This window comes from Lissotriton vulgaris, chromosome 4_1 (genome assembly GCF_964263255.1).
Source record: "Lissotriton vulgaris chromosome 4_1, aLisVul1.2, whole genome shotgun sequence".
Lineage (NCBI taxonomy): Eukaryota > Metazoa > Chordata > Amphibia > Caudata > Salamandridae > Lissotriton > Lissotriton vulgaris.
In genome coordinates this window covers 934,284,766-934,428,944 of record NC_141691.1, presented here as the reverse complement: position 1 = coordinate 934,428,944, position 144,179 = coordinate 934,284,766, and positions in this window count along the sequence as shown.

Below are 144,179 nucleotides of genomic sequence, written 5' to 3'. Positions count from 1 at the left end.
CTATCATTTACACAACGAGGTAGCACTTACTGGATTAGCCAGTAGAAAGTACTCCAGTTGAGTAGAGGTATTGCACAAAATGGTGGCATCTTCGTGGATAACTATGCAGGGCAGGATTCCTTCTGGTACGAGGCTCCTGTCACAAAAATTAAACCTCAACAGGAAGCACTTACAGATATAAATAAAACAGGTGCCCGAGTTGAAGCCCAAATTCAGAAACATTTTAAGCAGCCCAAAAGCATTAGTGAGCACGGTTGAGGCTGGGCAAGTGTGCTTTAACCCCATATCTGCAGTCGAATATTAGCTGTAATACCCGAGGGAGGTCTTTGCATCCCTGAGTTTCTCGAGCGCAATCCCTGTTCCGGTGACTAGGAGGCTGCTTTCTCCTCACCTGCTGCCCTTCTTGCTCTCTGACCCTTTATACACAAGAGGCATAAGAACACGCATAGAAGCCCCACACCACACACTAGCGGTATCAAACGTCTTACCGCCCTTTCCCAATCCCAAGTATGATGGACAGCTTCTCAAGGGACCTCGGCGCATTTTGGCGCAGTGGCAAGTTACATGCACACATGGTCAGTGGAGACAAATCTTCTGGCCCTTTACGCAGCTGCAGTGTAGGAAAAGCACTATCATTTACCCAACGAGGTAGCACTTACTGATTAGCCAGTAGAAAGTACTCCAGTTGAGTAGAGGTATTGCACAAAACGGTTGCATCTTCGTGGATAACTATGCAGGGCTGGATTCATTCCGGCACGAGGATCCTGTCACAAAAATTAAACCTCAACAGGAAGCACTTGCAGATATAAATAAAGCAGGTGCCCGAGTTGAAGCTCAAATTCAGTAACGTTTTGATCAGCCCAAAAGCGTTAGTTAGCACGGTCGAGGCTGGGCAAGTGTGCTTTAACCCCATATCTGCCGTCGAAAATTAGCTGTAATACCCGAGGCAGGTCTTTGCATCCCTGAGTTTCTCGAGCGCAATCCTCATTCCTGTGGCCAGGAGGCTGCTTTCTCCTCACCTGCTGCCCTGCTCGCTCATTGACCCTTTATACACAAGAGGCATGTGAACACGCATAGAAGCCCCGCACCACACACTAGCGGTATCAAACGTCTTCCCGCCCTTTCCCAATCCCAACTATGATGGACAGCTCACTCAAGGGACCTCGGCGTATTTTGGCACGGTGGCAAGTTACATGGACAAATGGTCATTGGAGTCAAATCTTCTGGCCCTTTACGCAGCTGCAGTGTAGTAAAAGCACTATCATTTGCCCAACAAGGTAGCACTTAGTGATTAGCCAGTAGAAAGTACTCCAGTTGAGTAGAGGTATTGCAGAAAACGGTGGCATCTTCGTGGATAACCATGCAGGGCTGGATTCATTCTGGCACGAGGCTCCTGTCACAAAAATTAAACCTCAACAGGAAGCACTTACAGATATAAATAAAGCAGGTGCCCGAGTTGAAGCTCAAATTCAGTAACGCTTTAATCAGCCCAAAACATTAGTGAGCACAGTCGAGGCTGGGCAAGTGTGCTTTAACCCCATATCTGCCGTTGAAAATTTGCTGTAATACTCGAGGGAGGCCTTTGAATACATGAGTTTCTCTAGCACAATCCCCGTGTAGTTCCTGTGACCAGGAGGATGCTTTCTCCTCACCTGCTGCCATGCTCGCTCTCCGACCCTTTATACACAAGAGGCATGTTGACACGCATAGAAGCCCCGCACCACACACTAGCGGTATCAAACGTCTTCCCGCCCTTTCCCAACTATGATGGACAGCTCACTCAAGGGACCTCAGCGCCTTTTGGCACGGTGGCAAAGTTACAGGCGCACATGATCCGTGGAGACAAATCTTCTGGCCCTTTACGCAGCTGCAGTGTAGGAAAAGCACTATCATTCACCCAACAAGGTAGCACTTACTGATTAGCTAGTAGAAAGTACTCCAGTTGAGTAGAGGGAAATCGGAAAAAAATCTGCGATTTCGCGGGACAATCCACAAATTTATGGACTTTTTTGTAATTTTGCACTAATTCGCGGACCGCATATCCGCAAAATTTGCCCATACTTACTGTTGAGGTCTCCCTATTGAGAGCGGACTTTAGGAAAATGGACAACAAAGTTAATAAACTGAAAATAGTGACTACCGCTCTGCAAGCAGACACATCAGAACTCCAGAGCCAGATGCTGGACATGCAGCAAAAGCATGCAAGGATGTCGCAACAGCTAGATGATTATGAAGGGCGGGCCCACCGCAACAACATCCAAATTCTTGGGGTTCTGGAACTGACAGGGGCCAGCTGCGGACCTGTACATGGAAGAATTAATTACAAAATACCTCAAGCCCAAGACGCTGTCCAGCTATTTTTCTATAGAAAGAGCAAATAGGTGGCGGGTTAGCCGACCAAAGCCAGGTGCGCCCCCAAGGCCCCTGATAGCCAGAGTGTTCAACTACCGAGATAGAGACATAATCCTGCAGACTTCACGGTAAGGCCCGCCCTCGAAGGTAGATAATTATGAGGTGGCATTCTTTCCGGATTTCAAGGCCAAGGATCAGGCGCAAAGAAGGAGCTTTCAGGCGGTGAAAAAAGAGCTGAGAGAGCGAGAGGTCAAGTACGCAATGTTCTTCCCGGCGCGACTGCGGGTGGAACTGGATGGAAAGTCGTGGTTCTTTGATTCACTGGTGGCAGCCTGGGACTGGATGGAAGGCTGCAGCATGGTGGGGAAATGCAGGAGAGACCACCCTGATAGGACTGGCCAACAAAGGGGACTCCAGTTCGAGGAGACAAGTATGGACCCTATGGCGGGGACTAATGGACTGGAGGAGCAGGACTGAAAACTTTGATGTTGGTCTGCAGAGCTTTGATCTGGCAGTACACGCAAGTGGGGGATCTGGGGGGGGGAAGTCTGGCTCATTGACACGAGGCTGTTTCTGCACTCGGGTTTATGATATGGTACCATTTGCTGACTCTATTGATGTGATATGATGCTGCTTAGTTGTTGTAAGTGAAGGATGGCTGTGAATTGTGATGACTGTAAAGTGTATCTACAGGAGGGGGGACCTCTGCATTTCTAGCATTTTAGGCCGGGGGGGTGAGAGGCACACTGCCATGTTTGGGATGGATAGTTTTAAATCCACAGGCAGGGAGGCAGGGAGGGGGGTGGAGGGGGAAGTACAGGGTGGAGGGGGGCATTCTGTGGTTAGTTACTGTTTTTAAAGTAATGATATGATCCTATACTGTGGACAAGATTGCTTTCTTAATGTGCATTTTGCTGAACGGTTTCACAGTGACTGTAATGTGTTGCATTGTTTTATCGTTTATATTTTATGTAACAGACTAAAAAGTAATACTGATGCCTTTCTTTGCAAGTTGCGGATAGTAATGTTTGCTATATTTTCTTGACTGACTTGCTACGATGTTTGCATACGTTAGTGAATGTCGGGTTTCTTGAGGATCGGACTGACTTGTTACGATGTTAGAATACTACACAGTTTATAAGGGCACACATGATGAAACGAATGGCTGTTTTCATGATAGGGCTGTTCTGTCAGGCTACTGTTGCGGTGTTACAGCTTGTTTCTGCCTCCTATGACTACACAAAGTCAAAATGACACTAATCAACAGACGGCTCAGCTAGCCCCAGGGACCCCACTGACAGTGCTCACTTGGAATGTGTGGGGTTTGGGGGACAAAGTGAAAAGGGGTCTAGTATTGCAATACCTAAAACAGTGCACGCCTGCTGTAGCTCTATTATAGGAGATGCATTTGATGAGCTCGGTACACAGTCAAAATATCGAGTTTTAAATTTCGACCTACCAAAATATCTTGTTTGAAATTTCGAAGGTGCAGAATATCGATGTCAAGAATATCGTTGGACAGAATATCGACCCTAAGGTAAGTAATATCGAAATTCTTTATAGCGATGTAAGTAATATCGCAGTTAGTAATATCGATAGCATATATATCGATGAAACTAATTTCGATGACACTAATATCGATATTTGTATTATTTTTTTGTTTTTTATTATGTATGTGTTATATGTTTTAGTTAAGTATTTAAAAAAAAATTATATTATATGTGTATTAATTTGATATATTAATACATTTATTTATAAGTAAATTATATGTTTTAGTACCGAAGCGGGTTGTGGGTTTATAGGGGAATAGGGTGGGAAGTAATTTAATTGTAATTAATAAAAAAAATATATGTATAATTTATTTTGTAATTAATTATTAATTGGCAATTAATTATTTTAATTGATAAAGTAATTATTTAATTGGTAATTAATGTTAATTTAAATTATATGTTATGTTTTAGTACCGGAGCGTGTTGTGGGTTTATAGGGGAATATGGTGGGAAGTAATTTAATTGTAATTAATAAAATATTTATTTATGTATATTTTATTTTATAATTAATTATTAATTGGCAATTAATTATTACAATTGATAAATTAATTAATTAATTGGTAATCGATGTTAATTTTAATTAAATGTTATGTTTTAGTACCTGAGCGTGTTGTGGGTTTGTAGGGGTATTGGGTATAAAGTAATTTTATTGTAAATATTTAATTATTTATACATTTTTAGTTATGGATAATTAATGTATTAAATAATTATTAATTGTTAAATAATTATTTTAATATACTCTTTTTTAAATTGTCAATTAATAATTGTAATTTTTTAATAATTTTTAAGAACTAGAAAAAATAATTAAATAATTGTTAAACATTTTTTTTAAATATTAATTAGTATAATGTATTTTAAGTTTTATTATTGATTTAAATGTAACTAATGTTTCATTGTTATGATAAATGTATTAATTGGTGAGTAATATTTAATACTTATTATTTATTGGTGTTTGTAGTTAATTTATTGTCAATAAATTATTCAAATGTAATTGGTTTTATAAATTATTAATTGTTTTTTATTGATGTTGATGTATTTGAAAAAATAATTATACATTATTTCAAATATAAATATTATTTAGAAGTATGTGAAAATAAAAATCTATGTTATTAAACGCTTTCCCTACTGTTGCACCCTTTGGAGTTGGAATAGTAATTTTTCCCTCTACGCTATCCAAAGCTTTCCCTACTGTTGCACTCACTGGAGTGGGAATAGTAACTTTTACCCACGCGCTATCCAACGCTTTCACTACTGTTGCACTCTCTTGAGTGGAAATAGTAATTTTAACCCCTACACTATCCAACACTTTTCCTACTGTTGCACCCACTGGAGTTGGAATAGTAATTTTTACCCGTACGCTAACCAACGCTTTCCCTACTGTTGCACTCTCTGGAGTGGGAATAGTAATTTTACTCCCTACACTATCCAACGTTTTCCCTACTGTTGCATCCTCTGGAGTTGGAATAGTAATTTTTACCCGTACGCTATCCAACGCTTTCCCTACTGTTGCACTCACTGTAGTGGGAATAGTCATTTTGACCCACCCGCTATCCAACGCTTTCCCTACTGTTGCACTCGCTGGAGTGGGAATAGTAATTTTACCCCCTACACTATCCAACGCTTTCCCTACTGTGACACCCTTTGGAGTTGGAATAGTAATTTTTACCCTTACGCTATCCAACGCTTTCCCTAATGTTGCACTCATTGGAGTGGGAATAGTAATTTTTACCTATATGCTATCCAACACTTTCCCTACTTTTGCACCCTATGGAGTTTGAATAGTAATTTTTAGCCTTACGCTATCCAATATAATTTATATTTATTTATGTATTTTATAATATTTTTAATACCGTTACATAATGTTGTGTTTAATAATTTTTAAAATATAGAAAGTATATTTCATTGTTTTTATGTATTATATATACATATTTAATATTATTTATGTTATTTTATGAGTGTTGATGTAAATTATAGTAATTGTTAATATTTTTAAATTAATTAAAAAAATAATAAATATTAAAATTAATCAAATATATATTACATATTGTATGTTTAATTTTAATTAAATGTTTAACATTAAATATGTATTGTTTATTCATTTTAAACATTCTAAAATATTTTTACATAAGTTTAAATTGTATAAAAGTATTATTTACTTTATTTTTCTTTTTTTAATAATAAAAAAACCGATATATTTTATTACAATATTTTTGACATCGATATTTTAGTTTCGATATTTTTGTACTTACCTTGTTGTAGATAGGGTTTCGATATACTTGCCTTCGATATTCCAGCGTGGATATTTTGTCTGTCGATATCCTGTCTCTCGATATTCTGTCAGAGATTCGATGAGCTCAAAATGTAAGGCCATGGATAGGTGGGGCTATAAAATGTTTGCACACTCCGAGATCTCCTCTGGGTCGAGGGGTGTGGGCACACTCATCAAGAAGCAATTCCCGCTAATAATACAAAAGAAAGAATAGATGATCAGGGCCGGTTCGGGGCTATTACCTGTCAGTGGGAAGGGAAATTGTTTAATCTAGTCTCAATTTACATTCCACCATCCCTACATGCAATAGCACACCCTGCACTTAATGTTTTCCTGCTCCCTTTACCGGAAGGGGAGATGGTGATTGGGGGCGACTTTAATAACATAGTAGAAAGAACTATAGATAGGTACCCAGCTAAGCCAAGTGCAGCAAGCAGTCACCATATTTGCGGACTATTGGAGGCCCTAGGACTCACAGACGCATGGTGGTATAGGCACCTAAGTACACAGCAATACACCATCCATTCAGGGGTTTATGGCAGCCTCACACACACTGATTACCTATTAGTATCATTGGGCAGCCTGGGGGGGAGGTGGTTGAAGTAGATATTCGCCCTAGGGGCATATCAGATCATTCACCGATATTGTTGTCCTACTCCAGCCATCAGACCATCAGGCGCCGCATTTTCCCTATTTATCCCAGGTACTTGCTCATACCTGAAGGTGCTAATGGGACTTACAGAAAGTACTCAATTTTTTTTTTAAAGAGAACGCGGCGTCAGTGGAATCGCCCAGCATCCAAGGGAAGGACTATAAAACGCTTGCGCGTGGGCAGGCTATAGCCTCTGTCACGGGGTACAAAAGGGGAAAGGGGCCCGAATTGGATGGTATAGCGATGGCCCAGGATGCTTCAACGGTTCAGCATGCAGAGTATCCAACTCCCCAGACTGCACAGAGAGTGCGCCTTAAACAAAGTGAATTTGTGGCATATCAGTGAGAGATGGTCACTGCCCGACTTCAAGCCTTGCGTCACAGGGTGTATGAGTTTGGGGATAAAGCAGGCAAACTGTTAGCCTGGCTTGATGAAAAAGAGAAGGCAGGTAGAGTGATCGCGCAATTACGCACGTCCACGGACTCCCTGGTGTCTTCTCCGAGTGATATAGTGGCAACGCTGGCTGACCACTTTGAGCAAGTATACGTCTCACGTTCCACATTCACAGTAGAGGAAGCACATGGGTATATTAGGGATATTGCAATGCCGAAACTCATCTCAGAAGCCGCGCAGCTTCTAGAAGCCAACCTCTCCTTTGAAGAATTGCAGACGGCGATTTGCTCTCTAGCATCCGGTAAAGCGGTGGGGCCGAACGGGTTCCCCATCGAATTTTACAAACAAAATGCGTATCTGACGGCCACCTTCCTCTTAAACATGTTTCAAGACAGTCTGCAGACTGGAGAACTGCCGCGCGATCAGAGGGTGGCTACAATCATAACAATCCATAAGCCGGGCAAACCCCTGTAGGATTGCAGTTCCTACCACCCAATATCTTTGATTAACGCTGAAGCCAACATACTGGCCAAGCTCCTAGTGCTTCGTCTGATCCCTCATTTATCGTCCCCGGTACACCCGGACCAGTCCGGATTCATTCCCCAGCGGAACACAGCACTCAATCTGCGACGACTGCACACGGTGGTGGCTCGGAGGTCCTCCAGTCAGGAACCCTCAGTCATTCTCTTGCTTGACGTGAGTATGGCGTTCGGTATGTTGGAATGGCCGTATTTATTCGCAGCGTTGTGACACCTGGGCTTTGGCCCAAAGTTTTGTGCCTCGATTCACCTGCTTTATACTAATCCGCTCACACATGTGGTAGCCAACTGGCACATATCACAAGACTTCTCGCTATCTCGGGGGACGAGACAGGGATGCCCATTGCCCCCCTTATTATTTGCGTTGGCTTTGGAGCTGTTGGCGGCGTGGATCAGATGGGAGCCCTCAATCCGTGGGCTACGATGGACCGACACCTGGGAGGATCGCATGTCTTTATATGCGGATGAAGTGCTGTTATATTTCGCCTCTCCTAAAAAATCCATCCTAGTGCTTTTGAATGTGTGCGAAAAATTTGGTAGGGTGTCAGGGTACACTATTAATTGGTCCAAATCCGTACTTTTTGTACTGACCTGCCCGCCACCACTGATGCCTGCAGATTGCCCATTGTGGGTTACTGACGAAGCCTGTAAGTACCTAGGCATTTATGTAACGCCTGACCCTAACGAGTTTTATGCAAAAAATCAAAAGGCTCCACTAGAACGCTTTAAGTGTGATGTAACGGTCTGGCATAGTCTTCCTATCACGCTGTTAGTCATGGCAGCGCTCTACAAAATGATGTTGCTTCCACGTTTCCTATATATCCTCGAAAATACACCGTTTCCGGTCCCAAAAGCCTATTTCAAAGCTATTGCTCTGAAGTCTCGGGTTTACTATGGGGAAACAAGCTGGCACGGATTGCTCGGGGCAAACTGGTGTGCAGCTGGTATGATGGGGGGATAGCGCTCCCGAACGTGCAGCTGTATTATTGGCCAGTGCATCCTAAAATATTTACCTATTGGTTACATGCCCCACTGGACGAGCCTGCATACCAGGCGGACAGGCGGGAACTAGAAGACGGCGGACTGATGTCGGCCCTGTACAGCAAACGTAGGCCCCCCGGGTTGATCTTCCCAACGGCACATACAATTCATATATGGTACCAAGCACAGGCCTGATTAAAATGTGTAGGAACAATCACACAAATGACGCCACTGTGGGATTCTCAAAGGCTGGGACGGCTCCAGAGCAGTAAAGGGTTTTAAAACTGGGACAATATTGGTATGTGGGGAGGAGGGTACATTTTTTCACACTATCTGGGAATGTTCACACATTGCAGCATACTAGGCCAAGGTAATGCGCACTATCTCCCAGTCAGTGGACATCTCGCTTCTGCCAGAACCCAGACGCTGTCTATTTAATGTGTGGGAAACAAACAACCTCACTCACCAGGAACAAGACTGGAAATGTTAGGTATGATTTTCGCTAAATGCAACATTGCTAGGTTATGGGGGTCGGATGTAACACCTACGCTTCGATAATGGTGCAAGGATATGGATGAAGCAGTGGTGGCCGAAAAGGCGGTTTTTATCCATTGTGGATGTCCCAAAAAATGGGAAAAGGTATGGGGAGCCTGGAATAAGTACAGTGATCCACCAGAATTAGAGATAGATAATGCATCTCTGTAGCTATACAATACTACTACTGCCGTCTTTAATGATCCTTTCAATGGTGGATGGGGAATGTGTAGCATTGTCATGATGTCTTGTTGTGATTATAGCCAATTATGAATCTCTGATGAATGTAATTTTTGCCCTGTTGTTCAAATCACTAAAAAAATATTTTTAAAAAATGTGGGCTTAACTGCCATTTGTTACACTTACTTCTAGAGCAGATTACAAACATTTCTCTTCTAGAATACACTCAGCATTTTCTAGGCCTCAGCCAAATCTAAATTATGCTGGTATAATATGTGTAATTTTGGTTATTTTAAGTTATACTTAACATGCAAGATCCCCAAAATGTTGCATTTACGCCACTTCAAATAATTGCACCCTTTTCATGTTAAAATTCTACTGCCAAATGTACCATTTGTAGTAAACATTCACGGAGAATACATGCAAACAACAGATTGCAAGCAACTGTTTTTGATGCTTTGTAATGTTTTTTAGCATCAAAAATTGAGTTGAACTGTGCAAAATGAATCATAACAAAACAGTTTTGTAACCTTCCATACGCATGCATTGGTCCCTTGCAAATATTTTTCATAGTAATATTCGACTTTAATACTGCACCTGTGGAATGACACATTGGCATATTTAAAAAAATGTTGAAATGTCAGTCAGTCAGTCAAATTCACTTTTTTCGGCTAATTAAAACCATAAAAGCATACTACAAAAAATACGTAAAATTTTACAATTACACAAGGTTTAAATGAGTTTCCCTATCTTCTTTAACATGAGGCCCCTGTTACAATTTGCACAGCACAGATGGAGTGGAAACCGTACACCTGTAAACACCTGTATCAGTACCATGCCACTACAGGTTAATGTTCACATGGGGATATTCACAAGGACGTAACTCTGATTTATCACCACCTTACCACATCAAAAGCTGAGATAGATCTAACACCCCTTTCACGAGCTGGTGCAAACTGCAGACATTGCCAGTATTACCGCAATCACTGCCCCAAAATCTACCTCCACGGTGGACACCACCAACTAACCCTAATGAGATGCAGAGTAGGCGTTCCCATGCAAAAACACACGAAAAAACCAGAACACCCCTTCTGCCAGATCCTCAATGCGAGTCAAAAACAGGCCCTAAGACGCGGTAGCAGCAGGATACTAACACCTGCCCTGACCTGGTGTAAAGTCGACCACAGCCTGTACCACAAAAGGTAGCCAAGCCCAGAGCCACACCTAAAGGACAACAGATGCCATGGAGACTACGATCGTGCAGTTTAAAGCCGCAAGAGGGCAACAATATCCATGGCCACCACCCCCAGGACCCTCACAGGCACCCCCCAAACACAAATATGCCAAATCAACTACACCCATCAACTACACCCAAATATGTACCAAATAATCCATATGATGTCGCACAATCACATCTGGTGACATGCATGTGTCGTCACAAAAATGAGCAGCACACATTCATTTACAAAGCAACACTTGAAAATGTATTAAAATAAACACTGATCCGAAATGAAGACACATGGCGGCTCCCCTCTGGACAATCTGAACGCCACAGCCTGCAAGACAAAAATCAGGATGAGATGGGTGTCCTGCGCACATCAAGGGACAAAGAGAAAGAGAAGGAGAGAGAGAGGAAGAGAGAGAGCAAGAGAGAGAGAGTGAGAGAGACAAGAAGAGAGGGGGAGAGGGGGAGAGAGAGAGAGAGGAAGAGGGGAGAGAAAGAGAGAGTACAAGTGAGAGAGAGAGCAGAGAGAGAGAGACACGAAGAGAGGGGGAGAGAGAGACAGAAGAAGAAGAGGGGGAGAGAGAGAGTGCCGGCCCTGCACACTAGGCTACTTTGCTCACCTGCTGCCACTGGTGTGTCGCCAACCATGTGCCGGTATATAGTGCAGTTCACCAGGTCCCACATCTGAGACAGACCCGTCATCTGAAACAGAGTCCAGATACATTTGTGGCACAGTCCAAACAATTGCACAAGACATCATCGCCTGCCCACCCCTGCGCACCTAGGCAGAGGCACCCCAGCCCCTCCCGCCACCCCCCGGAACATGCCCGCACCTGCGCACCCAGGCCTCACTGCTCACCTTCTGCCACTGGTGTCTGCAAAAGATGTCCCACCACATGCCGCTGCAATCCACAAGCTCTGCAGGCCACTAGGTCCCACACATGATGCTGGGTCTTGATTACGCCATGGCAGAGAACATACCAGTGCACATGTCTTCATCCCAGGCTGCACATCCGCTCAGCTAGTCCGGTGCCACTAAGCCTGTGCAGCCCAAGTCAGTGCCATATGGTGGCATGCTCGAGATGGCTGCAAGGCCTTGGGTGCCCCTAGCTCTGTGCAACCCAAGTCAGCGCCACATGATGGCAGGCCCGTGATGGCCACAAGGCCTTGAGTGCCACTAACCCGGTGCACAACATCTCATGGGCCACTGGCAGAGGGAAATATGATGTTGTCAGCCCCTTATATTTGCATGGTCACATGGCCTTTGACGCCTGTGCCGGATGGGTGTTGTGTGTGTGCAAACCTGACCTCAGGGAGTGGCCGCGACATGCTGACAACTAGACCAGTTACCTGCACAACACCACCGTGAACGCCTGTGAAAGGTAGCTTTGTTCGCGCCCCCTCGGACCATGAGCGGAGTGGTCTGGCCTGGCGCATGCCCTGCCAGCGCAGGGCTTGCAACCATGACTTGGGGGCTCTTGGCATGGTTCAGTCCAAGTGACTAATGCGCGTGTCCCTGTTGCAGTGTCCACGGCACACAGTTCAAAATCGGCAATATAGCACACGGTGACTAGCATCCTACTAGATGTACATCATTGATGTGAGGGGAATCATTGTCCCTGCATTCATCCACACATACATACATGGATAATGAAAGACATGACACAGCAGTGCATAACTGGATGTTTATTGCACATCCAGTGGAGTTATGACAGGTACTGCGGAAGAGGAAGGATACAGTCCGCCATCTGGTTGCTGTGTCATTGTTCATCAAACAGGATATAGCAGTCCATGTCATGGTCCAAGGTAAGTGCAGCGGAGTGTATCGGACCAGTGGAAGGTCATTAGGCCATGTACGGCACCAAGCAGAAACTGGCCATGTGGAGGAAATGATTGCTAGTACCGCCTTCTGACAACAATCCTAGCCACGTCCTCATCCTCGGATGAGTGCTCTTCACCACCTGCTGCAGCACTGTGTGCCACTGACACATCAGGGGCCGGAGAAGGATTTTCAGCCGCACTGTGTGGCAGTGACACATCAGGTGGCAGAGTGGATATGCCGGCCACACTGTGAGGCACTGACACACAAGGGAGCGGAGATGTGGACGGTGTGGGGGCAGCAGCATTATTCAGCGCCAGATCTTGTGGCAGCAACGCCATGATAAGGATCTGCAGGGCATGGTACATCCCAGCTACATCTCGCTTATGTGCAGTGTTGGCTGCCATAATTTCCACCTTCATCCACACCATGTCCTCCATGAGCCTCCGCATGTGTGCCAGCTCACGGCTGGAATCGGATCACTGAAATTATATCGACCTCAAAAATATCGAGTTGCCATAATATCGTTGATAAAATATCGATGGCCAAAATATCCACTGGCTATCTTTAAACAGTTAAGTACTAAAATATCGACTCTAAAATATCGAGTTACTAAAATATAGACTTTAAAAATATCGTTTTTTTAAAATGTCTTTAAATTAAGTTAAAACAAATGTAATAATAAATATATTTATTATAAACTTACTTAAAATTATTAAATTAATGTTATATTAATAAATATTTATTGTAAATAAAAAAGAATACATATATATTTATATAAAAAATGTTTTATTAAATAAACATATATAATAATTTTACCGTAACATAGCAAAATGGTTAAAATTTATTGTAACAACTGAAGTGAATTCTACAGTAGCTAAAGCGTTGGATAGCGTAGGGGTAAAATTTACTATTCCCACTCCAGTGGGTGTAACAGTAGGGAAAGCGTTGGATAGCGTAGGGGTAAAAACTACTATTCCCACTCCAGTGGGTGCAACAGTAGGGAAAGCGCTGGATAGCTTAGGGGTAAAAATTACTATTCCCACTCCAGTGGGTGCAACAGTAGGGAAAGCGTTGGATAGCGTAGGGGTAAAAATTACTATTCCCACTCCAGTGGGTGCTACAGTACGGAAAGCGTTGGATAGCGTAGGGGTTAAAATTACTATTCCCACTCCAGTGGGTGCTACAGCAGGGAAAGCGTTGGATAGAGTAGGGGTTAAAATTACTATTCCCACTCCAGTGGGTGCAACAGTAGGGAAAGCGCTGGATAGCGTAGGGGTAAAGATTACTATTCCCACTCCAGTGGGTGCAACAGTAGGGAAAGCATTGGATAGCGTAGGGGTTAAAATTACTATTCCCACTCCAGTGGGTGCTACAGTAGGGAAAGCGTTGGATAGCGTAGGGGTTAAAATTACTAGTACCACTCCAGTGGGTGCAACAGTAGGGAAAGCGTTGGATAGCGTAGGGGTTAAAATTACTATTCCCACTCCAGTGGGTGCAACTGTAGGGAAAGCGTTGGATAGCTTAGGGGTTAAAATTACTATTCCCACTCCAGTGGGTGCAATAGTAGGGAAAGCGCTGGATTGCGTAGGGGTTACAATTACTATTCCCACTCCAGTGGGTGCAACAGTAGGGAAAGCGCTGGATAGCGTAGGGGTAAAGATTACTATTCCCACTCCAGTGGGTGCAACAGTAGCGAAAGCGTTGGATAGCGTAGGGGTTAAAATTACTATTCCCACTCCAGTGGGTGCTACAGTAGGGAAAGCATTGGATAGCGTAGGGGTTAAAATTACTATTCCCACTCCAGTGGGTGCAACTGTAGGGAAAGCGTTGGATAGCGTAGGGGTTAAAATTACTATTCCCACTCCAGTGAGTGCAACAGTATAAAAAGGCAAACTTCATAATTAATTATAATTTATAGAAATATTAGTACCAAGTAAATTTAATTTCCTATACCAATAACTTTTATTCACCAATTAATTTTAATTTTATGGACAATTAATAATTAATTAAACATTTTAATTAATTAACTTAATTAATTATTTAATTATTGATTTACTTCCCACCCTATTCCCCTATAAACCCACAACCCGCTACTGAAACTAATTTACAATAAATTATTTATTTATCAATTAATCAATTATTATTCATTACCAATTATTTTTTATTTAATTACCTATTATTAATTATTTTACAATTAATATTAATTTACATATTTAATTAATTATATTTAAATTACTTCCCACCCTATTCCCCTATAAACCCACTACCCGCTACTGAAACTAATTTACTATACATTAATTATTTATCAATTAATAATTATTATTAATTACCAATTCTTTTTTATTTAATTACCAATTATTAATTATTTTACAATTAATATTAATTTACATATTTAATTAATTATATTTAAATTACTTCCCACCCTATTCCCCTATAAACCCACTACCCGCTACAGATTTATATTACACAATTATTAAAAATGAGTAAAAACTTACCTTATTTTCCATTTTCTTTTGTCTATATTCTATCTAGTCGATATTATATCTAGTCTATATTTTTGATTCGATATTTTGGCTATTAATATCGATATAACTCGATATTTTTGTAGTCTATATTATGTCTGGTCGATATTTTGTCTAGTCTATATTTTTTCCTCGATATTATGTCCAGTCTATATTTTGGATTCAATATTATGTCTATTTACCCTGGAATCGCTAGAGCCTGTCTGAGCGGACAGATGTTCTTCTCTCTGCGTCATGACTCCAGTGATGTCAGTCAGGGCTCATTGGAGACCAGGGAGTTGGCTGTGTGTGTCCTTTAGGCACTGGAGCTGGTACCTCATGGGACCTAGGCACCCAAGGATGGCATCCAGTTTGGTAGCCATGAGGCAGAAGCCCCCCGGCACGGGTCAGCCGTCTCCCTCTGGCCCTCCGCCGCACGGTGTTGTAAGGCCATGGTTTGTTCCTGGAGTTCTTGGGAGACTGCCTGGGCTGTGTGTGCCTCCTGCTGGGTGGTTTGGGTAGTAGTTGGGGTCTCCTCGATGCAGCTGGTCTGCCCTTATCCTGGAGTTGAGTCACGGATGTTTTGGAGGGCTTGGGTGTTGATGCTGGTGGTGTCCTCCTTGTCATCAGTGAAGAGTGGCGGGGACTGCTGTGCAGGGGGTGTTTACAGTGCCCCTGCAATGTGAAGGGGAGGTGGTGTATTACAATGTGTCATGAAAAACAAAGCCCAAGGTATTGGGTTCTGAGACCTAGCTTGTGACAGGACTACAGAGGCGAATGCCTACGTCTACTGGCGGACGCCAGAAACTATGTCCACATCAATGAAGACCCTACAGAACGACTAAGGATTACCATTGCATCTCTCATTGAGGAATCTCTAACCAACAACTGGTTGAGTAAAAAGGAAGCCAACTTCTTAGTGAACACCAAACCAGTCACTCCCTATTTCTATACCATCCCTAAAATCCACAAAAACCTAGAAAAACCACCAGGGAGACCCATTGTTTCAGGGATAGGGTCCATACTGGAACCTCTTTCCAGATTTGCAGATGCATTCTTGAGGCCGATCATACAAAAAACAGACACATACCTCCAAGATACAAAAGCCGTCCTCTGTCTCCTGAAAGATCTCACCTTTGACCCTGCATCCAGCATATTAATCAGCCTTGATGTGGAGAGTCTGTATACGAGTCTGCCCCATAAGGGGACTCTAGAAATACTTGAAGAAGTCCTCTTCGAGGAGGATTGGCCATACCACACACCCAGACATGTAGTGCTCGAATGTTGTAGATTGGCACTCACAGAAAACCTTTTTCGCTTTGAAGAGACATTTTTCCGCCAACAACATGGTGGGAGCATGGGCAGCACTTTTGTGCCGAGTTTGGCGGGTCTGTATGTTCACCAACTTGAAAAACCGAAGATCCTGCATGCCAGTAATCCCCACATAGACCATGTCAAAATCTGGAAAAGATACATAGACGACGTTCTATTGATTGGGCAAGGCACTGAAGAAGAAGCTAACAGTTTCTTTCTTTGGATCAATATACAAGATAGGTACTTGAAATGTACCCATACCATGAGCAGGTCACATCTAGTATTCCTAGACCTCAATATCTGGGCGAGAGAGGGCATCCTAGCCACCACAACACATTTCAAGCCAACTGCGAGAAACTGCCTTTTAATATGTGAGAGTTTCCATACCAGACACCTAAAACAGAACCTCCCTTTCGGACAATTCCTCCGACTTAGAAGGAACTGTACAGATAAAGAAGACTACAAGACACAGGCAGAAGACGTGAGTAAAAAACGAAGGACCCGAAATTACCCAATAAAAACTGATTAACAAACCACAAAAGAGGGCAGGCAATAACAACAGAGAAGCCTCCTGGAAGCAAAGGTGACTAATGAAACAAAAACCAGGCGACCAATATGTATCACCATGTTTAATACAGTATCTGATCAAGTCACTAAGATAGTGAAAAAACACTGGAAAATACTGAACAGTGGGGGCCTTGATATACCAACACCGATGTTCAGTCACAGACGTGGTATGAATCTGAAACATCATCTGGTACAGACACAACCAAGAATAATGGAAAATAACACTCACAGGTTACATCCTCTACCTACGGGGCACTACCCCTGCAGCAACTGCAGTGTCTGTCATTTAACCACAGCCACAAAACAAGTTTCTTTTAACAACAATACCACCTTCGAACTACGCCAGTTTACCAACTGTAATTCCACTGGAGTGATCTACTTGATCACTTGCACATGTAACTTACATTACGTGGGAATGACGACAAGAAAAGTAAGTACTCGCATTGTGGAACATAGAAGCAACATCCGATGCAAACGTGCAACCACACGAATGACGAGCCACTTTATCGAAAATCAGCATACACCGAATGACCTAAGGTGGGTAGTATTAGAGTGCATCAAGAACAAGAACAATCTTGAGAGGACACTACATGAATGTGAACAGCGGTGGGTGTGCAAACTCCACACGGATACACATGGCCTGAACGATGACATACCCTGGGGCGCCTTTTGTGCCTAATTAACTATTGGCTTAGACCAAGGTGTATGGCAAATTTACTACATCAGGAATATATAGTCTTTCTAAAATAAATATGTATCCCATCCTACTGTACGAAATGAACATAATAGTACTGTGGAAAACTATCTCTGACGCACCCCAAATGCAACTGCTGCATTTAAAAATACCTTACATATTTCAATTACGATGTTACGCAATCAAACTGGTATGTTAATTAAATCCACCTGTTAACAATTAATCATGAACATATCAGAGGTGAACAAACTGGTTTATTACCCCCTCCAATGTGATTAATAAACTTTCATTTCTCACAGTGAGTGTAAAACAATGATAATGAAAATCCGCCATGAAGTTGACAATCCCATACATATCGCTCATTTATCAATGTGGACGAAGCCTTCCTTTAAATGTAGCGACCCAACACATCATGGCCGCCACACTTACCCAGGGGTGACGGCTATTTTGTGAACACTTCCGCGGTCTAGTCTAGCCATGAGCTCCACGCGGTAAGACTGAACGTGATAGTCTTTTAAAGCCTCCCTCGTCCGAGACGCGCTAAGATGCGGTCCGGCGGGAAAGCGAAGTAGGTGTTCCGGCGCGGCGTCTCCCAGTCCTAAGTAAGTGAACCTTCTTTCCTTACAGGTGCCGCGTACAACGGAGGTCTAAATGAGCCTGACAAGGCAATTAATTAATGCTAACTGAGACTTTTTGTTTAGCAACAAATAACGAAAACCGCTGTTATGTTTTCATTACATCCCTAAATGATAGGAGTATTTTGAAGGGAGACACCGCCCCCCCCCCAGAGACCATGAAGTGCTAGTAGGTACTTTTACAAGTAATTACTGAATAACCAACTACTCTATGTTATGTGTGCTAAATACTGTGTGTGTGTTCATACTGTCATATTAAGTCCTGTGCTGTTTTTTTTGTGTGAATTCACGCCACAGATCACCACGAGCATTACTTTCTCAGCACATCACTGGACCCTGTGAGTTTGCATGCACCAATATGGAGCAAATTATCACCCATATTTTGCGTGCAGCATGAAGGAAGTTGTGTACCCGACTCTGATGAGAGAGAGGATTTGTACCTCTAATGTTTTTCCTTATTGTATTACAAATATACTGCAAAGAATAGAAATCGTATGTATTTTTATGCATGCTTTTATTAGTAGCAGCGCCCACCTATCCTTTAATATTTGTTTTCCAATTTAGGTTTAAACAGGAGTGGCATACACAGGGCTGGTCCCTGTGTGGTCCTGAGGAAAAGCTAGGGGAAGCTTGAAACATGTCGACAAAAACACTGGTTCCATCTCCATTATAGGCTGGCATAGATTGTGTTCTACCCCATTTTTATACCATACCAACCTAGGAGCAAGAATAAAATTGTTTAGGCCCACTAGCATGGTATTTTTAAATCACCTGCACCCACTCCACTACACTTTGCATCACACATAGTGCTTCACACTATAGTGCTCCTACTTAGTTCGTAAGTCGTAGTACGCCCCAGTTCGTAGAGAACTGGGATGGCCCCAATGATGAAGCATGTCACTGTGGGGCAACCCCGGTGAGCGAGGGGACTCTAGAAAGACATTTTTCTTTCTTTTGGGCTTTGTCTGACCACATTGGCTGGTAGCCCAGTCACAAGCTAGGTCTCAAAACCCAATTTCCTTGGGCTTTGTTTTTCATGATATGTCTTCCGAGGGCGATCTAGCATTAGCATTGTATACATCCTTCTTCCCCATTTTTATGTACTGTATTACAATGTGTCCACATGTATGTGGCCGCATGGAACATGTTGACATACAGACAGCATGGTAATGTACATTGAGACAGTGTGTAGATCAGGGCCATGACTCAGGGTCATTGTGGTTGTGCACTGTGCTGTGCTTGATTCTCCACCCATAACCCCAGTACTTGGTGGTCAATCACCCCGTTGTGGTTGTGTTGTTTCTTGTCTTGCAGTGTCCATTCCCCCGACTCCGGACACAGTCTCCACGCTGATAACTGTCGACACCAGCTCCTCCATGTCATCCAGTTCCAGCTGTGGCGCTGGGCCCTCACCTTCAGTCTGCATTGCTGCCTTCTGGTTGGCTGCGAGTTTCTCCTTGGTCTTCCCCTTGATGTCAATCCATCGCCACTTGGCAAAGTCCATTGACCTCTTGTGCTCCCCAATGGCATTAACCTTGTCCACAATGTCCCGCCATATCCCATTTCTGGTGCCCAGTGACACGTTGTTTATAGTGTTCCATCACCTCCATAATCAGGATCCTGTTTTCCTGCGGACTGAACTTTGTCTTCCTCTAATTCTTGTCCTTGCCCTTCCCTGTCCCCGAGGTCCCAGACTGGTCGTCCGGAGTGCTTGTGGGGTTGCGCCCGTCCTCTGCACCTGCTCCCGCTGCCTCCATGGTGTTTGAGTGTTGGCCAGTTTGTGTTTGTTTGTTTTTACTACTTTTATAGTGATTTTATCTACCTGCAATGTGTTGTTGCAGGCCTGGTACAGATTATCACTGATTTTCTCATCGCGCTTTGGACCACTGCCTCTTTTTCCACATTGGGGTTTGTGTTTTTATCTCCGTCGCAGTGGTTGTATTGCGGACATTGGTCGCGTTTTTGGCGAACTATCACATGGTACCGCCGTGTTGTGAATTCCACATTAACACAGGGATATTTTACCACGATCGGGTGAACTGTGTAAAGGTGGGTTCGCATTTTTTTGGTGATAATTAGCCCACATTCTTGTGAATATATCCCACAGAGTGGAGCATAACATGTGGACCCGTTTGGGTCAAGGACCGATCCTTCTTGCAGCCCAAGTCCCAAGTGATTTTAATAGAATAGTCTGATTTTTTTCTTTCCTGCAGCAGGGTCAGTGTCAACCTAGCGATGCTACTGTCTTTGGCTGGGTAGATCTGCCTTCAGTGTTAATGGCTGGGTCTAAATAGCTAGCATTATCCATTAGAGGCATGTCTTAATAACAGCAGAATGGTCAAATCCCAAAAAATCACAGAAAGGTTATAAAATTCCCTGTGATGGTTTGTTTCACCATCATGGTACTTTCTTGAATAATTGTGATGTGTTATTGGTGAAGGATACTTGCCACACTTCTGCAGGTAGATGCATCACTTTGTAAGCCCTTACGCCGCATTATACCTGCACCAGGTATAATGTATGCAGGGTGGGCGTTTTGATGCAAGTAAGCCTCGTAGAAATGACGCAGTAAAATCTATGAGATTTCTTTGCATCAACTCTGGGACGCAAATGCGTCATTATCTTACGCCTGCCTCACATCAGGCGTAAGACTGATGCAGGCACATTGAAATGGGACTTGCCCATGTTAAATGGCCCATTACTTAAGTTACGTCACTTTTGTGGCACACTCCAGTAATGCGTCATTTTTGCGCCTACAGATACGTCAGAAACACTGATGTATCTGTAACTCCTTGCGACATGATGCGTCATATTGTAAATATGACACATCCAGCATGTTCCAAGGAGGGCGCAATGAAAAGTGACGCATTGCTGTTTTCACGCAGCGATGCGTCACTTTTGATAGATGAGGCCTTCAGGGTCTCACTGCAGTTATTACCTAAAGGTGGTTTCAACTCTCTTCACTTAATGTAAAGGGGTTTGATAAGATTGTGGGCCATATGCCAATATGCATACCGATGTCAATAGTATGCATGTTTTTCTCTTCCATTGTACTCCTCAAAATTGAAGCAATACAAAAATCCTGTTCTCTACAAAACCCAAAACTATTTGCTTGGTCTGTGCAGTCTTTTTTGTTTGTTTTCTGTTGGCGAAATCAGGCTACCTTTCAATTAGATACAGAATGAACCGTTCTGGGAGAATGCTGTTTCTAGGCCTACATATATTTCTAATGATTGTGGGCATCTTTGATATCCATCCCTTCATCCCACTCTTGCAAGAATATTCCTACCAGTGCTTCTATGAAGTCATGGTTTTCTTGTTGGACCCAGTGTGTGCAGAGCTGGTGAGAAGCAGAGGCGAAAGTGGCAACGTATGTCAGTCAGGAGAACAGCCCTGTGCATCTTTCAACTCTCCGTGCTGTGAAGAACACAGCTGCTTCATGATTTTATCAATGACTGAACTCCAGGTCTGAACAAATCATTGCATTCTGAGGAAAGACAAAATGGGAGAAGGAATAGGATGCATAAAAAACTAAGCTGGGGCTGCCTCCTTAACATATCAGCCTGTGTGAGGTCCTAGTGGTGAGACTCCTCTCAGGTCCCCCCCTTCCTTCAAACCAACTGCTTTAGTGCACAAATAAGAAAAACTGCTTCATCTACATCAACATCTTTATGAACAATGATCACTAGTCTCACGAAAGGAACAATTGTAACCCTGTGAACCAGGACCCCCTTTGAAAAAGCTTTCCCCCATCCATGTGAAACATGTTGCCTTCAATTACTCCTTGACCAAGAGTGGGCTCCTTGCAGCCCTCCTGTAATGTAAACAGTATGACCTCTTTATGGGTGGGCCCTGCACAAATTCTCCATAATACCGTTTGTTTTAAAAAATATGGGCTGTTGTAGGACGAAGAAACCAAAGGAACATCTACTCACTCACCTATATATATACATACATGCATTGCTCATTCATTCATCTACTTTTTCATCCGTTTACTCAGTCATTGATACATGCATTCAATAATTCACAAATGATTCATTCATCCATGCACTCACCCATTAATCTATGAACTTAACCTTCCATCCATTCATTTTTCAATCTTATCACTCTTTTCTATCGTCCATACTTCTGTGTACTCACTCATCGATCTATTTAGTTACCCATTGAATTATTCACGCATTTACCCTTGCATGCATCTAAATATCCCCACACACAAAGTTGCCAATCAATGAAAATATTTTCATTAATAAAGAAAAGTAGACCTAACTTTTCAGCTTAATCAATTATTGTTTCCTTATCTTTCTTAGAACATTATTCCAAAGGGGCCATGGTAATTCCAGGAGGTAATATCCCTTGAGAACATTCTGAGACCATGGGGTTTTTATTTTTTCTACTGCAGCATTACTTCTCCATTCCTGGGATCATGGGATAAAATGGAGGATAACACGGAATCACCAATGAGCAATAACGATCTTGGGGGCATATTACCAACAACTAGCGATAATTATCGCTATGTTGGTTCAGCGGCGATATTTTTATCGCCGAGCTGCGGCGATTTTTATCGCTTAGGAACCTTGCTATTATCAAGGTATATCTCCTAAGCGATAAAAATCGGCCGAAATGCATGAATATCGCTGAAAAGTCCGCGATATTCATGCATTACTGAGCTAATGCTCTTAGCCATGTTATCCACCTACCATTGGATAACATGGCTAAGAACTGCTCAGGGGCAGGTGTTAGCTTTTGGAGATAATCCCGCTTAGCGCGAATATCTCCAAAAGTTGGTAATAGGAGATAGCGATGTTAGCGACTGTTTCCAGTTGCTAACATCTTGGCACGCCCACTTTGCATGTCATTAGTGATAAATATCACTGACATGCAAAGCGGGGGCCAAGATGGTCACTATCTCCTACTAGCTGTCGCTAACTGGTGTTAGCAACAGCTAGGTGATAGGGAGATAATTTTATCTCTGCTTTCTTGGCTTTTAAAGCAAAAAAAGAGGAGATAAACCCCCTTGATAATATGCCCCTTGATTTTTTTTCCCAGTATTAAAAGTGTGTTGTAATTTTGATTTGGGCATGAATACACCTTACACCCTGAAAAATAAGTGCCAAGGCCCATTTAGCTGGTTACTGCACTGACTTGCCCATTCTGAGATGTTTTGCTTAAAGTTTATGGTCCTGAGCATGTATAAGTTAAAGGGAGCAGTGATGGAGAGATCAGCTGTGATGGGCAATATCATCAATATTTATATATCTATACCACTATTATAAAGTAAGAACTTTGAACCTTTGAGGCGGGTAAACTCGGGAACCACAGCGCCAATCCAAACACACAATACATCATTAGAATTGTCAGGGTCTGCAGGCAGAGTGACATAGGCTATATATAACCAAAAAATATATGTTCTATAAAAAATATACATTCATAAAAAAGTAGTCCCTTTGAAGTAGCGCCGGGCTTGTGCGCTAACGACAAGAACGTGCGTGCTGACATCATCTAGCGCGGGGGGGTTGCGGCGGACAGGAGCGCGAGGAGGTCAAGGAGCGGCAGACAGGAGCGCGGAGATGAGCGAGGAACTCAGGCTGAGGTAGGTGAAGCGTGGGGAGGATCGGAACGTGTGCGGCGGAGTGAAGCGCGGGGAGGAGCGGAGGAAAGGACTCGGGCTGAGGTGGGTGAAGCAAGGGGAGAAGCGGCCCGTTATCGCTCACACGCGCCTGCGGGAAGTCTCCAATGTGGTACCAAATTCACAACGGAAATAAAAGACAGAACGCAAAATAAAATAATAATAAAGAGAGACATGTGCGCGTGTTTTCACAGGGCATTGGTCAGCCGGAGATGAGGTTTATTGCTAAGAGGTGGAACGCAAAATAAAATAATAATAAAGAGAGACATGTGTGCGTGTTTGCACAGGGCATTGGTCAGCCGGAGATGAGGTTTATTGCTAGGAGGTGGAACACAAAATAAAATAATAATAAAGAGAGACATGTGTGCGTGTTTGCACAGGGCATTGGTCAGCCGGAGATGAGGTTTATTGCTAAGAGGTGGGTGAAGCAAGGGGAGGAGCGGCCCGTTAGCGCGGGGAGGAGCGGTGAACTGTGTGCAGCTAATTAGGGGCCCTGAAGGTGGTGGGTGCGCAAAGGGGGACCCCCCCTGGACAACGTCGGGACGGGCTGCTAGTTATTCATATGGCAATAACGTCCCATATTTGCTTATCATTGTAAGATGCAATATTACCATTCAAATCTGCTTCACTGCAGACTTAATTGGTGAATTAACTTAATTACCAGTTTGTTCACAGGATCAAGTTTCTCCAGGTTTGGCTTGGTGAAATGTGCCTTGAAACGGCCTGGTTGTGATAACACTTCTTATGGAATTAACAAAATAGTTAACAATTCAGGAGGAATATCCAGTTTCATTCCAGCTCAAAAGAAGGGTAGAAATGGGATATTTGTAATTCATTAAGCGAAAAACCGGTCAATTGTTTACAGCACTAAATGTTAGTTTACTTTTGTTGAGAGTGCACCACAAACTACTTTTAGCAATTGAATAAGCAATATAGATGAAATGCTGAAGTTAATGTAAAAGAATCAGCTTTCATTATAACCGAATTAACCTATCACCCAAATAAAATATATATATTTATTCTTACTTTTCTAGTATTTCAATTGTTTTCTTGCTCATGCTGTTAAACTAAACAATTGAGCAAATATCCAACCTATTTACTTCTGTATGCTTATAGTAAATGGCAGCATACATATACATTTGGATAGTCCGTTCTAATCACTTAAATCAGGAAAATGGCAATTTAGAGTACTGACGCCTGTACCTACATATACCTAACTCACAAAACCAGCCAAGAAGCCCAAATGACTTCAACTATCTAAGGCTGATTACTTACAACGATTAGGAGACTGTTTCTTTAAAAGATTACTATCCCTACCTAATAGTTAGTTGCTCGAGCTATATGATGCATTATGAATTTAATGCACCATATATTACAGATGTCACTTCACTTCCGCCAGTTTTATTATGGCATTCAGTCTGGCAAAGGGATATGATGGGCCTAATCCAAAACATCATTAAGGATTGCCTTAAATTGTGAGCAGGCCCACAAGGACCCCTGGCTCAAATATGTAAGAGAAACATCAGTAATTTTGGGCCTTGGAGCATTATTTAATGAGCCTCTTAAGTGCCAGAAAATCCCTAAAGCAGAAATCAAATCTCGCTTTTAAATGCTTTGGGAAAATAAGAGATATGCTTCTAATTGTAATAAAACCATGGTGGCATTATACTTGGGATTACCTTCTATCCCTAAGGCCCCAAACTCATACTTGGTCACTGTGACCAACTTTCGTCACCGATATGTATTAGTGCGTTATAGATTAAATCTCATCCCTTGTTTGTTGGGCTTTCCCTCGGGAGCGTACTCAATCAATGAATTGCCAGTATGCCCATGAGACGGTACCCCCTTTCAGTCCAATCTTTATTTTATATTTTTCTGTAAATGTTATACTATCGAGTTCAGAAAGTATATTTGCCCAATATTTTATAAACACAAATTTGCCCAATGTCTTCCAGCTCTGTTCTTTCTCCAAATGTTACCTGATGCCTATGCATGTTTTTATCTCGCGTACTTTCTGTCTGGCCCTAGTAAATCGAAGATCGATTAGTCCATAGCTTGCACCTTAACTGATGATGGCACTGTTTAGTATGTATCTTTTACATTTTTTTATTAATTTACACGTTTTTAACAGTGTATTTTTAACCTAACTCTTTTTATTTTGCTTTTATTTGTCATTATTGATTATAATGTTGTGGAAATTAGATATATCATTGATTGTATGTATGATTTATCACACTTTTATGATCTTAATGTTTAAGGTCGAATAAAGCTAATTGAATAAATGAATGAATGACATCAACTAATAGTTAATCGATATCATTTGGAATAAATTAAACAAACTATCCATAGAAAAAGAGACGCCCTTTTCTTGATAAATGTAAGAGTATGCTTGCCTTTGGATACTTTGAGCAACTCCTTAGCACACATGTCATAAAGAGCCAAGCCACACAGTTCATAAATCATGTCTCTGACAAACTTGGAGTATTTCATGTTTGGATACCTGGGCGCAGATTTACAAGCCTCTTGTGCCACGTTTACGCCGCCTTGCGTGACGCAAAAGTGGCGTAAACGTGGCGCATCCCTGCGAGGCATTTACAACGTGACGCATCTAGGGAGAAGCGTCACGTTATAAAGCCCAGCGCCACAATGGGGGCATTCCCACGCAGGGTGGGCGTTCCGGTGCCTGTGCGCCACACAAAAGTGCCTTTGTGAAATCTACAAGATTTCACAAAGGCACTTCCGTGACGCTGCTACGTCAATTCCTTACGCCTGCTTGAAGCAGGCGTAAGGACTGACGCAGCATGTTAAGTATTGGACGGCCCTGAGCATTGCTGGAGTTGCGTTGCGCTTGCGACACGACTACAGCGATGCGCCGCCCTTACGTCACGAGATGCGGCACGCATCTGCCTACCCTTGCGCCACGGCGCACTGCATTGTAAATGCGGCGCTTCTGCCGCGATGGAAGAGTAGTTTTGCATGACGCATGTGTTCTGGCGTATCTCTGCTGATATGCAGAGATGCGCCAGAACTCGTAAATATGCCCCGTGATTTATAAAAGCGTCATTATATGTAGCCACATTTTACATTGTAGAACCAAAGTTGCACCACATATGGGTTTTAATATGAACTGGATGTATGTGCTTTATTCACTTCCCATAAAGGGCGAAATTGGAGAAAGGAAATGTGGTTCAGGAATTGATGAGTATCCTTTCCATCTGAGGTTAAGATTGTCCATTTAGCCTGGGGCCGTGGGAGGAGGCATCCCATTTGATATGATCAGAGCATTTAGGCCTCCTTCTGCCTTGCTCCCTAGCCTTCATATACAATTTGACCTTGGCCTCACAGTGTGCTTTGTTTATACCTCTCTTGGCTGCCCGTCTTCATGCATATGAAAAGTCCAGGAGTGGGATGTGTTCTGAAATCCGAATTATTGCAGAGAAACATGCTTGCCATTTACTTTGGATCAGCCTGTTGAAGCATTTAAGGAGCACAAAAGACCATCTGGGGGCGCATTATGGATGCGGCGCATAAAAGGCGTGCTCAGCGCAATGAAGCGAAATGCGGCGTATTATGGTAAATGCGCTTCCCCCAGGGCAGCGGCAAACTCGCACTGTGGGGCAGCGCATTTATATGAAAATTGAAGCTGCTGCTTGCAGCCACTATTGTTTTCACAGTGCAGACGCCAACCCGGCTTATCTTGAAGTGGGATTAGAGATCCCCTTCGAGGTGGGTGTGGTCAATAACAGCACCACCTGCCAGAGTATGTCTGGGGGGTCCATGGTGTAGTGTCGGGCCCTAGGCCCTCATTATGCTAAACCATGGAGGCGCAGACACAGGGGAGTAGCTTGGTAAACTGGACACGAGCACGAGCGCTCGGCCCATTTTATTAACTGGGTCACGTGACTCATGACACCAGTGGTGGGTGGGTGTAAAGTGTGGGTTACATCATGTAAACAACTAGACCGTGTCCAGCAGGACACTACACATGGAACCACTTTTCCACCCTCCAGAGGCTGCTGTCATGGGGCCCACTGACAGTGTGCCACCTTCAAGCTGGCGCACTGTCAGTGCACCTCCTGAGAGCGTCTTTGCCTCAGTGACCGCGACTGTAATACGGCATGGGCGCAAAGGCGCACACCCACATGCAAATGAGGGCCCGGCCCTGAAGATAGCGCTAGTGCTTTATGTGCGCCAGCACTATCAGTATTACAGAGGGGGCCATACAAGTGTCGGCGACCCCTTCTGTAACATCAAAGTGCCCCCGGGCACTTTCTGTAATACAACCTCTGTAGTGTTGTAAAAGAGGGGATTTGTGAACTGAATTAGGTTAAAAATATGGTACTAGGAAACAAAATTGTCTACCTCGAGACAGGAAATAAAATGAACAGCAGCTTAGATTGGCTAAAAATTATTGAATAATGGGAGTTTTTTAACAGGTATATTTTGGAGACGTTTTCTCTTCATATCAGAAAATATTTCACGCCCGACTTATAGGGTGGTTCGATCACAGTGGGTCCTGGCAGAATCAACCATTTGCATACATTCTTCCTTTGAATCACCTGTGAAGCTTCCAGGCCAAAGACACTTTTTTCTACGCTGCCCTGAATAAGATTTATGTCTCTCAACTGTCTCTCATCACCACAATGCTACTGTGCACTTTAAAACCACAGTCAAAGTGTCTTTATTAACTACGCTTATGTCTACATGCTGTAAATAATAGGTTTACTGTTACCTAACTAAATGGTGGTATTCACTTTACTAACTTTAAAAGGATGGAAGGCCGAGTTGGCCTTGCAGGTTTCAGATTTAATTTGTAACCTGCATGTCACCACAGACTCCAGCAACTTTTAACTTATCCAGACACTTTGTTTTCTATGAATTCTAATTGCACATGTATACAAAGTTTAAAATTGTGTGTGTGCGAAATAATGTAATTTGCTTTTGTGCAATCACATGAAATATCACAATTTTATTTTGTGAAATTATTCATGAATATATGCAAAAGGCAAATCTAAAATGTCATTCTATATTGTAGGGCTAAATGCGTTCTTGAGTTAATATTCCCCTTTGGCACTAAATTGTGCAAAGAGGCACAGCACCGTGTACAGCAGCCACTCGTTTTCTGTTGTTCTTATGTATTCGCAGTAAAGCTTCTCTATGAATATCACAATTACTACCAATTTATACTGTGGATGATGCTCAATTACATAAATTGGCGTGATGTCATCAATTCAGGAATTTCACATGTAAATGTATAGGCATTTATATAGCACACTACTTACCCGGAGGGTCCCAAGGCGCTTCGACCGCTGCGAAACCCTTCCTGGCTTCCCTGAGAGATGGTCCCTTAATGGGTATCTCCAGGGTGAGACCAGGCATCCCCGGCGGTCTGGTGGGGCCGTTAGTGAAGATGAGGCAAGCTAATACCCAGAGTTGCCGAGTGTGATCGCTGATCAGAGTGGGCACCGAGGCGAGAGAATTATCGAGTCCGCTGACCCTGGTCCAGAAACCTGCCGCGCCGGGAATCAAACCCTGGTCCCGGGCCGTCTTCTGCTCTCGGGTCTGCCGCCTCTAACCAGTGAGCCACACTACCTCACACTACCTCACCCACACATATTATTATTATTATTCTGAGTTTTTTATAGCGCCTGGTTACCGAAGAGGCATCCCAGCGCTCAACCAGAGAATGGAACTGTCAGAGTAGTGAGGGGGTTAGGCAGAGAACAGGAAAGTTTTTAAGAGTTTGCGGAATCGAAGAAGACTAGCTTCCGCACGTAGGTAAAGGGGAAGAGAGTTCCACAAAGAGGCTACATTTACCGAGAACCTTCTGCCACCAGTTCTTGCTTTCTTCACCCTCCCTACCTGCAAGAGATGTTGGTGGTCAGACCGGAGGGAACGGGGGGCCTTATAGGGCTGGACCATCTCCCCCAGAATAGGTGGGCCTGTCCCCTGCAGGACTTTATGAGCGATACAGAGTGACTTGAACTTCACCCTGTCCCTCACAGGGAGCCAATGCAGCGCCTTCAGCGCAGGGCGAGCAGATTGATGTCTGGGGAGGCCAGTCAGAAGCCTGGCGGCCGCATTCTGCACTTGCTGAAGTTTATTCAAAGTAGATTCTGGAGCACCCAGGAACAACGCGTTGCTGAAATCCAGCCGCGAGATGATAAGTCCCTGGATGAGAAGTCTCCTAGTGACCGCTGGTAGCAGCGGTAGAATCTTCCGGGCCGAGCGGAGCAGGCCAAAGCACACGCCAGCGGTCTTTTTGGCATGGGTTTTGAACGACAGGTCCTGCTCAAGCCAGACCCCAAGGCTCTTAATCTCCTGCTTGGGGGTGGGTACAGGCCCCAGGCAGTCGGGCCAGCTGCTGGGAGACAAGGATGGAGAAGAATTTCCCAGCAGCATCAGCTCCGTCTTGGAGCCGTTGAGCTTTAGTGCTGAGCTGCACATCCAGGTGTAGATCTTCTCCAAACACGAGTGCAGCCGGTCAGGAAGGTGAGCCGACTGGGAAAGGCCTACCACCAGCTGAGTATCATCAGCATAACTGATGATTTTAATACCCAGCGGCAGTACCACACTCTCCAGGGGGGCCATATAGACGTTAAATAAAGTAGGGCTCAATGAAGAGCCCTGCGGCACACCACACTGGAGAGGGAATGAAGATGATTTTTCATGGCCTTCCCACACCTCAAATGTACGGCCCTCCAGGAAGGAAGTAAGCCACTTGAGGGCCGAACCGGCGATCCCTACACCAGCCAGCCGTTGGAGAAGCACCAGATGGTCCACGGTGTCAAAAGCAGCACTGAGGTCCAGGAGGATCACTGCCACTGATCCCCCCGAATCCAGAATGCTCCTAGCGTTCTCCACAACGGCCAGCAGGGCGGTGTCGGTCCCCTGACCGGGACGGAAGCCCGTTTGGGAATCACCTAAGAGGGAGTTGGCCTCCAAGAAGTCCGACAAGCGGCTGTTCACCAACTTCTCAGCGACCTTGCTGAGACCCGGCAGCAGAGAGATGGGCCTAAAGTTGGCGAGGTCGGCGGGGTCCAGGTTAGGCTTCTTTAAAAGGGCCTTCACAACCGCCCCTTTCCAACTGGGGGGTACTACCCCTTGAGTGAGGGACAGATTTATAAGGTCCGTCACTGGGCCGCCGATGGTAGAGGCTACCTGTTTCAGGTATTTAATCGGTGCCGGGTCTTTCGGGGAGCCACTCTTCATGGCCCTCAGAATCGAGAGAACTTCCTCCGTGGTGACAGTACCAAAGGAGGCCAGCTCCACTGGTCGCAACTCCAGCTGGGAGCTGGGGTTGTCACCCGAGGGAGGAACCTCATCTTGCCGGGGAAGGGAGGCCAGTATGTTCTCAATTTTTGTTTTAAAAAAGGAAGCCAATTCTGTGTATTTTTTGCGTGGGTCCTCATGGATGATCTGAGGTTCGGGGATATTCAGTAGCTCCTTGATCACCCTGAATGACTCTTTAGAAGAGTTGGCCGCAGAGCCTATTCTCTCTTCAAAGAATCCCGATTTTGCCTCCCGAATGGCGAATTTGTAAGTCCTCAGTGCCTCCCGATATTCCTTCCGCTTCAATTCACTCCAATCTTTCCTCCAGGACCGCTCTAGCCTCTTGCATCCCTTCCTTAAAGATCTCAATTCGGACGTGTACCAAGGCGCCGAGCCCACTCTCTTCCCCTTCATAAGTTGTTTCCTTTTAGGTAGGAGGAAGTCTAACGACTCCGTTAGCCAGGTGTGCAGATTTGCATCTGCAACCAGCGGGTTGGATCCAAGAGGGGGCCGCGTTGCCTCAAGATGTGCCGCCCAGGTGTCAACCGGGAGCCTCGACCAGGCTCTTTCCAAAGTGTGGACCCTTGGAGCAGTTGCAGCTAGATTGTCAAATTGCCACGTTGCGGACACCAAAAAATGGTCTGTCCAGGGCAGGGGCAGCGCCGGAGATGCATTGAGGTGGTCCAGGTTGGAGAATAACGGATCTAACAGATGGCCCTTCTCATGGGTCGCCCCCGGGTTAGCCAGAATGATCCCGAATGCTTTGAGATCATCCAGCAGATCTACTCCCGGGGCGTTAGAGGGGCCATCCAGATGGATATTGAAGTCTCCCAGAGCAACAAAGTTGGTAGTTGAGGAAGCCAGAAGTGTGGTAGTTTCTAGGAGAGAATTGTGGAAATTTCCCAGAGAGCCAGGAGGGCGATAGATCAGCAGGCCCTTCAGAGACATAGTAGATGACAAACGGAGGGTGAACTGACAACTCTCACAATCAGCCACCCCTCCGTTCTGAACCTTACAAGCAAGCGTGTCCCTAAAAAGGATAGCGACTCCTCCTCCCCTCCCCACAGGTCTGTCAAGGTGGGATATGAGATAGCCTGGGGGGAGTGCTCTGACCATGTCAGGGCCCGAGCTGGGGGAGTTTATTTCTAAATTCCTAAAATGTACACCGAGAAAATTTAAATTTTGAAGTCCTAATTAAAATTAGGAAGTTGAGCAGCTTTGGTTCCACTGTTTCGCAAACCTCATCAATATTATACCCCTCTAAATCTGTAAAAAACTACACAGTGGAAAGATTTGTTTCCCAGTTCGCTATTGTCTTTCAGAAAGAAGCATCTCCTTGCACAGGAATTTTGAAAATCTCATCATCACCACCACCTAAAGATTTCTTGGTGGCCACCTCAAATTCTAATCATACTGTCTCAAACACTTGTACACTGCACACCCACGAAATACAATTTAAAATATGGTTCAAAATCTAGCACTGCAAATAATCTGCATACATAAAAGCATGCCCATATAATCCCACCTAAAAGCATCTTTGCTAACTCCTCACTGTTCGCAGATTGATTGTACATGGAGGCTTAAGTCAGAACTCTCACTTTTCCCACACTCAAGCAAGATAGCTCAGCTAGTTCAGATGTGTTCCTTTGCAATCTAGGACTTGTTTATACCATTCGGAAATTAGGGCTACAAGTTATAGAATGCCAAGAAAATTTCTGAGCTGGAAGAGTGACTCATGCATCGATCTGGAAAACTTGAGGTCTCTCTGTAATCATGAGATCCACTAAATCCAGGTTCGAGTCCCTTGACCACAGCCAAAAAACACAATTTTTTTAAACAAGTATTTGGTGGTGAGAGTTCAAAGCTCCTCAGACTATTGAACCCACGTTGGATAGGTGTCCAGTCCTCCATCTTGTGCTCACCCTATTGATTTGCCATTGCACATGTCAGAGGGTCACCAAGTTATTCTATTTTCATCTCAGGATGGGTAAACAAAATGCCAAGCAATCCAAGCTCTTATTCGGAAACAGACTCCACACTCACCAGGTTGAGCAATCGTATGATCCTAAAAGGAATACTACACAACAAAATGAGAGTGATATGCAAGATGATCTCCACACAATCCTAATAGGCTTCAAGACTAGTCTGAAGACTACTGACTCCAAATTAGATCTCCTCATGGCCCGTTTAGACAACCTCAAACAATGGGTAGACAAACATGAAACGAAATCGACTACTTGGAAACTAGAGTCTCGGATGCAGGTGACCTGCAGGCTGAATCGAAGCAACATATGCTGCAAATAGACAGGGTACTGGAGGTTATAACGGCAAAGAATGAAGACTGAGAGACTATCTCTAGACGCAACAATCTCTGCATAACAGGGATTCTAGAGATCACATCCCAAATTATCTGCTCTTTTCACTCTGGAGAGGGCCCACCGCTCTCTGACCCCAAACCACCAGTGGGGGCCCAGGCACGTCCCATAGGTGCGTGAATACTGAACTACTGTGATCAGGACAAAATTGTAAAGCTATGGAAAACATGGCGGCCGGCTAGTTGCGGGTCGCGAGTGCACGGAGGTGGTGGTGTTCAGAGTTGTAATGAGGAGCTGTTTTGCGGCTGTTTCGTTTCGTGGCTCGTGAGAATTGCGGAGAGCGGCGGGAAAGAGTGTGGAATCAGGCTGGCCTGGCTAGGTTGAGCAAGCTGACGACTACGAGAAAGTTTCCCTGGAGTTTTCTTTTTTTTTCTATGCGCCTCTCTGCGTAGCAGTTAACGCATGGAGACGAAAATCGCGGTGCCTGCAGGTGAGGACGGCGAGCCTCTGGAGCTTCTGGAGTCGGGGCTAGAGGTCAGCAGGGACGCCGCGGAAGAGACGAGCTCAGAGGTGAGCGCTGTAACAGAAGCCGCTGTCGGCTGGACAAGGGCTGCCCAGGAGGTAGGAAGGGGGAGAAGGGCGGCTGAAAAGATCACTTTGAGAGCCGGGGGCGGGCGAGGTAAAGGAATTGAATACACACACGAGTTGTGTGCTAAAACAGGAAATAACAAGCAGACTTCTCCGTATGAGGATGTTAATGTAAAAACGAGGACGAGAGTGGATTTAGGGAAAGCGGCATATGCGCTAAGAAGTGCAGGCTCGGCTAACATAAATAAAGCAGAGTTAGGAGACATACAAAGACTGCCAGAGAAGCTTAAAGAGAGGAAAGCACAGACTCGAGGCAGGTCATTAAAACGACACAACGCTGCTTTAGATAAAAAAGGAAAGCTTAAAGTAGTCCCTTCTCCTTCCCTTAACGCTTACTTTAAAACAATCCCAAAAACACTAATCTTGCGACCAAACACTGATAAGGAGGTTTTTGAGCAGGGCCAGATCCTTCCATTGAGTCCTAACAGATATCAAGTTTTAGTGGAAGACTTGGGAGGTCTCAGTCAGGAAGAAGGGGAGGGAGACGAGAATATGGCCGACGGAAGTGAGGCAGATAAAGCTGTAAAAAGTACACCGGGCAGCGAAAATACGGAGACTTCTGGAGTGGTTGTAGAAGACATGGCGGGGGCACAGGAGTCTTCACCACAAGACAACAGTAAGCATTCTGGGGAAAATACAGGGATGCCTGACCAAGAGGAGGTTATTCCACACAGTTTAGATAACCCAGACACATATATAGTCACTCTTTTGAGAAAACTAGATAGGGACATGAAGGAAGGTTTCCATGTTGTGAGAGCTAATCATGCAAATATCCAGGCTTCATGTAATAGTTTGGAGGCCAAATTCAGCGAGTTAAATCAGCGCACAGAGGTTCTGGAGTTAGAGGCAAAGAAACTCCGCGAAGAGGTAGTCGCGAATCAAAAAGAAATCGAGGACATTAAATTCTTAGGTAGAGCCCAGGATGAAAGGATGGAGCGTCTAGAGAATATGCAGAGACGCAATAATTTAAAAATCTTGAAGCTACCCGAAAAAAGTGAAGGGACAGATATAAAAAGATATGTGGCACATATTTTAAGCACAGAGCTAGAGTTAGAGGTAGATGAAGAAACTATTTTTGCTGACATACAGAGGGTACATCGAGATCCTTTTAGGCTGAACTCAAATAGGACTAAACCAAGAAAAATCTTAATTAATTTCTTGACATATAATTTAAAAGAGAGTATCTTGTTGGCAGCCCTGAAAAAGAAATCTCTAACAATCAATGGAACAAAAGTAGAGATTAGATCAGATTTGTCTCCCGTAACGGCAAATAGACAGTGGGAGATGGGAAAGAGAATGGAGCCTCTAAGGAGTCTGGGCGCTACAGTCCAGCTTAAATTTCCGGCATTTCTTAAAGTTATGTGGCGGAACAAGATGCACTCTTTTCGATTTGTTGAGGATGTTGATGATTTTATTGAAAGATGTACAGAGTTATCACGAGAAGTATCTACTATAAATCAGGGACTGTAATGACTCTCTCTTAGTAATAGCCAAGAGACAGCAAACATATAAGATATTTTTGGTACTAGAGAAGCACCACCACCTTTGCACTCATAAGGCCTACGGCCATGGATAGACAGGTAGGGTTTTCCAGAGGGAGGGGGGATGGGGCAAGGGGGTGGGAAATGAGAAGGGAAAAAATTAAAAAAATAATCCTCAGATGCCAATGGGCCACCAGTGATGCAGAGATTAGCTGGTTTTTTAAGGAGAATGACGGGGGTTGATAAGAAAGAAGTAAAAATTTTGTCCTGGAATGTTAACGGGCTAAGAGTGAAATCCAGGAGAAGGATTATTTTTAAATACTTGGAGGATACATTGGCTCATATAATTATTTTGCAAGAGACCCACTTAAATGAAGAGGAAAGTAAGGTTATGTTTGGTACACAGAAATGGATAGCATACAAATATTATACGCCACAGACTATGGTGACTAAAGGGGTTGCAATTTTAGTTAGGGCAGGAGTTCAGTTCTCTTTTTGTGCTATGGCGGGAGATCCTGGAGGGAGGTGGCTTATAGTACAGGCCATGGTTGCTGGGAAAAACCTTGTATTGGTTGGGTATTATGGGCCAAACATTGATGATTTGGCCCCTTTGGACAAATTAGCATCAGAATTATTGAGTTTTTCTGGAGACATAGTTATGGCAGGAGATTTCAACACGGTAATGGACAAAGATCTGGATCGTTCAGGAAAGAGAGCACAGAGTAATGTTAAGATGTCTAACAGAGTAAAAGAGCTATTAATACAATATGGAATGTGCGATATATGGCGTATTAAATCAGGCAAGAAGATGGGTTACACATATTATAACCAAAAGTATAGACATAGGTCCAGGAAAGGATATGTCTTGTTAGATTTAAGGATGGTGGAGTATGTCACAAACATCAATCATGTAGGGGTACATTTATCAGACCATTCAGCTATCCACCTGCATTTGATATTTGGTCAAAAAACTTGTGAACCTGTTTGGAGATTGGATCGTACAATCCTGTTAGACCAAGAAGCCATAGAAATCGTAGTAGGCGAATTGGATGCTTTCCTGAATGTAAATGTGGACTCTGCTAAGTTAGATGTGGTATGGGACACATGTAAGGCTTTCTTGAGGGGGAGGCTGGGAGCCTTAGGTGCGAAGAAGAGAAGGATATACTACAGTAGAATTTTGGACCTGGAAGAAGAGATTAGACAGAACGAGGCTAAGATTGTGGGAGAAGAAGAGCAGCAGCTAAGAGACCAGGCTATCCTAAATATATCAAAATTGAGGGCTGAATTAGCCACAGTTCTTGCAGCAAGAAACAAAGAGAAGTGGGATGCTAGTAACTTGGCACATTTTAGCTATGGAGAAGGGTGCAGTAAACTGTTGGCGTGGAAAGCAAAGAAAGATCGGGTTCGAAACTTCATCAAAGAAATAAGAGTAGACGGAGATACGGATATTACAGATAGTGGAGAGATTTCAGAAGCTTTTTACGAGTATTTCTCCACAGTTTATAAGGAGGAGTTAGTACCAGATTCACAAGAGATAACAGAATGGGTACAGTTAATAAGTCCACTCCCAACCCAATATAAACAGATTTTAAATTCGGAAATCTCACTGGTAGAGGTGGAAAAAGCTATTAAGAAGGGTAAGAGGGGTAAAGCTCCAGGGCCAGATGGTCTTCCTCTAGAAGTTTATAAAACTCTGATTGGTTTAATTGCTCCTTTTTTACAGCAAGTTTTTAACAACATCTTTAGAGGAGACATAGCAATGCCGAAGTCTTGGAATGAGGCAGTAATAGTACTGGTCCCAAAACCCGGCAAATTACCTAAATACTTAGATGCTTACAGGCCAATATCATTATTAAATAATGATTATAAACTGTTTACTAAAATCATGGCCGATAGATTAAGCTTAGTCATTCCACTTTTAGTGCATGATGACCAAAAGGGTTTTATGAAGGGTAGATATTTAAAAGAACTTACCTTCTCAGTGGTTGGCGCAATAGATATGGCGACAGTTTTCAATCTCCCTCTTGCTCTTATTGCCCTGGACGCCGCCAAGGCATTTGATCGTGTGAATTGGCTATATCTGAAGAAGCTTATTCAACATCTAGGTTTAGGCACATGCTACACTAATACGTTGTTATCATTGTACAGCTCTCCCACTTCCAAGGTGCTGGTAAATGGTATTTTGACATCCTCTTTCAGAATAATGAGGGGCACCCGCCAGGGATGTCCAATTTCCCCTTTATTATTTAATTTATATATAGAGCCGCTTGCTAGTAAGATTAGAGCGATGGATGCAATAGCTCCTTTTAGGGCAGGCGAGTGGAACAAGAAGATTGGTCTTTATGCGGATGACATTATTATTTTTACTTCAAATCTGAAAGAATCCATGGGAAATATTTTTAAGCTCACTAAAGAATTTGGCAAAGTTTCAGGATATGAAATTAATGAAAGCAAAACAGAACTAATGGCATGGAACTTGGATACTGAGAACTTTAAATGTAAGAAGGAGATGAGATATCTGGGAGTGAGAATAACACAGAATACAGCGGAATTAACAAAAATCAATTTTTCAAGGGTGAAAAAAGAAATAGGGGAGACATTGTGAGGTTGGAGTCATTTACCTCTCACTCTGATTGGTCGTACTAACTTGATTAAAATGGTGATCCTACCAAAGCTTACATTTTTGTTTGAAACAATTCCTTGGGACTTTGACAAGAAAGGGCTTAAGAGACTACAAAGTGAAATTTGTTCCTTTATATGGGCTACTAAAGCAGTTCGCTTATCCTGGAAAAAAATTAGAAGAAGATGGGACAAGGGAGGGTTATCAGCCCCAGATTTTTTGTTATATGACTGGGCTTTTCGTTTAAAGAACTTGAGAGAACTAATGGGAATACCAAAAGCTACAACTATTGGGTGCATTTTTCTGGCTATGTTGAGATTGAGTAACCATAATGAAGATGGATTCATGTATAAATTCTCAGACCCAAAATATTTCAAAAAGGTGAGATTAAAAACTCTACGGGAGGCAGCAGAGCTCTGGTATAAAATCAGGAAAATAGCAAAGTTGACCTATTTTGGATACAGGTCATCCATATGGGACACACCAGGATCACCGTTATGGGCAGAAGACGCATTGGCTGTCCCGTTAAAAACAGCAGGATTAAAAACTTGGGGAGATCTATTTCCGGAGGGAGCATTGATTGGTTGGACACAAGCGGCACAGCTGTGGGGGCAAGGGTTATCTAAGTTTAAGTACATGCAGATACAAAGCTGGGCAAACAAGATGGATATTGTTGTAGGACTTCAAAGTGACTTTGAAGACAAGACTTTTTCCTCACAAACATTCAAGAAAGAAGTTGCGATGTGGTACTGGGCAATGGTGGACATGGAAGATGGCCCGTTTACACTGCCAGAACAATTATGGAGGGATTGCTTGCCGGACATCGCCACAGAAAATCAATGGCAAGTAATGATGACTATACTATATAAAACAGTTAAATCTGCAAATTTAAGGAGAAATGTTCTCTTTACTATCCATAGAGCCTATTGGACCCCCCGCAGACTATCGAAGTTTAAAGCCGGAGGACGGGTTGAATGCCCAAAATGCGGAAATATAAATGTGGATGACTTGCACATGTTTGTGGAGTGTTTAAACATCAGGGAATTTTGGGAGATGGTAAGCAACTGTCTATCACAATCAATCGGCCACACGATAGAGGTAAGCCATGAACTAATTATTACCGGGAGACTTGACCTATTTGATAACAGAATAAATGATAAAGTAAAGATAGTTTTTTATGGGGTGTTCCTAGCCCGTAGGGAAATCTGTAAAGTCTGGGTAGAAGCTAAGACACCGACACTCATAGATTGGTTAAATAGCATGAGATATTTTGCGACACTAGACTCTAAAGGTCTGATAAATAAGAAACAGAGATTTTGGTTACTCTTTTTGGAACATTTTGGATAATAGGCAGACTTGTGTCTGGGTACAGGATAAGAGACTAGTACATAATGGAAAATTCCTATGATTAAGGCCTCAGCCTATCTCGCAGGCCGGTGGAATAGGTCCGTCCTTCGTGAAGGCGGAGTGGAAGAATCGGGTTGCGGCCTCCGGTGTGGCTGTGTTATAATACACACATGGTGGTATAGGAGATTGTGGCCCAGTCCGGGCTGGAGAGCTGCACATACTCGAGTCCACAGCCAGCATATTGAGATAAAAGCCCAGGGCGGAGACTACTGAACAAGGGTGGCGAAAAGGCTAATGAGGAATAAAAAAAATAAAAAAAAAAAAAAAAAATTGTAAAGCTATCTCGTATCATGGAACGATACAATATCAGGGCAACAACATTTCATTCTATCCCAATTTCACTATTGCAGTACTGCCGGCACACCAACATTTTCTACTCACTAAATGAATCCTCCAACATGCCAGCGTACCATATGCCCTGCTCTAACTGGCTAAATTGTAAATTTCCTACAAGGGTAAGATGCACTTTGTCACAGAGGCCAGATCTGCACTGCAATTCACGAAACACATCAGCAGGATGCATCGCTCTCCTTCGGCCTCAACGCGCTCATCAGTGGGCACTCAGCTAAGTGACAATGATTGACTGCATCTTCAGGTACACAAGTATGATCCTGAACTTCACTGATGGTGTTGGGGGGATTGTATACCAAAGGTATCACTCCATTCTGGACATTAGTCTAATCATTGTTATTGTTGTATTATCAGATTCATATTTATTTTCGAAGTTGTGAACAAACAAATGTTGGCATAATTCTGGTATGTTTCCTTGGTTGTAGCTCGAAAAACAAGCCATTAATGGCAGGATAGTTCACTTGGTGATTCTCTACCCCTGGGAGAAAATTCCCAAACTTTTCTATTTGGTTTTATTTTTCCTTGGTATTATTGGTAGCTGGAAGGGTTTAATGTCACAACCTGTTTGGGGGGTTGGTGTGGGAGGGAAGAAGATTGGGATTTGACAATTGGGCGATTCATATCTCTATTGGAGTGGTATAAACGGAGGATGGTTTCTCGTGTTAAATGCTTGGCTTTTCCAGAAAGGGTGGGTGAAGATTGTGGCCTTCCATGATATTGTTTGTTCACAGTAATGCTCTGCTGTTCTGTCTCAAATTTTTTTATTCGTATCCCATGATTACAATCATCACACTCTCACTACATTTTACACCATACAGACCACTTTTGCTCAGACATAGACAAAGACTGATAATATGGCTTGTATATTTTACCTTACATGGAATGTAGGCACTCTGAATAATTGCAGAAAGTCAGGGCTGGTACATGCACATCTTAATTTCCATAACATTGACATATGTTTACTCTTAGAGACCATTTGCTACCTCCTCTGCATCTGGGCTTCGCTTGCATTGGTTCGGTAAAACTCACTCTTCTGTGTTCTCAAATTATCCCATAGGAGTCCCAATACTACTGAGGAAGGTCCTGCCCTAGCATAAATCTCACCGGTAAAGCGAATTGTGCAGATTCCCCAACCTGTACCTTGTGCTTTCACCTGGCCCCTGCTGCTGCAGGGACTACAAGACACTACATTTAAGGAGGAGGTACGGTCTGCCATTGTTGATTACTTTGAAAACAATGCAAGATCAGTGAAGTCACCCTCTACCTTATAGAAGGCTTTTAAGTTTAAGGTTGTAATATGGGGGGACAGTATTCTTAAGCAATCAGGCGTGTTGAAGGCGATTCATGGGACTTTGTTCCAATTAGAAGATGATATCCATGCGTTGGAACTAGAGTTGTGTCATGCACAAGACCCTTCTATCTTAGCAAACATCTGTGACAAGCTCTCCGAATATAAGGAAGAGGAGGCCAGGGACTCATTCTACCTGGGCACAAAGGCTCAGATATGCCACTAGGGCGAGGGAGGTCATCCAGGTAAAACCCTGGCATGGCTTCTTCGTAAACCACATGCCTCTACAAATGTGGTGGGTCTCTGGAACGCAGAGTCCCAGCTAATTTCCGTTCCTTCGGAATTACTGAATGTCAGTTACATACAGCCACCCCAATATTGGACTCAGACATGCTTAAGACCTATTTAGACTCTATACAATTATTATGGCTGGAGCAGGTCCTCAGGGAATTTCTCAAATTACCCATAATGCCGGAGAAAATTTTGCAAGTCATTATAAGCTTCACAGGAGATAAGGCCCCTGGCCTTGATGGCCTGACAGCAGCCTTCTATAAAGAGTACGCCCCACTTCTAGTCTCCCATCTGTTACAGATGTATTAGGAATCTAAGATTTACTGATCTCTCCCCAACTCATTGAGAGAAGTTCTAACAATATTAAAGCTAGATAAACCTGCAGCATACTGTGATACTTATTTTTCCCTGTCCTTAACACCATCGCTGCTTGAGAGTTTCCCCTCCTGTGCTGAAGGTCAATGGAAACGGGTGTGGTCATGACGAGCTCAGCTCGTCATGAGTGCAGCTCAACTTTGCCTCATGACGAGCTTAGCTCGTCATGAGCCTGGAAGGGATTAATAAATACAGACAACAAGGTTTATACCAAAGTGCTCGCAAACCACTTGTTACCCCTGCCGCCCCTAATTGTGAGACCAGATCAATCGGGCTTTGTACCAGACCGATCTACCTAACATGACCTGCATACTATTTTCACAGTGATGCATCATTTACACCCTCATATTACTGCAGCTACTGCGCTATTAGATGCCACCACGGTATTTCACTCTTTAAAATGGGCATTTCTGTTTCCACTGCTCCAGCACCTGGGGCTAAGTACTCAGTTTATCAAAGATGTCCCGCTCCTATACCCCTTCCCCGTTGCTCTTGTGCAATTATTTGGACTCATCTCTGATCCAATCTCAATTTCAGGCGGCACGCAACAGGGATGTCCACTATAGCTGCTATTATTTGCCATTGCCATGGTACAGTTGGCAGCTAGGCTCTGCCAGCATCAAGTAAACAGGAGCCTTGGCTTCACATCTAAGGGCTTTGTTGTGTCAATGTATGCAGATGACATCACCCTTTACATATGCAAACCACAGACAAATCTGGACCCTCTGATGTGTAAAGCTGCTTGATTCAAGGGTTACTCTGGCATTCAAATAAAATGTTCCAAGTCGGTGTTGTTTCTCCTTACGGCAGCTACAATACCCATAACCCTTTAACCCCGGCGGTAATTCCGCCACGGTGCGGGCGTTTCCGTGCACGGGGGGGCGGGTCGGCCGTTGGACGAGCACAGCACTACGAAGGTAGTGTTTGCGTCGGCCAACGGCCGACGGCACCACGCAACGGGTTAAATACTTCAATAACTGCTGAAATGGTCAACAGACAGATTAAATACTTAGGAAAATGGCTCAGTAGTAAAAACTCAGAGAAGTTATGGCAGAGCAATTATGGACAACCAGGTGATTGGCTTGGGACCAGCATCCCAGTGTGAACCAAACCAGGGCCGGACTGGTAAATCCGGGCACCTGGGCAATCCCCCGGTAGTCTGGATGTGGTGGGGTCCGGTTTTGTGCCAGGGGGCCGGTTTGGAATTGGAACCTGGCCCTAGTGACGGTCTGTGACCGTAACCGTGACTGACCCAAATAAGTTCAGTAGCAGCTAAATCTGCTGCATAATTAATGCTATGTGAATAATGCTGGCAGTATTCCATGAATAATTTGATAAATAAATGCAACTGCTGCTGCTAGGGTGGGGTCTGGATTTTGAGATCATGCGCATTGAGCCCTGGCTCGAGCAAAGTGCATGTGCGAGGTCAAGGAGGCAGGCATCGATCTCGTGATCTCAAAGGCAGAGATGAGTCGACAGAGAAAAAGAGCGAGGCACAAAATGTAGTTATTTCTAGCCAACTGTCTGCAGGATTGTCTAGTCAGGACCGTCCGGTCCATTCGTTTAAGTTGCAATGCATTCTGTGAGTGTCAGACCTGCATGCTGTTGTATTCAGGATTCATCACGGGGCAGGAAACTGTCTGGGCTCGGGCGCGTGGGCCGGATTCGAACTTAAAAACAAAAGGCCTGTTTAGGGCCGTGATCGGGACAGGCTAGGCAGCGGCAGGTCTACTTCTCACTCTCTCTCCTCTCCTTTCTTTGATTTGCTACCTTGTGAAATGGATCAAAAAAAGAAAGACAGTTTTGCTGGAAATGTTGTATTTTTCTGACATTTTAATTCCAAAGTGCAGCATCTGGAATAAAACGTTAAAAATATGAAATATTTTGAAAAAAAAGAAAGATTGGTAGCACATTGGCCAGATTGATTTTATTCACACCAAAACACATTAGCGCTACTTTTACAGAGTTTGCCAGTGATGCTCAATTTCGTTTTCTTGTCTTTGTTTTCCCCGGGCTTGCAACTAGTGCATCAATCCTGGAGGTACTGCAATGTGTTGATTGGAAAACAAAATGTGTACTGTGGCTCTGCATCCAGGGATGTAGTCTTTTTCCATACCGCTTACGTTTTGTAAGGATGTAAGCAATGGACATTGAAATGGGTCCATTCAAGGCCCTGTGGTCATGCAGTTACCTTTTCAGGCAAAAGCACTCACTGATTTCTGATCAATTGGGTTGTAGTTGAAGGCAGTGTGAGTTTTTCTTGGGGCAGTATAGTGTTCAGTGGGGGAGAGGATGTGGCACTATTGTCAGAGCTTCTGAATTGGGACTGGGGAACCAGGTTCAGCCCTCATGACCAGTCCACAAGACCACTCATGAGAGAGCACAATGCCATGCTAGACCTTAGAAGGCTTCGGAAGACCTTAGAAGCCCTGGTGTCTTAGCACCAGCAGGTGGACCCTAGCGTGGCAAGTGTGGGTTAACCTTGAAGGCATGTCCACCACAATCCATACTGAAGTTCGCCTCTAGTCTTGCGGGCAGGCCTATGAAGCAGCACACCCTAGAACAACAGTGACTCTGTCACTGAGGTCACAGGACCCTTGAGAAGGGCCAGCTCTAAGGCGGTGCAACCAGTGTGACCGCACTGGGTGCTGACTATGGTGGAGGCATTATGTTTGCAAGTATATTATGGTTTTAAAATCGCATGCTGCCTCCTTCCAGGCCTTCAGCAATTTTCGGCAACAATAAAAATGTCATGATGACTCTGATGATTTATGTTCTTCCTAGAGAGAGATCGGAATTTTGTCTAGTGGAAGTTTTGACTCATGGAAAGGTAGCTCAGAGGGTTAGTGTGCCTGCTGCAAAGAACATGTACCATGCAGATCACAAAGTGCACATAAAGTAAATAGGGTAGTGGGCTACTGCTTTTGTCAGAGGGAGCCTTTTGTTACTTGCAATTTATACGTTAAAATCCTAACATAGAACAGTGAGCTATTAACTGTCATATAAGAGCTGCATACAAACTGCAAGGTATAAAATAGAGCGTTATGTTTTTTCCCCAGTCATTGATTATCCTAATGTTGCAAAAAGTGTTCTTTTAGACAGAAGTCAATTCTGATTATTACAGAGAACCCTCAACCATGGTATTTCGTTTTAAATTCTCCAATCACTATTAAACTATACAGCCTACTAGTATGGTTGTCATGTGACTCCTACATCTTGTAGTCCTTAGTCTAAACAGTGATTTACACACATATTGATTGTCTCTGTGTAATGTGTGTGATGTAAAGTGCTCTGACAACCTACAATGGTATGAGTGGTGCTGTAAATCAAAATAAATGCATCTGATAGAGAGTGTGGGTATGGAGACTTGAGGGGCACTGTTAAAGGGTGTTTGTGAGGGAATCCAAGGCAGAGGTGATCATTGGGGGGCACTAACAAACATTAATGCTCAGGGCACCACCAGTGCTACGGACAGCCGTGCCCTTGAGGCCAGTCTGCCTCACACATATGTACCTCCATTTGCCTTATAGCAGCAGTAATAGCTACAACTCACCAGGGATTGGCAATGCAGGATTTGCACGCACACCAAATTAAGTTCACAAACTTCACGTTCTCTCTGCTTCATTCACAAGCACTTTTAACATGTGCTACCTGCTGTGGGGCCACTGGAAATAATTATGCAGAAAAGGAGGACAAAATGATGCCGCAGTGTTGACTAAATTATGCATTAAAAAAAGGCTGCAGCGTAATGCAGTATGTTTTCTGATATTTTATTATTTTGACATTTGTACACATGCTAACAGTCTCTGGAAAGATTTTGCCTCATTAGTACCAGTGTAACATACAAATGCAGCAGTGAGAAAGGTGACCAGTCAACGTTTGCAATAAGCCATCCACTCTGCAGCAACACAAGTCCAATTTTTTATTAACTTTTCATACGTTTGAGCAGCAGATCTTGCATTATGAGGCAAATATGACAGCCACGATTATATGGAAAACATTTGCAAACTAGGATATTTTGCCATTCATGTTTGAACTGCTGCTGTGTAAAAAGGGAGAAGTGCGGATGACAGAAACTCCATGGCTCGGCAACAAATGGCTTGGGCTTCCACATGTTATCGTATTTGGGACATTCTGTGATTAGAAGCATATCCCCCTTTGTGAATGTATTTTAATGTCAATAACTCATTATAACCTTAAATAATCATGTGTATCCATTGGCTGATTAAACTGGGCAGTGAAATGCCAAACAAATACTAAAAATTGGGATGTTTGCGCATTCTTGCCACACCTCTGGCCCTTTCCACTGATCCAATCCTTGGGTTATTCCCACCCTCTGATTCTCCGCCCACAGTTCCCCTACTTTTTTTCCATCATTTGGTACCCTGGTGCTCCTTAAGGTCATCGTCTACTATTTACTGTGCTTTGAAAGTTGATACAATTGAATATATAATCAAAAATGTGCTGTAAAATTCACCATTTTGGTCTGTTGTTTTCCAAAAAAAGAACACCCCCAAATCCTCCTATTAGGACCCCCGCGCCGCACGGCCACCAGCTGCTGCGTGTGCCCCTGTGCCTGCTCTGACTCAGCGCCGGCCTCGCTGCCGCCTGAGCGCTCCCCTTGGTTTTTGCCGGTTTTTGACTGTAATTTGTGCTTGATTGCTGTGTGTGCCGTTTTGATCGCTGTTAATTCTTTTTTCCGGTTTTTGACTGTAATTTGTGCCTGATTGCTGTGTGTGCCGTTTTTTGATAGCTGGTAATTCTTTTTTCCCCCGTTTTGACTTGTATCTTAATTTGCCGTTTTCCTTGTGCTTTGCCCTCCTCTTTGGTATTGGTGCTTGTTTCCTTCCTGATTGCCCGCCTACCTCGCCGCCCTCCGCTCTCCCTCCCCGCTCCCGCTTCCCGCCACCGCCGTTAGCCCCGCCCCTTTTTTCTTCTGTGCCCTCCCCGCTCCCGCCTCCCAGCTGCTCCGCCCACCCGCGCACTTCGCCTTAAATGGCGACCGTGCGAACGCGCAGCGGTCACGCGCAGCGGGCGCGCCGATTGTGCGCCGAAGGCGCGCCAAAGGTAAGCCCGTCTGCGCCCATCCGCGACCGGATCGCGACCAGCGCCAGGACCCCTGGCCCCCGAAGACCCCGACCTTCCCGCCTGACGTACTCCGCCGCCACCCTCACCGCACTCAACACCGGCCGACCCCCAGAATGCCACCAAGCCACACCACGACGCACCCACGGACCGTTCAGCTGCCACGCCTGCAAGTTCTCCTGCATCCGGACCTGCCTCACTCCAGCACCCGCCAAGTCGAACACCAGCAGCACCCACCTCAAGTGCATCCTGCTCAACACCCGATCCATCCACAGACACGCCATCCAACTCTGGAACCATCTAGACACCACAGCCCCTGACGTCGCCTTCCTCACGGAGACCTGGATGAACGCCTCTTCAGCTCCCGACATCGCCATCGCTATCCCAGAGGGCTACAAGATCATCCGGAGGGACCGAAACGCCAACCAGATGGGAGGAGGCATCGCCATCATCCACAGGAACACCATCCGTCTCACGACCAGCACCGACAACACCCTGACCAGCGCCGAACACCTGCACTTCCAGATCCACACCAACCCGAACACCACCCTCAGAGGCACACTGATCTACCGACCTCCGGGACCACGCACTCAATTCAGCGAAGACATCGCCGACTTCGTCAGCCCGCATGCCCTCCCCTCCGCTGACTACATCCTCCTGGGAGACCTCAACTTCCATCTGGAGAACAACAACGACCGCAACACCAGCACCCTGCTCGACAACCTCGACAACCTCGGACTCAAGCAACTGGTGCCCACCCCCACCCACCTCGCCGGACACACACTCGACGCAGTCTTCTCCTCCAGCACAGACATCGACTTCAGCCACGCCACAGAGCTTCAATGGACGGACCACAGCTGCGTCCACTTCACCTTCAAGAGAACGACGACCCACCACCACCAGCAACAGGCCGCCCGCAGAAGCTGGAACAAGATCACAGCAGACCAGCTCGCCACCTCCCTGAGCCTGCACCCTCCTGCCAGCTCAGCGAACCCCAGCCAGGCCGCCGACAACCTCACGAAGTGGATAAGCAACTGCGCGGACGAACTCGCCCCACTGAAGACCCCGCCTAGCAGACCCGGCAGCAAGAAGGCCCCATGGTTCACCGACGAACTCAAGAGCTCCAAGAAGAACTGCCGAGCCCTCGAGAAAGTCTGGAAAAGGGAACCGACACCGGACAACAGGACCTCCTTCAAACTTGCCACCCGAAAACACCACCAGCTGATCCGCGCCGCCAAGAAAACAGCTTTCAAGGACCGGTTGGACAACAACGCACACAACTGCAAAGAACTCTTCAACATCGTGAAAGAGCTCTCCAACCCCAGCGCAGGAAACAACGACATCACCCCATCGCAAGACCTCTGCAACTCCCTCGCCTCATACTTCCACAACAAGATCACGGACATACACAACAGCTTCAACAACCAACCAACGCACACCATGACCGAACAACCACCCCCCACCACCACCCTCCACGCCTGGACCCCGATCAGCACCGAAGACACCATCCGCACGATGAACTCCATCCACTCCGGATCTCCGACCGACCCCTGCCCTCACCACGTCTTCAACAAGGCCGACGCTGTCATCGCACCCCACTTGCGAGACATCATCAACACATCCTTCGACACCACCATCTTCCCCGAGAGCTGGAAACACGCCGAACTCAGCGCTCTACTCAAGAAACCAACAGCAGACCCCACCGACCTCAAGAACTACCGCCCCATCTCGCTCCTCCCGTTTCCAGCTAAAGTCATCGAGAAGACCGTCAACAAGCAGATGGCCGCCTTCCTCGAGACGAACGGATCCCTCGACCTGAAGGACTGGGTTCTTTTGGACCCAGCGGTGCCAGGGCACAACACCTAAAACCTTCGTGGGTAACCTGCTCCGGCGTACAAGTCACAGAGACACGGGACACTTCCTCTGACGTCAAAGATTCAAGGTTTATTTGCTGCAGGGAACACAGAGATCACGACAAGTACACAGCGTGCAACTTGGGGAGACTGCTTCAAATTGGTTCTGTGGATCGCTCCTTTTATACAGTTTTTACCCATAGGGTAACATTGAACACAAAAGTTTACAACCCAGTTCCCACAATTAACCCCCAGAGGGGTCGCTTTGGTCACTTTGAAACACATGAGGTCCGGAACATGAGTGCGGAAACATTTGGCGGTTCCCAACTGTAAAAAACCATATTCCCACCATTAGCAAATTCCAATCGGCAGTAAAGTAGATCGAAATAGGAATGAAGACAGGTGCAGAGGAAGACGGAGACAGTGGGGAGATTGGAAAGGGTGTAAAAAAGGGAGGTAACGGGAAACACGAGATACAGGCATCAAAGGGACGTGCCTAATGAGATGCACGGCTGAGACAATAAGCCCGTGCGGCAGGATGAGCCTCGAGCGGCGCCATCTGCCTTACAGTAGCATCCCCCTCGTCATAAAGACACTTACAAAGAACATGTGTCTTCCGCAAATATCTTGGGAGTCCCAGGGTCGCGAAGCGGACAGCGTCCGTTCGCTGGCTACTTGAGGGCAAGAGACAAAATGGATGCCGTATCTAAGATGGAACCCGTGGGTACAGATGAAAAACCCACGTAACAAACGAACAGAGTTAGTTAGCACAGCGAAACTGCGCACACTTACTAAACTCGTCATTTGCGGTTCATAGATACCAGACTCGACCATATTCGTGCGAGTCGAAAGCACCACTTACAATTGTCACGGAACCTCAGACGCTCCTTTTGCCCTCATGTAGGCAAGCACTAGTCGGAATCATATTCGATATTCATCAGACCCTCGAGATGTCGTTGTAGCATAGCTCTGTCCAATCGAGTCCCCTTGGTAACAGATGGTTGTCTCATACACGTTGTAGCGCAGAGGCCACATAAGGCAGGACCACACTGTACACAAAGGCAACACGTGAACAGGAACACTACCACAACTCCAATGATCATCAGAATTTTCCAACCCCAAGTCGACATCAGGCCCCAAAACCATCCAAGTAGCGTCCAATCCCCTACATCCACGTGTATGGATTCGGAGATCTTATGCAACCTCGAGATGGCTTGGTAGACAGTAGGAGCATTATCTGGGATGAAAATGCAGCAGCTCGAATGGATCACCTTACATACCCCACCGCGATCTGCTAGGATGACATCTAAAACCATTCGGTTTTGTAACGTCATAAGCCTCTCCGCCTGAAGTTCTGTGGTGATATTACCAAGGGCACTGGCAGTAATATTAGCTGTCGATTCTACCACTCGAGTCAACTGTCTCAGGTTCCTACTATTAACCATAGGTCCCCAAAACGGGAGGAAACCCTTGAAAAAGTCTCCTGCCTCTTGACCGGCAGTGTCCTCTTCGCTAATTACGCCTCGCACAACTCTAGTCTTATGATAATCGGCATCTACAGTGAACGTCGGAGGCAACAGATTTGCAATAAAACATGTGCCCATGAAGTCTGCGGGCAACCATGTGTATGCACGATCATAACAGATAAAGTAGGTACCCTTGGCAGCCAGAAACACAGGGGATGAGAACATCGGCAAAATGTAATTTTCGATGCAACCACTTGCTCCAAGTCGGGCTTGCGATCTTCGGCCACGACCCATGATACAAAGATTACCAGTGTGGGGTACGACCCATATTGGAGGCGAGCTTTTAAGCTGCTGTTCACTAGTGAACACACTATATTCACCTCTACTTAGGACCTTATAGGCTTGTACCTCTTCCTCAGGGATAAGCGAATAGTCATGGATCTCACTCTCCATATCCTCTATTGCTATCGATAAAGGCTTCTGATACGAGGTAGGGCCAGAGTAGGGGAAATGTGGTTCTCGAATGGGGTGGAAACCCAGTGCGCTTCGAAACATTGTTTGGAATGCTCGAGCTGACCCTTGGGAACTATACGGTAACACCAGATATGGAATTCCCTTATCTGTAGTATGTGGCATCAACCCACACACCCAACAATTAGTAGTGTTAACCACTAACTGATGCTGATGAAGGAGCTGAATAAAGGAATTATTGCGGAATTCTACACGTCTAGCCTGCTCGTGTTCCGGTAACATATGAAAAGAATGGGGAGAAGCAGTAGTGGTAAGATTAGGGTAAGGAGTAGGAGTAGGTGTAGCTGGTAAGAAGTAGGACATAGTGTAATACACCCCACCCGCCAATAATGCAGAAGCAGTCAGAAACAACATAAACAATTGAAATATGAAGCATTTAGTACGACTGAGTTGCTGCAGCTTGAATCTATAGTCTTGAGCTCCTTCCAAATCATTCAGCTTCGAGAATGCCATTCCCTACGACCGTCCGCAACGTTTCTTGACGCACTCCGTTCTGTGCAGCAATAGTCAATCCCTAGGAGTTCCTAGGAACCGACGGCCTTTAACCTAGCGTCAAGACCTGCTGTCCAGAAGGAAGTACGCGCGCGGCCCTACGGCCTTCAATACACAATACGTATATTCAAGCACAAAAGTCTCTCTGCTGTAAAATGAAAAAGGGTACAAGGAGGAAGCTCAATATATGTACAAAAATTACAGTGATATGAACGTTCAAAACTGATCACGGGAAACGGGGATAATGCAGTTTTCGATTTCAGCAAAGCAAGAAAATTTTATTTGTCCTTAGTGTGAGATCGCAAAGAATATCGATGTTTCCCGGGACGTGTCTGTTCGTCGAACAAAGGATCTGTTGAAGAGACAGCGTCCTGCTGATCAGTTGATTGATCTGGTCTCGAGTCTTTTGCTGACAAATGTTCAACAGTGGCTGTCTGCTGCGCTGAGGATTCTCCAACAAGCTGTGCGTCGCTGAAAGGCACGAACGCCGGCAATGTTTCTGTCTCTGATGATGCAATGCCTTTCCTTACCCACGGGTCTGCCGGCAAAGGAATAGGGACTCGCTTACAATGGGTAGCATGTACCCAATTTTTCCGCCCCTCAAGACGAACGGCAGTCCTCGTGGCCAGGAGCACCTGGTAAGGTCCGGTAAACCGGGGGTCCAGATTGTTCTTTCGTGAAAAGTTGCGTGTAACCACCCAGTCTCCGGGCTGGAGCTGGTGGCCTGGACCCTCCGTCTGCGTCGGCAATGCGTCGTAAACCTGTTGGTGAATTAACCTCAGTTTAGCAGTCAAGTCATGTAAGTAGTCAATCAGCATTGGATACTCAAGATCAGAAAATATCCCTGGCCTAGGAACCCCCCACACATTCGCAGGACGGCCGAACACTATTTCGTAGGGACTAAGCCCTATTCGGGAGTGTACAGTCGCCCTAGTTGACAGTAATGCTAGAGGCAAAGCGTCAGGCCACGAAAGACCAGTCGTAGCCTGAATCTTCGCTAGCTTCAGTTTAAGGGTGCCGTTGTACCCTTCTACCAATCCAGCTGACTGGGGATGATTGGCGCTGTGGAACTTTTGATTAATTCCAAGGCCCTTACACACACTCTTCATCACACTTCCCACAAACTCACTTCCATTATCTGACCACACAACTCTAGGCATTCCATACCGAGGAAAATATTCCTTCAGTAGTATTTTCGCAGTAGACAAAGCAGTATTGTCTCTGAGAGGATAGGCCTCGATCCATCGGGAAAATGCGCAAACCACAACTAAAACGTATTTCAGGTTATTGCATCGCTCCATATGGATGAAGTCCAATTGAATCACCTCAAAGGGATACGAAGGAGGAGCAAAACTGCCAGGGGGAGTTGGGGTTCCTTTGCCAGGATTGTACATTATGCACACCATACAGTTCTTCACCAACCGTTCAGCACATTTCGTAATTCCATCATTCTTCCACACAGGCGACAACAACTTACAAATACCTTTTGCGCTAATATGTGCCAACCCATGTGCCATTGTCACAACGGCCAGTACATACGCATCAGGCAACATCCATCTTTTCTGATCCGACAAATCAATCCAGCAACCACTCACATCTAACTTTCCCGTACTCTCTTTCCACTTCATCTTTTCAGTGTCGGTGGCCTCATTCTGAATTGCTTTCACGCTCTCAACGGTATCCTCACACATACTTGATTCTGTAGGCCACCTGACCGAACTCGTCACATACATTCGAGTGCCAAGGTTCCGGGCAGTCTCCTTAGCAATCTCATCTGCAAACGCGTTACCACGACCAACATCATCCGTCACTTTACGATGTGCACTACATTTAACAATCGCAACTTGTTTAGGCAAAGTCAATGCATCCAAAAGATCGTTCACAAGCTGGCCATGCTGTATCTTCGTACCGTGCGACGTCAAGAAACCACGCTCTCGCCACAATCGTCCAAAGCTATGCGCTACACCGAACGCATATTGACTATCAGTGTACACATTCACACGTTTCCCTTCCGCTAACACGCATGCTCTAGTAAGAGCAATCAGCTCCGCAGCTTGGGCAGAATTCTGATTCAATCTTGCAGTTTCAACAACAGTGTTCAATGTTACAACAGCATAAGCAGTAGTCACATCACCATTCGGTAACTTGAAACATGACCCATCCACATACAGAGTGCCATCCGGATCTTCCAATGGGGTGTTTTTAAGGTCCACTCGACCTTTCGTTTCCTCTTCTGTCCGCAAGTAACAGTCATGTTCTGCTACTTCATCTGCATCTGGGCTAATTGGTAACAAAGTTGCCGGATTTAGGACATTACAACGTTTTATCTGAATATGGCTTGCCAAGAGCGTCAATTCGTACCCAGACAACCTCGCACTCGTTAAGTGCTGAGTTTTCGTACGATTCAACAAAGTATCGACTGCATGCGGAACCATCACCGTAAGCATATTATCCATGACCAATCCTGCTGATTGTCGGATGGAGACCGCAGCTGCCGCAGTTGCTCTCAAACAACTCGGCAATGCTCTAGCTACTGGGTCCAAGGTCGAGGAAAAATATGCACATGGACGTTGCTTACCACCGAAAGGTTGCGTTAAGACACTCAAAGCACAACCTTCCCTCTCGTGAACATATAGTGTAAACGGCTTACTGTAGTCAGGGGTACCTAACACAGGAGCCGAACACAATGAATCACGTAATTCAGAAAAACTTTTCTGACATTCTTCCGTCCATGGTAAAGGAGTTGGAACATCCTTGCACGTAAGAGCCACCAATGGTTTCGCTAGCAATGAAAAATTAGGAATCCACTGCCTGCAGTACGATGTGATACCTAGAAAGGCACGCACATCTCTTTGGGTTCGTGGCACAGCCATTCGCGCAATGCCTGCAATTCTTTCTGGGGTCAATCTTCTTCCCTCCTTTGACAATAAGTGACCTAGATAGGTTACTTCTTGACAACAATATTGGAGTTTAGAAGGTGACACCTTGTGATTTAGCTCACAGAGATGTTGCAGCAACGACACTGTAGCAAGCTTGCAAATGTCCTTAGTATCAGCAGCCACCAACAAGTCATCGACGTATTGGATTAAGGCCGCACCAACCGGCAACCGAAACGCATCCAGTTGACCCTTCAAGGCTTGGCTGTAAATAGATGGACTTTCACAGTAGCCCTGAGGAGCGCGTTTGAACCGGAAGCTACGCCCACCGAGAGAGAAACCGAAAAGGTCCCTGCTCTCTTCGGCATTCGGGATGCTGAAAAACGCATTTTTCAAATCAATCACCGAAAACCATGATGCAGTAGCTGGAATCAGAGTCAGTAGCGCCGTGATGTCGGGCACAACAGGAAATTGAGGAACCACAATTTTATTTACCTCCCGTAAATCGATAACAAAACGATAAACAGGCTGTTTGGTAGGATCTGTACGTTTAAGAATGGGCAGTACAGGGCTATTGCACACGTTTCCCCGCGTCTCTTCAATAACATCTTTCTCGATCAAGTCATAAATGATCGCTAACAGTGCTCGTTCACCATCAAGGGAGATACGATATTGGGGAATACGTGGCAATCGCACATTCGATTTCAACTGAACAACATAGGGAGAGATATCAAGTAGGCCCACATCATTTGGACCCGTCGCCCACAAAGACGCAGGAAGAGAACTCAATTCCGGTGGAAGCCTATCGAGAGACAAATACATAGGAGAGACAACCCTCTCTCCTAACGTAAGCTTTACACCAGCAGGAGAACAATACAATGTTGCATACAAACGTTTAAGCAAATCCAAACCCAATAGATTTTCACCACAACCCGTGGTTAAAATCAACGGAGCTTGGAGCTCACGTGGCCCAATTTGAAGGGGCAAAGGGCGAGAAACTGGATTGCTAACGGGGGCGCCAGAGAATCCAACGGAAACATTTGTTAAGCCAGACAAAGGTGCGCCAGGGAGTTTCGAATGCATGATAGAACTTTTCGCTGCACCAGTGTCCAACAGAAAAGGCTCAACGACGCCCGATGTAGCAACTGCGACGTAAGGCCCTCTCTGATCAACCGGAACTGATACCACTCCCTCTCCTTGTCTATGGCTGTCCTAGTAATTACTGTCGTCAGTTCCCTGAGCGACGTAATAATCGTCTACAGTGTACTGCGCAGATCGTCCTTGCGACGATCCACGTTGATCGAAACAATTATTAGAATTAGATGAATTGTCTGAGCGATCATTTTGAGCACCACGACCTCTACCACGTGATGCCTGCTGTGAACCACCACGGCCTCCTTTAGACGAATTACCACTATTACGTTCATTTAGAGCAGGACAATTGAATTTGATGTGTCCCTCTTGTCTACAATAAGCACATTGATTATACCCTAACGAGGATCTTTGGAAGGAGGAATCATTACGCGACTGTGATCTATTCGATTGCGGCTGCGACCTAGTCTGTTGAGGCGCATTCTGATTGGAACGCGGCGGATACGCTTGTTGCAGCAACACTTTAGTTTTCAGCTCTTTTGTCTTTTTGTCAGCACGGTCATTCTCTTCTTTCTCCCTATTTTCGTAATATTGTGCCGTAGCCAATATCTGAGCCGAGGTAGAAACGGCCCATGCACTCTCTGAATTCTTCAATTTATTGCTCAAATCGGGCAACAAATTTGAAACAAATTTATCCACAAACAACCTCTGTCCACCCTCGGTACCCATATCCTGTCCACTATGGTCAATGAATGCTTCCTCAAACCTCGTAAAGAAGTCGGAAACACTCTCATCTTTCTTTTGTTTGCAAGCGGACAGTTTGTCCCAATTTACTCTCATAGCTGGCATAAGTGTTTTCATAAGCGTTATTATTCTTTGAGGGAGAGCAGTAATCAATTGATCGGGTTTAGTAGCAGCCACTTGTCCAGCATCTGCCGCTGTAATGGCAGCCCAATCACCACCTAATTCGTTTGCGTGATCTTGGTGACGAATCTTAGCCCATACCGGCTGCGGTACGACGTTGCCAAACAACATGTCGATATCGGCAAGATTCATCACCGTAGCATCTACGAGCTGCGATAATTCTTTATAATACCCTGTAGGATTTTTACGAGGATCGGGCAAAGATTGTTTCACCTGAAGCACTTCCGATCGTTTCCATGGGAGGTGTATCCACACTCGCTCAAAGTGCGCCAATACCGGAGGATGAGCATTAGCATCAGCAGGTATCCAAACCGGCGGAACTTCCCGCATAGGATATTGGCCAGACTCGTCTTGTTTTTCAATATCCTCAACAAACAGTGCATGAGGAATAGGAGCGGGACGAAGAGATAGCAACCGCTCAATAGCGCGTCGGACATTAGTATCCACTATCAGCCCAGTTGCGAACTGAAGCCGAAGGTCAGACAGGGCGGTCAGCACCTCGTCAGGCGCATCGGCCGCTATCTGGTCATGTAGAAACTTGCACATCTCATCAAACACATACCTTTGGGTCGGTATGTTGAATTGATTAAACGTTTCGAGAACAACACGGGGTGGATTTCTAAGGGGGTTTACCATCCAACCCATCGCCATATTATATAGTGCAACACGTTCTCTGTTTCCAGGAAGCTGGCTACGTCTCTGAGGACCATCGGAGCTAGCAGACCCATGAACAGGTCCGAGCGACTGAAAGAAACTAGCTGCAATAGGAGAATTACGACTACGAGTAGAGGGAGAAAGATAAGACACAGGACTAACAAGAGAAGGAGTAGAAACAGTAGCAGCAACAGGGGTTAACAAAACAGGAGCAGTAGCGGGAGCAGGAGTATGTGGAAGCGGAGGAGCAGTAGGAATAGAAACAGACAAAGGAGCAGGAACAGTCGGAAGAACGGGTGCAGGTTGAGGAACAGGCGGAGGAACAATAGGTGGAAGAACAGGTACGGCAGGGACCACAGGAGCTGCGGTACCCTGAACGTACGGAGGTTGCGACTTCATTAGGTAGGACATTAAAGGATCCTCAACTGCCTCTTCCTTCTTATCCGACTCCGTAGGTAAAGCAGGATAACATTTATCTATGGTCATACGCTGTAGTCTCTCAAACACTTCCTTATCCTTATCCTCCTTATCACGCTGGAACTGCTCAGCTTTCTTCACTATGGTAGCAACATTATCTCGCTGACTACGTTTATTTTGTCTGATTTCTTTCTGTCGGGCTTCTTTGCGCCACAACCGAAAGGCATCAAACATGGCCGGCCTTGATTTACGTTCGAACAACTTTATTTCTAGATTATCTAAGATCGACGCCTCGAAGCTACCGTGAGGTGGCCAACGAAGGTCGCCGTCTTTCTTTGTATATTTAATCCAATAATCGTTAAAGGTAATCGGGCCTAGCCCATGTTTACTATATAAGTCATAAGTAGGAGTTCCAACCGGAGGTATCGGACACGAGTCCTCCAGCAGGGAATCCGCACCACAAGGTCTGAAACAACTGAACAAAGTACTACGACCAGGCATCTTGCACACTAGCCGAGTTTCACAAACTTCAAGGGTTACGGGATTTACCAAGTCCCAGCAAAGAACAAAACCCTCGGTTTTTGGCGGCTGCAGTCGTCAAACAACACAACAAAGTACGCTAGCAAAGTGTCACCGACAAAAACACTCACACAGCGTTAACAACAAAAACACTCGCTAGAGTGTCAACAACCAAGAACCATGGGAGCGACCCACAAATACTTAACTCAAAGATCAATGGCGTCACCAGGAAGGCCCGTCAATCGTCTCGCTATACCAAGGTCTACGCCAGGCGCCAAAACAGGTCTACAGTCAGGGCAGCAGTCCGTCGCAGCCGTCCGGAGGCGGGAATCTTCGCGGGAAAAGTCTTCGGGCCACTTATTTCGACAACAGGATCGATGAAGCGGGGTGCACCTTCCCTCGGAGATTTCACACGAAGCTCCTCACGATCGTCGGGCTTGGACCGGTACCACTGATGCAGCCCCACGTTGGGCGCCAACTGAAGGACTGGGTTCTTTTGGACCCAGCGGTGCCAGGGCACAACACCTAAAACCTTCGTGGGTAACCTGCTCCGGCGTACAAGTCACAGAGACACGGGACACTTCCTCTGACGTCAAAGATTCAAGGTTTATTTGCTGCAGGGAACACAGAGATCACGACAAGTACACAGCGTGCAACTTGGGGAGACTGCTTCAAATTGGTTCTGTGGATCGCTCCTTTTATACAGTTTTTACCCATAGGGTAACATTGAACACAAAAGTTTACAACCCAGTTCCCACAATTAACCCCCAGAGGGGTCGCTTTGGTCACTTTGAAACACATGAGGTCCGGAACATGAGTGCGGAAACATTTGGCGGTTCCCAACTGTAAAAAACCATATTCCCACCATTAGCAAATTCCAATCGGCAGTAAAGTAGATCGAAATAGGAATGAAGACAGGTGCAGAGGAAGACGGAGACAGTGGGGAGATTGGAAAGGGTGTAAAAAAGGGAGGTAACGGGAAACACGAGATACAGGCATCAAAGGGACGTGCCTAATGAGATGCACGGCTGAGACAATAAGCCCGTGCGGCAGGATGAGCCTCGAGCGGCGCCATCTGCCTTACAGTAGCATCCCCCTCGTCATAAAGACACTTACAAAGAACATGTGTCTTCCGCAAATATCTTGGGAGTCCCAGGGTCGCGAAGCGGACAGCGTCCGTTCGCTGGCTACTTGAGGGCAAGAGACAAAATGGATGCCGTATCTAAGATGGAACCCGTGGGTACAGATGAAAAACCCACGTAACAAACGAACAGAGTTAGTTAGCACAGCGAAACTGCGCACACTTACTAAACTCGTCATTTGCGGTTCATAGATACCAGACTCGACCATATTCGTGCGAGTCGAAAGCACCACTTACAATTGTCACGGAACCTCAGACCCCTCACAGTCCGGCTTCCGAGCCAATCACAGCACCGAGACCGCCCTCATCGCCGCCACCGATGACATCCGAGCCCTGATGGACAATGGAGAAACAGTGGCCCTCATCCTCCTAGACCTCTCCGCGGCATTCGACACGGTCTGCCACCGCACCCTAGTACGGCGCCTCAGCAACATCGGAATCCAGGACAAGGCGCTGGAATGGATCATCTCCTTCCTCGGCGGAAGAACACAGAGAGTCCGCCTACCACCATTCAAGTCAGAGGCCTCCGAAGTCACCTGCGGCGTCCCTCAAGGATCATCTCTGAGCCCCACCCTCTTCAACGTCTACATGAGCCCCCTCGCGGCCATCGTACGCAAACACAACCTCAGCATAATCTCCTACGCCGACGACACCCAGCTGATCCTCTCCCTGACCAACGACCCCGCCGCCGCCAGAGCCAACCTGCACGAAGGGATGAAAGAGGTGGCCGAGTGGATGACGACCAGCCGCCTGAAACTGAACTCGGACAAGACGGAGGTCCTCATCCTGGGCTCCTCGCCCTCCGCCTGGGACGACTCCTGGTGGCCTCCCGCCCTGTGCACCGCACCCAAACCGACAGACCACGCACGCAACCTGGGCTTCATCCTGGACTCCTCCCTCACCATGACCAGGCAAGTCAACAACGTCTCCTCAGCGTGCTTCAACATCCTACGCATGCTACGGAAGATCTTCTGGTGGATCCCCACCGAGACCAGGAAGACCGTCACCCAGGCCCTCGTCACCAGCCGACTGGACTACGGCAACGCCCTCTACGCCGGTACCACCGCCAAGCTCCAGAAGAGACTCCAGCGGATCCAGAACGCCTCAGCCAGACTCATCCTCGACATCCCACGAACCAGCCACATCTCCGGACATCTGAGAGACCTTCACTGGCTCCCCGTCAACAAAAGAATCACCTTCCGCCTCCTCACCCACGCACACAAAGCCCTACACGACCAAGGCCCGAGCTACCTCAACAGCCGACTCAACTTCTACGCTCCCAAACGCCACCTCCGATCAGCCAACCACGCCCTCGCCGCCGTCCCCCGCATCCGAAGAGCGACGACAGGAGGAAGGTCCTTCTCCTACCTGGCCGCCAGGACCTGGAACTCCCTCCCTCCCGACCTGCGCCTGACCCAAGACCACCTCTCCTTCAGGAAGAAGCTGAAGACCTGGCTGTTCGAGCAGGAGCGGCACCCCCCCCCCCCAGCGCCTTGAGACCCTACGGGTATGTAGCGCGCTTTACAAATGCCATTGATTGATTGATTGATTAGCGGTCGGGCTCGCTCGCTGCGCTCGCTATGCGCCGGATGGGGGCTGGTCTGGCAAAATTTGCCAGGGCTGCTTTCAGTTCCCAGTCTGTTGCACAGCCAGTGAAAAAATTCTTATTCTCCCCAAATTCCTTTATCTTTTTGTAAATGTCCCACTCCCACTTACTGCACAGTTCCTTAAATGCTTACGGTCCAATATGAAAAAGCTAGTGCGGGCAGACAAACAACCACGTGCATCCTACGAATTTCACACTACCTATTTCAATAGGGCGGATTGGGTCCACCAAATCTTTATTTGTATGCTCTATGCTCACAGGCTCAATTCTTACATCACTGGCTCCATCCCACCCCATTTTAGCCACACCTAGCTATGGAGCATGATCAAGTCTGGCAATGGTCACCTACAACAGCACTATTCCAACCCTACAAGGCACCTAAGGCGGAGACCAACACAGTACAATGTGTTCGGTGGGAATTGGAAGCGCTCAAAAGATGTGCTGGCCTTGCTTTTGTATATGCCCCCTATATTCACCCCGCCAATAACCCTATGCTCCTTCCACTACAAGTTAAAGGCACAATCAGGCGTGTAAATGCAGGGACATGAGAGTCTTTTTGGACGTATATCCTGATGACCACTTTATCCCCCATTTGAGGGCATGGATTCACAGGCTCCAACACCTTTGGATACATTGCTATGTTTCCAAATTTGGGCTACCTGCCGAGTGCTACATAGCATCTTCCCACCCCACCTGCAGTCATACCGGCATTGGAATATATATGCACTACCACTTCATTGTGCAAATTGAATACTCATCGTTTCACTCACGTGCAGAACTTCTCCCCAGTTGCCCTCTCGAGAACTCATGAGGCCTGGAACTCTGACCTCAAATCTCCCCAGTTGGATGAACATTTGGCCTTCTGCTGTGGCCAACTTGAAATGCTGTCCTCTAACTACCGTTTGAGGCTCATACATTTTAAATACAAACACTGGCTGTATCGCACACTGCTACAATGTATCAAAATGGTTATAACTCCTGACCCTAACAGTCTATGATGCCATGAGCCACATGCCACATTTTTCGTCTTGAATGGAATTGCCCTGAAGTGGCTGACTTTTGGGAAAAGATTTGCATCACAATACTCAACAAAATTGGTTTGCCACTTGAACACAACCGCATAATTTGTCTTCTCAACTACATGAAAGACATGCCTAAAACATACCTCTGCCTTACGGCAATGCTACTGCTATTAGCAAAAGAGAGAGTGCCACTAAATTGGGGTATGAAACCAGCCCTACTATCCAGGCATGGCTTAACGCTGTATCCTTCTGACAAGGGCAGCTGTCTACATACTGGGAATGCATGCCATTGCGATCTTGACCTAAAGATATTTGGACACCTTTCGATACCTTTCTTCGACAAAGAAATGCTGATACACAGGGATATTCGGACACCCCAACCTTAAGGCTTAATCACCACTTCTACCTCGACCAACCGATGTGCCACCCACTTTAATCTTTTCAAGTCTGTGGATTTCATAGCCAACCACTGCTCAGGCCGTTCAATTTGTGGCTGTAATCTGTCAAAAAGCAATAACTGTGACGCTGAAGTGTAGGTTTTTCATTACTGCAGGTGCTGCAATTCATGCCGTTTTGTTTAAATGTATTTCAAACGCCATGACTAAAAGTATTTCAATGCATTTATATTCTGAAATGCCAATAAACAAAACTGGAAAAAAGCTCCTCCGTGTTTTTTTAGTGCCTTCTGAGTTGTTCAGCACAACCTCTGTTTGGACCAAGTGCTCACTCCAGCAACAGGTATATGCACTCAGTGGCATACATTAAAACATATCTGGGTCCCTAGAGCAGTTTGATCATCAGTGTCCCACATATCATCACAAGAATCTGTGTTTCCTTCAGTGGCTCAGTAAGGCTGTCATGAGCCCTTGTTCTAGAAAGCAAAATGGGCTCTGCCCTTGTGTGGCAAATGGCAGCCATAATTAGGGTGCAGGGGACCCCTCACACCCTGGGATCTGGTGCCACTGCATCTGCTTTCTTTGCCCTAGTTGGCCAAATAACACACATCAGGGTTTTCAGATCTCATATTTCCAACCCAGAGATTTTGGGGCATATTACCAAGGGCCATTATCGCCGCATTAGCGGGACTTTTTCCCGCTAATGCGGTGATAATTTCATTGCCCTATTACCAAGCTGTCGCTAACACCAGTAAGCGACAGCTTGTAGGTGATAGCGGCCATTTAGGGGCCACTTTGCATGTCAGCGATAACTATCGCTAATGACATGCAAAGTGCCAACATGCCAAGATGTTAGCGACTGAAAACAGTCGCTAACATCGCTATCTCCGATTAACAACTTTTGGAAGTATTCGCGCTAAGCGCGAATATCTCCTAAAGGGAAAGCCTGCCCTGAGCAGTTCTTAGCCATGTTATCCAATGGTAGGTGGATAACATGGCTAAGAGCATTAGCTCGGTAATGCATGATTATAGCTGACTTTTCAGCGATATTCATGCATTTCGGCCGATTTTTATCGCTTAGGAGATAAACCTTGATAATAGCAAGGCTCCTAAGCGATAAACATCGGCGAAGCACGTCGATAAAATTATTGCCGCTAACCAAGCATAGCCATAATTATCGCTTATGCTTGGTAATATGCCCCAAAGTTTTTAAAAATAGTTGATCTTGGGAGTTATAGTCTTTGTTTGCTTCAACTGCTCCAGGTGGACAAACACACCAGTAACATAAGAAAGGCCTAGGAGCTGCCTGCAGGAGGTTGGAGTGGATATGGAGGCCCAGAGCTCTGCTGAATCTCCCACATTTCAAACCTTAAAAGCCCATCAATGGGAAAGAACACAAACGCCTGAAGGAGCAACAGAATCTGTTGCAGATATTCCATCGGTCAAAAGTGGTGACAAAGAAGTATAGAAGTCAATGGCCCCGCAACACAGCCCTACCTCCTAAGGAGTACCGCTCACAAACACACTAGGCTGTGACATCCAAAGTGGAGCTAAAGGCCCGGCCAGACAGTGGCCTAAGTTCAAGAGACATGTGACACAGATCTGGTCCCCATAGTAATCCACATAATTATATCTGGCAGAAGAATGGTGGGCAAAATGGATCGATGATGGCCACGGCAAAATGTACAATGCAATCATTGACATGGGGCAGCTGGAAGGAATGGGCACACATTGCGAGACAGTGGGTTCTGCAACGACTGGTCCACCATGAAAGGGGGACTCAGAAAGAAATCTGGGAGCAGTTGACCTTACACAGCAGCACATTAAGATTAGCAGGCCCCAACAGCTGATCTTGGGATCTGAAGTGCTACATCCATGAATCCCCTACTGAAATATGTGGGGGGCCACTGTCGTTAAGCAGCAGGATCAACAATAGCAGGAGCGAAGAGCACTCCTGAAGATCGCACAGCGGGCTACAATTTGTGACAAATCTCAGACACACTTAGGAGCCCAATTGAAGATACCTAGGGGAGCCAGTACAGCCCAGAACTACCTTTTGTGCCCAGGATCCAGTTGTAGACTGCATGTTACAGGCTTCAAGAGGCACTACACACGTTGATCCTTATGCTCAAGAGGTTAAAGCTTGCCGCTGAAGTCAGCTGGCAGTACCAAGGAATAAACAACTCACCTTCAAACATAACAGTTGCTCCCAGAGGTTGGCAACATTGTTGTGATGCCAGTTTAGGAGTACTGAAAGAAGCAATGCAGCCGGACCTGTCCACAGCATCTTGGACCCCAGTGCAGAGTAGCTCACATCCCATTACACAAACAAGTGAGAACTGTTGCACCCACTCTGGGTGCTACCAAGGCGGGGAGCCATAAGAAGAGGGAATCATCTGTGATTTCATTTTTAGATAAAAAAGACCAGATGGCTGCAGCTAGAGTCGGGGAGGAGTGTTTATGAAAAAAGAGTGTAAGGCTTAAGAGGGTAAACCAACAACACGCTGGGATCTATGCTCAAGCCACACACTACCAACACCATTTAGAGCCCACTATATACCACAAAGGGTTTTCAGTACACTGCCCAAGAGAGCCACGGTTCTCAGTATGCTTTGAGACCCAAAATGTGAACTGTGCCCCCTAGAGGAGACCCACCTGCTAAAATGTACTAGGGGCGACTTAGATCCAAATGGTTCCTGAAACAACTCTTCTCCTCTGGTTCCAATAAAGTGGGGAGTTTGGCCAATCTTTTCTTACAGAGCCTGAAATGTAAGATACAGGACAGACAGTGGAGATATAACAACAGAGTAGGACCTCAATTTTCGTCATATACAGAGTTAGACATAGGGCCAACCATTCGCCTTGTGTACAGAGGCATTCAGACAAGGGGAGAAAGCATGGCTGGGTGAGATTGGATTAAATGATGGATGGGGACACTTGCACCCAAGCAACACTGATAGCTCATTGAGTTCAGTGAAACACAGGTCATCTGTAAGGAAATATCTTCCACACAGGTTAGTATATACCATATTTGATTACACTGTCCTGTCAGGTGACATCTCAGTGACACTCACAGAACAGTCTCACAGTGTGCATGTGGTGATTTAAAACCAACACACTGAATAATGGACAGGAGTCACTGCATTCCTTTCTCAGGGAGAATAATTCACTACATAATTTACAGGCTCAGGCAAAGACAAAGTCCTTTTTGAGGGAGGTTGATAACATGGGGAGGTAAGCCTGAACACAATTTGGGGCATACTCATGATAATCCAATGAGGACAAATAAAGTAGCCTCCATCTGGAGAAACAGGTTGCAGGTGAAGGCACGCCAGGAATTGGAAAAACATCTAAATGAACTTTGAGTGTGCACAGATGGAGGAACTCCGTTAAGGTTTGGAGATTGTACTCGTCTTGAGGTGGCATCACCACAGGTTACGAGACTGTGACAGAAACAGCATACTGCCTACTAAGGTTAAGGGAGACATACTACCAAGGGGGAGGTACAGCTAGGAGGATCATTGCATGTAAACTAAAGGAGTGGATCTTTAGAAAGAGCATATCTGAGGTGCAAGGACTGAGCAATCCTAGGAAGGCAGTGGATGAAACCATAGGCACAGAATTTATCTCCTTTCAAGAATGATTGTATGAGGCCGAGGAAGCCCTAAACATGCACCTTCGTGAATAATTAGAGACAACTGATACCCCCAAGTTGACACCAGAACAAACCAACCACCTAGACAGACCTATCAACATTACAGAGGTCATGCTAGGATTAAAGGGAAAGAAGGAAACCTGTCTTGATGGGTTGTCTGCTAAACTTTACAAGAAGTTATGTGGGATTCTTGAACCCATCCTGACTGAGTTACATAATTTGTATCCAGGCTCAGATCACACCCACCATGAGAGAGACAATAATGTCATCCATCCTCAAGGCAGGGAGAGATCGCATCCTATGCATCTATTCTAGACTAAATTGTCGACCTGAAAATATGCATTAGTATCCTGGCAAGCAGATTGGACCCCATCCAGGGGCGTAGCTAAACCTTGTGGCACCCGGGGCTATCCCTCAGATTGACGCCCCTTGGTGGAGGGGGGGTGCTGGGGAAAAAGGACGGTGAGCTCTTGAAAGATCTCCGAGAGACACGTAGTATTGCTGCGAATAGTTACCTCGATCATGCAAGTTACATGCACATACATGACACGGTCAAAAGCTACACAGTTGAATACACTGGTGACTGGCAGTCCAAAGAGAACACACAGACTGCATGATCAATCTGGGGACTCTGAAAAACCGCATGTGACATCCATCAGAGAGCTGTGTAAACAATTACCACTCAGCACAATGCAAACATGCACATACATGACACTGATCAGGGATCCATCATCTACAGCTGACATTAAATGACCATAAATCATAGTCCCCCATTAAAGCAGTGGGGACCTGCACAAACGTGATGTGCTCTGGGGACCCAAAACCAACTTTAGAGTCTCAAAGCCTGTGATTCTTTACCTTTCAAAAACAGCAAATTAATTATTCACAGGGAATGACTCACTGTGTGCCCTTAGAACTAAACACAGCACAAAGGGGTCAGTCAGCTCCACCTTGCCAACATAGACTGGATACGCAGCCCACTCTGGTGGCCCAAAGGCAACAACCAGGGGTCGTGCCCTCGTCGCCTAAAGATTTACACCAAGAAAGTGAAACGAATATGTCTGAATAACTTCTGGAAGGAATGTTCTTTCCTCCCCCCAATAATCTTGGAAATCATTCCAAATGATTCAATTTCGAGCACAAACTTTATTTAATGGAACTTTAAAACCTTTGGGTTCTAAAAAGGCACTCATGAAATATTTCAATGTGTTCACTTTCTGCAAAGAAAGTCTGACTCTCTCTGAGGATGATTCACCTTCTCCAAAAACACTGTTAAAGTGTGGAGGTTAAATGGAACATCCTTCACACAATTTGACTGAAAAGTCCTACAGGTAGTTTTTCAAATCAGAGTTTGCAATTTTACAGGGCCTATAAAATTCAAACTATATACAAAACCTTCTTGACATCTACCTTACACAACCTTTTATTGATCAAGTAGATTTTCATTATTATTTATGACGCTCTTTTTGGAAAAGGGCAGTGGAAAAAATTGTTACACAGAACTCGCAACGTCATGCCATAGATAACAAGCATTTGAAATGCAATAGGTCTCTCAATCACTGGAGTTTGAGATATTGGCATTGTAAATGACAATGCCTTTTATTTATGTTTTGGGTTTTAAAACACAAATAAAAGGCATTGTCATTTACAATACTAATAGCTTAAACTTGCGGGAATGCGAGATCTATTGCATTGCAAATGCTTTTTTTATTTTGTGATATTGCTATGTGTGCCCTAAGTGGCTATGGGTATGCCCAGAAGTGGGTCTCTTGCTCACTGTGCCACTGAATTCAAGATACTGGGCTGATGAGGGGTGATACTCTGAAATCAGTCCCAGAATGCTTGTTTCCGGTCCAGGGAGGACCTGGCTTCTCAGTTTGGGCTGGACTGTTCCCATGAGGAACAGTGTCAAGACTGATTTGCATATGGCTGAGTCCAAACTGGGATGACATGGCACGCAAAATAATGATGGATTAAACCCAGATTTTTGATTGGGGGTGAGTGTTTGAAAAGCTTCAACACTCCATCCATCAATTTATTTTGTGATGCTGGGAGGTCAGTGGAAGCTTCATTTTCGGATCACAGTGTGTGCGTTCTGCAAGCACCCATTCTCATGAAGAAACAGCCCCACAGAAGAGCATCATTGCATACGTATTACATGTGGGACTCACATATCACTGTAAAACCCACTAAAAAGGAGAGATGGAAACATGGACAACACATCTCCATTCTTAGTGCATTCTTGAAATAATTGTAACACTGAGAATGCTGCCATGTAAAAAAAAACATTCATTTGACAAATAATGAATCATTATTTCCGTGCGGTCTAAGCACTTACATATGCAGGCTTTAGCTGCTGCTGGCAAACAAAGCCTTTCTGCATCCAGCCTTTGTTTCCAATTCCAGTGAAATATAAAGTAAGACATTTAGTGACATTCTGGGTTCTTCAGGGCCAGAATTCATCAATCAGGAGGCAAGTGCTGGCCAGACTACTATTATAGCTTCAGGAGCTGCTTTGCACTCCATATGCAGCATTCTTGATCACATTTGATGTAATCTGTTTGAGAAAGAAGGTTTTTAGACCTGCGTTAGAGAGACAGAAGGGGTCCTGGTTAACCTCTGCAGGCAGAAGGATTCAGGATCTGATTCCTGCACCAATAATGAGAACAGTTTCATCTCTTAGGCTTCCAAGGGCTTGTGGCAAACCTCGGTCCTGGATAAAACTACAGACAACGTTGAAGCATCTATTACAAGTCTAGTTGGAGAGAAATCAGAACTGGCCGAAGACAGAAGAGGGAGGCCTGGGCCAACAACGGTCAGAGCGACTATGAGGAGGACGCACTGTCACAGTGCGCCACTTTTACTGTCGGTCTGGGCGGCGGCCGCAGCACTGAAGGCCCGTTATGGCCACGGCTGGCTTAATAATTTGTTTGGGACAATGTATTCAAAATACTTCGTGTCCCAAATAAATTATTAAGGCGGCCGCAATGGGCCTCCAGTGCCGCGCGGCCGCTTCAAAAATGGTGTCCCCTGGGGCGGACGGCGCCCCTGCCCCCTCCTAGCTATCGCACTGACCCCATCATCCCACAGTGAATAGACCCAGACAAATCTCGGTTTCTGCAAGGGAGAAATGAAGGAGACAATACTAGAAAAAGTGACATATAATATAAAATGTACACCGCAAAGGTGATTCGACTGTTTGATTTGGCGGTTTATCCTCCATACCTGGAGGTGTTCAAGTTTCGCCAGAGGATGTGTAGCTGCATAAGGAGTATGTGAATACGATGAGGTTTGTCAAGGTTAAGCATGTCATCTCATGTACCTTTCCGATAAGAAGGGGCACATGGAGAGGGTGCTCCCTCTTCCCGTTCCACTTTGACCTAACAATGGAGCCCCTTGTGGAGAGGATACAAAGAAACGAAGGAATTATGGGTGTGAAGTTAGACACTGACACACATGAAAGAACAATGTACATGGATTATGCATTGCTAACTATTCAAACCTCCCAGGTCTCACTGCCTCAGGTGTTTGATGAGTTGGTGCATCTGGTAAGGTGTCTGGATTTAAGGTAAACTTGCAGAAGTTACAGCTAATGAACCAGGCAATCGTATGCCTGGGGACAATTATGATGTTCACATTGTCTCAAGCAACTCAACCCACCTATAAATCACTGCCGGCTGCAAGTGGGAGTAAACTCCAGATATGGCTTAAGCAAGGTCTCAGATGGTTCAGCCTCATTGCAGTGGTCAATTTCATGGCCTTCCAAAGATACTGTATGTTCCAGACTATGCCTCGCAGTTCACTGATAGAATATCGATGACAAAAACATTGATGTTAAAAATGGTTCCATGATGAAATATCGATTCCAAAAACATCGACCTACAAAAATATCGTCACAAATATATCGTCTACAAAAATATCGTCATCATATACTTAAACAAGGATTGACACAAATATCGATATTTTTTTATCGACTACTCTAATATCGTTAACACTTATATCGACTACTTAAATATCGACTACTACATTATCGACAATCTTTATAATAACATTACCTTCTACAATAATATCGACAACACTAACATCGACTACCTATCTACTTATATAAATATACAAAAAATATCGTCCATTTCTTAACAACCAAATATACACAATACCTTTGAATTATTCACTTTTTCATACTTATTTAATGTAAAAAAGTACTTTTCGCACATATATGTATATACAATATCTATTATTTATTTATATATTATAATAAAAAATACTTTAGTAATACAAACATTAACAAACACTATCATACACTCTTATTGGATTACTTTAAATCACATTTCACTAATTTTAACATTTTAATAATTATTTTCCATTAAAATAAAACACATATAATACATTTTGTAATATAAATTCGAAAACAATTATTGATGCAACAAACTCTTTACAAAATAACGGCTTTTATATTCAAAATAATGTTCTCAGCCAATGATTTTAAACTATATTTAATTGAACCAATCAAATGCTACCATTAATTAACTCACTACTATAAATACAATTACAGACTTAACTTAATTTACCATTTTTGGCCCAAACTTGGAGAAAAACGGTTACCTTGCTGAAGAGAAGATAATACACACCTACTACAACGACTACAACACTGCATACTACAACTCAAGTAAGTGAAGTCCCATTTCATGTATCATTCAAACCTGTCGAAAACTACCTAAACTCCCTAAACTAAAAACATGGTCTTATTTTTCGTTAAAATATAACTACAACATCCTATCAACAACCACCACAAGTTAATAAATAAATGAAATTATGAACTGCCTTATCCATGTCTACTTAGAAAGCTTTAAAATATTTTAAAAAGTAGCAAAGTAAAGCTGCAAAAGACTTGATATGTTATTAACTACTATTATCCTAATACAATAAATAACACAAATTAACTTTCTTTTACAGAATATACAAACTTTATCTACCAATCTACAACTACACTAACAACATCTTCTACTACATTAAGTAAGTATACCCACTGTGTCTATTAAAAATCAGAAAGTAAAATCAAACAACTATAAAACTGAATCTTTTTTTTAAAATTATTCTTTACCACAACTACAGAACATTAAAGAGAGAAACTCAAGATGGAAGAACAGAAATCATATAATTAGCAGGAAAACAACATTGTAAGTATGTTTTTGCACCTTTTCCTTTTCATATAGACATCTCAAGAAATGTTTATCACTTTTACTAAAAATACATATATATGTCTTCACAGATCTACCTCAGACATGGCAACTGGAGCTACTTTTATTACTTCTCAAAAAGGGAAAATAATGCTAAGCTACATGGGTTACACCTACACCCAAGAAAGAATCAAAGGAAATAAAACCCATTGGAAATGTAGTAAATATTACTCAAGTGCATGCTATGGTAGAGCAACTACTGTTGATAACAATGTTGTAAATGTACGTGAGCATAACCACCCACCCAATGTAACAGAAGTCGAAGTAAGAGAAGCACTAGAGACATTGAGAGATGCTAGTACAGGCTCACAAGAAACAAGCACTAGTATTTTCAAAAATGTTTTAAGCAAAGTGCGAGAACATGTAACAGGACAGTTACCTTCAATCCCCAACTTGAAAAGATTAATAGCTAAAACAAAACAAGCTTCTGATCCAACTCCACCAGCACCTGCAACTTTTCAAGACATAAAAATATATCCTGAATATACTATTACACAAAATGAAGATAAATTCTTAATGTATGATAACCACAGTCATGACAAAAGAATTTTACTTTTTGCAACAAATAGCAATTTGCAAAAACTAAAATCGTGTGAAACCTGAATGATGGACGGAACTTTTAAAGTATGTCCCAAACCTTTCTATCAACTTTACACCATCCATGGTGAATACCAAGAAACAAATATCCCTTTAATTTATACACTGCTGCCAAATAAAGAAAATGCTACCTATGTTGAAATTTTAACAACTATCAAAGATTTTACAGATAATTACTATCCACAAAGAATCATAATTGACTTTGAAATAGCCATGATTCAAGCTATCCTTAAAATATATCCTCACACCTCAATACAAGGGTGTTATTATCACTACAACCAAAGTATATGGAGGCACTTTCAAAAATCTACTTTAAGCATTGAATATTCAACAAACAGTAACTTTGCTTATCAGATTAAAAAGTTAATAGCATTGGCATATGTGCCAACAACAGAAGTTGCTAACTATTATAATTTACTACTTGACAGCCCTTTCTACCGCACCAATGAGAAAAAATTAACTCCCTTCTTAGACTATTTTGAAGATACCTGGGTGGGAAGATTACATCGTTCTGGCCACCGCAGACAACTTAAATTTCAAATTCCATGGTGGAATGTGTATGCTAGTACGATAGCACAGAAAGCCAAAACTAACAACGCGGTCGAAGGATGGCATAATGCCTTCCAAGCCACATTAGGAAGAACACAACCCACACTTCATAAACGAATCCAAAGCATCAAAAAAGAACAAAGCTACCAAGAACTCAGAATAGAGAAATCTCTATCTAAATTCGGCCCTAAACTAAGTAAACAAACATTAAATATGTACGAATACCTACAGCAAAAAACCAGAATGTACCCAAGTATAGAAGGTCTTGAATACTTAGACCTAATAGCAAAATCCATCCTTTAACAACCAATACATAAAACCGTTTCAAATAATAAATAAAGCAAACCTTTTTTTTCAATGTAGATAAATTATGTCATGTAAAAATAAATGTAATCTATTATTACAAGACATAATAAAACGACATCAAATAAAATTGAACAATATAGCACAATCCACCCCAAAGTAAAAAATAATAATAACTTACGGTTCTGCAGCTGTAGAATATATTCCAAGAAGATTGTTTCCACACGAAAAGAATCAAAATCAATCCACATAGTTTAAAAAAATCCACACAAAATGCAAAAAGTACAACTGTTTTATATGGGTCCCACGTCGCAATCCTATGGAGAACGGAACCATAAAAAACCCGAAAATTAATCACGACAAAAAAGCTCCAAAATCCCGAAAAATCAGGAAATGTAGTTAAACATTTACCTGTATTTAAAAAAAAAACAAGATAAAATCCATCTGCTCACCAAAACAAACACCTGTAAATAAATACAAACAAAACCCACCCACAATAAATACGAAAGACACAAAGCCTAAACATAACATATAAAACATAGTAAAACACCTGAACTAATTCATTAATACAATACATAAACCTTATTTTCATAAGAAATACCTAACAAAGTACGTTATCAATAATGACCTTAAATAACACGTACTTTTCACATAAACTGTAATTCACAACACATATCGACACGTACACACTACAAGTAGCTCTATAATATCTTAAAATGTAGTTAAAATTAATGTAAAATAAACTTACCTTCACCAACACGAGGCAGCTCCCAACCGCGAGGTTCCGTTTTCTGAAATGACCCAAGCAACGATGTCGATAGACTACAAAGTGAAGTTCCAAAAACAAAATGGCAGCAGAATAAAAACAAAAATAGGACTAAATCCTCATTCTAAAAAATAAAAAATTGTGATAAATACCATTTTTTTTCCATGTTTACTAATAATTTTCTTATTATTCTGAATAAACATATGATTAATGTAAAATATACAATAATATGTTTAATATAATTATATATTAATTAATTATTGTATATTAAAAATATGTTTTTGATTGTTAAATTTTTTTTTTTAATTTATAAAAATAAGCACTATTTTATGTACATACTTCAGAAAAATACAATTACATGTAAATTAATTTACATATAAAATTTTAATAAATACATTTTAAATTTAATATACTAATTAATGTAATATAACAATGTATATATGACTAAAATTGCAATGTAAACAAATAATTGAAATATATGTATTAAAATTATGTAAATGTTTGCATCAACAAATGAAAGTATGAATAAAAAATTAGTGTACAAAACTATATTACTATTGTACTTAATAAATGTTGAAACATGTGATATGTATGTAAAAATGTTGAAAATAATCATATTTGTTTATTTTTAAAAATAATATTGCAACATTACATATAATATTATTATTATAAATTTAAAATAAAAAATGTTTATAAATATATTTTTTAATTTAAAAAAAAACAATTAAAATAAAATATATATAAAACATAACTAATTGAAAATACTGAACAGTAAGCAACAATAAATCACTATTTTAACTCCAATACTACATAAGTCAGGGAAAGTGCTGGACAGTAAACCATAATAATTTACTATTCTAACTCCAAATATAACATAACTCAGGAAAAGTGCTGGATAGTAAACCATAATAATTAACTATTCTAACTCCAATCCAACATAAGTCAGGGAAAGTGCTGGACAGTAAACCATAATAATTTTCTATTCTAACTCCAATAGGACACCCCCGCGCCGCACGGCCACCAGCTGCTGCGTGTGCCCCCTCTCCTGGTGCCTCGCTGCCCGGCTCTGCCGCGTGACCACGCCCCCTGCCCTCGGGCGGCGTGATCCGTCCTGTAGTGCTGCCTGTGTCCCTGACTGTGCTTCCTGTCTGCCCTTGTATTGTTAGTGCATTATTTGGTTTTTTTGTCCCTCACTTGTGCCGTTTTTGCCGCCCTCGTCGCATCCCTCCCCGCTCCCGCTTCCCGCCATCTCCCTTAACCCCGCCCCTTTTCTTTCTGTACCCTCCCCGCTCCCGCCTCCCAGCTGCTCCGCCCACCCGCGCACTTCGCCTTAAATGGCGACCGTGCGAACGCGCAGCGGTCACGCGCAGCGGGCGCGCCGTTTGTGCGCCGAAGGCGCGCCAAAGGTAAGCCCGTCTGCGCCTGGACCGCACCCAGTGCCAGGACCCCTGGTCCTCGAGGACCCCGACCGACCCGCCTGACGTACTCCGCCGCCACCCTCATCGCACTCAATACCGGCTGAGTCCCGGGATGCTACAGAGCGACCCCACGACGCGTCCACGGACCCTTCAGCTGCAACACCTGCAAGTTCACCTGCATCCGGACCTGCCCGACACCTGCACCCGCCAAGCCGAACACCAGCAGCAACCACCTCAAGTGCATCCTGCTCAACACCCGCTCCGTCCACAGACACGCCATCGAACTCTGGAATCTCCTAGACGCCACAACCCCTGACGTTGCCTTCATCACGGAGACCTGGATGAACGCCTCCTCAGCGCCCGACATCGCCATCGCCATCCCAGAAGGCTACAAGATCACCCGGAGGGACCGCAATGCCAACCAGGTGGGAGGAGGCATCGCCATCATCCACAAGGACACCATCCGCATCACGACCAGCACCGACAACACCCCACCCTCCGCCGAACACCTGCATTTCCAGATCCACACCGACCCGAATACCACCCTCAGAGGCACCCTGATCTACCGACCTCCGGGACCACGCACTCAATTCAGCGAGGACATCGCGGACTTCGTCAGCCCGCACGCCCTCCCCTCCGCTGACTACACCCTCCTGGGGGACTTCAACTTCCACCTGGAGAACAACAACGACTGCAACACCAGCATCCTGCTCGACAACCTCGCCAACCTTGGACTCAAGCAGCTGGTGTCCACCCCCACCCACCTCGCCGGACACACACTCGACGCCATCTTCTCATCCAGCAAAGACATCACCTTCAACCACGCCACAGAACTCCACTGGACGGACCACAGATGCGTCCACTTCACCTTCAGAAGAACGACGATCCACCACCACCAGCAACAGGTTGCCCGAAGAAGCTGGAACAAGATCACAGCCGACCAGCTCGCCGCTTCCCTGAGCCAGCACCCTCCGGCCAGCTCAGCGAACCCCAGCCAGGCCGCCGACAACCTCTCGAAGTGGATCAGCAAATGCGCAGACGAACTCGCCCCTCTGAGGACCCCGCCCAGCAGACCCGGCAGTAAGAGAGCCCCATGGTTCACCGACGAACTCAAGAGCTCCAAGAAGAACTGCCGAGCCCTCGAGAAAGCCTGGAGAAAGGAACCCACGCCAGACAACAGGACCACCCTCAAGCTCGCCACCCGGAAACACCACCAACTGATCCGCACCGCCAAGAAAACGGCTTTCAAGAACCGACTGGACAACAACGCACACAACTGCAAGGAACTCTTCAACATCGTGAAAGAGCTCTCCAACCCCAACGCCGGAAACAACGACATCACCCCATCGCAAGACCTCTGCAACTCCCTCGCCTCCTACTTCCACAACAAGATCGCGGACATACACAACAGCTTCAGCACTCAACCGATGCACGCCACGACCGCAGCAACGCCACCCACCACCACCCTCCGCGCCTGGACCCCGGTCAACACCGAAGACACAGTCCACATGATGAACTCCATCCACTCCGGATCTCCGACCGACCCCTGCCCTCACCACGTCTTCAACAAAGCCGACACTGTCATCGCACCCCACCTGCGGGACATCATCAACACCTCATTTGACACCGCCACCTTCCCCGAGAGCTGGAAGCACGCCGAACTCAGCGCTCTACTAAAGAAACCTACAGCAGACCCCAGCGAACTCAAGAATTACCGCCCCATCTCTCTACTCCCGTTCCCAGCCAAAGTCATCGAGAAGACCGTCAACAAGCAGCTGGCCGCCTTCCTCGAGACGAATGAATCCCTCGACCCATCGCAGTCCGGATTCTGTGCCAACCACAGCACCGAGACCGCCCTCATCGCCGCAACCGACGACATCCGAACCCTGATGGACAACGGAGAAACAGCGGCCCTCATCCTCCTAGACCTCTCCGCGGCTTTCGACACGGTCTGCCACCGCACCCTAGTGCAGCGCCTCAGCAACGTCGGAATCCAGGAGAAGGCACTGGAATGGATCGTCTCCTTCCTCGACGGAAGAACACAGAGAGTCCGCCTACCACCGTACAAGTCAGAGGCCACCAAAGTCATCTGCGGCGTCCCTCAAGGATCCTCGCTGAGCCCTACTCTCTTCAACGTCTACATGAGCCCCCTCGCGGACATCGCATGCCAACACAACCTCAACATAATCTCCTACGCCAACGACACCCAGCTGATCCTCTCCCTGAGCAACGACCCCGCCGCCGCCAGAGCCAACCTGCACGAAGGGATGAAAGAGGTAGCCGAGTGGATGACGACGAGCCGCCTGAAACTGAACTCAGATAAGACGGAGGTCCTCATCCTGGGCTCCTCGCCCTCCGCCTGGGACGACTCCTGGTGGCCCCCCGCCCTGGGCACCGCACCCAAACCAACGAACCACGCACGCAACCTGGGCTTCATCCTGGACTCCTCCCTCTCCATGACCAGGCAAGTCAACGCCGTCTCCTCGTCGTGCTTCAACATCCTGCACATGCTTCGGAAGATCTTCTGGTGGATCCCCACGGAGACCAGGAAGACGGTCACCCAGGCCCTCGTCACCAGCCGACTGGACTATGGCAACCCACTCTACGCCGGATCCACCGCCAAGATCCAGAAGAGACTCCAGCGCATCCAGAACGCCTCAGCCAGACTCATCCTCGACATCCCACGACACAGCCACATCTCCGGACACCTAAGAGACCTGCACTGGCTCCCGGTCAACAAGAGAATCACCTTCCGCCTCCTTACCCACGCACACAAAGCTCTCCACGATCAAGGCCCGAGCTACCTCAACAACCGCATCAACTTCTACGCTCCCAAACGTCACCTCCGATCGGCCAGCCACGCCCTCGCCACCATCCCACGCATCCGTAGAGCCACCGCAGGAGGAAGGTCCTTCTCCTACCTGGCCGCCAAGACCTGGAACTCCCTCCCGGCCGACCTGCGCCTGACCCAAGACCTCCTCTCCTTCAGGAAGAAGCTCAAGACCTGGCTGTTCGAGCAGTAGCGGCACCCCCCCCCCCCCCCCAAGCGCCTTGAGACCCTACGGGTAGGTAGTGCGCTCTATAAATGTTTTGATTGATTTTGATTGAAATATCACATAACTCAGGAAAAGTGCTGGATAGTAAACCATAATAATTAACTATTCTAACTCCAATCCAACATAAATCAGGGAAAGTGCTGGACAGTAAACCATAATATTTTACTATTCCAACTCCAATCCAACATAAGACAGGGAAAGTGCTGGACAGTAAACCATAATAATTTACTATTCTAACTCCAATCCAACATAATTCTGGGAAAGTGCTGGACAGTAAACCATAATAATTTACTATTCTAACTCCAAATATAACATTACTCAGGGAAAGTGCTGGACAGTAAACCATAATATTTTACTATTCTAACTCCAATCCAACATAAGTCAGGGAAAGTGCTGGTCAGTAAACCATAATAATTTACTATTCTAACTCCAATCCAACATAAGACAGGGAAGGTGCTCGACAGTAAACCATAATAATTTACTATTCTTACTCCAATCCAACATAAGACAGGTAAAGTGCTGGACAGTAAACCATAATAATTTACTATTCTAACTCCAATCTAACATAAGTCAGGGAAAGTGCTGGACAGTAAACCATAATAATTTACTATTCTAACTCCAATCCAACATAAGTCAGGGAAAGTGCTGGACTGTAAACCATAATAATTTACTATTCTAACTCCAATCCAACATAAAACAGGGAAAGTGCTGGACAGTAAACTATAATAATTTACTATTCTAACTCCAATCCAACATAAGTCAGGGAAAGTGCTGGACAGTAAACCATAATAATTTACCATTCTAACTCCAATCCAACATAAGTCAGGGAAAGTGCTGGACAGTAAACCATAATAATTTACTATTCTAACTCCAATCCAACATAAGTCAGGGAAAGTGCTGGAAAGTAAACCATAATAATTTACTATTCTAACTCCAAATATAACATTAGTCAGGGAAAGTGCTGGATAGTAAACCATAATAATTTACTATTCTAACTCCAATCCAACATAAGTCAGGGAAAGTGCTGGACAGTAAACCATAATAATTTACTATTCTAACTCCAATCCAACATAAGTCAGGGAATGTGCTGGACAGTAAACCATAATAATTTACTATTCTCACTCCTATCCAACATAAGTCAGGGAAAATGCTGGACAGTAAACCCTAAGAATGTACTATTCTAACTCCAAATATAACATTACTCAGGGAAAGTGCTGGATAGTAAACCATAATAATTTACTATTCTAACTCCAATCCAACATAAGTCAGAGAAAGTGCTGGACAATAAACCATAATAATTTACTATTCTAACTCCAATCCAACATAAGTCAAGGAAAGTGCTGGACAGTAAACCATAATAATTTACTATTCCAACTCCAATCCTACATAAGTCTGGGAAAGTGCTGGACAGTAAACCATAATAATGTACTATTCTAAATCCAAATATAACATTACTCAGGGAAAGTGCTGGATAGTAAACCATAATTATTTAGTATTCTAACTCCAATCCAACATAATTCTGGGAAAGTGCTGGACAGTAAACCATAATAATTTACTATTCGAACTCCAATCCAACATAAGTCAGGGAAAGTGCTGGTCAGTAAACCATAATAATGTACTATTCTAACTCCTAATATAACATTACTCAGGGAAAGTGCTGGACAGTAAACCATAACCATTTACTATTCGAACTCCAATCCTACATAAGTCAGGGAAAGTGCTGGATAGTAAAAACTAACATTTATGATATTATAATAAAGAAACATTACTTTATATATATTACTAACAACTCTTATCTATGATACTACAAAATAAACTATTTCATTACAATTACACAATATTCTACTTTTATAATAACAATAACAAAAAATTTCCCCAAAATTTAAATTTAAAATTTTGAAATGTAAAGATTTTTTTTACATAAATTGAAATGTTTAATTGTTTTTCATACAAATTTTACAAATTTTATTTTAATCATTCTTAGCATATATTATAACAAAAACAGATAAATACAGTATTACACAATTAACTTATTCTAATATGATTTAAAAATTTCAAATTTAAATTTTACATTTCAAATATTGAATATTTGAATTTCGTTTTTTTATTGAAATTTAATTTTTTTACAACATTATATTAAATTAATCACACACTTAATCACAAAATTATTATATTATACATAAAATTTAAATCCAATAAAAATACATTTTGTTTTTAAATTTTTAATTAATTAACTTTAAATTTACATTTAATATCACTTATTTTAATATACTGTTGCGTGTTTATCTAGGTTCCTGATCGATACTGTGACCTTATGCCCCTATTCGGCTATAAATCCATTTATTCCCTATATTGGCATAACCGTTCAAGGTCGATATTCAGAAAGTCATCTCTGGCCTCACACGAACAGAGCCACATTCCAGAATAGTTCTCTGCCACTTCCTTTGCAACCAATTAGTGCAATGACAGAGCAGAAGTCTCTATCTGATATTCCTAGATTAACACTCCGAGTTCTTCAACAAGATAAAAACTCAGCAAACCTGGAAATCCCCGCTTGCTGTGTTTTGATTAGTAATGGAACTCTAATGAGCAACTGATAGCTATCACTTCCTAGTGACATCTTTAATTGACGTCTTATGTCCAGCAAACTTGCGTCAAACCAGGCACCTGTCAGGTATAAATATTACCAACGTTGCCTTAAGCAATTGCCGTTGTTAGCTGAAGCTAGCGCGTTCCTGTTGCTGCAGCCTGCTGCCCGTTGCCTGAAGCTGCTGATACCATTATCGCTGCTAAAGCGCGAACGATGGTGTGGTGTAACTAGGAGCTGAACAGCCGTCCCTCTGCGAAGAGCCCAGCAGAAGCCAAGCTGCCCGCAGACGCTGTCCCCCCTGCTTCCTCGACGCGCTGAAGAGAGACGCTGCATTTCTTCTGCTGAGAAATCCAGCTCCAGCGTTTCCGGTCTGCCCTCGCGGGTAACTGGGATACCGAGTGCCTCCTGAAGGAAATACCAGACTTCCATCATTCTATTCAGAGGTATGGTGTTGACTAAACCCTTAGATGAGAATTTTTGAAGCAAACCTTGGCAAAATCAACTTAACTTAAAGCTACTTACTTACTCCCCTTCCACGTGTTAGGCTTAGGTCAGGCACACTGGGGTAGGCGTAGTTAGAAGCACCAGTTGAGTATTTTAGCCTAATGTATATATGACTGTATATATGTTTTATTACTTTTAAACCATTGTATGGCTAAGAAACCATGTCAATGCTTTTACAGTATTATTTCACAATCCTTATCTTACTGTACGTACTTTTTATAATAACAAGTCTTGCAATTGTGGCAATTCATTTCTCTTGTACGAGAAGAAAGACTGTTCAATAAATGTTAACCCTTTATTGACAAACGCCCGTCTCTCTATTCTCTACATCTCGTGAAAGTAAACTGCACTAACCTGACTGAGTGAAATACATGTCTATTGTTTCACACGCCCTAGAGATTGACTCTTAATTTGAGGAGCAAAGTTGTCATGTTGCACGGTTGTTGGAAAGCTGAATCCCTTCTTGTCTGTGCCAGGGAAGCTGATCACTTCCCATGCAGAGAAGAAAGTTTCCAGTGACCTCTGAGCTAGTTGGTAACACACCCAATTAAGTTTAGCATAGTCAGTAGAGGCCTGGAATATCCGCAGTTCCACGTCGATACTACTGTTTATGTTATTCCAATGCGCAGGGCCTAGTGGGAAACTAAGAACTACACTACATGGTGCCCAACGTTTGGTAAGGCGATAAACTAACGCAAGACGTTAGAGTAACTCAGTCATGCATATTTCACAGACCCCTTTCTCCCGTAAATACTCCAATAGACGTCTGGAGTGGGTGAAAGGTTAAAATTCGCCCGACCTTAGTAGGGAGAGATTCCTATGTAAAGCTCTGGTTTATTCAACGTTGAAGGATACAGTGTTCCAAAATATTGTGCACCTAATCTTTGGAGACCAACTCTGCAAAGCCTGCATTTATAAAAAATGACAGACAGTGAAGAAGAAAGGGAAGCAGTTAGACTGGCATCCCTACTAATAGAGGAAGACTCGAGTCTCCTACAGACTGACCCGGATGCAATTATCATCCCGGTCCACTTAAGAAAATCTATAACTTTAAAACTTATAGAAAACGGACTGACACCACAAGGTGGTACAGTAATTTTCGTGATAGAGGCTCACGAATATCGGCAGACAGAGGTATTCTATTCATGGATAAACTTTCCAGCGGCAAACGCTACAACAAATGAGTTTCACTATTACAAAATAGAGGAACCTCCGGAAGAGTACACTCCTTTCGAGGAGATTGAAATTCCACTTAAATTTCAAGAGCACCTGCTCTGGTTTAATGGCGCCCTAAAACACAATGATCACATTACCAGGCTCGGTCCACTAGGTAGACCAGGAGCAACGTGGCCGGTTCTAGCCAGCTACACACCACATCCTGACATTGTAAAAATGTCAAAGGAAGAGCTGTTAGTACAGCTAAAAATATTAATTAAAATACATAGGCAATTAGTCCAATATGTAATGCGGACTGCAACAGTCCAACCAGCTGTTAATGTACCACAGCTGACCCCTCATCAGGGGAACACTAATAAAATCTCACCACAGAACATACAGTCATGTCTTGGTAAAACACCCGTAAAACGGGAACAAATTCCTTTCTGGTTAGCACAGAAAATCACTCAAATAGAGGCAGTATTTCCTGATACTACCCCTATAGAGAAACACAGAATCTTGACCATCTGCCTTCCTATGGGAATCGCACCACACATGGAGGACTGCGACACTTGGGGTACAGTCTTTGCTTCCATTTACACAAAAACACACGGTGTTCCGTCTATGGCGGTAATACCAGAAGTGCTAAAACAGATTCAAAATGAATACGGTCCAGAGCCCGCTTTAAATCTTGGTATGAAATTACTAAAAGACTTCAAGCAGGTCTCGGCTATATTATTAGCCAACATAAAAGGAGAAGCAGCATCTGTGGCGATTCGCCAGAAGTTGAAGGAAACAGATATAAAAGATCCAATTGAGCTTGCCAGAATCATAGAAAAATGCTATGAAGAATTAGGTAGAGACAGCTTGGGTGGGAAACCAGTAAAGCCCCAACTACTCGAAAATCCTGAAAAATTATTTATTAAAAATAATTCAAACACTCCTAAAAAGAGCTGGGATGGAAATAAACAATCCACTCCCAAGGAAAAAGTTTTCCAGTCCAGAGGAAGGTCTCCTCGACGGAGGGAAAGAACTCCGACTCGAGAACACCAGTCTCCCCAGAGGGAGCCCTCTGAGAAAAGATATAACCTTAGAAATAGGGATAATCTGAAAAAACCTGATAGATATCAAAGTATTGATACACGTCCCTCTCGATCTTTTCCACAGAAATCGGAAAGAAGAGGACAGTCAGACCCAGGAGAGCACACCAAGTCCAAAGACAAGGAACCTGCTCAGAGTAAAAAATCTCAATTTTCAAAAAAGAAGGTAGCCAGTATTAGAGTAATCAACCATGCCGAGAATACTGAGGACACAGTTGAAAAACGGGGAGTGGGCATTGACAATGTTGGACAGTGCAGCAGAAATCAGTATAGCGCGCAAGATCTTGATGAGTCATCTGGAGACAGTGGACACGAATGAATACATTCAGGTTGAAACTGACGACACCAGACTTAGCGAGCCCCATAAAATATACGAAATAACATTGCGTATAGAGGGTGATAAGACTAGGAAAATTAGAGGTCTGTTTTGGGATAAGCTCTCAAAAGGCTACGATATTCTGTTAGCTGAAAAAGATTGGCCCCCAGAGTTTGTCAGGGAGTGCCCTCGTGGCGAAGAAGTGATTATGCCTGCCTTCTCGAATCACATTCCGATTCACAAAAAATATACTTATGCAAGGAAATGGGCAGTAGCCCAGGCTCCGGCATTGTATAAAAATCATGTAGGATGGGATGAGGACTCAACTCCTCACAAAATCCAATTAAAAAGTGAACCAACTGCCCAACGGCAGTATCCCATAAAGCAAGAAGCTAAAAAACAAGTCAGGGAGATCTTAGATCAACTTGAATACCAGGGGGTGATTGAAACATGCACCTCTCAAATGAACAATCCTTTGTTTCCTGTCTCCAAGCCAGACAATTCATATCGTCTAGTTTTGGACTACAGACACCTTAATACATGTTGCAAAACTTTTGCAGTACAAAATTCGCATAGTGCAGCCCTAATGAATAACATAGTTAGGAAAAAATATAAAACGACATTAGACATATCTGATGGTTTCTTTTGTCAAAACATTGCACCGGAAAGCAGATATTTGACCGCTTTCTCCGCATTTGGGTCGCAGAAAAAATTCTGTCGACTCCCACAGGGGTTCAATAACAGCCCAGGACTATTCTCAGCTAGGGTAACAGAGTTACTACAAATCTATGATGATGAGGCATTATCTTACGTAGATGATATCTATCTCACAGACGACGACTTGGATACTCACTTGAAAAGAGTGAACACCATTATACTTGGGTTCGCAGCAGAGGGTTACAAATTCAACTTTAAAAAGTCTCGAATTGCCCATCTGACAGTACTATTTTTAGGGTACGAATTATCAAGTGAAGGGAAAAGCCTAGCGGACAACTTCTTAGAGAAGTGCGCTGTACTCCAAGCTCCAAAAACGCTGAAGAATTTACAATCCATTCTAGGTTTTCTTAATTTTGAAAGAACTTACATACTAAATTACGCAGAGAGGGTTAAACCTCTCTACGAACTAATTAAACCTGATTTTAAACAAATCACCTGGACTCAAAAACACACAGAAATTTTGAGATCACTGCAAACAGGCATGTTAGCAAAAACAAAATTAGATACACGTGACAACACACGTGATCTTGTAATCCGAGTCATCCCAGGAAGATGCGGATTCACTTACCCAACTTCTAATGAGGGAGAAAAGGTACCAATAGCTTACAAATCACATTTGTACACAAAGGCTGAAATAAAATTCAGTTCAATGGAGAAAATTCTAACTGCGGTTCAGACTGCTGTAGCAAAAGAAAGGCCCCTAGCACAAGGTAAACGAATAATAATCGTGACACCTATACCGGCTTTAGAAGCGGTAACTAAAGCAAGCATTCCTAATGCTAAGGCTTTGCATCCGAGATGGATCCAGTGGGTTAATTCTCTTGCTGCAAAAGACGTAGTTTACGAATTTGATCCTAACTTAAAAACACAGGAATTTTTACAATATGAATATGAATGTCCTCTGCCAATTGAAATCCTGCCTCTCGAAGAATACGGAAGTATTATATATACTGACGGATCAGCACAACCCGCAGTTGGGGGTAAGCAAGCTTACAGTGCTGCGTGCGCGACTGTAAAAGGTCGCTGGCACAAAGGAAAATTTAGACCACTGGTCACTAAAACACAATCTCTAGGAGATTGCTCGGCTCAATGAGCTGAATTAGTAGCATTTAAGATGGCGCTAGAAAATACCGATCGCGAATTCCCCACACTAATAGTGTGCGATTCTTTTTATTGCGTACAATCTTATAATGAATACTTGCAGAATTGGGTGGAAAATGGTTTCAAAGATGCAAAAGGTGGCACAATAAAGCATAAAATGCTTTGGGAACAGGTAGTTCTTTTACAGAAAGAACTACAAAAGACTCACGTGATACATACACTGAGTCATCAACGTGATGGCGTTCACATTGCAGGGAATTCATTGGCTGATGAAGCCGCGAAGGCAGCTGTGCAAACGGCTTCCGTAGCTGCGATAACTCGGTCACAAACAAAAATAGACAGCGATATTCTACAAGCTGTCAGTGCGTCAGTAAAAAATGATAAGAAAACACTCCCAAAAGGCTTTCCTGAAAAGTACTTGTACTTAACAGATACGAATAATGTTCCTTTTGCTCAAATCCCTGGAGTGGGGGATAGAGTAATTCCAAACAGGGAACACAGGTTAGGACTAATAAAAGCGGCACACGAAGGGCTGGCTTCTGCACACACTGGCGTTTCCGCAACAATATCACTATTAAAACAGAGATATTGGTGGCTCGCTTGGGAATACAAACTAAAAAGTATGTATTAGAATGCGACATATGCCAAAGGATAAAAGTATCATCAGTAAAATGACCAGCGCAGACACCCCTTCTTATCTCGGATAAGCCATTTGCATGTGTTTACCTGGACCACTGTGGTACCCTACAAAGGGACGGCAACTATAGATATATCATGGTAGCAGTGGATTCCTGTACGAGATTCATATGGATGTGGCCCCAGCGCTCGGCTGACGCTAGAACGGTTATAAGAGATTTGCGAGTCTTTATTGGCACATACGCAATTACCACGTTCCATTCTGACCAGGGTCCTGATTTCAGCTCTCGAGCTTATAGGGAGGCCATGGCCAGCATGGGAATTGGGTTGCGGTATTCTTGTCCGTCGCACCCCGAAGGGAATAGTGTGGTAGAAAGAAAAAAACGGGACATAAAGCGATCTATAACAGCGAAGGTATTAGGTTCAGGCGCTGGGTGGGTCAAACATTTAATAAGTGTCCAAACTAGTCTTAATAACTTGCCAAGAAATTCTCTAAAGGGTTTCAGCCCATACGAACTATTGTTCGGAATTAGAATGAACATTCAGGACCTCGATAGTCAGATGTCAGTGGTACAAGAAAAAACAACAGACTTTGACATCAAAGATCGTTTGGCTGTTTTACAGGAACTGAATGAAACAAGAAAATCCTTAAGCAACATAAAGTTAAAGCAACAGCCAGATACCACTGACAAAGCACCACAAGCAACAGCCCCAGCAAGGCCTGTCTGGATTCCAAAGATTGGGGATCTAGTCAGAGAAAAGATCGCGGTGAAGAAGGAATTTGGGCCTTCTTACAGAAAAGCAGTACCTGTCTTGGCAGTCACCGGAACAAGATCAGTTGTGCTACCGCCCCTTGCTGGTAAAAAGGAGAACAGAGTCGTGTCCATCGACCTGGTAAAACCACAAGCATGTGGCCTATAATCAACAGTAGGCCCAGTGGACTCCCAAGAAACAACAGAATACCCAAACTTGCAACAATCCAAGAGGTTCAAACTGAAAGACTAATCACATTCGATCAGCCTGCAGTGCACAGTGAAGGACTATGCAATAATGCCATGGAACTCGTGCCTCTTGGGACACAGATTGAAACAGTTTGTCAAGAAAAACCAGTCTACACTAATGTGGCATCAGAAAGTGCTACCGAGAGACAGATTGAAAGTACAATCCCATCAATTGACAGAACTGCCTCTGGTTATTTCATCAACTTCGACAACTTCTCTGAAGATCAAAACGACCCCGAAGTGATGCCAGAAACAGAAAAGACTTTTAAAGAAAAAGCAACAGAACTCTTTCATCAACTAAAGGAAATCTACCTTATTTCACCTTGGTTAGAGTTCTGGTTCGGTCTAGGTGTATTTTTCCTCCTGCTTTGGCTCATCATGGTACTGTGTTTGGGAAAATTCATTGAGGGAAAATATAGTACAATGGACACAGCAAGTCAGAACATCAACCTAGTCCTGAAACCACACAGATCATCCCACGTGAAGAAAAGAGAACTGTCAACAGTAAATGTCACAGCAAATCCAATACCTGGTGGGGTAGTATGGGAGAAAACTGACTATGAGATATATGGTCCGGTCGAAATCCTGAAGTATCCTCATCAACTGAAGGTTTCCTTAAGTGACTTTGTAACACCTAGTACATTCTCTGATGATTGGGACTTTAACAGTATTAATGACATGATGTCTGATTTAGTAATGTCAGCTAGATTCACAGATCATGATTATTTACAAGGTTCATCTAGTTATGAGCAGTTATTCTGTTACACACACTATGGTGATCATTACTTGCATAAATCAGAAATGTTTTTATGTATAATCAATGGGAACATTGTGCTACACCACCTAAAAGCAGTTCTAAAGCGTTTTTTGAGAAATTCAAATACTTCTCAGGGTTTAACACCAGTGATGCAGAAACGTTTTATTACAAACTGTTAGATAAAACAGGAATGAAAACAATGCTGACAAATTCTGAATTGATATATTCAGAAGCATTTTATGACACAATGATGACATTTGGTTTTGATTATTGGAAAAATAACATTGAAACGAAAACTGTTTGGGGTACAAAAGATTGGCAGGTACAGGGCATTGAAGCACTATTTAGAACCTGCATGATACCAGAACAAATGTTGTTTTTAAATGACACAATTCACCAAACATCCTGTCTTGGCCTAGCTAAGATCAAAGACCTTAAAAAAACGTCTATACCAAAGCCAATACCTGAAAATATAACTGCAGATATTGAATTAGACGTAACACAAATTTTACATTTTAACAGAACACATCCTGATTGGAAAAAGTGGTTAATCTGGCCTACTGACACAAACAGCTGTCAAGATAGATTCCTGAATAAAACACAGGGGTTAAAAATGACCAGACCAGACCCGAGATACTCCCAGAGACAACATCCAGGGATAATAACAACATACAGTGTAGGGAAACTCTGCCTCGAATGGCTAACATCATCCACACTGCCTGAAATTAAGCAACACTTGTCTTTACTAAAAGATGGTGCTGATTTGCGCGATTTCATTCTTGGACCACGCAAACAGCGTCAAAAGCGTTTCATAGCGACCAGTATCTATGCTGCGTACAACGAGGCTTGGAAAGTCAAACAAATTGAAACAGCTGAAAAAATACGAGAAATTGATCTTATTAATTTGGAAAAATCACTTTCTGTAGTTGACAATGGGTTAATGACTCTGTCCTCCAGAATATATTCGTTGGACAATATTGTATCCTCTGCCTTTGATGTGATAGATAGAGACTTGCTAATGTTACAACATGGCCAATCTCAATTACGTTCTATTATACAATTAGGCTGGACGCTGCAAAATCTTCGTTCAGGCTATGTGCCTTGGCGTTTAATCAACACAACGTCATTATTTTCCATTTTTACCTTACTGATAAACAGATCAGTTTCGCAAAGAAAGGAGCAGACTATACAATCCTGAGCATCGAAAAACTCGAGAGATTACCATTGACAATGTCAGAGAGTCCTGTCATTGAATGGATAATACATGGAATTATCACTATTCCGATAACAACTTTCCGATTTAAAAAGTGCCTTGAGTACATACGTGCTGGCCAGTATGAACAATTGGGTAAAGGATATGTAAAATCTGAAATGGAAATTACCATACACACATTCTTGCTATAGTGACAGCGACAAAAATGTATTTCTTAGTGGTGACAACTGTAAACATTCACTAAGCGGTATACTTTTGTGTCAGGGTATTAATTTACACGGAGCATGTGATGGAAATTCTAACAACCTTTCATGCCACCAGCTAGTCACACCTGCAACTCAGATAGAGCCCTTCTTTATGCAACTTGCAAACGGGAGTTAGAACGGATCACAGATGTTGTGGCCTAGTGCCAGGGAAAAGTTATCTAGTAAACGTAACATCCATGGTCAAATGCTGTATGCAAGCATTGTTCCCGAGTGGGCCTGCAGACACAGTGACTCCCACCTGGCCTCGTCTGAATCTCTATTCTATACGAATTGATACTTTAAGCAAAATGAAATCTGTGCTTTTACAGACAACAGTGCCTATAACGTCATCAAAAGAGACGTATGATCTTCTAGTTGCAAGGACAGCTACTGAAGTTCATGAACTTTTATCAACAAATTGCCCCGTGCATTTCGTAGAAATGCTTAGCCAACTCCTTAACATGTCAAGTGCCACAAGCATCCCAGGCATATTTAAGACAGTTTTTACGGGACTGCTAACACCTTTTCAAGCAATTTTGGGAATCATTCCTAATTTTGTTCACTCTGTTTTTGGCGGCATACCACTATTTTTGGGACTCGTTGCAGGGATTTTATTTTTGACCCTCCTGCTTCGTTATGGCAAGCCAAAGCTCAGACATAGCTCCCATGGGAATGGAAGAGACAATCCTAGCAATGCGCTACCGGGACAGGATAACTAACGTCCTTGGATTGGCCAGGCTGAGAGATCTAAACATGACCTGGTTCCTTTCATTCAGACCTATATAGCAGAACTGTATCTTACCGGTACTAAGATGTATGCTATGCGGAGATGAATGCGTGTTGGACATCTGTCTTTCACTTCCATCAGCAGTACCAATGGAAGTCGATACTTTGCTCAGTCCAATAACGGCTCACGCATTGTGTTGTCCCCAGCGGCTGCCAATCCTGATGACAGCATTCGTTGAGACTCCTGTGCTACGACTAGGTGGTAACAGTGGAGCGAGTGACAAAAGCAGCATCACCCAGGTACGACCTTCTGTGAGCATTGCTGAACCCGACTATGATGACAGCAATCATTCTCACACCTGCCAAGTTACAGCACTATCGAATTTGGTTGAACTGTCACCTGATTTTGTAGACCAATTCTTTGAGAGCCTGTCTGATACGATGTTCTCACCCGTACAGAAACAATAACCTTTGAGAAGCTTTCCGACACACAGCGTTCCCATGAACTCTGAATTCGGCCTTCAGTTTTGATCAACAAAAACTGCAATAAGCGTTGGAACTCTATTTCCCCATTCAAGCAATAATTCTTTTGAATTGGATATTTTTTAATATTGACCCTTTTTTTTTGGCACGAACAATTCTTTGCTTAAGGTAAAAACTATTCTTAAAGAACAGAAGCTTCAAACTTCTATTTTTAAACACATCTAGAGACATAACAACTTACATCAGCCTCTAGCTCACATTTATTGCAATGCATTTATATGTGATGATTTATCTCGCCCTTCTTCTGTTTCAGAGATATTTCATGTGCAATTCTTTTTGCATAATCGTTCATTGATTTCATATACAATAATTTTTGAACGATTTCTATGCTTCAAAAACGTACAGTACCTAAATTTCACGTATTACAATATACGCCTATTTCGAATGCATTTATGTATTTTGGGGTGGGCAATGTTACACATTTATTTTTTTTTATTTTATATTCTTATAAAGCGCCAGACTAGACTCCCGAAGGGGTATCTCTGCGCTATTGCTGTGCCACGAGATTGTGCAGGTTACGAGAGCATGATAGTTTAAGGAGTGCCGAAACTGAAGGTAATTTATTTATCGGGATATAGGTAAGTCTTTAAATTCTTCCGGAAACGCAGATGACTGGCGATTGATCTGAGTTCTGGGGGCAAAGAATTCCAGAGTATTGGGCCGGCATAAGCTAATGCACGGCCACCTTGTCTGGTTTTTTTTATTCTTGGTGTCTGTAAGAGCTGCTGATGAGTAGAGCGCAAAGAACGCCCCGGGATATAGGGCATGCATCTTATTGCTCTAGTTTTAGTAATTTGATGGACATGAAAACGTGGAGTGGGTGTTGCGTGTTTATCTAGGTTCCTGATCGATACAGTGACCTTATGCCCCTATTCGGCTATAAATCCATTTATTCCCTATATTGGCATAACCGTTCAAGTGCGATATTCAGAAAGTCATCTCTGGCCTCACACGAACAGAGCCACATTCCAGAATAGTTCTCTGCCACTTCCTTTGCAACCAATTAGTGCAATGACAGAGCAGAAGTCACTATCTGATATTCCTAGATTAACACTCCGAGTTCTTCAACAAGATAAAAACTCAGCAAACCTGGAAATCCCCGCTTGCTGTGTTTTGATTAGTAATGGAACTCTAATGAGCAACTGATAGCTATCACTTCCTAGTGACATCTTTAATTGACGTCTTATGTCCAGCAAACTTGCGTCAAACCAGGCACCTGTCAGGTATAAATATTACCAACGTTGCCTTAAGCAATTGCCGTTGTTAGCTGAAGCTAGCGCGTTCCTGTTGCTGCAGCCTGCTGCCTGTGCTGAAGCTGCTGATACCATTATCGCTGCTAAAGCGCGAACGATGGTGTGGTGTAACTAGGAGCTGAACAGCCGTCCCTCTGCGAAGAGCCCAGCAGAAGCCAAGCTGCCCGCGGACGCTGTCCCCCCTCCTTCCTCGACGCGCTGAAGAGAGACGCTGCATTTCTTCTGCTGAGAAATCCAGCTCCAGCGTTTCCGGTCTGCCCTCGCGGGTAACTGGGATACCGAGTGCCTCCTGAAGGAAATACCAGACTTACATCATTCTATTCAGAGGTATGGTGTTGACTAAACCCTTAGATGAGAATTTTTGAAGCAAACCTTGGCAAAACCAACTTAACTTAAAGCTACTTACTTACTCCCCTTCCACGTGTTAGGCTTAGGTCAGGCACGCTGGGGTAGGCGTAGTTAGAAGCACCAGTTGAGTATTTTAGCCTAATGTATATATGACTGTATATATGTTTTATTACTTTTAAACCATTGTATGGCTAAGAAACCATATCAATGCTTTTACAGTATTATTTCGCAATCCTTATCTTACTGTACGTACTTTTTATAATAACAAGTCTTGCAATTGTGGCAATTCATTTCTCTTGTACGAGAAGAAAGACTGTTCAATAAATGTTAAGCCTTTATTGACAAACGCCCGTCTCTCTATTCTCTACATCTCGTGAAAGTAAACTGCACTAACCTGACTGAGTGAAATACATGTCTATTGTTTCACACGACCCTAGAGATTGACTCTTAATCTGAGGAGCAAAGTTGTCATGTTGCACGGTTGTTGGAAAGCTGAATCCCTTCTTGTCTGTGCCAGGGAAGCTGATCACTTCCCATGCAGAGAAGAAAGTTTCCAGTGACCTCTGAGCTAGTTGGTAACACACCCAATTAAGTTTAGCATAGTCAGTGGAGGCCTGGAATATCCGCAGTTCCACGTCGATACTACTGTTTATGTTATTCCAATGCGCAGGGCCTAGTGTGAAACTAGGAACTACACTACAATACTACCCACCCTTATCCCCTATATCAACAACAACCCGCTACTAAAACATTTTTAAAATTTAATTAAATTAATTATTTATTATTTTTTTCAATAATTTCGATTTTCGCAATTCTAAATAAAAAATGTTTTAAATTTCAATACAAATTATTTACACTACTTTTTTAAATTACTACCCACCCTTATCCCCTATAATACCAATAACTCGCTCCTAAAATATTTACTATTATTACATTTTTTTGTAACATTTTAATCCATATAATAATATTAATAAACATTTTATAATGATTATTTAAACATATAACATAATTTTAGACACTTATATAACACATTCAATTATTTTGTCGATATTATATACAACGATATTTTTCTTAACGATATTCTATACAATGATATTTTATTTTGACGATATTTTTGTCATTCAAAAAAATCGATATTTACAACAACGATATTTACTACAACGATATTTTTGGAAGTCGATATTCTTACCTCGATATTTATGCAAGTCGATATTTTCCCGTCGATATTCCTGCTTTATACCGTTAAAAACATCGTAAACAAAATATAGTATTCAAAGATGTCGACCCATACACAAGTAACTACAAAAATATTAAATCAAAAATATTAATGTAAAAAACATAGATGTAAAGCATATCAATTCAATTCAAATAAGTCTTTATTTTGACAAATATATCATAAAAGACTGAACATTTAAAAAAAAAGAGTACACGTATTTAAAAAAGAAAACCATAACGGTATCAGAGACACGGCATTACTACCTGAGAAACGAGTCAGCAAGTTATTCCATACAATAAGTTAATATTATTTAAAAAAGTAAACAAGATGTAAAATCCCATTCAATAAATTAGGTTTAAAAAAGATTCGAGGTCAATAATCAATTAGCATCACAGGAATAATAATACATAAAATTTGACAAACACCCGTTTTAGTTCTGGCGTAGCTTTCTCCTCCGAATTGCCCGCGTCCAATGTAGAAAGTTTGCAACAGCAATTACAATACTTTCAGAGCACTCAGTTTGAAAGATCCTTAAGGTCTCTGCCCCGGTAGTAATGCCCTTCAGCAAACATATAGGCTTCAGTCACTTATGACGTGGATGTTTGTACTCAGGGCAGATGTAAAAAATATGGGCTATACTTTCCGGCTGAGTGGGACAAAATGGACATGATGTATTATTTTCAGTTTGACATTTGCCGGTAAAGGAATTGACAGGAATGGTACCCACTCTATATTGGTGGTACCGTTTCCGGTCTTCGGGAATTGTGATAGTATCCCAATAGCCCTCATAGGCAGATTCATGCTTAAGCTCAAGGAAATTTTGTGTAAGTGATGGGCCAATGCAAGTTCGAAAATTCCGCATTGACACTATTGACCAGTAAAGCTCCTTAAGAACCTTTTGGGGTGGAAAGGGATTGACAGTAGGGTTCTCCCACAATGGGCCCAAGCCCATAGCGGTGTAAACAGCCTTGACCACTCACAACCATGGAATCCTATTGGCTGTATCTCGGACTTCGAGGAGGGCCTGGGCGTACTGGGAGAGTTCCGGTGTAACCCTGAGCCTCCTCCTATATGCCACTGGTCTAAAACGCGCCACATCCTCAAGTCGGTGACAGTCCATATCATAGTAAATTGTGCAATGTTACTGAACCCCCATAGTTCAGCCCCATACAATATAGATGCACATATTTTGGTGTTATAGATTTTAATTGCTGGGGCAATAGGTTTTGTAGCCAAGAGGCCCAATTCCCTTATTAGTGCTCCTGCTAACTGGACATGTTTAGTAACCAGCTGGTTGATATGCGGTTTCCATTCTAACCTTGAACCCAGTCTAATACAAAGGTAGGTAAAGAATTGGGTCTGTCCGAGCAATTCAAAGTTCATAGTAGCCCTCCCTCTCACACGCTTTTGCTTGTGCATGACCATAAAGTTAGTCTTGGTCACATTAATTGTAAGGCCATAGTCTTTGCAGAACACTTCAAAGCGCCCAATGGCCTTCAGTAGACCATGTTGCGTTTTGGATATTAAGAGAGTGTCATCTGCAAACATTAGCAGGGGTATCGGTATTCCTTTCAGCTTAGGGGCATCCGTCGGATCATTCTTGAAATAATCGATAACCCTGTTGATGTACAGCGAAAGCATTGTCGGGCCAGAATGCACCCTGTCTTACCCCTCTGAGAATCGGGAACCTATCTGTAACTTTGCCTTGCTCTCCCCACCGGACTTGAGCGAAATTGGCAAAGTGGAGTTTAATTAAAAAAGCAAGTACATCAAGTGGCATACCTTGTTCTTGGAAGACACTCCACATCTTAAAGCTCGATACCAATTCGAGAGCCGACTTAAGGTCGACAAACACCGCATATAGAGTGCCACCTCTAAGGATAACCACCCGCCAGTAAATTAAGACGAATCTAAAAGCCTGATCTATGGTGCTCGCGTGTGAGCGGAACCCGGCCTGGAGAGAAAACAGAGTATCTTCCTCCTCAATCCAGGTCTGGATCCTGGACAAAAATGAGCCTGGCTATCACCTTCTGGATGCAATCTATCAGGCTAATCGGACTATAATTAGCTGGGTCAGATTGATCCCCCTTCTTATAAATGGGGATTATCTCGGCCCCCTTCCATGTGTAAGGTATGGGGGAGCCTTTTGTGATGGCACTAGCAAGGCACTGAATGTATGGTGCCCACACTTCTTTCCTATTTATAAACAGATCAGCAGGGACACTGTCCAGCCCGGGCGCTCTACCCTTTGGGACAGAGTTAAGTATTCTATACACCTCATTTATACTGAAGTGTAATGGTGTGATGTCTAGAGGAGTAGTGAGAATGTCAAAGTTTAACACCTTATCAAAGGACGGACAGGCAAACTGTGCCTTAAAGTGCGAGACCCACAAATCGGGAGGAACATAGTTTTGTGGGTGTTCCCTAAGGCGCCCCTTCCCCCATTTCACCAAATCCCAAAAAACACCCATATTCCTAGCTCTGCTCACATTGTATAACTCTGACCAGTACAGTCTGTCCCAAGATCACTTTGCTTCGTGTTGGGCTTTCTTATACATCTTCCTTGCAACTTGAATCCGATTCCTTTTTTTTTCATTTTGCTAGGGCTAAAGATTTGTATGCGTCCCTACAGCTTTTACCATACCATGTTTCCGCCCGGATTTTCGGCCTGCAATTAGATTTACGGACCTCCATAATAAAAAAATCCCTAAGCCTATTAAAAAGATTTGTATGTATTGGAACAACTTTTAACCCCTTCAGCGCTGATGAGAAAGCCAGCTCGTCATGGGTGTTACCTGCACTGTGCTTATGATGAGCTTGCTTTGTGATGAATAAAGGGATTCATGGAATGTCAGCACAGGAGGGGAAAACCCCCTAGCAGCCAAGGTGTTAACATCACATCCTGGTCCGTAATACAACTCTGAAGCTCCAATATGGCCTTTGCCGCAAGTTCACTCATTACGGCTATATGGTCCTCCATAAGAAGACATTCTGTCCATTTTACCCTTCTGGTGTCCTTTGAAGGAAAAATATCAATTGTGATGGATCTAGATTCAGACAGCTTTCTTCCATACAACTCTACAGATAATATAAGTGGATTATGGTCGCTTTCCACCCATTTTAATACAGACATATCCTTAATAGAGGACCAAAACTCTTTGTTAAAAAGAATGTAGTCTATACGACTACTATGTATCCCATTATCAAACGTGGGATCACCCACCTTATCTGACTTTGTTCTACCATTTGCCGCCCTAAGCCCCTGTTCCAAACATAAAACTTTAAGCTGTAATGCAGCTTGAGACCACTTCTTGATAGGAGGTATGGTCAATTGCGGAATATCCCACGCAAGATCTTCCTCCAATGTAAGTTCAATATCATTGTTATCTAGTGGTTCAAAGCAGCAATTGAAGTCTCCAGCTACACGCATATTCCCCTTACCATTATGGTTATTAAGATACGAATCCAACAGGGAGACTGTCTCTGAGGGTTTGCCCCCGGGTTTTCCCCTAGCATGTATATTAAAGATATACAGATCTCTACATTTTGGGCTTTGAATCCTAATGATTAGAATATTGGTGCTCTTAGAATCCAGCTGGGGCCTGATTTTCAATTTTTATTTATGGCCATGTCTGTCCTACCTGTCCTACGTATGTGCATAGCAAGGGGATGTTTGGATAGAACACCACCAACTCTGCACCAGTGGCTGGCTAGTCTCCTTGCTGTTTTTAATCTAGAAAAGGGCATGTATGCAAGGAAAGGAAGAAGGGGTAGACTATTAGGGAGGTGAATATGGGAACCCATTCAGAAATGGAAAGAGACTGTTAAAAATTCCCGGTGTGACCTACCCTGAAAGGATATATGTGCTTTTTCTTTTTTCTTTAATTTTTTTTGCTTGGTTACTCCAGAAACATACTTATCATTTTATCTCTGTATTCTAATGTATTGAGACTTGGTTCTTGCTGTGCTGTAATACCAAAAAACTTTTAATAAAATATTTAAAAATAGTAGTCTTAAGTTAGAAGTTTGTCTTAAGTTAGGATTTTGTCCTAAGTTAGGATTTTGTCTTAAATTACGATTTCGTCCTTATTTAGCATTTTGTCTTAAAATAGGATTTTGTCTTAAAATAGGATTTTGTCCTAAATTAGGATTTTGTCTTAAATTAGGATTTTGTCAAAATACTAGCTTAAGACAAAATCCTAATTTAAGACTGCTAAATGCTTTCTGTGAATACCAAAAGTAGTAAGTTTAGGATTTTGTTGTAAGTTAGTTCTGTGAATCGGGCCCTTGGTTCTTCTTTTGTTTGTAGCTAGGTATCAAATCTACTAATGACATTATTGCTTCTTCCTCAGTTTTATATTGGGGTACTTTACATAGGAATCACAGGCAGCTATTCACTCAAAATATTTATGATAGGTAGTATCCGATTCTGAAGAAACTAAGGCAGAATGTTGGCACCATATAAAGAGAATCTTTACTTGATCTTTATTCTGTCTGAGGATCCCTTTTCAATTATCTATGGTACATCTGAAAATATGACTTTTAAAACAATCACATAATAAAATTAATAAAAGGTCCCATAAAAAACATATCAAGTTAAACAGGCTAAAAACACACAGGTTTGGATAGGGACCGCAATCTCATGTGCAGTTTAATAAATACAACCTATCAAGCTATGTCAAATAACATCAGTTACATAATGTCTGCAACTTGTTACTATGGCCTCACTTGTATCCATTCGCAAGATACGTAACGCAGTTTGGCAAGATCCTATTCCTATTTTAGCACAAAATGTATGTTTCCAGTCGCTAACATCTTGGAACGCCCACTTTGCATGTCATTAGTGATAAATATCACTGATATGCAAAGTGGGGCGCAAGATGGTTGCTATCTCCTACTAGCTGTCGCTAACTGGTGTTAGCGACAGCTAGGTAATAGGGAGATCATTTTATCTCCGCTTTCTTGACTTCTAAAGCCAAAAAAGCGGAGATTAACCCCCTTGATAATATGCCCCAATGTTTCTTACAGTCTCAGATAAATTAACCCTCAAGGTAAAGGGATAACCTGTGCACGGAACACTTTGGGCCTGATTACAATGTCGGGCTGACTTGCATCTGCCCAACCCTGTCTCGGTCCTGGGACTGACCTCGGGTTTGTGGTCCTGACCGGCTAATTACAATGCGACCGATCACTGTTTGGTCGCATACTCCCATTTCTCAACTGGAACTCGTGTTACGGTCATGCACTGGCAGTAACACAAGTTCCCATTGAGAAAAGGGAGGTGTTGTTCATCCCTGCACCCCGTGGTGCCTGCCACAAGGTGCAGGGATCAACAGGGGGGCAACAACCTCAGGCTGCATGCAAAAGGGGGCCCTGCTGGGAGCCCCCAAACAGGCTTTCTGACATGGTTTCCATATCGGACAGGCCGGCATGGAAACTATGTTAGCAACCGTGCATCTTAATCCCAAGGGCGGAAAGGCCTGTCCTTTGGGATTATGAGCCAGCTTCTACTGGCCAACAGGCTTCATGAGGCTTTCAGAAGCCAGCCAGAATGACCCTTGGGTTTACTTTCCGACCGCCAGCATCGTAATGCGGCTGTTGGAAAGTAAACCAAGGGGCCATTTAAGATGTTGCCAGGAACGCTCTGACTGTCAGTTGGAGCCTCTCCGGGAAGCATCGTAATCAGCCCCATAGTCTTAAATGAGCAGCTTAAAGCGGGAATGCCTCTTCCCTTTCTAACCCTGAGATTACAGCAACTTTCATGAGTCTGCAACTGTTCCATGCAACTGAATTCACCTTATTAAACAATTCATGGAGTCTGGTTAATTGAAAGTATCATCACAATTCAGTTGCTTCCCATTCCCCCGTGTAGTTCCTCAAGGCCTTTCAGTAAATTCACTTGCTTTAAGATTTCTCAGCAGACAATCGCATGACCTATCAAAAAGAGACAGTCCCTGCCCGTACCCACCGCATGGCAGTCTATACAGTGTAATAAAACTTACCTGCCTTGTAAGTAGGACATATTTTTTCTTTCCTAAAAGAACCCCTGTAAATAAGAAATGTTGAAGACAAACAGGGAGTTTTTTCTCTCTGACATTGGGACCTTTCTGGGGTTTTCTGCCCAGCATTGGCATGTTTCGCTGGCAGCCTCAAGTGGGAAATAAACGGATGTCATTATCCAAGTAGTATATGTCCAGAAGTTTATAACAGGCCTCTAATACAGAGAAACATGTTAAACTGCGCCAGATTTTTGCAGCCCTACACAGTCAACTTGTAAGCTAGGTAGTGTCCCGTAAAGTACAAACTACTGAAGAAAAAGGTGCCTCTACAGGACAAGACTCTCAAACGTTCACACCTTCTGGTCATCCTGCGGCAATATCAAGTTCAATATTATATCACTTTTGCTTAACACATAAAAGATTAGAAAAAACAATTGTAAAATACAAAATAAAAAGAATAAACAATGTGCAGTTCAGTGTCAATAGATAAAAGTGCTTATTTGAAATAGTCATCAACTCTTAGACATTGAATTCATTGAGCTCTCAACATTTGGTACTGGTACTTCTTTTTTATTTGTATGAATTAGTTTATCAACACAGAGGAGTAAAACTCGTTACGCTAAGAAAGACAAAGCATTATATGATAAACAAATGCAATCAAACTATTTGCTGCACCTGTGATATCATAAGTGGCAGTAGTCTCTGTGCACTTCTCTCTTTATTCGCCTACATGTGAGAACCAATCTTCTTGAACCAGGGGATGAGAGAAGTGATACATCCTAATTCAGTTTCCCCGCTGTGAGATGCCAAATACCCACTCATTTGCAAGGTCAATAGGCTTTGCCCATAAGACCAATTGGATTTACTAATGTTTTAAGCTATACTGTTCACCAGGGCAAAAAAAATACGTGATTACCTCTACATCATGTGGTAGGCGTGTCCATAGTTCAACTCGTGTGTGGTCAGAAGCCACAAACTTGTCACAAATGCACAAAATTTTAAGTGCGAATTTGCTTCGAATGTTGGCAAAAGTTATAAACATGATTTTACTTATTGTACTCTTTCTCATCCAGTGAAATCACATTATACAAGCTTTAGCCTCACCAAGAGCCTCCTAATTGCTTTGTTTTTGGGGGGAGTTTTATATAGCGCAAACTAGACCCGAAGGTATCAGAGTGCTTTGCATGAGCACCAGTTATGTTACAGACAGACACATTCATTTTTGTTAGGCACAGGGAGTTTAAGTGATTTGCTCAGAATCACAGAATGTTGAGCATCCCTGCCAAGACTCGAACCTGGTTCTCCGGCTCCGAGGTCAACCGGCCACATTGTCTCTCCCCACAAGGGATATGGGAAGGGAATGAAGTGGAAACCACAAAGAGACAATCTTACTCTTTCCCTGAGGTAGTAAGGACAATGCCAGGGGTATGAATGGATAAACACCTGAATGAGTTCCTTGAAATCAGCAATATACCTCTTCCTGTGGTATTATAGAGATGGCATTGCAATTTGATCTGGCTCTTCCCAGTCACTCTATCATATTAATATTTATCCGATTGTGAATAAAAAGTTATTTTAAATGGATGCCTCAATGCAAAGTGCAACTGCAATACAGAGGCAATCATAATCAAATTCATTGATATGAAGGACACATTTTTCATTTTAATAGTGAGGTTCCTTCTCAATGTACTACCCCCGGTCAATGGAACATTTGTGCCTGCTTTATGTAAATGTAAATGTAAATGTAAATGTATAGGCATTTATATAGCGCACTACTTACCCGTAGGGTCTCAAGGCGCTTCGACCGCTGCAAAACCCTTCCTGGCTTCCCTGAGAGATGGTCCCTTAATGGGTATCTCCAGGGTGAGACCAGGCATCCCCGGCGGTCTGGTGGGGCCGTTAGTGAGGATGAGGCAAGCTAATGCCCAGAGTTGCCGAGTGTGATCGCTGATCAGAGTGGGCACCGAGGCGAGAGAATTATCGAGTCCGCTGACCCTGGTCCAGAAACCTGCCGCGTCGGGAATCGAACCCTGGTCCCGCGGCCGTCCTCTGCTCTCGGGTCTGCCGCCTCTAACCAGTGAGCCACACTACCTCTACACTAGAAGTGTAGAGGGGAGAAATAACTCAGTAGGTCAGACTCACTGACTCAGAAGAATCACAGACTCCAGATTTCCAATGTAGGGGTTTATTACAAAGCCAAAAATAACTGAACATACAGACACCTCAAGAAGACGTTGTACAAATACATTGAAACTAATACAAAGCCAAACCTACAGGCAAATTCAAACTTCTGGAGCATGAAAAGGATCACAAATTCAAGAACTAGAACGCAGGCAATACGTGTCCCCACATCTAGATCAGTCTTCATTGGAGGATCATAAGTAAAAACATTAGTCTATCCCTACTTTACCACTAACGTGACATCCCTACTTAGCATTCCCCAGGCAAGATAGGAAAAGGTGTCAGGGCATGAAGACCTCCCAGGAAGTTCACTCACGCTGTGTTGATGGCACGCACCCCAATGGCACTACAAACCTTGGTCACATCTTTTAATAGTTTCATGCTTGGCTTAGACTTGAAAATTAACTGCTCCAAAACCTTGTCTATGTATTGTGGGCCAAGAACAAGCAGGCATTTGAAGCCAATTTTTATAAACTCCAATCCCTTAGAAAAGACCTCCACCTTCCCATATCTGGGAATTTTGTTTCATGAAAGTGGCTCATGGACTACTGCAATTAATGCTAGATCTCTGATATATTCCAAAACTATCATGGCCTTACAATGTTTTATGAAAAAATTAGGAAAAAAACCCATAAAGGAAATTTTAACTATTTATAATGCGACTTGTTTAGCTGTAGCTACTTATGGATCAGGTCTGTGGGGTTACTCAAATATTAATTCAATTCAAACTATGGAAAATAAGTTTCTACGCCACATCTTGTCCGTGCCTGAAAGTACTGCGACCATGATATGCCACACTGAATTAGGAATGGTTTATGTTACTGATACGATTAAGATTCAGCCAATCCTTCTTTGGCACAGGGTTTGGACAAACGATGAATGTGCGGTTAACCGGGCCATTTTAAAGGACATTTTAGCATTGGACAACATTAATGATTTTAAATGGATACGCTATGTCAGAAACTTTCTCGAAGAATTAAGTTGTGCCCAATATTTTGAGGATCCGTTATCAATGGCATACATATCAAGAAGAGATCTGAAAAATTTGTGTATTGCCCATCTCAGGGACAAAAGATATTTAGAGGAGGCGAGAAAAAAGACTGTTTCTGCCCATAAGGATATTTTATGTGAAGAGAAACTACAGCCATATTTATCATTGTATATGTCCAATCATGAACGTTTCCTTTTAACCCGGTTTAGACTTAACATTGTTTTTAGGTTATTATCTTTTCCTGTGATGAATTGTTGGTCGAAAGACTTATGTCTTTGTCCATGTGATGACATGTCCCCACAATCTGATATACATATTTTATTCTTTTGCAAATTTTATACTTTTTTTCCGAAAGAAACTTATCATCCCTATTCTTAAAGATTTAAATGTATATAGATGTCGCTCAGCGTTTTTAGAGTGTCAGAAAATGAAAACTGTTTTTATGGTAGCCTCACTTGCTGAATTTTTTTAATCAGTTTTTAAGTGTCGTAAATCGATTCAAATGAATTAATTCTTTATGTTGTACATATGTATTTAATTTTGGTGTTTTCTCTTTTGTGTGATTTTAAATAATGACTACTTGACCCCTTTGTAAATTGTACCTTTTCATGCTACTTTTATGGTTATTTTTTGCTTTTTAACCGAATAAAGTATTTGAATCTGAATCTGAAATCACTCACGTTGTATGGGTCAAGTAGCTAAAGGCTACAGAGCTAATTTTAAGATGCTTTTTCCCTCTCCACTGATCTCCTCTCTCCTCCTAACTCTCCCTCCGGGGCACTGTCCCTAATTCAAATCACCAAATTATAGAGCACGCCCGTTAGGTGTCGTTCGATCGCTTACTCCCGCTAAGTGCCTCCTCATAGGTAGTTTTCTATTTAGTTTCGATACTCCCAGCTCCTGGCTTGATGACCTTGATTGCCAGGCCCTCTCTAGTGCAAAAGAACACTCTCTCACATTATCAGTACTCCTTGTACCCTCTCCTCCCCGAGCCTAACTCCTAAAACAAGAGTGTCATTCTAACCCACAAAGATGACTTTCTCCACCTGCAACAGAAACTTGAGAACAGAACAAATCCAACATGAACATTAAATTCAGCTTTACCCACTATGAGAACCGTCAGGGAGAATACATTTCATTCCTACAAAAACCGGGCAACATAAGACCATCCCATATAGGTCACATGGAACAAAAACATGTAGATGAATCTTTTACTAAGCATTTCGAAATCAACGCTTTACATGAGCACATCAAATACGTAAAAATTGTGAACCTCATACACAAATTCTACATGTTAATGTTTTTAGTTAAGCATGTATGTATGGCAACATTAATTTCTCCATGTTTAATATGAAAAATACAACTAGCACATCACCCTTCACATTATTACAGTACACATTCTACTGTCTCATGTTAATACGACAAAAGAATAAATGCAGGTGCAAACTAATCTTAATTATGATGCACCCCTACAAATGAAAGAGCATGATCTCGCTCTATCAGTTAGGTATTATAGAGATGGCATTACAGTTCGATCAGGCTCTTCCCAGTCACTCTATCATATTAATACTTATCCGATTATGAATGAATACGTAATTTTAAATGTATGCCTCAATGCAAAGTGTAACTGCAATACAGAGGCAATCATAATCACATTAATTGATTTGAAGGACACATATTTTTCATTTTAATAGTGAGACTGAGAGGTGAGTTCATTGGGGTAATAAATAATTCCATTCTCGGCTGGAGCATATTCTCTAGTGGTCAAAACTGCTTGTCCAAATTCATCTCACCGGCACGACACATATATTGCTCTATTCCTTTCTCCCTTTATTTTCTGCCTAGTGGTTTTTTTTTATCTCCAGCAGTGCTGTCTCGCATGTACGCCAATTCAGCTTTTATCCTAGGTTTTAAATCTGAGCAAATCTTAAAGAGAAAAAAAAAGCTAAGAATGCTCTGATTCTCAGAGGTGTTCAATCAACGGAATGACTGCAATAATTTTGGATCCAGTTTCTGTGCTGTGAATGCTTCTTCTGTCTGCCAAGGAGTCCCCTTGGCATAGTTTGTATCACAACTTGCCAGAAACCTTCTTCTTTGTAGAGTACAGTTTATCCTCTCATGAAACGTTGTGTCATTAGGTCGCTGTTTTCCATCTCCCAGCCTTGACAGCTAATAAAATGCACTCACCTTTCATAAAATAAACAGCCCAAATGGTTTTCAAAGGAGGTCCAGCAACAGCTCTGTGCAAATGTAATAAGAGTTTACGTTCAAACTCTGTCGAAAAATTTACAGATACATTTAAAGCAAAAGGTTGTATTTGATGCCTGAATAGTGTTTATATTGCTGTGTTGCATTCAGCGTAAAGTTTTGAATGGCAATCTATTATCCATGCAAATTCACATTTGTTCTTCCTATTTACAATAGCAAAACATTTTGTAAACAGGGAGTCTTGATAGGTTTGGCTTGAATCTCACGTTTATATTTGATGTCATAGTGATCGATTCATAATTCTTTTAATGAATACTACAGTAGTTCTACAACACTACCCGTTTACATAGTTTATATGTCTTTAAGAATTGGCCCTAAAAACATCCAACTTCCAATTTCCTTAAGTGGGAAGAGGCCATAGTCCTATTTGATTAGTTCTAATTGTATATTACCTACTGGCAGTCACCAGTTCGTATTTATAGTTACAACATGGTTTCCATTTATTGATTTGCTAATACCTTTGGCATCATTTGACGAATCTTTGCAAATTTCTCCCAAAAAAAGTCTATCCAGGTCAGCTCATATCCTAAAAGTTTGGGTGTGATTCGTCAAGCGAGGGCTGAGAAAAAAGGGGGTCACAAAACGCATTTTTCCCATGTTAATTTCCATTGGAAATCTTGCAACGAGCTACAGCCCGAACTGCTCAACGGAATTACCCCAGATTTGGCAAAAAGGCAGAGCTTGGTTCAGAAAGTGACCTTTTTTAAATGGTGTGAATCTGTTCAGTAGTTTTTGAGAAATTAAAAAAATAGGAGTCAAAAATCAATTTCCCATCGGAAGCTTTGGGCAAGGCTACAGCCTAAACTACTCAACGGAATCACCCCAAATTTAACAAAAAGTTAGTGTTTGTATAAGAAAGCGAGCATTTTTTTAAATGGTGTAAATCCGTTCAGTATTTGCTGAGAAATTAGAGAAATAAAATGATCGATATCTGGGCAGAGCCTAAGTCCCGAGCACGAGCTTCACTGTGATTGGCTGCCAACACGCCAAAGCAGGAAGTGTTGGCAGCCATCTTGTGACTCAGTAGGAGCGAGTTATCAGAAAACATAAATATAAAGGTATAAAACAACAGAAGGGGGGCAAAATAGAAACACCCTCACCCCCTAGGCCTGCTCAGGGTGGCCCCGAAAGATCTGCAGGGCCAAAAAAGCATAAAAAAACAAAAACTACGCAATTAGCGCTGGGGCCATGGGTTCCCACGTTTTATTTTAATAAGGCCCTTGGGTGGGCTTGGTTCAGGGGCATTTCTTAAAAAATAATAGCGAAGGCTCGCTGGAGCTGCGGGGGTCCTCGGGGGTCCCTGCAGCCCCAGGACTTCACTCTTGTTGGTAGGGAGAAAGGTCTTGGTCTGGACAGCGCGCTTTTGTTGAAATGGTGTAAATCCGTTCAGTCGTTTTTGAGATATTAAAGGAAATATATATATATATTTTTTTCGACACTGACAAAGCCGGAAGGCGAAACGCGTCTTTCGGGGGGTGAAGGGGTCTGCAAATAAACATCGTGTAATAGGATACTTGTGTGCTCTCGTTTTTCAGCGATACGAGCTGATTGTGTTGGAATACATTTAAATGTAAATGTAAATGTAAATGTAAGGTGTTTTGTAGCGCGCTCAATTACTACCGGAGTATCCTGGCGCGAATGACCGCTGGGGAACCCGTCCTGGCTTTCCCTGTGAGATGGTCCCGTGCTGGGTATCTCCAAGGTGAAGCCAGGCATCCCCGGCGTCTGTGGGGGGCCGTTGTAGAGATGAGGCAAGCTTAATGCCCAGAGTTACCGAGTGTGATCACTGCCCAAAGTGGGCACCGAGGCGAGAATTATCAGTCCGCTGACCCTGGTCCTCGACCCTGCCGTGTCGGGAATCGAACCCTGGTCCCGGGCCGTTCTCAGCCTCCGGGTCTGCCGCCTCTAACCAGTGAGCCACACCTCTCTACAATTATATTGTATTATATTATATATATATATATATATATATATATATATATATATATATATATATATATATATATATATATATATATATATATATATATATATATATACTAGCAGCCCGTCCCGACATTGTCCAGGAGAAATCAGGATTCAGGGAACCCGCCCGCCCTGATGTTGTCCGTGTGTCCCCCGGAGCGCACCCACTGCTGCTTCACCTACCTCAGCCACCGCTCCTCCCCGCGCTCCTGAGTTCACCGCTACTCCTCGCCTGTCCACCGCTCCTCGCCGCTCCTCACCGCTCCTCCCTACCTGCCTGCTGCTCCTCACCGCTCCTCCCCGCCTGTCTGCCGCTCCTCACCGCTCCTCCCCGCCTGTCCACCGCTTCTCCCCGCGCTCTTGTCCGCCGCTCCTCCTCGCTTTCCTTTACGCAGCTCCTCCCCGCGCTCCTGATGTCAGTACGCATGTCGCGGCCGGCGCTACTTCCAAGGGACTACATTTTTTTTATCATAAAACTTTTAAAGAACGTATATTTTTTTATTTTATATAGCCTATGTCCATCTGCAGACCCTGACAATTACAATGATAAATCGGGTGTTTGGATTGCCGCTGTCGTTCCTGAGTTTACCCACCTCAAAGGTTCCCAGTTCTCTCTTTATAATAGTAGTATAGATATATATACCAGCAGTCCGTCCCGACGTTGTCCGGGTCTTATTATTTGTTTAGGACCCACACCGACGGTCTACGTCCCCCACTGTGTTTCCGACGCGCCCACGCTAAGGCACACACAGCATTCAGCCCCAGTACTGGCAGTCCCTCAAGGAAGTAGAGCGAAGGGTTACTTACCACACCTCCATGTGAACGCAGATGCCCATTAAACGCATACGCCCCGGGGCTTGATCGGTATCCTAATTTTAGAATGTAGCACAATTTGCAGTAATTGTCCTTGCAGACACGCTCATTCGCTTGTGGCCTGTCGCCTTAATATTTTGTATGTACGACCCACATGGCATGAAGGCGACCCACATGGCATGATGTGCGGAACATAACGGCAACTGTGCGCACTTCGCGCTTACCACATACGCCCATTGAAGGCTTTTGCTCCATGTCATGCCCCCAGCACACGACCCCAGCGTTTGTCATGCGCATACACCCATTGAAGGCTTTTGCTCCATGTCACGCCCCCAGCACATGCCCGCAGCGTTTGCCACGCCCCCGGCACACATCCACAGCACAACGCAGACGTTTACTAAACGCATTGTTTTTTGTCATCAGGCTGCGCCATGCCCACAAGGGACTACTTTGCTGGCACGGCTATTTTACTTTTTAAATGTATATGGTGGGCGTCTGCATATCCTATGTCCTTCTGCTGCAACTGCCCTTTCCAATGCTGTATTGGGTGTTGTGATTGGTGCCGTGGTTACTGAGATTACCCGTCTCAAAGGTTTGGGCTCTCTCTTTATAATAGTAGTATATATATATATATATATATATATATATATATATATATATATATATATATATATATATATACATATATATATATTCACTGAAAAAACCATAGGTTATAGACCATATATAGTTAGGAATTAGCATTTACAAAACCTTGAAAATTCACTGAAAAAAACAGGTTATAGACCATATATAGTTAGGAATTCGCATTTACAAAACCTTATTTTACTCACACAAAACCATTGAAATTCCATATATAGTTAGTTGCACTAACTATATATCGCGCACCCGCAATCCACTGCTGATGATGTCACATATTACATCATTCATGACATGGTCAGTGACATTACTGATGACATCACTGATGACATCTCAAATGACATCACTGATGACATCACTGATGACATCTCATTTGACATTACTGATCACATCACTGATGATATCATTCATGTGATAATACAATGAACCTCTTCAGACTCTAATATAACCTTACATACAATCAGTGTAAACAGACACTCACAGACTGTCACTCATCCATGGAGTTACTCACACACCTAGTCAGTCATGCAAAGAATTAATCACCCCTCCATTTCCTCAACTATACAGTTATACAAACTTTACTTATCCAAACATATACTAACACATATTTACTCTCTTATACAATCCCTGATACAAGTTCACAATGATCCATACAGCCACCCACACATTCACTGGCTCTTATGCACAGTTATTTATATATGTCAACTCTCACATGTACTGTGTTTTACATATGTACTTACTTTGACATGTAGCACTGAGATATCCATTCACTCACCAATACACTCATGCACACAGTCAACCGCCCATACAGCTGTTTCCACATGCACTTTTGAAACCATACATCTAGTGAATCAACTGCTCACACATCTATGCACAGAGTCATACACCTCCCAGCCACCCACAAACACTCAGTCTCCCATACAAATACTTGGGCAACCAATCAATAACCCATATAGTTACTCATATAGCTACTTATCAACACATGCAACAGTTTACAGAACAACAGACATAATGATGCACAAATTAAGACAGTGTAGTCACTAACCCATGCACTCAGTGAGACACATTTAATCACTCAATCATACAGTCAGTCATGCACCTACTAAATCCTTCATCCAGACACTTATACATCCACTCATTCTTCAATATGTAAGACATATTTTAACTTTACAGAAACATACAGTCACTGGATGTTGTCATCAGTGATGTCATCAGTGATGTCATTTGAGATGTCATCAGTGATGTCATCAGTGATGTCACTGACCATGTCATGAATGATGTAATATGTGACATCATCAGCAGTGGATTGCGGGTGCGCGATATATAGTTAGTGCAACTAACTATATATGGAATTTCAATGGTTTTGAGTGAGTAAAATAAGGTTTTGTAAATGCGAATTCCTAACTATATATGGTCTATAACCTATGGTTTTTTCAGTGAATTTTCAAGGTTTTGTAAATGCTAATTCCTAACTATATATGGTCTATAACCTATGGTTTTTTCAGTGAATTTTCAAGGTTTTGTAAATGCTAATTCCTAACTATATATGGTCTATAGCCTATGGTTTTTTCAGTGAATATATATATATACATACATATATAAACATATATCATCTGTATATCTATATAAATACAAACATAAATGCATGCATACATATACTTATATGCATACAGATGCATGTTATTTACATGAAAGTTGAAAAAACACTAATAAAAGCAAAGCTAAAAAGCCACCTCATTACAAACAGAATGGCTTTAACTTAAACGAGGGCGAGATCTATTGCATTTTCAATGCTTGTTTACTTTGGTTCCATCAAGAAGGCATTCAGATGTGTCACACATTTGCCATAAATTCTGAATGTTAGCACTCTAGTTGCACATTAGATCACTGTAGTAAAGCTACTGCTCACCAGGGACGTCTGCTGCTGGTATTCAAAGTGCATGTTTCAGTCTGCATGTCAGAATTTTTTTAATGAAATAGAAGAGGATTTGAGAAGTCACTCAAAATGATCCCTAATTTTTCTTTCTGAAGCACTAATCATACTTTCTATGGCAAAATTAACCCCCTCATGTTGTTCCTTTTTAAATTGAGTGTTTTCAGACTTACCACTTCATTCCAATCAAGATGGCTTCTGGTGTGCCATACTTTTGTCATAAGTAAGACTGTTAGCGCTCTAGTTGTTCTTTAGAACACTCTGGGACATTCTGTCATTGGGCTATACTTGGGGTACATCTGGGTGATATTTGGGCTACATTTAGGCTCTTTTGTACCTGGTGGCCATCTTGGGAGACTGTATGTCAGAATTTTTTAATGAAATTGAAGAGGGTTTGAGAAGTCACTCAAAATGTGCCCTAATTTTTCTTTCTGCAGCACTAATCATAATTCATATGGCAAAATATACCCCCTCATTTTGTTCCTTTTTAAATTAAATGTTTTAAGAGTTACCACTTTATTCCAATCAAGATGGCTTCAGGTGTGCCATACCTTTGTAATAAGTAGGACTGTTAGCGCTCTAGTTGTTCTTTAGAACACTCTAGGAGGCTGCAGTAGAACACAAAGGAATCAACTGACAGTCTCTGTCCTTGTTGGATGTACATGTTTTACTGAGAATGTCAGACTTTATTTTCACATGACTGAGAAAGATAATGTGAATTTACAGAAAATATGCTTTCAGTTTAGCTTATAGATCCCCTTCCAAACCACTGTGGGAAAATCATGAGATATTAGTTTTCTTTCAAACAATATTCATGATATCACAGCAGAAGGTTTTTTCACATGGTAAAATCACCTTAGAACCCACCACAATTCCTAAAACGAGTATGGTACCATCAACAAATGATTTATAATGTAACTAAAGTCCTAAAACCCTCTATTAACTACAATGCTTTTTAATGAGGTGCTATCATGTATATTGGTCCCAAGATGGCTGCCAACACTTCTTGGATGAAGTGCTGACAGCCAATCAGATCAGATGTGTGGTTAGGCTCCGCCCAGATATATATATTTTTTTGAACCTAAATTACTCAAAATCCACTGGAGCACATATATTGAGACCTAGCAAAGGCACATCGGGCTAACAGTCCCTACAATTTTGCCAAGTTTCGTGCAAATCCATTCAGCCGTTCGAGCTAAAAGTGAGGCCAACCGCCCTATGGAAATTAACATGGGAAAAACGCGTTTTTGGACCCCCCTTTTTTCTCGGCCCCCCCTTGATGAAACCACCCCAAATTGTCAGGGGCTGCTCAGAAACAAAATGTTCCATTTTCCTGAAAATTTCAGCCAATTCCGTCCACAAACGCCAAAGTTATTAGACATAGAATTTTCAAAAATCCCATAGAGAAAAAATCCTAACTATATATACCTACTGGCGACCGCCAGTAGGTAATATATATATATATATATATATATATATATATATATATATATATATATATATATATATATATATATATATATATATCCCGAACACTCGATTCACTTCCAGTTAGCACACACTCAGCGGCTCCGGCGAGAAAGGATACATAGACCTCGTAGCTTTTGGGTAGCGATGTTATTTTTATTCAGGTGAGAACCACACACAACGCGTTTCGAGCTGGAAAGCACTGGCTCACGGGTAATTTGGTAAAAACGCCATCTAGCATTTAAAGAGTCTAAACCACACCTCTTGCAGGACTTGATGGGTCACATGACAGTCTTAAAGGAAAACAGACTCGGTAGTTTAAACATTTTTCACAGTGTCAGAGGATCCATTAGCACACATAGATAATAACTATGTACAAGATATATTGCTGCTGAATACAAGCATAAAAATGAATATTTCATCATAGCAATTCATATCACGTTCTAAAAAACATAAATACAATGTTTAGATAAAAGTTACATATTCTTGGATAAATCCAATTATACCCCTTGACAATACCAGGTCATGTTAATAATACTCTAACCGGATAAATCCATATTGCAGTCATGCGACAAGTACAAAATCCTATCTAGATTATAGTGCAAATAAACAATTTTTTCTTTTATATAAAGTGCAAACTATGTGCCGAATGTGCAAGCTTGTGCATATGTAAGTATAAAGTGTAAAAGATGGATAATATAAAAACATTGCGATCTGTCATGTCAAATACTCTATCCACAGTGTTCACCCATATTACTATTTAGGTTTGAAAACAAACTCTAATACTGTTATGGACTGACAATGTGCATCAAGGATAATTTTTGATTCAATTATATACCGTAATAAATAATTTTTTACAGATCACTAAAGGGAAGAAAATAAGAGAACTGGCTAAAATTACCACTGATTGGGAACCAAAGCAATTAATCCTCGTCTATTTACAAATTTACAAATATGTAGTCATCAGACTGGAAACAAGATCTTGTTACAATAAACATCATCTTCTGGGAGCATAGTATTACGCCAAGCTGCAGGTTCTTATAAAAAATGGCGCATATCTTCCGTCGTATTTAACCTGTTGGGCCATTTACAGTCAAACTCCAAGATATATTTAGTTTCCAACTGCCGAAGTGAACGCTCCCTGTTTCCGCCACGTCTCTGTTTGGCTACAGAGTCCACAACGTAATACGAGAGGCAGTTAATATCATTGGCATGAGTTTTTTAAAAATGTCTCGCCACAGGATATGTCACATCACTGTGGAGAATGGTCCTTATGTGCTGCAAGATCCTGACGTGCACCTGCAGCTTGGTACTACCAACGTAGTTGAGCCCACAGGTGCACCTCAGGACATATACAGCACACTCGGTCTTGCAGTTGAATGTTCCCTCAATTTGTTTAGGAATGACACTAAATGGGGTTGTGTATGTGGACATGTTCCGACTAAATTTACAAGCCTGACAGGTGGAGCACTTCCTGAACCCGTTCGCAGGTTGCAGCTAAATAGTGGTATTCTTGAACTGTGGTGAGGCCTTCTCTAAAACTGAACCCATTGTGCTACTGCGCCTGAACGTGATGATTGGTTTGTTCACCAGCCTGTCATGGAGAACGTTGTCTGTTAGCACAATAGGCCAATATTTATTGATAATGGCCCTTATCTGCCGCTCCTCCCTATTGTAGGTGGTAATAAGTCTGGGAGTATTCATCACTTTGTAAGCAGCAATAGTGTCAGGAACTGTAATTGTATCGGTTTCAGATTCGAAAAGACTGGCTCTAGATCTACCAGCCGCTTTGTCCTTTGCCTCCAGCAAAATCCTGTCTGTATAACCCCTGGCCTTAAGTCTATCTAATAGTTCTTCTTGGCAGATTTTAAATGTGTTCTCATTGCTGAAAATACGCTTCAACCTAAGGATTTCTCCGTAGAGAATGCTAGCAATGAGATGCTTTGGATTAAGAGCTCATGGCATGTTGAGTGATGTTTCCCGCGGTGGGTTTTCTGTATAGAGTACTTTAAATTTTGTTATTATTAGTGTACAGCCGTACATCTAAAAACTCTATTTTGTTTCAGTGAATATGGGAAGTGAATTTCAAGTTAAAGGTGTTCAAATTAATCTTCCTTATGAAGTTCAACGCTTCTTCTTCACTTCATCTCCAGACGATAAAAACATCCTCAATATATCTCAAATAGGATACAATGTTAGCCGCCCACTCCGCCTGAAACGTGGTTTTGAGGACCTGCTTCTCTCACCAGCCCACATTTAAACATGCATAACTGGGGGAGAAGCAGGCCCCCATCGCCACGCCTCTCACCTGTCTATACATCTCTTTGTCAAACAGGAAGTAATTGTTGTGTAAGCACCAGTGTATGAGTTCCAGACCACCTTATTATGTTCATATAACCTGCTAGATCTTGTACCCAGAAAATGTTTAACTGAATTCATCGCTTGCCCATGGTCAATGCTCGTATAAAGAGCTTCTATGTCGAGTGTAATTAACATATATTCATTAGACCACTGAAGCTGTTCTACTTTTTGTAGGAAATCGCTGGTATCTTTGATGTAACTTGGTAACTCTTTGACCAAGTTTTGTAGGAAAAAATCTATATAACGCCCTACATTTTCTCCTAAGCTATTGATGGCAGAGATAATCGGTCTCCCAGGTATGGGAGTAACATTTTTATGGATTTTGGGTATAAGGTACAGGATGGGCAGTACCGGGAACTCATTATACATGTAGTTGTACTCATCAGTTGAAATAAGACCCTGTCTTTTCCAAGATGACAACTGCTTATACAAAACATTTTTTGATTTTTCATACTCCTTAGCATTCATTTTTATATAACAGTTTACATCACCAAGTTGTCTCTGGGCTTCTATTATGTAACCTTTTCTGTCCCATAACATATGATTCCCCCCTTTATCGGATTTCTTGATGACTACCTCCTGATTTTTCTCTAATTTATTAGCCAAATTGCAATATGCCCTATTTTTGAAAAAAAGATTTCTTGCTTTCCTGTTTTTGTGCACATTATGATTTAATTTCTTTAGATCATTAATCACCATATCGTGGAACACATCAATGCTGTCCTTAGGCATAAGGGGAACAAAGCTGGACTTCGGCTTGAAGGGGCTTATCCCAGCTCCTTCTTGAGTGTGATTAATTTTCTTTAATCTCTCTTGTGTGGCCATATCAACATTTGTATCAGCAGCATCATCATCATACTGAGCTAAATCAAGAACCATCAATACATTCGGAATATCGGAAGCAGTAAGACGTGGTACAGTCCCTATGTCTTGAGCCTCGACTGAGTTAGCAGAGTCCTTACATGATTTCAACGCAAGTACTTTTTCAGTTTCAATTTCCTTATGTAACAGTATGCGTCTATCCTGGTACGTGCATAGTTGAAACTGTCTCCTGGGCAGTAATTGAGACATATATATATGGGCAGAGCCTAACTCTCAAGCACAAACTTGCCTCTGATTGGCTGCTAACACTTCAAACCAGGAAGTGTTAGCAGCCAACTTGTGCCTCGCATCGAGTGACAATATAAAAGAAAGATCCTAGGGGCAATTTAATATACTGGAGCTCTGTCTGTGCCAGATAACCCTTTCATGATCCCTCTGCCCAATATCACCACTTCGCATCTATGCCTTTAGAAGCCAGTCCGCGGGGCTTGTAGCTCTCTACCTTTGTGAGCTAGTTGGCTGCTGTGCCTCTACCTCTGGGAGCTACTACGTTGCTGTTCCTTTGAGAGTGGATGGCTTGTAGTTCTCCCACTGCGAGTTGAGCCCGCCGGCCGCAGTTGTCCCTCTGCGAGCCTGAGTGCAAACTGTTCATAAGTCACACTATATGAGCATTGAAAAGCCATTTTATGATTCAGTCCATCAGCTGGCATCTGTCCGAGGCATATCTGAAAACACACTGAAGCTTTGTGCAGGATACCCCTTTCACTCTGCTTCTCCCCACATCAGCAGGTAATGCACCCTCTTCCCACATCACCAGAATACTCCCAACAACCTTTTTGGAACCACAAGTCTTCCTCTGCGAACCACTTGTCGGCTTGCAGCTCTTCAGGTGCGACTTCTTGGACCAGCAGTTGTATCTGTAAAGCCAAGACTGAAAATATACCGCAGGTCTCTCCCTGCGAGATACCCCTTTCACGCTCCCTCTCCCCACATCACTGTTCTACAGCTATTCCCTTGAAAGCCGACATCCCGCACCTTTCCCTATACCAGTCGGTCCACAGGTGTTCCTCTGCAAGCTGGACTGCAACTCTCTCTCTGCGGACTGATGGGCCGTGTTTCTCCCTTCATGAGCCAGCCAGTCGGCTCACAGCTCTTCATCTACGAGCCAGCCCGCCTGTTCGTAAGTCTCTGAGAACAGATGCAATGAAGGCAACGATTATGCAGGTCGGACACCCAAGACTGCTCTGACATCCCCCATCAACAGCTCCTTGTCTGCCATCCCCCCTACCCCCACCCCCACAAACAAATGTGACATCCGCATTAGGGAATCTGGAACATAAAAAATGTGGAACAATTAATAATAAGAAGAAGCCTATGAGGTTGGACAAATAAGAATCTTAGTCATGTATGGATTTACATATAAAACATTGTATTAAAACTAAACAACAACAAATAAAACTATATACAGCCATGGCATGTCATCACTGGTCAATTTGTGAATCACAGCCTGCAAGACAAAAAGAAATATAAGATTTGGCTTCATGCGTCCAGCAAAGGAGAGAGAGAAAGAGTGGGAGAGAGGAAGAGAGAGAGAAAGAAAGAAAGAGAGAGAGAGAAAGACAGAGAAAGAGGGAAAGAGTGAGAGAGGGAAAGGGGGAAAGAGTGAGATACAAAGAAGAGAGAGAGAAACAGTGTGAGAGAGAGGAAGAGAGAGAGACTGAGAGAGAGTAAAAGAGAAAGAGGAAGAATGAGAAAGAGGAAGAGAGAGAGAGAGAAAGTGAGAGAGAGAAAGAGAAAGAGAGAACGAGTGAGATACAAGGAAGAGAGAAGCAGTGTGAGAGAGAGGAAGAGAGAGAGAGGAAGAGAGAGAGAAAGAGTGAGAGAGAGGAAGAAAGAGAGAAAGAGGAAGAGAGAGAGAGAAGAGTGAGAGTGAGGAAGAGAGAAAGAAAGAGTAAGAGAGAGGAAGTCAGAGAAAGAGAGAAAGAGCGAGAGAGAGAGAGGAAGACAGAGAAATAGAGAAAAAGAGGGAGAGAGAAAGAGAGAAAGAGAGACAGAGTGAGATACAAAGAAGAGAGTAAGAGAGAAACATTGTGAGAGAGAGGAAGAGAGAGAGAGAAAGAGTGAGAGGAAGAGAGAGAGAGAAAGAGTGAGAGAGAGGAAGACCTAGAAAGAGAGAAAGAGTGAGATACAAGAAAGAGAGAAAGAGTGAGATACAAGAAAGAGAGAAACAGTGTGAAAGAGAGGAAGAGAGAAAGAAATAGTGTGAGAGAGAGAAATAGTGAGAGAGAGGAAAAGAGAGAAAGAAATAATGAGGGAGAGAGGAAAAGACCTAGAACGAGAGAAAGTGTAAGAGAGAAAGGAAGAGATGGAGAGGAAGAGGGAGTGTTTAAACATGGTGAAAATCTTCACAGCTCCCCTTTCTGCCAGCGGTGTGTCTCCAACCACGTGCCGGGACATAGTGCACCCTCAAGTTTAGTCATCGGAAAGACAGTATAGAATTAGTAATTGCAGAATACATACGACTGCACACGTGTAATTCTTTGTTTCGCTGCTGCGCACTCAGACTGCTGCACCCAATCCACTCCCACTGCCCAGCAGGGACTGCCCACTGCTGCGTAAAGAAGCCTCTCTGCTCACCTTCTGCCACCGGCTTGTGTGTAAGAGGGTCAACCTCATGCCGAAGCAACCTTCTCACTCGTGCGTACTAGCGGTAAAGCAGAGCGCACAATTCAGAGTGGGTGTTGATTGACAGGTTGGCCACACATCATCACAGGTTTCACACGCATTCTGCTCTGGTGGCACTGAGTGGCAGGTGTTCCGTGTTGGGGGGCGTCAATACGGGAATCACAGCCTGTTAGATCAACAGCAAGATAAGATTGCGCGTCACACATCCATCAAAGGAGAGAGGAAAAGAGAGACAGAAAAATAAAGAGTGTGAGGAAGAGAGAGAGAAAAAGAAAAAGTGAGAGGAAGACTGAGAGAAACAGTGAGAGAGAGGAAGAGAGAGAGTGTGAGAAAGTAGAAGAGAGTAACAGAGGAAGAGTGAGAGAGAGAAAGAGAGAAAGAGTGAGAGAGGAAGAGAGGAAGAGAGAAAAGAGAGAAACTGTGGGAGAGAGGAAGAGAGATAGAAAAAGAAAGAAAGAGTGAGAAGAAGACAGAGAGAAAGAGAGAACCAGGGAGAGTGAGAGGAAGAGAGAGAACAAAAGAAGGAAAGTGAGAGGAAGACAGGAAAAAAGAGAGTAAGAGTGAGAGAGATGAAGAGAGAGAGAAACAGTGAGAGTTAGAAAGAGTGTGAGAAAGAGGAAGAGAGAAACAGAGGAAGAGTGAGAGAGGGAGAGAAAGAGAGAGATAAAGAGAGAGAAAGTGGAAGAGAGAGAGGAAGAGAGAGATTTAGAGACTAACAGTGTGAGAGGAAGAGAGAGAGAAAGAGCATGAGGGATAGAAAGGAAGAGATGAGGAGGGACAGTGAGTGCCTACACTGTGGACAAAACTCTCACAGCTCACCTTTACGCCACCTCTGTGTCTCCAACCATGTGCCGGAACCTAGTGGAGCCCTCAATCTCCCACATCCGAAATATAGTACAGAATTAGTAATAGCAGAGTATATAACGACTGCGTACGCCTAAATCACTGTGCCACCTTTGTGCATCCAGGATGCTGCACCCAATCCACTCCTGCGGCCCAGAGATGTCTGCCTGCTGCTGTGCACCCAGGCTTCATTGCTCACCTTTTTGCGGACAATGCACCCTTCACATCATGCAGCCCTGCTCCGCAAGCTGACAAGTATTACATTTGTTGCTGTGCTAGTTCACCTATCATCATGCACACCCACTCAGTCCTTGCGGTGCCACTAACTCAGTGACCAGTGAGGCTGTGCACTTGGCAGTAGGCCCCCACTGTTCCATGGGTCAGGCCTACACTGCGGTCCAGCAGGGCACACAAAACATGAGGTGTCTGGACCACCGGGACAGGCCATCACCGGTGGGCCTGTGCCAGCTGCAGTGCATCTGGTGTGATCAAGTAAAAAACGGCATAGAGCACGTGACCCAGTGTTTTTTATTGGTAGGGTCACATGTCTTGTGATGCCTGTGCTGGATGGGTGTGGTGTGGGTGTATACCAGCTGTGAGCGAGTGGCTCTGGCATACTGACAACTAGACCTGTGAACAGCAGATCACTACAAGGAAAATGTGGGCCATGTTGCATTGTTGTCCTTCCCTGTAAGCGGAAGCTGAGTGGGCTGGCCTGGCATATGCCAGTCCTGTGTGAGGCTGTGAAGAATGACTCTGGAGCTATAGGCGTGGCTCTGTCGCGAGCTGTATGAGGAATCAACTAAAATGGGTGTCAGTGTTGTAGTGCTGCCGTCACCCGGCCCGCAAGCGCTAATGTGTCACTCTGTGAACCAAGTCGCACAACATGTCCAACATTGAAGGTCGGGTGAATCGCTGACCCTACATTCATCCATAGTTCCACACAAGAAAGACATTGGACATGGCACATCTGTGTGGGTATGAATGTTTACTGCACATTCAGTGGAGTGTTGCAGCTGTAGCAATACAGGGCCATGGAAAGTATAAGTTTCAGTTTTTGGCACATGGAGGGCAGCCAATTTGAGACAAGCTCATTGTCGAAGTTAGGCTGCGCCAACATATATACTTAATTAATCACTCCCCCAATCCCCACCCACTTATAAATTCACTATACACTCTCCATGCAGTATTGTAATGATCCAGTCTCTATGTATGTACTTGTACAATGACTGAGGCAAAATAACATAACAAACGTTTTCCCCTACTGTCAAAAGTAAGATGGTTTCATACACAGTCCTGAGCACAATGTAATGTGGTAGGGCCCAGGGGCAGCATGTTGCATACATAAGGAACACACAGACACAGATAGATATTGGAACTGGGTACGGGAAAGTGCGCTCAACTCCTTTTTATTACCACGGTCTTATGTCCAGTGACGTCTGTGCTGGATGAGTGTGGGGTGAGTGAGTACAACAGTAATCATTGGATCAGACACAAAGATTTAATCATAAAGTGTCTATGAGTTGTGCTGCACCGAGGTAGGGGCATCAGATGCATTCAGCGTGTGCGCATCCAGCGATGATGTGTAGTCCGGGGTGGGGGGGGCGCACTGGGAGCAATGTCTCTTGCCTATTGGACTGCATCCTATGCTATTGCGACTCAATGGGAAATGGAGCCCTGCTATCTGCAGTGTACATCGAAAGCAGTAGTCAGCATAAACATCCAGGAATGCTTTTTTTACTTCCTCTTGAAAAAATCCAATGACATAGAGTACAGCTCACTCTGCAATAACTAAATCAAAACTGAATTCAAATTGTGAGCTCTGCTGTCTGCAGTGTAGACTGCCATTCAGTGTTTGTTTGGACTTGCAAGATGAATTTGGTCATTGTAGTAAAGCTATAAGAGATATACAACAAGTTCTTGAAGCAAGGATACTAAAAGGATATTGTGTAGATTTGAGGGATGTTATACTTAGTTGCATACTGCACTCTGGAATTAATGAATGAAATATCAATTTTAATTGTGAGCCCTTATGACCTCGGTGTAGGCGGGAGGCAGTGGTCAGCAAGGGCCCACAGCCATGTGACGTTGAGTTGAGCTGCAAAGTTATTGGCAATTCAGCGTGTGTGCAGCCAGCGATGATAAGTGGTGCACTGAGTAAGTGGCACCTGAAGCAACCAGCGTGTTTGGAGCCTGCGATGATGTGTGGTCCGGGCGGGCTGCACTGGGAGCAATGTCTTTTGCCTAATTAATTTTGCCTTAATAAGGCTACGTGGTGATGACTTATGGTGCAGTGAGTTAGTGGCACCTGAAGCACTCAGTGTATGCACACCCTGTGATCATGCGTGGTCCGGGCGGGCCGCACTGTGAGCAAAGAAAGAGGGGGAAATAGACTGATGACCCTACGTCGATTAGAATCGAGACTTATCATCCGATTTAAAACTAAGATTCCCGGAGGGTTGAATGGGGATGAAGAACTTTATGTGCAGCTTTGATGAAGTGGTACCCCCGTTGAAAATATTCTGGTCAAACAGGAAGATATATGTGGGTCAAATATGTACAATCTGTATAATAATCTCAGAACTTGGACACTGAGTCCTAAAAGACTGAATAAGGTGCGCTATACCCTACATATGCATGAATGAGTAATATAATGGGCATTTAAATGACAGCACAATAAGATTGCGTATATGATTATGTATTCATAGTAATTCACTTAGAGGTTACTTGGTAATGAATCGATTACACTCTACACATATATACAATGTGTGATAATATGGGTGTTTATAGGACAACATTCCATTATGATTACAAGAGTATTCAATTGCACCATCTCACTTAGAGAATATGCAATGACTCTACCATGCTCAGAAAATATGAAAATTAATAGAACATATACAGTTGTCCTGACCGGTACCAGTATTTTAAAAGCAATAATATAAACACTGTTAAAATGAAATGAAAAGCAAAAAAATGATATAAATGTATAATGTAACTACCAGTACCATAATGCATCATGACAGTGCTACTATGACTTCCTGGTATATAATGTTGAAACTAAGGAGGGACAAATGTTTGTAACCGTGATCAAGATCGATAGATTGAAATGCATTGGTGAATGATAGCATGCTGTAAAGGCATGCTGTTGAAATAAACCTGCTACATAAGTAATCCTGGTGGATGCGAGTATAATTGTGCTGGTGATTGATATATATATATACATATACATATATATATATATTCACTTTAAAAAACAGACGTTTCACACACGTTATAGTTAGGAATTAGCATTTAAAAAACCTTTGAAATTTACTGAAAACACCATAGGTTTCATACCAGTTATGGTTAGCTGGACATTTTACTCATAAAAAACCATTGAAAATCCTCCGTTATAGTTAGTTGTACTCACTATAACTCGCGCGCCCGCAATCCACTGCTGATGATGTCACATATTACATCATTCATGACATGGTCAGTAACATCACTGATGACATCTCAAATGATATCACTGATGACATCACTGATGACATCATCCATGTGACAATCCAATACACCTCATCACACACTAGTATAATCTTTCATCACTCACGGTAAAATAGAAAGTGCCATATTTGAAACCATTGACACACCAATAGAAATTTCTAAACACCCACTCAGTTATTCATAGAACTCTACACACATCTAATCACTTACCTATAGATTCAGTGTTATATGCAGTGAATAATCAACAGAACACTATCAAATATACTTATACGCCTATTTCAACATTCCCACCAGCACACATTGTATTCACTCTAAAGACATCCTTTTGACTTATGCAAACAATTGATTATAATTACATTTACTTATCTACACACTTATACAAACACCACTTCATCTATTCATATAGATAGTAACTCTCACTTAGTGTGTTATAAAATCACTATTACAAGTATACAGTTATCCATATAGTGACTCATACAATCACTAAGTCTAAAGCAAACTTAATTAGATATAACTGTCACATACACTGCCTTTTTTTCAAGTTTAATGGAGATGTACCATTGAGAGAAATATTTCATCACCACCACACCCATAGACATATACACTCACTGAAAAAGCTGTTATAACATGTAGTATTAACCTCATATACCTACTGAATGCACTATTCCCACATTTTGGGCAATCACCCACCCCCCACCAAACCACATAGACATTCATTTACCAAGACAAATACTCAGTTAAGAAACCAATAACAAATATAGTCTTTAACATAACAATTAAGACAAAGCAATAAAGACTTTCACGCAGTTTAGTAACTACACATTATATATAGTGAGACTCTACAAATTAGTCAAAGAAACAATCAATGACATTGTTACTAAATCCACCATTCGCACATTTATATTTATATATCCACTCATTCTTCAATGCAAAGTACTGTATTTATAATACATATTTAAATATCAAAGCAAACCACATTTACTGGATGATGTCATCAGTGATGTCATTTGAGATGTCATCAGTGATGCCATCAGTGATGTCACTGACCATGTCATGAATAATGTAATATGTGACATCATCAGCAGTGGATTGCGGGCGCGCAAGTTATAGTGAGTACAACTAACTATAACGGGGGAATTTCAATGGTTTTGTAAATGTCCAGCTAACTATAACTGGTGTGAAACCTATGTTTTTTTCAGTGAAGTTCAAAGGTTTTTCAAATGCTAATTTTAAAATGTATCAATTATTATATTTATTTGTTATTATACAAATGTTCTTTATTTTTTACAATATTTAAATTTTCCATTTGATTTATGTATTATTATTTACAATTTTTTTTTTTTTTTAATAATGCTGGCCTTTTTTTGTGTGTTTTTTACAGGGTGTGCGCGAGCGGAATTCGGATTTGCTGTTAGACGTCTGTCAACATTCCAATCAGTCGAAACCAGAAAGTGTTGGCCGCCATTTTGTGTCTCCGAGGCAGAAGAGAGCCAAAAACAAAAGTGGAGAACGTGAAAAGGGGGCAGGGTAGAGACCCCCTAGGCCCCGAAGGCCCAAAAACCCTTTTTTTTTTAAATCACGGGGTACACGCACGGTGCACGCACCCGTACGCACATGGTGCATGTACATCGGCAAAAAAAAGACAAAAAAATACAGTTAAATAACAAGTTTGAGTGTTTAGATGTTGGTTGGCTCTAAAAAGAGCTGTTGTGTTCATTGAGTGTTTTTGTACCTACAAGTAGGTACCAATGCAGAGTCTAAAATTCAAGAGGAAGACTCTGTTCCCGTCATCTGTGAAATGTACACCGTCTCCTCTATAAATGCCTTGCATGTTGTAACACAAGTTGTTGTGGTATATAGAACCCATACCATAGTCTCTGAGGAAAGCAGAAACAGACTTATTCACATGTTTCCTTGCTTTCTCAATCTGCAGACAATATTGGTTGGACCAGTTCCATTTTTGCCTTTGACATATATTAGAATATACAAAGGCAGTTTGTGGAAAAAGTGACATAAATTGCCCAGAGGTGTCCTTTAAAAGCATTTCCAGACCTACCCCAGTCAAAGTGCCTAGGTCATTGCCACCACAGTGCACAATTATGAGGTCAGAATGTGGGAGATGCAAAAAGGATTTTACCAATGGCATCAATTGGTGACATCTCAATCCTCTCTGGCCAATCCAAATAATATCCACATTTGGTAAATCTTGGGCATAAACAGCACACCTGAGGCCTGCTTTCATCATTTCCGGTTTTATTTGCTGCCATACCCACCTCCCGTGGGCTTGTGTTTGTTACAAAGCCCTCGGTGCATTATGGGGCATGGAGTTCCTGAATGCAGGTAAGTAATCCACTTTAAGTAAGTTCATGCGTGCGTTTCTAATTAAAAGTCCATTATCTCCTCTAAGTGAGTCACGCTGCATGAAACCCTGCTTTTTGCGCATATGGAGCACTGTGCCGATTTCAGTTCCGAATAGTTCAGAGCTTAAGCCTCACATAGCTGATGGTTGATGTCCAAACAGCTAATGATGGTTCTCTTTCTACGGCCGAGCTGCCGTGTGCAGATAAGAATTCACAAATTGCCCTGAAGCATTGAAAGAGCACTCGACAATGCTCTGCCCTCCAGCTTGATTTTGCAGCTTGCTTTCATGCAGCGCCGTTACCTTTTCTCTGCCTGACGCGTTTCAAGGCCAAAGGCCCCTTCCTCATGGGCATAAACAGCACACCTGAGGCCTGATTTCATAATTTCCGGTTTTATTTGCTGCCATACCCACCTCCCGTGGGCGTGTGTTCGTTACAAAGCCCTCGGTGCATTATGGGGCATGGAGTTCCTGAATGCAGGTAAGTAATCCACTTTAAGTAAGTTCATGCATGCGTTTATAATTAAAAGTCCATTATCTCCTCTTAGTGAGTCACGCTGCATGAAAGCCTGCTTTTTGCGCATATGGAGCACTGTGCTGACTTCAGTTCCGAATAGTTCAGAGCTTCAGCCTCACATAGCTGATGATTGATGTCCAAACAACTAATGATGGTTCTCTTTCCATGGCCGGGCTGCCCTGTGCAGATAAGAATTCACAAATTGCCCTTAAGCATTGAAAGAGCACTCGACAATGCTCTGCCCTCCAGCTTGATTATGCAGCTTGCTTGCATGCAGCGCCATTACCTTTTCTCTGCCCGACGCATTTCAAGGCCAAATGCCCCTTCCTCATGGGCATAAACAGCACACCTAAGGCCTGCTTTCATCATTTCCAGTTTTATTTGCTGCCATACCCACCTCCCGTGGGTGTGTGTTCGTTACAAAGCCCTATATATATATTCAATGAAAAAAACATAGGTTTCACACACATTATAGTTAGGAATTAGCATTTTAAAAAAACCTTGCAAATTCATTGAAAAAAACATAGGTTTCACACACGTTATAGTTAGGAATTAGCATTTAAAAAACCTTTCAAATTCATTGAAAAAACCATAGGATTCACACATGTTATAGTTAGCTGAACATTTCTCTCATAAAAAACCTTTGAAATTCCCCCGTTATAGTTAGTTCAGCTAAGTATAACTTGCGCGCCTGCAATGCACTGCTGATGACATCATATATTACACCACTCATGACAAGATCAGTGACATCACTCATGACATCACTGATGACATCTCAAATGACATCACTGATGACATCACTGATGATATCATCGAGTGAATGTGTGTTTTTCTGAAATTTAAATGTTTCATATATGTATATCTCAAGGTCGATGGAAGAATAAATGGGTATATAAGTGTCTAAATGAATGATATTTTTGTAAAACTGATTGTATAACTGACGTAACAAGTGTATCTTAGTGAATACGTGTATTAGCGAGTAATGGTTAAATATTTAAATCTGTGTATCAGTGCCTCACTTTGTGTATAAGTGGCTGCATAGGTTGGTGAGTAGCTACAGGAGTGTCGATATGGGTTATTAGTTGTTTTTTTTAATATCAGAATGAGTGTCTGTATGGTTTGGAGGGGGTATTACTTAGTGCACAGATGCATGAATGACTGACTCACTGTTTGTATGTGTTTTGAAGATAGCATGTGTGCAGGAACTAACTATAATGGGGGAATTTCAAAGGTTTTGTATGAGAGAAATGTTCAGCTAACTATAACATGTGTGAAACCTTTGGTTTTTTCAATGAATTTGCAAGCTTTTTAAATGCTAATTCCTAACTATAACGTGTGTGAAACCTATGTTTTTTTCAATGAATTTGCAAGGTTTTTTAAATGCTAATTCCTAACTATAACGTGTGTGAAACCTATGGTTTTTTCAGTGAATTTCAAAGGTTTTGTAAATGATAATTTATAAATTTATTAATTATTATGTCTTTCTTTTCATACTAATTTCTTATATTTTCAATATATTTATTTATATTAATTAAATTTTTTAGATCATATTTCATATTCTTATTATAAAATAATAACAAAACTAAATTGCAAAGTAATTTTTGGATTAATTATAGCTTGACTACAGTTACAAGTATAACGCAGCTCCAGCAATGCTCTTGGGGCCCTATGCTCACAATGCTGTATCAATCCTTACACTTGCTTCAAGCAAGTGCAAGGTTTTGACGCAGCATAAGCTAAAAAGTGACTGAATGAAATGTTATACATTTCACTCAGTCACTTTTAGGAGGAGTTGCTGCACCCCCTTCTGCACAGGAAAGCCTCTTCTGGTGCAGGGCTTTACAATGTAATGCCCCCTCCAGATGCGTCACATTATTAATAGCACACACCATGGCACACCTTTTGCACCACCCCTGTGTCACAAAAGTGACGCAACGGCTGTGTAAAACAGGCACAAGGGGATTGTAAATTCGCCCCTAACACATACAAATTCACCTAGGCAGTTTCACCAGCAGCGCAAATTGAAGCATAGACTTGCAACATATTTATGTACATATGTTACATTCAAGTGCTTCAGATATACTACAGTATACTATAGGTAAACACCTTATAAATTTATGCTGTAGCACTTCCTTCTAATTCTGTACTTTCACATTCTCCTTACACTAGTAATATATTCATTCATTCATTTATCAACTACACATTCATCCTGACAAACATTTACACACTAACATAGAAATATAGTTCTTTCTTTAACCAGTGAAGGTAGTTCTAAAAAGAACTGTTTTTTTTTTGTTTTTTGTTTTGTATGTTTTTTGTGTTTGCTCAACAAATTCCAAGCGGAACAAAAGAATGATGAAAAAAAAACATTTCGAGGACACCAATGATCCTGCATCCTGCGTTTTATCAGGTCCATAGACTGTTCCCCATAACACAAAAGTTTATTGCAATAAATGCATAGAATTTTAACTTTAGCAAAGTCAGAATCAATTTGTGGGTGTGTACTGCTTGCTGAAAATGCTGCTGCCGCAGTTGATGGGTTTGGTGCAGTAGCAGGTGGGTTCTTGTGCAACGTGCGCCTTGCAGCTTGAGCAAAGTTGTTGGGGTGTAAGTTATTCACGTTTTGCACCATATTTGCTGTGCCAAAGGAGTATTTTTTACATGGATCACCCCTTGAATGAGTTGTTTGGCAAACTTTACATGTTAATTTTGGAGCATGAACCTTTTTTTGTCCTTCTGGAAAAGTAAAAAACTTCCAAATTAGGGCTTCTTTACTCTTTTTTGGAGGTTCTTCAGGAATGAAATCTCCCTCTGAAGAACTGCTGGAAGATGAGTCCATTGCTCTTATTATGGTGATCTCCCTTCTATTTGAGAAGATTCTCAGAAGAAATGCTTCTTCTTAGAAAGTTAAAGTCGAATGAGTATAATGGTACGGAACTTTCAACAGTTGCAATAGGTAGTGTTATGAACCAATCAAATCTCTACTTTAAAGTCACATGCCTTTGCGTACACTTATGATGCGCTTGCACAGCTCTTTCGATATGAGTATGCATGATGTTCTACAGCGATTTGTGTAATTGTTTTTAAAAGTAATATATGAATGTTAAAAGTATTAAAAAAATCATAGTTATCCCAAATGTCTGCCCTTAGTATGTACATTAAATACAAAAATAAATGTTTTAAACCAAGTAGAAACATTGCCACCTTTTGTGTACAGAACTCCGTACATGACGTCACATGGAAGCTTTAATGCAATGCGTAACGTCAAAGCATATTCGTACCGTATGCGCTGGTACGTGCTGAGTATGATTAGCAATACAAAATATGGTGCGATCACCCTCTCAGTGACAAATCAGAGCTCAGGGCGCGCTAAGGAGAATGATTTGAAGTGTTCAATCATTGCAGATCCGATTCTGGGCCTGCCTCTGCGTACATTATAACACCGCTCCCATCTCTCTCTGTTGTTAATTGTCAGTGCACACACTCATACTTGCACATGAGCGGTGCACGCCTGCCCACACTCCCCATGAGGTTCCGTGACAATTGTAAGTGGTGTTTTCGACTCGCCCGAATATGGTCGAGTCTGGTATCTATGAACCGCAAATGACGAGTTTAGTGGGTGTGCGCGTTTTCGCTGTGCTAACCTAAACCGTTCATCTGTTTCGTGGGTTTTTTCATCTGAACCCACGGGTTCCATTTTAGATACGGCATCCATTTTGTTTCTTGCCCTCAAGTAGCCAGCGAACGGACACTGTCCGCTTCGTGACCCTGGGATTCCCAAACTCCTGCGGAAGACACGTGTTCCTTTGAGGATGTCTTTATGACGAGGGGGATGATACTGTAAGGCAGATGGCCCTGCTCGAGGCTCATCTTGCCGTGCCGGTCTATTGTCTCAGTTGTGCATTCATTAGGCATGTCTCCTTTGATCCCTGCAATCGTGTTTCTGATAGCACCCCTTATACTCTTTTCAATCTGTTCGTTATCCTTGTCTTCCTCTGCACCTGTTTCTGACTCTTCCTTGATTCGTTTACAGCCGAACGGAATGCACTAATGGTGGGAAGATGTACTTTTACAGTTGGGAACCGGCAATGCTACTGTAATTATGTTCCGGGCCCTGAATACATGAAAGCGACCCAATATGAAATTTACTGTGGGAACCGGGTTGTAACCTTTTGTTTGTCATGTTGTCCTATGACGAAAAACTGTATAAAAGGAGCGATCCACAGATACAATTTGAAGCAGTCTCCTTGAACCTACATGCTATGTACTTCTTGTGACTTCTGTGTTCCCTGCAGTAAATAAACCTCGAATCTTTGACGCCGAAGGAAGTGTCCCGTGTCTCTGTCATTTGTACGCCGGAACAGGTAACCCACGAAGGTTTCAGGTGTTGTCCCTGGCACCGCTGGGTCTTAGAAAAACCCAGTCCTTCACCCATATGCCACCACCTAGCATGCTTGCTATCACTAAGCCTGGAAACCAATACATTAGCCAATGGGATGTCCCCCAGAGCCGTCATTCTTGCAGACTGCGAAAACGCTACCAATGATGGCCCTGGGCTTAGTTTGGTCAGCCCCCGCGGTTCCCATATATTGCGGGCACTGACGTGAGCACACTCTCTTTTGCCTGCCTGTGCTGTGGTGACAAACAGAGTGTCATCATCGTTTTACTACAAACTGATTGCTCGAGCGGAGGAGGACTCCTGACACTCGATACTGTGTCACTGCTGCTGCCACCCAACCACAATACCATAGGCGCGGAGGCGGCGGCGCCCGCACCCAAAACACCCCAGACTCAGCGAAATCGCAGCCTTTGAAGACACAACAAAAGACGATAGAAGCAAAGGTAAGAGAAGACGTCACAACATCAGCCTCCACTGTAAATTGTATATGCATGATGCTATTTTTTTTCTCCTTCATATGGCTTTCCTACCCCTCAATGGTTTTAAATTGTATGCACATAGTTTAAAAGTTTCTTTCTGCATCACGACTTGCTCCACACCTCTATTTTTATAAATTGTTCGTGAATGTATTTCTGTGTAGTTATTCTGTAGTATGCCACGTGCTCAAGCCTCTGGTATTAATTGTACGTGCATGATGGTATTTTTTTTCTACGTCATGAGACCATCCCAGGCCTGTATTCTTGTTTATCTTTCTTTGTTGATGCGCATATTTCCTTCTGTGTCACGGAACACTTCCAGGCCTCTTTTTTTATAAATTGAGCGTGTATGAATTTCTGTGTCGTATTTTTGAAAAGTGTCATGTGCTTTGGAATCTGTTCTTTTTATTGTATGTACATGATGTTATTCTTTTCTGCATCACGTGACCCTCCTACCCCTCAATGGTTTTCAAGTGTCCTTACATAATTGAAATGTTTCTTTATAAATCACGAGATCCTATACACATCTAATTTTTATAAATTGTGTGTGCATACATTTCTGTGTCGTATTTCTGTGCTACGTGCGAAAAAACAAGGACCCCCTGATATGGAAAGGTTCCTGGGTCAGGGTAAATAATGTATGTAAAGAAAAGCACCCAGGCAAACAGTATGACTACTGGCACAAATTAGATGGCAAATATAATGTATAAATAGGCCCCATTGTTCTGGAATTGCTATCCAAATAGGTCCCCCATGTTCTGCACTCGCTATCTAATTTAGATTAAACTCAACTGATGCAACACTCATAATGAATAAACAAACACCATCCTCCCTTTTACTTTTCTTTTCTACCCTAAAGCTTATCACCTGAAGCACTTTCCTCTTATAAAGCACTTTTCTCTTTTTTGCTTTATGTGCTTTCCATCTGGGTAATTATCATATGGAATACTAATTGTTTACTTCCCTTATGCTAAAGCAAGCATGTTTACTACCCTGCTCTATGTATCCTAGTAGTGACAAACGTTATATGAAATGTCAACTATTTTGTTTTTCAATTAACGTAAATATAAGCATGTCTGTTTGATACTCACTGTAATTTTGAACCATTGTTATGCGGTATATCATGAAAGTTGAACATATTACTGGCCTCTAGAAATTGGCAAACTGCATTTAGCGCTGTTTACTGTTTAGCATAAAGACAAAATTTAAAAGATTATTTATCTATTTACAGAAACATGATGGTAAAGTCCTGAGGAAGACACCTTCAACGTGTCGAAACGCGTAGACAGGAAACCATCCCACTTTTTGTTATATAATTTTTATAAAATTAATGCATATGTGATAATGAACTTATCTTTTTATCAAATTTTATCATTATGTCAATGATTTCACTCATGACGTCTTTTATGTAATTCATTAAAATGTGCTTTAAATGCTAAGACAGTTGTGTATCATTAATTGTGTTTTGTTTGCCATCTAATTTGTGCCAGTAGTCATACTGTTTGCCTGGGTGCGTTTCTTTACATACAGTATTTCTGTGCTACGCCGTGTGCTTATGCCTCTATTATTAATTGTGCGTGCATGATATTATATATTTCTGCATCACAAGCCCCTCTCATGCCTCTGTTCATATTCATCTTCCGTTCATGATCGTAATATTTTTACTTCGGTGTCACAGAACACTCCCAAGCCTCTTTTTATATAAATTGAGCGTGCATGAATTTGTGTCGTATTTTTGAAGTGTCTCACGTGCTTTCGGCTCTAACCTGAATTCATATAAATTGTGCGTTCATAATAGTATTATTTTTTTTAATCCGTCACGTAGCCCTCCCAGCTCTGTTTTGCTTTATTTTTGTGGAATATATACTTTCTGGTTCATCATATTTGCCCCCTCTTAATTCTCCTATTAGTTTTAATATTTATTACTGTGTCACGTGATACTCCCAAGCCTGTATTCTTTAAAATGATGCGTACATGGTTGTAATAGTTACTGCTACCTCATATGGCCTTCTCAGACCTCTATTTGAATTAATGTTAAAGAGTAGAATCGAGTAACGTTTAAAAGACTATGACAAATGTAGGAAATTTTAAAAACTTTTTCAATGGAAGGTTGTTTATTTTGAAAATATATTCAATAATATTCACTTTTTCGAATACTTATCAGTCTAAACGAATGTAATTGGGTTGTAATGTAAAGCTATTAATGATTGCATTTTAATTCTACAGGTACCTTTTGAGAAAAGAGACATTCTTCTTAGTCCAGCAAATACTGCCTGTCATTGGATACTTCTGGTAAGTGCAAGTTTTTGAACATTTATTAGTCCGTTTTCAAAGTTATTCATGGAAAAAATAACTTGTTGTAATAGTTTAAACTATCTACATTTTTTAATCAAATAATTTAAAGGGTAATCTTTTCCAATAATTTTGTAATGTATCTAATGTAGACATCTGTACCGTAAAATGTAAACTCTCCATACTAAAAATCATATTTCTATAATATTTTCTATACACTTCCAAACCTTTAACAAAGATAATCGGTCATGATTCACGGAGTAACAAAATTCAGACCTATCAAGAGTTTTTATTAAATTGAAGGTAACTTTTCCCTACAAAAAATGTTCCTTATCTCATTCATTATTTATTATATTGCACAAATATAAAATTGCCAATATAATTTCTCTTTATGAAATTAAAAAAAGAAAACTATTAAACATAACCATTTGTATCTCTCTAAAGGGTTTCCCTACAACAATTGTAGCGTCACGACTATGACCAATGACAGTTACTCATCTTAAAAGTTTACTTCTTTAAAATGCTCGTAAATAGCAAAGAGGGTTTTCAAGGATAACATTGATGAACGTCTACCAAACGAATCTATAGTGCCCGTCTGAAGCATATTGCCATTTGCATATCATTTTGTCTCACCACTACTATGGTCCTAACACAGTTGCTATGAAAACTATGATTGGTTTTCAACCCCAATACGAACACTTATTGTTGTTTTGAATAGTTGCCACGGTCCCATTGCTTTGATTTCAAAACACTTGCAACATCTACAATAATTTGCAAATTAACTTTCCAAAAGTTAACATTGCCATTATGATGTGCTTATATACATCTTTTTTACATTTACAGTCTGTTGAAAACTATTGTGCTGTCTACAACCCAAAAATTCCAGAAATTTATACAGAAAACTTTATGGTAAGGTTCTTTTCTAAGTTGCCTCCACTATGTTCGAAAGCTGGCTATGCACTGTCAGGGATGTGGAATTCCTATAGCCCGATGCACAGGACATATTGTTTGGGATCAAGGGAAACACGTTTTCATGTGTATTATATCCTTCGAACAAGTAGGCCCAACTCCCAGCAGCACAAACCCTTTGGCTACCAGTTAGCAGTGCCACATAATGGGTTAGGGAAGGGCACTGTCTGCAGTTAAGGTAATATGCTTGCCCATATGTTAATGCTTTTCAAACCTGTATTTATGCTTCATTAATTGAATGCCTTTATTATTCGGCTGCACACTCTCAGTAAATGTTGTAAGCTCTCACTGCACTACTGTCAGTGACTGTAGTATACAAAAGCATAGAGCTCTGAAACACGTCTTTTCCAAGTATAATTATCAGGAACTCTTGCACCTCTCAATGATCACCATGATATATTTATTGTGGCCAGGGCTATCAAAAATTCACATTTAATTTGTCTTTGGAACACGTAGTCCCAGCCCCTGCAGCACAAATCTTTCAGATGCCAATTTTCAAGAATACGTTCTGGTCCAGGAATGGGAACTATCTGCTGCCGAGGTAATATTTGTGTCCATATGTTAATGACCTTCCAACTTCCACAACATTGATGCAAAGTCATTATTATTAGAGTGAGTGTTCAAAATAAATGTTGTAAGCTGAGACTACACTACTGTAAAAAAGTGTACACACATTTGCAAAGTTTAACACTATGAGGCTATGTATACTGCTCCCAGAATGCTCTGTGATTTGATGCAAATAATTGCAGAAGCTTAAAAGCAATATTGATGATTCTTTGCTTAAAAACTAACATGTTCATAAAAAAGAGAAAGCAGGAAAAAAACATTTTGCTAAACTTCTATAAAATGTCACTTACCATTTTTTTTGCAGAATCATTTAGTAACATGTTGATCCATACTACTATTTCTCAAAAATAGTCATTATGGACAATCTCTGTAACTAGTCTCAAAAAGATTATGGAAAACAAAATTAAACAAGCATTGGCAAAGGCAGTAGGTCCGAAATTTATGGTCAGCTTTTTACTTTTGTCATTGAGTGACTTGTTTTGGCATTGTGTTTGTAAAACGTTATTGCAGTGGAAGCTGCTGAGCTCCCACCATTATAACAAACTTTGGCAAAACCCAAAAATATTTTTGGTTTTAAAAAGCACAAACTTTCAAAGTACTTACTGGCACTGAACAAAACTACTTTGTGTGCCGATATCCTGCTTATGAAACCGCATATTCTGACCCTGGAACTATGTTTACCATGTAAATACATATAAAGTTTTTATTTCAACAAGCTATTCACCTTTAAACAATGCAATGTTAATTACAACTTACTTTTCACTTTCTTTTCAACAGGCCCAATGTTTCGAATGCAGCAGATGACCTCCTTCAATTCATAAAAGCAAATGTAAATCATACTTACCTGTTACTGCCTATATATGTATAAATAAATTCATTTGGTTGAGTCCAAACACACCTTTTGCATTAGGACTGTGAAATAGTGGTGTAAAAATATCATTATAGATATCTACCTTGGTGATAGTGGAATTACCACTACTTTTTAGACTACCTTTGAACAATATTGTTTAGAGGAGCGGTGTTGCTTCTTGACCTTCAAAGAGGAAGATTTAAATGTATATTTCAACAGGTAAACAAAATAATTGCTCAATTTCAAAAAGAAAATTACGTACGAATGTTAGAGGAACTCTAGTCCAACTCGAAAAGGATTGTGCAAATCGTAACAGGTGAAAAAAAGTGTCTCAACATTACTTTTTAAGATAATTTGGACAAAACACTAGACTACAGCCGTGTGCAAATATCTAATTATATATCTTGCATGTGATCATATGTTACTTAAAAACATACTTATGCCCTTTTTATGCTGGACAGTATTGCTTCGAAACAACCTTTCACTGCTTCCCTCCATACCTTCAAAAACGATTTCATGGATTCACATGCATAGTCTTTCAGGTCTGTATATCTGTAATGTAAAACAATCGTACTTGTTTTTCTTTTGTCACTGACATATATAAACTCATCAGTCACTCCTATGTCAAGCTTTTACAATCCTGAAGGCTTTGTTTTCTGTGAAAGGATGCCCATGCATAACAATGCTAAGTTTTCTTTAGCTGCATACACACATGTAGTGTAACCTATCAAACGCTTTAAAATGCTACCTTCCCACTAATTCTAAAGGCGGATGTAGAATTCAACCGTTCTTCACAAAATAGAATTGGATGTTACTAAGTTCTGTATTATGAAAGCTCTAATGTGTCCCTTAAAGATTCCAGCAAAGTCCAGACACATACTAACTGAAACACACCAACCATTAGTAACATGTTAAATTTACCAAACAACTCTTTTAAGGTGTGATCAATCCAAAAAATCCTCCTTTGGCACAGCAAATATAGTGCAACGCTTAAACAACTTGCACCCCAACAACTTTGCTTCACTGCAACACAGAGATTGCAGAACAACCCACTTCCTGCTGCATCAAGCACATCAACTACTGCAACAGCATCTTCAGCAAACAGTCCATACTCATAAATTGATCTTGGTAAACTTAAATTTCTATGCATTTATTGCGAATATCTTTTGGTTACGCAAAATAGTCTATCAACCTCATCAAAAAAACCAAACAGAAGAGTAACTGTCCTTAACAGTAGTTATTAGACATTCATGAAACTTTTTTGTTTTAAAACTACCCCGTCCAAAGGCAGTGGAAAATTTGCACACTTGCTGCCTTTCTTGGCTGGAGTAATGAATTATTCTAAAATTAATTCAATTTCAAAATGCAGACCCTTTATTCAGCCTTCATGGTAACTACTAACCGTGAATGGCAGTGAGTAATTTGCACACTTGTGTCCTTTCTTCCGTCCTTTCTACCGCACAGTGAGTGTACTTTCTGCACTTGCACTGTTTGCTTAGATGTGATTCCCATTTCTCAGGCTCACACTACAGAATCTGAAGCACAGTCTGTGTAATGGACTGGAAAACCAAACACCCACTTCCTTTACAAAGCCGTTGGTGGTTTCCACGTCTGCTGTCTTTCTTAATTTTCACCTTATTCTGCATCCACTAGCACAAACACACCTACCTGGTTCCTTTCTTGACTGTCTTTGCCAACTACTATTCTAATTCAAAGTAGAGACCCTGAAAATGGCTGGGTGTTGTTATTTTTTAACACTACGGCCCACAGTGGGAACTTAGTACACTTGCTTTGCTTCCTTAGATGTGGTAGTCATTTCTCAGCCTCCAACTGCGGAGTCTGACACCCTCTCTGTATAATAAAAAGGATATCCAAAGATCCACTTCCCTGACCAGGCAGAGAGTAGTTTGCATATCTGCAGCCTTTCTTATTTTTCACCTAATTCATCTTCTACTCGATCTAGACACCATCCGCACGTACACACACTTACTTGCTGCCTTTTTTGGCTGGGGTTATCAATTATTCTTCAATTTCATATTCTAATTCAAGGACAAGGCCCTTTAGCTAGCCTTTTTGTTGTAACTACTTCCCCAACTGAACACATTAGGTAATTTGCACACTTTTGCAGCCAATAAAAACATTTGAAACATTAATTAAAAATCTTGTAGCTGGTCAAGTTTCAATATCAGGAATAACTTTTGTAGCTGTTGCAATTACTTTTCATGATGGACCTTCTACAACATCTGGACATTACACTGTTTATTTAAAATCTCTGAAAGGTTGGATACATTGTAATGATAGTCAATTAGTTTATAAGCAAAGTTTGCCTAAAGAGTTCCCAAAATCTTACCTAATATTTTTAAAGCCAAGATTTTAAGATCAATATTTGGCTTTTCAGGACTATTGCTGTTAAGGTAGATTAGTCTGGTGTTGTACAGTAGTTTATAAGTGAGGGTGAGGAGCTTGAAGGTGATCCTATTGTTGGTATTGAGGCAGTATAGGTGTATCAGGTGGTGAATGATGTGGCTGCAGCTGAGGACATTGATAATCACTCAGTTGGAGGTCTTTTGGATTTGTTGTAGCTGTTATACGTGTTTGGCTGGAATTCCTGTACAGAGTGTTTAGCCACTGTGTAGTGTGCTGCTGATGAGGGACTGTGTCACTGTTTTTCTTCTTTTGTTTAGGATCCAATTGTAAATGTTGCAGAGCATGGGGAGGGTATTATAGCAGTATGAGGAGACGGTGTAGACTTGCTTACACATACAAAGAGAGGAGTTGAGGATGAATCCTAGGTTGGCAACATGGTTGATAGGTGTTGATACTGTCCACAGTATACTCAGCTAGCATAAGTCGCCCATGGCTGGGGGGTGGGTCTGAGGATGAGTACCTTCATTTTGTGCGAGTTCATGTTTAGAAAGCTGCTCTTTATGTACTGGATGACGTTGCAGCTTTTCTTATTTTTTACATTATTCATCTTCCACTCAATCAACACATCATCTACACATACACACACCTACTTGCTGCCTTTCTTGACTATGGTTAACAACTATTCTTCTATTTCATATCCATATTCAAAATGCAGGCCCTTTATCAAATCTTTTTCTTGTAGCTTCTAACCCAGCCGATGGCAGTGCGAAATTTGCATACTTCCTGCCTTTCTTGGCTGGGATTATCAAATACTCTTGAATTTCATATTCTGATTCAAACTCAAGTCCATTCATCAAGCCTTTTTCATGTATATACTGCACTACAAGAAGGCAGTGGGAAATTTGCGCAGTTGCTGCCTTTTTTAGCTGGCTTTATCAATTATTTTTCTTGAAATTCAAAGTGCAGGCCCTTTATTGAGCCTTCTTCGTAACTATTACTCATCAATGGCAGTGGGTTATTTGCACACTTCCTGCCCTTCATGTATAATAAAAAGCTTAATAAAAGTCTACCAATAATAAAAAAGAGCCAATATGGTCTATGGTTATCAAATTATACTGTGTCCTTAGGTTTTGTTATCTGTAACTAAATAGCATTCTTCAATCTTTGTGGGAACAACTGCCTTAAATCTACACTACAGACAGCTGGTTTCACAACTTGAATTCAACTTTCCTTTTACATTAAGAACAGCATTGAATGCATCCTTGCTTTCCTTAAGGCAGTGACAATTATGACATGACTTATTTAGAAAAAAATATATCCTACTTTTTGGAGATATACTTCAACTTAACTTCTGTAATTGGACAACTAATATTTATGAGAAAACTTAATTTTAAAAACTTTGCTACCATTACATCCTGCTTTGATCATGGATAATTGCAGACTCCACAAAACTTACTTGCTTCAGGTGCCACTAACTCATTCCACCACTTATCAGCGCTGCATTCACACACACCAAATTAACAATATTATGCAGCTGTCATGCAACAGACATGAAGTCTTGGTAACCACTACCTCCTACCATCACCACATAGCCATATTCATCAAGAATTTAACTGATTCTTCATTCAATCTATACATCACAGACAGCAGAGTTCACAACTTCAACTCAGCTTTGAATCTAAATTTGTCTTCACTATCTGTGCCAAGAACTGCCTCCAATGTATTCTGCGGTCACTAGAGTTCAAAACTTCATACCAGGAGCACAACTACTACAGAAAACATTGAATACAACCTTGTTTATTGAAGGTAGAGACTAAGGGATTCTATGTCTTTGTTTTTGTAAAAGAATGTGACAAAAAGCATTCATCTATAACTGTGCTCCCCAGAGCCTTCAATCTATATTACGGACAGCAGGGTTCACAACTTCAATTCAGCTTTCCATCTACACTAAGGACACCATTGAATCCAACTTTGCTTTTTTTTTATAACAAAGTCAATTGTACTGTGTCCTCAGTTTAAGTTAACTGTAACAAAATACAATTAAGCAATCTTTCTGTCAACAACTGCCTTCAATCTACACTGCGAACAACAGGGTTCACAACTTAAATTCAGCTTTGAATCCAAATTTACCTTCAGTATCTCTCCAGAGAACTTTTTTATGTAGATAAACAGAAGACAGTTGAAAATGTTGCACTTGCTGCCTTTCTTCGCAGGGGTTATGAATTATTCTTCTTGTAATACAAATTCAAAGTACAGACCCTTTCTTCAGCCTTCTTGGTAACTACTTCCCGTGAATAGCAGTGGTTAATTTCCACACTTTAATCCTTTCTTGCCACGCACAGTCTGTGTAATGAGCTTGATATCTAAAGAACAACTTCCCTAATAAAGCAGTGGTTACTTTGCACGTCTGCAGCCTTTCTTAATTTTTACCTTATTCATCTTCCAACCACTGAACACATCATCTACACATAAACACACCTACTTCCTGCCTTTCTTGCCTGGGTTATCAATTATTCTTCAATCTCATATTCTGATTCAAAGTCAAGACCCTTTATCAAGCCTTTTTGTTGTAGCTACTACCCCTGCCGAAGGAGTGTGAAATTTGCACACCTGCTGCCTTTCTTAACTAGGGTTATCAATCATTCTAAAATAGCTACAAACTCAGGAACAATATTTTCATCTGTAAACAAATAGCAAAGTAATCTTATCTGTAAAAATTCTTTGCCATGTTCAGTCTTTTTTCCAATTCTTATACCTTATAGAATACTTCCATAATTAGCATCATATGCTTGTCGCATATTTGTAATAAATTCCATATATTCAAAATATGACCAAATATTAACATTTCCAAAGCTACATTACATCTTTTACTTAATCTGCCTCTGGAGCATGACAACAAATTACAATACCACAATCTATCTGGAGAAGCTTGTTGGTCAGACTTTTAAAGAAAATTTAGCTTGTCAATATTAATGACGGAAGCATGGTATCAAACTTAATGCTTGCCTTAGTGCATTTAAAAATGCAAAAAGTTCTTAAAACAGAGTATGACATATTACTCTCAATTTATTTAAGACAGAGACAATTGTACTATGTCCTCAGATTCTATTAACTGAACAAAATAGCATACATTGATATTTGTCAAGTACTACCTTTGATATACATTGCAAACAGAAGACTTCAAAAGTTCAATTCAGCTTTGTATGTAAATTTCTCTTCAATTTGTGTACTGAGAACTACCTTTAATCAATTCTGCACTCAGTAGAATTGAAAACTAGATACCAACAGCGCCAGCACTACAGAAAACATTCAATATAATTTTCATTTATTTAAAACAGAGACAATTGCACACTGTCCTCAGATTTTCTTACAGTTTGAACAGTAGGAAATTCAGCCTTAATTTTTTTTCATTTAGAGATATTTCTACTGTATTTTTTCAGATTTTGTTTAAATAAGTGACAACAAGCATTCCTCCATGTCTGTGTCAACTACTGCTTTCAATCCACACTACGGACAGCAGGGTTCACAACTTCAATTCAGTTTTCCATGTAAATTTCTCCTCACTATGTGTGCTGAGAAGTGTCTTCAATCAATTCTGCACTCAGTAGATTTCACCACTAGATGCCAACAGCACCAGCACTACAGAACACATTCAATTCAGCCTTGCTTTATTTCAGGTATAGACAAATAGATTTTATATCTTCAAATTTTGTAAAAGAATGTCACAAATAGCATTCTTGCATAACTGTGCTCACTAGAGCCTTCAATGTACAGTGAGGACAGAAGGGTTCACAGCTTGAATTCAGCTTTCCAACTACATTTGTCTTCAATATCTGTGCTAACAACTGCCTTCAATATATTCTGCGGTCAGTAAAAATCACAACTTGATAACAAGAGCTCCATTACTACAGAAAAGAATTGAAATTAGCCTTGCTTTATTTAAGGTAGAGACTAATGGATTTTATGTCTTCCGATTTTGTAAAAGAATGTCACAAATAGCATTCATCTATAACTGTGCTTACTAGAGCCTTCAATCTACACTGCGGACAGCCGGATTCACAACTTCAATTCAGCGTTCCTTCCACATTAAGGACAGCATTGCATTCAGCCTTTTTTTCCCTAAGACCGAGACAATTATACTGTCTCCTCAGATTCTGTTATTTTTAACTAAATAGCATTCTTCAATCTTTGTGTGAACCACTACCTTCAATTTACACAGCGGACAGCGGGTTCACAACTTCAATTCAGTTTTCCTTCTATATTAAAGACAGCATTCTTTTCAGCTTTGCTTTACTTAAGGCAGAGACAATTGTACTCTGTCCTGAAATTCTGTTAACTGTACAAAATAGCATACATCAATGTTTGTGTCGATTAGTACTTTCAATCTACATTACTGACAGCAGGGTTCACAACTTCAATTCAGTTTTCCATGTGGATTTCTCCTCACTATGTGTGCTGAGAAGTGCCTTCAAACAATTCTGCGCTCAGTAGAGTTCACAACTAGATACCAAGAGTGCAAGCACTACAGAAACCATTCAATACAATCTTGAATTACTTAACACACAGACAATTGCACAATGTCCTCAGATTTTCTTAAACTTTGAACACTAGGAAATTCAGCCATCATTTATTTAATGCAGACAAAATTCTACTGTATGTGTTTCACATTTTGTTTAAATAAGTGACAAAAACCATTTGTCTATGTCTGTTAACAACTGCCTTCAATCTACACTGCCTAGGGAACATGCAAGCTCACCGCCAAAGATACTACTTACTCAGCGCACCATAAATCATCACAAACAAGAGTGACCATTTTTATGTCACAGTGAGACATACTGTCCCTTTTAAATGGAATTGATGCAGAATTCAATCAACAAAAGACATTACTTCAATTACTGTACCTCACCCCGACCACACATCATCACAGGGTACATTCAAGCTCAGCGCCAAAGGTATTACTAACTCAGTGCACCACAAATCATCACCATGTGACTGTACTGAATGAGATGACTTATTTAGAAAAAAATACATCATACTTTATGGAAATATACTTCAACTTACGTCAGTGAATGGACAACCAATATTTATTAGAAAACTTGATTTTAAAGATTTTGCTACCAATCTGTAGTTTACGTGTCTGCTGCCTTTCTTAATTTACACCTTTTTCATCTTCCACTCAATCAACACATCAGCTACACATACACACACCTACGTAGTGTCTTTCTTGGCTATGGCTATCAACTATTCTTCTATTTCATATTCGTATTCCCAGTACAGGTCCTTTATCGAGCCTTCTTGCTAACTATTACTCATAAATGGCAATGGATAATTTGCACACTTCTTACCAGTCTTGTAGAATAAAAAACATAACAAAAGTCTACCAATATTAAAAAGGAGCCAGTATGGGCTACGGTTATCAACTCTTTAGTTTGTTATACTAATTCTAAGTAAAGAACCTTTATTCAGCCTTCTTGGTAACTACTACCCATGAATGGCAGTGGGTAATTTGCACACTTGCAAACTTTCTTTTTATTTACATTATTTATCTTCCTCTCACTCAACATATCCTCTACACTGCCTTTCTTGGTTAGGGTTCTCAATTATTCTTCAATTTCATATTCTAATTCACAGTCAAAAGCCTTTATCGATCCTTTTTCATGTAGATACTACCCCCCCAGAAGGCAATGGGAAATTCGCGCACTTGCTGCCTTTCTTTGCAGGGGTTATCAACTATTGTTCAATTTCATATTCCTATTCAAAGTGCGGACTGTTTATCAAGCCTTCTTGTTCTATCAACTACCCCAGCTGAAGGCAGTGGGAAATTTGCACACTTACTGCCTTTCTTGTCTGGAGTTATCAATTACTCTTGAATTTTATATTCTAATTCAAAATCATGACCCTTTATTGAGTCTTTTTGTTGTAACTACTTCCCCAGCTAAAGGCACTGAGTAATTTGCACACTTGTAGCCTTTCTTATTTTTTACATTTTTCAGCTTCCACTCAATCAACACATCATCTACACGAACACACACACCTACTTACTCCCTTTCTTGGCTATGGTTATCAACTATTCTTCAATTTCATAATCTGATTAAAAGTTAAGGCCCTTTAACAAGCCTTTTTGTTGTAGCTACTACCCCGGCCAAAGGTAGTGGAAAATGTGCACACTTGTTGCATATTTTGGCTGAAGTTACCAATTCTACGCTCAATACACTTCACAACTAGATACCAACAGCGCCAGTACTACAGAAAAAATTCAATACAATCTTGATTTATGTAAAACAGAGACAATTTCACAATGTCCTCACATTTACTTACAGTTTAAACAATAGGAAATTCAGACTTCATTTCTTCAATTCTACTGTATGTCTTCAGCTTTTCTTTAAATAAGTGACAAAAGCCATTTGTCTATGCCTGTTAACAACTGCCTTCAATATACACTGAACAGGGAACATACAAGCTCAGCGCCAAAGATACTACTTACTCACTGCACCATAAATCATCACAAAAAAGAGTGAACAGTTTTATGTCACAGTGAGACATACTGTACCTTTTAAATGGAATTCATGCAGAATTCAATCGACATAACACATTACTTCAATTACTGTACCCCCCGACCTCACATCATCACTGGCTACGTTCAACCTCATCGCCAAAGATTACTAAGTCAGAGCACCACAAATCATCACCACATCACCATATTGAATGAGATGACTTATTTAGAAAAAAAATATATCATACTTTTCAGAGATATACTTCAACTTACTTCTGTAAATAGACAACCAATATTTATCAGAAAACTTGATTATAAAGACTTTGTTACCAATGCATCCTGCTTGGACCACTCCTCATCGCAAACCCCACAGAACTTTGTTGCTTTAGATGCACACTTCCTGCCTTTCTTGCCTGGGATTATCAATTATTCAATCTACACTGCAGACAGCAGGGTTCACAACTTCAATTCAGCTTTCCTTCTACATTAAGGACACCATTACATTAAGCATTGTTTTCCTTATGACAGATACAATTCTACTCTGTCCTCAGATTCTATTATCTGTAACTACATAGCATTCTTCAATCTTTGTCTCAAAAACTGCCTTCAATCTTCATTGCAGACAGCTCGGTTCACAACTTGAATTCAGCTTTCCTTCTACATTAAGGACAGCATTGTATTCAGCCTTGCTTTCCTTAAGGCAGAGACAATTGTACTGTATCCTTACATTCTGTTAACTGTGACAAAATAGCATTCATCGATCTTTCTGTCAACAACTACCTTCAATCTAGACTGCGGACAACTGGGTTCACAACTTGCATTGACCGATCTTTCTGTCAACAACTACCTTCGATCTACAATGTGGACAGCCGAGTTCACAAGTTGAATTCAACTTTCCTTCTACATTAAGGACCGCAATGCATTTAGCCTTGCTTTCCCTAAGGCACACACAATTATACTGTATCCCGAGATTCTATTATCTATGACTAAATGGCATTCATCAACCTTTGTGTCAACAACTGCCTTCAATCTACACTACGGACAGCTCAGTTCACAACTTCAATTGAGCATTCCTTCTACATTAAGGATAGCATTGTATTCAGTCTTGCTTTCCTTCAGCCAGAGACAATTCTACTGTGACCTCAAACTCTGTTATCTGCAACTAAATAGCATTCTTCAATCTTTCTGTCAACAACTGCAGTCAATCTATATTGCAGACAGCTCAGTTCAGAACTTGAATTTAGCGTTCCTTCTACATTAAGGACAGCATTGTATTCAGCCTTGCTTTCCTTAAGGCAGAAACAATTCTACAGTGACCTCAAATTCTGTTATCTGTAACTAAATAGCATTCATTAATCTTTGTATCAACAACTGCCTTCAATCTACACTGCAGACAGCAGGATTCACAACTTCAATTCAGCTTTCCTTCTACATTAAGTATCACATTACATTTAACATTGTTTTCCTTATCACAGATACAATT